Raw genomic sequence first — 144179 nt, forward strand, 5'->3', positions numbered from 1 at the left:
GAATAAAATATTATAACATACCGTAGATTCTTTCATAACTTATTCACGTATTAGTTATGCGGATTTCTAAATTGCAAATCAAGTACCGACATGGTGAGATAAAGAAATAGAGCGAACTAAGTACTTGTGTCTTACCCTTTCAAGGAAGGGGCGAAAATGACATTATACATATAACATATTTAATAGAAAATAAACAAATCCTATTTTGCGTAGATTTAAAATGAATTAGAATTAAGAAATAGGATTTTAGGGATAAGGAATAAATTAAACATTAGGTGTGTTGAATTTTATACATAGCAAAAAAAAAAAAAAAAAAGGCAATCAAACATGATTTTACTTATACATGAATAATTTAGCTCCTAACCAGCTACCAAACGACCCGAAGGCTTGAAAGTTTTAAAAAGAAACATCATATACTTTTAATATTACCTAAAACATATACTCATAAATAGATAAATTATATGGTTAATTCAATTTATATGACACTATTCACATTTTAGTAGGTTATACAGTAATATCATTTACTTAAATTTCGCCACGATCTATTGAATAGGGTCGATGATACTTTATTTAAGTACTTCATGTACTCCTCCTTTCCTACATATTAGAGTATCAATGAACGATATAGTTGACTATAATATAGAGTTTTAGCTTTAAAGTTGTAAGACCATCACTTAATTTACTTCATGTACTCCTCCTTTCCTATATATTCGAGTATCAATGAACCATGTAGTTGACTACCATATAGAGTTTTAGCTTTAAAGTTGTAAGCTATTTTTATGCTTAAGGGGGTTAAGGATATATAATTTTCTTTGTGACGTGGCACATCAGGTGATCAGGGTAGTAACATATGCAATTTATTTTTGAAAAAAAATATAGAGCAACATGTGAAGTTTAAATGCGTAACTGAAATTTTGGAATGAGTTTAAAAATTTAAAGAGATACTAAAGCATTTTTCATATACCAATATGTGTACACGGAAGGAGAGAGAGGGACATGACTTAGATTTTATTTATTCTTAATAATTTTTGTTTTATTTCATTCTACAATTAGAGAACAAACAAACAAATAATTTTACCATCCAAATTTTCTAATCGTAAAAAGATGGAGGAGGATAAGTTCGATTGGTAAAATAGAAACCATCTTCCTTTTCTAACCAATAGCACACCCCAGTATCAATTCCTCCTTCTCCTCCACATGCTCTAGAATCTCTATACACCTCAAAAGCTAAGTTTTTTTAACCCCTCCAAAAATGACAAAAGAAAACTGTCTCTGATGAGTTAAGATATTTCATAGTTTTGATGATTTGACAAATACGCCAAGGACCAAGTCATTGATCAGGTCCCCTGGGCACTATACGAAACATGACAGCTGTAAAGTTGTGTCCACTATTCCAACTGGCAGAACTGTAGTAGCACAGGTGCAGCATGCTAGAGGTCAAACCTGTAGCTAAAGGCCAGTATGAAAAGATGAAAGGTCCCTATCCATGATCACATGCTCCCTAATATATATACAACATGTTGCTAGGTTAAAGATCAACACTTGCAAATCTGAAAATTATATTTCTCTCAAGTGTAGCCACCACCCCTCTCAAGGTGCTCTTAAGAACAGAGCCTCAACAAGCCAAAGGATCAGATTCCTGAATTGAAGATGCTTCAAGTCTTTAGGTTGTTAAGTCTTTGTTTCTTTGTTCTATAAATTGTAAACCTACTCTTCTCTTTTAAGAAGCTATTTGTATGTGCTTGAATTCTCGCTGCTTGTAAAAAGTTTATCTTCACAAGCTTTTGAGTGGTACACTAAGCTAGAGTTAGTCTAGGTATATTAATTTGAATTCTCAGAAGTTGTTTGGAGGTTGTTTACCTACTTAAGGTTTGAGTGGTACACTTGTCTGGAGATAGGCAAGGTGTATTAGTTTGCTTGGCTAGAGGTAGTCAAGAGTTGCTTACAATAGGGTTATTGTAAGGGTGAGAGATTAAGAGTTTAATTTCTAGGTTGCACTAGGTTGTAATCTGAACATTGCTCAGTTTAGTGAAGTTGAAAATTCTACTGGGGTAGGTCGTGGTTTTTAATCCCTTGAGCAAGGAGTTTTCCACGTAAATATCTTGTCTTATGTACTTTCTGTCGTTATCTATAAAAACAGTTTAGGGACCAGGTCCCTTAAACTGTTTTGATGAACTCTCAGGTTGTGAACTCATAGGTTCTATCAATTGGTATCCGAGCAGGTTCTTTCTAAATGGTTAACACCTAGAAGGGATCTTCATCATGACTAGTTCACCAAACTTAAAGAAAGGAAAAACTATCACTAGACCACCAGGATTCAATCCAAAGTACTATGGGTGGTGGAAGAATGGTGGTTTCCAAAAGAAAGGAAACACAAGCAAAATTCCTAGAGAAAATGACTGTTGTCACAAGTGTGGAAAACCTAGACATTTTATCAAAGAGTGTCCTCTTCACAAGCAGGATCATTATAAGAACAACTCGGAAAAAGCAGCAAAGAAGAACCTGGTTCCTGACAGAAAGTTCAAAAGAAGAGAAACAATTGACAACTTGGTGAAGCAGGCTCTGGTTGCCTGGGGAAATTCCTCAAGTGAATCTGAAGATAAAGATAATGAAAGAGATGCGTCCATGATGGTTGTTGACGATGGACTTTCAAAATATGAATCAATCTTTGCACTCATGGCAAAATCTGACGATGTCGATGATGACAAAGAACAGGATGAGGTAAATTTTCTTGATGTTCAGAAAAACTTGAAAAGTTACTCTAAAAACAAATTGATGGCATCAGCAAATGTGTTAATCGATGCATATCATGACCTCCTTAAATAAAATGGAGCTCTAACTGAAGAAGTTGGTGAATTAGAACAAGAGAATGATGACATGGTAGTTTCTGTCGCAGATCTAAAGGAACAGGTTGATGAAGTAACTAGAGAAAATTCTTTTCTAAATAACTAAATGGAAAAATGGATAAACACATCCTCTAGAGGAAAGGAAGAAGCTGGTAAGATTCAAATTGAGCTTGAAAAAGAACTTAACAAAACTAGGATGAATCTTACTGCTACGTTTGAAAGGAACAAACAGTTTCAAGAAGACTTAAAGAGGGTAAAAAATGATATGGATAAGTCGCTTCGATGGACCTGTCCTCCGATGTGATTGCCTCTATGCACAAAAACATCACAGGCGAAAGGGAAGGTATTGGATTTCGAAAGGCTAAATCTCCTTACAATCCACATAGCAAGTATGTTACCACTTCTGAAAATTGTCGATGCACTCACTGTGGTCAAACAGGTCATTACAAAGATGCATGCAAAGCCAAAACTCAAGTTGTTCTGAAAAATAAGAAATTCATTGAAAGGGAATATAGAACAGAGGGACCTGTTTCCCAAAAAGGAAAACCGGTTTGCCTGCATGGACTAAAAGAAGCTTAATTCACCCATTCTATTATTCTAAGGACCCAAGCTAGTTGGGTTCCTAAATCTAACCAGTGACTAAGTTTGTAGACCCGAGTGAGAGGAAGCAGTCAAAAATGGTACATATATAGTGGCTGCTCAAATTATGTGACTGAAAAATGAAGGATTTTCTCTCACTCAAGGCCTTTCAAGGAAGGAGTGTGTCTTTTGAAAATGGCAAGAAAGGTCACATTCTTGGGGTTGCAAAATTAACAAGACACTCTCCCATGCAATTGAAAATATGTATTATGTGGATGGTTTGAAGTACAGTTGCTAACTGTCCTATGTGGTTGTTTCTTTATTATTTAAATGGTAATGATCTGACATGTCTCCGTGCTCTGGATGATCTTTGAACCGTGGCACAGACGGTTAGGGCAGGCAAGCTTTTCACTGATGAACAAGCTGGTTGTGAAGGACTTGGTCCGTGGGCTACCAAAGACCAAGTCCAAAGATCACAAGGTGTGTGACGCTCGTATTAGAAGGAAGCAGGTCATATTCTCTTTCAAACCAAGGAAAGAGGTAAGTACCTGAAGGCCACTTGAACTTCTTCATATGGATGTTTGTGGACCAATAAGAACTCTAAGTAGAGAGAGAAAGAGGTACGTCTTTGTTATTATTAATGACTAATCCAGATTTATTGGACTATATTTTCGAGAACCGAAGATAGATAAGTCAAGTCAAGTATAGCAATGAAAAAGATACAACAGAATCTCCAGAAGGAATAGAGAAACCTGGTCCCTCCATTACTCCAAGAGAATAATGTTTTAAAAAGAAACATCATATACTTTTAATATTACCTAAAACATATACTCATAAATCGATAAATTACTTCGTTGATTCAATTTATATGACACTATTCACATTTTAGGAGGTTATACAGTAATATCATTTACTTAAATTTCGCCACGATCTATTGAATAAGGTCGATGATACTTTATTTAAGTACTTCATGTACTCCTCCTTTCCTACATATTAGAGTATCAATGAACCATATAGTTGACTATAATAAAAAGATTCAAGTTTTTGGATTGAAGTCCTCATCAGGGGGAGTTAATACGCGTTGTACTCTTTTTCCCTTCCAAGGTTTTTGCCCCACTGGGTTTTTCCTTGTAAGGTTTTTAATGAGGCATCCTAATGGCGTATTATTAGAAATGTGTACTTTTTTTCCTTCACTAGAATTTTTTCCACTGGGTTTTTTCTGGAAAGGTTTTAACGAGGCACACTAGCTATTAAATAGACATCCAAGGAGGAGTGTTATAAATATTATTTATTATTGTGAATATCTATCTTTAGGAGAAATATTAGGTTAGTGACTTTGGGATCAAGTCACTTTTCCCTATAAATATAGAGGTTCTCTTTCATTGTAAATTAATCCCTCAAGAGAAATAAAGAATTCCCCTCTCTTCTCTACAAATATTATTGTTCTTGCTTATTGTTTTATAACAGTTACTCAATTGTTATTTCCAATAGTGGTGGCCTACATAAATTTTTATTACTAAGAGAAATTTAAAACTCGGCATGTTCATACCACATTGGTCCAGTACTTTTAATTTGTGACATATATTGAAAATTTAGCTATAATTGAAAAAATATTTTAAATTTTGCCACACTTGTTGACACCCAATTTTGTCCCACTTTTCCTTCAATTAAGTTATCTACGCTTCCTGATCGTTAATAATTTGGATGAGTTATTTTTTTTAGTTTTATCAACAAATTTACTTAACATAGCACTATACTAATATTTTCAAATATTATTATTGCACGGTTATTTATTTTTAATGAGCAGTTATATTATATATTTAAAAGTGGTTAATTCTAGTCCAAATTATTAAGATGAGGAAGTCCAAATAAATTAATTAAAGGAGGAAAAGTTCCAAGTTAACAGCCCAAATATTCCAATAAGCCCAACCCAACGATACATACACGTTCTAGCCTTTTTCCAACTTTTCCAAAACCTAATTCCTAAACTAATCAGCGGCACCCTTCTCAATCTTCCATTTTCGTGTAAGATCTCAACTTTCTCAACAATGGCAGGCTTTGACCATTCCATTTTCGTGCAAGTATCTATACAGTCAACACAAGAGGCCAAACAAGCATTTTGAAATCTGATTTTTCTATACAGAGAGAATCAAAGAGCATTTCAATCCGTGACACCCCCTCAAACGACTCTTTCTGCCACATTTTTGGACCGTTCTTGAATGGTCATCTTGAAATTCGAAACCTTAGCTTCAAGTCCCGCCTAAATCACGAACCTAAACCTTATTTTTCTACTCCTAAAAATAATCCCTTAAGCACTCAGCCGAGGGGAGGTTTCTTTGAAATCTTAGGATACTTTGTTTGATTCAGTATAGTCAAGAGCGCAAATCATATGCTTGAATAAGGCTTTAGATACCAGGAAACCTTTTTAGATACCAGGAAACCTTTGTTATTTTTACCACATTTTAGAAGTTATCTTTACTTGATAATGCTACTCGTTTCTTTGTCCAAAACAGTGAGTTAGACTTTCTTTCCTTTTTTTAAAGCATATGAGTGAAGTTCTGTTTGTGGTTTCCATATTTTAAACAAGTATCAAAGTAGTGAATTTATGTGTATTGTCTTCTGCATAATACTAAAAATGCATGTTTTCATTTTCTTTCCTTACACTCACTTTAAAAAGAGTGTCATTTGGGTCTTATAGTCTGTTAAAACTTAGTTTCCGAACATGTTTAAATGTAAACGAGAGTCTAGACTATTTTAAACAAAGTACATGATGTTAGCATATCAACCATGCTTATAATATCTTGGTTGTGACTGAATGTTAACGTATCTCATGGATTGTTATGATTTTCATGGTTGCTTATTATTTCCCTTTAGACATTGGTACGGATGGTTAATCTCCTATACTAATTCTAATGTTACTTTTCTTTGTTTACATGAACACTGGAGCCGAAGAGTTCCCCTTTGGGACTCGTCGGCATTGCAAGACCTGAATGTGCATCTACTCTATCATTTATAGCCCTCATTCTCTCAAAACTCATCTGAACAGAAAACGAAGAGAGTGGCTAGCCAAATTGCGAATCACTGAAAACTTTATTCTTCTACGGGAGCCAAATATGGCTCTAATCATCTCATTTACATTCTCTGATGTTGTTTATTTGCTGGTGTGACTGATATTTTCAGTTCGGTAATTAGTTGCTACTAGCCTTACTTTACTTAATCACTTAGATTCTTTCCTTAGTTTTATAGCAAAAGTAATTTATTTATTTTTTACATAGAAGAGAGCGTCTTTTTTAGGATTTAAGAAACCAGTTTAGTCTAATTAGAAACTCTCACCAAAGTTATTTGATCACATAGGTGTTTTGTCTCTAGTTAATGATTGAAAAAACCGATGACTAAAACCAGCAAAACAATTTGCCAACCAAACATTTTTAACTCTAAAATGACTTATGGTTTGAGTCCGACTTTGAGTTCAAATTTGTTCTCAGAAATTAAAATATGTATTTTAAAAGTTTCCACAAGATCATTTCAAGACTTGCCTTTACCCAATTTCTTAAGTCAATAGTTTCCTATACTCCTTGCCAAACGTTTTGAAAGCTCAGGTCCTTTAATCAAGTTTTAGATTTGAAATTTGTTGCATTCAGAAACTTTATTTACTTATGAGCACCAATTTTCCAAATAAAGTACCACGTCTTTTACATTTGGTTCTACGATCAACCTTATGTTTTTCTCTTGGAAGTTTTCCAAAACACCTTACACCTAGCCTTTTTAATTAATTCTAAGTTCGGTCGGTTAACCATTTTTAATGAATCTTAAAGGGTGCTTAATACCTTCCCTTTAGATTAATTGAACCCTTACCTAGAATCTCATAAGTTTCGTAGACTTTAAAACGGAGTTAACTTTAGATAATAACTTTAGTAAATTTTAGGTGTCCTAATTCACCATAAATAATTAGGTGGCGACTCCTTAACTTCAATTAATCCCGGAATTATCGGAATGTTGTAAACCATTTTGATCCTAGTTAAAATGGAGTGTAACAACACTTTTTCACTGGCACTCAACTTGGTCTGAAGTTAGTACAAATACTGGATTGAGAGAGTACTGGTCTAAAGTTCAAATGTAACCGTTCTTGAACTGTTTCCCATCCCAAACTAATCTCAATTTGAACTTTATCCTTTTATATCCTATACATTGTGTATTTGTGTGTCCAAAAAGGATTTGAGATTTTTTTATTTTATGACATGGGAACCTGCAGCTGCTACTCTTCGGGTGCGCATAAGGTAAACCCAGCTCCTATGCAATAGCTCGCAAACCACACAGGAGAGATAACCCGCACTAGACAAATCTAGTGCGACGAGCTCGACCCCGTGCGCACAGGATTTGAGATATTTTCTTGAAAGTTAAATTTGAAAGATCAGAGAAAATGTTCTGAAGCCAAGGCGGTTCATCCGAAGCCCTTTTGGTGAAAAATTACACTGTATATATCAGGTTAGAATTAGTTTTTATATATATATATAGTAGATGTTGAACCCTCTAGGCTTCGTAGTGTGTTCACACATTTATATTGCCTTTATATTTTTGAACCCTCTAATAAAATTTCTGGCTCCGTCACTGATGGTGTAGCAATAGAGAAAAGATGAAGAATGTGCGCGAAGTATTTTAAACTGCATTAATTTTTAATTTGCGGCGATATTTTAAATAGTGCCATTAAAAGTGAGTCTGTGCGCAAATGGCCTGCCTGGTCAACAAATAGCCCAAATGTGTTGGACTATGTGAAGTATGAAGGTTTGGATAAGCTAGCTCATATTTGTTTGAATGTCAAATGTAAGTTGCCACAAATCTTAAATTTACAGGATATATTATTTAGATATCACTATGTAACATGTATCTAACTTTTTTTTTTTTTTCAAGTATGCCTATTTTAAAACAACTTCAGACATGCGGTGTTTGAAGTTTCATATGACTGAAGTTCAGATATTTTCTGCCTAACATTCAGATAAAATGATTAAAGTTCAAACAAAAATGACTGAATTCAGCCACATATGACTGAAGTTCAAGCAAATATAACAGAAAATCATACGTACTTGAATTTCAACCATATGAAACATCAAGATGATAATACTTTCATTTTAAACAAGCAGATTGAGTGCGATAGTAAGACGCTGGCATAGTCTTGAATTTTTGATATGTAATTGAAAATCTAAGTTTGGAAAACGAATGTTTTTTCCCTATATTAACAACGGGACAAATGAACGTGTGTGCACATGTACACACATACGTATATGAGGAAGGAAGAGTATGGACTATGGAGGATGACATAGATTTTATTTATTCATAATGATTTTTTTTTTTTTTTTTAATTTCAGCACATAACTGGAGAACAAACAACTAAACTACATTAATTTTTTACCACCAATATTTTTTAATCAAAAAGGACGGAGAAGGATTGGTTTGATTTGCAAAATAGATACCGTCTTCCTTCACTAACCAATAACATACCCCGGTTTTATATCCTCCTTCTACTCCACAAGCTCCAGAATCTCTATACACCTCAAAGGCTAAGTTTTTTGAACCCCTCCAAAAATGACAAAAGAAAACTGTCTCAGAGACAAAACTTGGCTTGAATGAAAACTTGAAATCACTTTTATATGTAGGGTAATGCCACCCAAGGTCGTCATCTCCAGATGCACAATGAAAGATTAATTTAGGAATGTTTTTTCCAATACCATCAACTATATGAACATCAGTGGCATTCATTTGTTGTACAAATAATAAAAATGATAAAACCAATAAGGAAAAAGAACTAATTTCCATTGAATGGAAACTCATATTCTTAGTTAAAATTGTTTTTTCTTACGTTCTCAAGTACACACCTCTATTTATACTTGTTTCTTAGTTTAATGACATAGTTTCTTCGTTAGATAGTGATAATCTATTTTAGATGGTATCGTAATCTGTTGTAGCAAATCATTTAATCTATTTTTCAAGTAATCGGATTTGACTTGTAGGTCAATTTAACATATGACAATCCAAAAAAATTGTGTATAATTAGTGCACATAACTTAAATTCAGAAAAATAATTACTGAAATTATTATAAGGACAAACCATCTTCATACACACAAACAACAACAATAACTACGCGAAATTAAATAAGCTGCGATCGATATGAAATTGTCTAATTTTACGCTGGCTGCTAGCCTACTGCAACTCTCCTCCTTTATACGTACTTGAAAACGGCAACATGAGCAACTATTTTATTTATTTTTATCTCTTTTGTTCAACAAACTCAAGATGCTATCAACATGACTCTTGTAAGTTTACAAGGCAAAAACATTTTTTGTTGATTAGGAAGACTTTCTTTTACTAAAGGCACTTCTTTGAATTTTTTTCATCCATTCTTGCAAATTAGGAAATGAATTTTATGCACATGACCGGAGAACAAACAAATAAACAACATTAATTTTTTACCACCCATTTTCTAATCAAAAAGAATGGAGAAGGATTGATTTGATTGGCAAAATAGAAATCATCTTCTTTCACTAAACAAAAACATACCCCTGTTTTATATCCTCCTTCTTCTCCGCACGCTCCATGATCTCTATACACCTCAAAGGCTACATTTTTTGAACCCCACGAAAAATGACAAAAGAAAACTGTCTCAACGAATGCATTTGGCTTGAACGAAAATTTGAAATGACTTCCTTTATCTGTAGGGTAATGTCACCCAAGATCGTCATCTCCAGATGCACAATGAAAGATTAATTTAGGAATGTTTTTGTCAATACCATCAACTATATGAACATCAATGGCATTCATTTGTTGTACAATTAATAAAAATGATAAAATCAATAAGGAAGAGAAACTAATTTCCATTGAATGGGAACTCGTATTCTTAGTTCAAATTGCCTTTTTTTACGTTCTCAAGTACACACCTCTATTTATACTTGTTTTCTAGTTTAATGTCATAGTTTCTTTGTTAGATAGTGATCATCTATTTTAGATTACATAGTTTCTTCGTTAGATAGTGATAATCTATTTTAAACGGTATCCTAATCTGTTGTAGCAAAGTATTTAATCTATTTTTCGAGTATTCGGATTTGACTTGTAGGCCAATTTAACATATGACAGTCCAAAAAAATTGTGTACAGTTATTGCACATAACTTAAATTCATAAAAAAAAAAAAAAAACGAAATTATTACAAGGACAAACCATCTTCATACACAAACAACCACAACAATAATTACGCTTCAATCCCAAATTAAATAAGCTGTGATCATATGAAATTGTCTAATTTTATGCTGGCTCCCAGTCTACTGCAGCTCTCTCCTTTATACGTACTTGAAAACAGCAACATGAGCAACTATCTTATTTATTTTATCTTTTTTGTTCAACAAACTCAAGATGCTATCAACATGTCTCTTGTAAGTTTAAAAGGCAAAAACAATTTTTGCTGATTAGGAAGACTTTCTTTTACCAAAGGCACTTCTTTGAATTTTTTCATCCATTCTTGCAAATTAGGAAACGAATTTTCTTCAAGCAGTTTCACACCTCCAACATCTTCTATGATTTTCAACCAGTGACAAATCCATCCAAAGGCTATGTCCGCTATTCCAATTTTTCCTCCACTCAAAAATATATTTTTCTGATTTTTAAAAGCATGTTCTTCTATGGTTTTCAACATTTCCAAGCTGTCCTTCACTGCCCTTTCTTGTTGTTCCCCTTTGGCTCTAAATATCATCCAAAGAGATACACTCTGCAGAATAAATTCAAATATACAACCTTTTAAATAACTTAATCTTACAATATTTTCTATATTAATGTATAAAATGTAATTGACTTTGGAGTAATCAAAACAACGTGGAAATGATTTGTGCCATCAAAGTTCAAAGTTAAACTCACTAAAAAAATAAGTGGAAAATGGTCAAACATGCCCCTCTAGCTACTACAGGAAATATGTTTATTCTATCACATGTTATACTTTGAGATCATTCTTTGTTAAAAGATAGTCTCATATTTGCCCTTGATCGTAATATAACTCCATCCTGAAGTATAAGGGAGAGTAAATTTAAGTTTTAACGTATTGTATTTGCCCTCGATCCTAGAAAAGCTCCAACCTAAAGTATAGCGCGTGGATCACAGATGAAGAGCTAGAGTTCTAGTTATGAGTTCAGCAAAATCAATAGCTTTGGCCTAAACGTTGTATAAAATTTATCTAGAACCCAATAAGCTGGCCTTTTAAGAATTCAAACCCTATAAACTCAAATTTTCTCGATCCACCCTTGGCGGAGCATAATTTATACTACAGACAAAAGAAAAACCTTTTTCCAGAAGTGTTTTGACATGTAGGGTCCACTCATTCACACATTAAAGTTCCGCTAAAATGAAGGGCAAATCTTTGGACGATTTACTAACGATAAAGGTACAAATATCCCAAAGTATAAGAAAGAGTAAAATTAAAATATGTAGTATAATCGTACCTTTTGTTCAAAATAATTCACCCAGAATCTAGCCATAGCTCTGTCATAAGGATCACTTGGGAGCAATGGATACCGATTTGGCCATATTTGTTCAAGGTACTCTAGTATAACCATAGATTCACAAATAGGTTTTCCACCATGAACAAGTACTGGGATCTTCTTGAAAATAGGATTATATTTCAGAAGCAAATCACTCTTATTTGCAAGATCTTCTTCTATGTATTCATATGATAAACCCTTTAGTTTAAGAGCCCATATTACTCTTAATGAATATGGACTTGGCCATGATCCATGGAGCTTCAAATCTTGATCCATTTTTGAGCTTGACTTTCTCTTTAGTGTCAATTTAAAAGAGCTTCTTGAGAGTTTACGCTTGATCAACAAGAAAGTTTTGAATTAAATATAAGAGAAAGTTCAGAATAATGTATACTTTTTCTCAGACTAGCGAATTCTGGTTGAATTCAGATTATGATGTATTCGTTATTTTATGAATTACGGTTAATCACAATATGGACCCTCATGTATTGATAAATTTTGAATTTAGTTCATATGATATTTGATTGAGCACATGAACATTCAATTACTTTAAACATGCACTTGTGATCCATTTACTTGTAAATATTCGCAAATTTTCAGAATTATTAATCGTTCCACCATTTAATTACCGACGTGTTATGTTAAACTTATATTGTTACTTCATATTTGACGATAATATACTTCTAAGATAGTCCAAATATAACATGTTAACTACATAAAGGGATCAAAAGATATTATATTTTAACTAATTAGATGTTAAATTGTGTTGAATCATATATCACAAGGACCAAAACTACAATTTATCAATAATTGAAGAAATTTGTTCTCCATATGAATTTATTATAGACTTTAGTCAAAGATGCACGACATAATGCTAACCCATTTATGCAGTGTATTCAAAGTTTTCTTCTGATTATATATTTTGGTCTCTGACTTTCTGTTTTTCATATAGTTTCTCAAGTTCTTTTATGTTTCCTTTGTTTTGGGTAGGTAGCTAGTTGTTAGTTGACTAATATATTTTCCTAATAAAACTTTGATTGGTTCTGCTCAGCGCAGAAGTCGTGGCGCGATGGATATAATTTCTGCATCTTTAATCAGAGATTTCATATTCGAACATTAAAAAGATCCTGATAGAGAGCACTTCCCCATTAATGGGTGGGACAAATTCAAGTTAATCACTACTCGGCTAGTATGATCCGAATACTGAATAGATATAAAAAAATTGTTTAATTTGTCTCAAGTTATAACCAAAAGAATTTTGCAGGTTAAGCCTCAATTCTTCAGGTATCTGATTTTCAGAATTAAACTTCTAAAGTGATAGTTCAGCAGCATATGGCGATCAAGAATAAGGAATTCGAATTTGATATCATTCTGTGTGCATTAGAAGTAAGAGCTGACATGACAGAGAAAATAATTTTCCCTTCCTAAACGCGTAAGTGAAATAAAAAGAAGTACAAACAGCAACAACAACAATAACATATCCAGTATAATCTCACAAGTGGAATATGAGGAGGGTAACATGTGCTCACATTTTACCTTTGTGAGGTAAAGAGACTGTCTCTGATAGACCCTCGGCTCAAAATAAAATAAGACATCAAAACAGAAGATACAAAACGGTAAAAGTTCAAGAAGATGACAATAGAATCTCCCTCTGATTCTTTAAAAACACAAACATGTCATCACGATTAGGGAGATTCTCTTTGATGACTTGCTCTTCTTTGAAATTTTGTACCCAATTTAATAAACGAGGAAATGAGTGAGGTTCCAACAATTTCACGCCAACAATATCTTCAATTACTTCAAGCCAATGAGGGATTATTCCAAAAGCCATGTCCACAATTCCAATTTTCTCACCACCAAAAAAATTCTTTTCTTGATCTCCAAGGGCTTGTTCTTCTACCATTTTGAGCATTTCTATGGTTTCTTTGATGGCCTTTTCTTGTTTTTCTCCAGTTGTGTAGTACATTGTTCCAACACAATGCCCCTATATGACATGAAGGTGATATTGAATTATTGACAAATCCAAGATCTAGAATCAACGAGTTAAGAATGAATTTGATTTTGTTATTATGTTCATATAATATTAAAAGTTCTTCGTATATAAATTCTTCTTATATAGAAATGGGAGTTTATGGAGTTTGTCATGGACGAACAAGGGCAAAAGTGGAATTAAGTATTTTCTCATGCTTAACAATGTTGTATTCTTTGCTTTACATTTCTTTTAATTCCTATTTTATCCCTCTTAGTGTGGGACCAACTTTCCTTGCTGAAGGTGACACGTACTTTCTTCTATTTTCTTCTTATTTTGGGACCTTATCTTCTTTTAGGATTTTTTAAGTCTTTTTTTTTTTAATCTTTTTAAAAAGGAATCTAATTATGTGATACAATTTTTAGGAAATAGTATGCATATACTCTTATCACTAAATTTTACATGTAATTGTATATGTCAATTACTTTTTAAACTACAAGTATCTAAAGAAGAGAATAATTTAATTAAAAATAAAATCTTTGTTTAATGATAATGATTCTTCAAAATAAAATTGATTTCAAATTTAGAATAAAACAGGGGAATCAGATTAAAATATTTACTTAGGTGGAAAGACTTTTGCGGACTAAAATTTGATCGCAATAATTCTAATTTACCATTTCATTCTCACATAGTCAAAGACTCAACAATGATGCTTACCACATCAAGTGCAAATTCTATAATTAATCCTTTTTAAAATGTATTCTTTAGAATATAATAAGTTAATGCCGATAAAATGAACTTTAAAGTCCATACTAGAAAGAATAAACTATTTGAAAGTATCTTACAAGAAAATTAATACTCCCTCCGATTCAAAAACGGTGTCCACTTAGCCTTTACTTTTTGGTTAAAAAAGAGTGTCCACTTACCAAATCAAGAAAGAGTTAATCTTATTTTTTCAAAATTTACCCTTATTAAGTGTTCAGTGCCAAATCTCAATACCTATTTAATTAGGAATAATTTAGTATGATTACCTATTTTGTCTAGGAATTAGTATTTTCTCAAAGGTGTCAATATGGCTAAGGGGACACTCTTTTTAAACCGGGGCAATTAATGTAAAAAGAGAGAAAAAAAAAATTCTTTCTATTTTACAACATATTGCATTAATTCTGAAATAGAAATTATTTCAGGTAGCCAACCAACTGAAGTATTTGATAATGAGAAACTCAGAAAGATAGAAAAGATACGTGTTATTTGATAATTTAATTCTAACAGTATGAGAAGACAACATACTAATTAAGTTTGCCCATTATATTACATATTTACGTTACGATTGTACGGTTTATGTTAGAATATCTTCACATGAGAAAAACCATGAGCTAATAGGAGTAGTAGAAGAAGCAAGGCTTAGATTACCGCATCCTACACTGCTTTGCATTTTTCATTTATCATCTACACATTTTTCAACTCTTTTTATCCTAAAGGATTTCCAGTGGCATATTGATTTGATAGGCAAGACTTAATTATGGTATAAAATACTTGAAGATGGGCTGCATCAATCTTTTAAGAATCTACTTAGTTTTATAGCTCTCAATCTTACGTAAAATAAAAACTAGAATAATTGTATACGTTATTTTTGTTGAGCTGCATCATGTTGTTTATGTTGTTATACATTGGTGTCATTTAGTTATGATACTTAAGCATATTATCGTTACTTTAAGAGTCGCCAGCTTGCTGAAAATACTAGCTATAGCTAAGACTAGAATCAAATTGTCTAATTGAAATTTTTCTCATGTTGGGCCCCGTGCGCAGCACGTGCATACCATATTAGTATGTTGTCTGAGCCAAAGATATAGTGTCGAGTAAATATGTTCACTCTTATTACTTACTTACAATTAATTAATACACAAATATCGCCTTAATCTATGATTTAACCATACCAATTAGTATGATTTGATACAAGTAATCTATGATTTAACCATACCAATTAGTATGATTTGATACAAGTACCGGCGCAAATAAATTTTTGTCTTGAATTTAGTTAAAAACAAGAAACCTGTCTGATTAAATATATCGGTTCAATGAAGAGTAAATATGGGCAACCAAATCGATATTTGGTACCTAGACAAGCATTCTTTTTAGACAATTTTTGTAGCTTAATTATCCCAAAAAAGTATTTCTTAGAATTGGAAAAAATACAACCTTGAAGCAGGTTTTTACAATTAACAACATCAACCCAGTGTGATCTCACGTTTTAGATGCATAGGCGTAGCCGCTACACTTCTTGGGTAGCATAGAGTTATTTCCAATATAGCCTGGGCTCAAAAACAAAGAGAAAAAATCAAAGCAATTCAGAAAAAGAAGTATCTACAATTAACTCTAAATAAATTATAATTTTATTGATGGTACTGCTTAATTGTTATTGTGAAACAACATACCTTATCTCCAGCAAATTTAACCCAAAATCTTGCCATGGCTCTATCAAAAGGATCAATAGGAAGAAGTGGATTTTGGGGCCAAGTATCTTCAATATATTCAAGAATCACCATGGATTCAGAAAGTGCCTTCTCACCATGAAAAAGAATTGGAAATCTCTTGAAAGCTGGATTATATTTCATAATTAAAGAGCCTTTATCAGAATGTTCCTCTTCTATGTACTCAAAAGGTATGCCCTTTATCTTCAGTGCCCAAATAACCCTGTAAGTAAATAAATTATAAGAAGTTCCATGGAGTTTTACTTCTTCCATTTGAACTCAGGAAAAAACTTGACTCTAAAATGATGCATAATAATGGAAGGAGTAGAAGTCCTATATTTATGAAACTTGTCATGCTAGGTTTTCATGGACCACTTTGTTTTTTTAAATTAGAGTATTAAGTTCTGGGTGTAAAAAAATAGATACACAGTCAGATCAGTTATAAGTTTATCGCAAGAAACCGTGTTTTTTTTTTCCGATTTTTCACTGTGTGTCCATATCCGCATTGGGTCCGACTAAATTTGGATTCGCGAAAAGTCCCACATTGGAGGATAAATCACTTCCTAACAAAGACGATTCTATACTCAGGCCTCGAACCCGGGACCTTTGATACCTTTGATTACGGATGAATGAGTACTTTTTTTTTTTTTTTTTGGTTTCTCACCCGGTGTCCTGTACCCGCATTGGAGCCCGACTATATCCGGATTCACGCCGCATAGGACCCCATTCGGGGGGGAGCGCTCCCTACCAAGGATTTTTTTATTTTGCAGAGCGCTCAAACCACAGGCACTACCTGGTTAAAGGAGGAAGCAATAGCCCATTTCTGCACCACATCCTTTGGTGGTGATGAATGAGTACTTAATTACCACTCCACCACTTTCCAGGGGGTCATCAATATTCTTAGTGCTATTTTTGCCCAAACATGCTTAACTTAGGAGTTTTAATATAATCCGATGCAAGAAAACCACGTTCATAACATTAATTAACAACATGATAAAATTAATTATAACTAATCTAATGCAATATTAGTTAAATTACACTGTTAGTATAAATATTGTTTAACTGTCAATATATATAATTAAACCGTCAATACATATAACTATATCCTTGCAATTATCATGTTAGAGCCTTTCGTGCAAATTGGTGGCCTTCTGATTATTGTGTCTTATACATAAATATCTAATTATAAATGATTGCTGCAAATATTTACATATTAATATTCAACAGTTAAATCCAAGGATAGGATCTAAATGTCTGCTGTTTTGTAGTTGCTACATGAGATTCCAATTCTTTTTCGCTTTAGATGATTTAATTTATTGATGTTATCCTTTTTTTTATTGCACGGATGTCCTTTGATAAAGTAATGGATAGAATATATATTCATATTATGTAGGTACGCCGTACGATCATGATTATGAGATGATTAAAGACTAATAAACCATAAGCAACTTGTTGAAACAGCCTGATCTCAGAGTTGAAAGTGACATCAGTCTACCTTGGTCCCAAATACTTTTGATTTGAGGAGTATTTCAAGTTAAATAATAAAGTTTGCTCACAAATATTCAATTATCACAACTCCAACAAAAAATCAAGTGAAATTCGTGTCCAACTCCTAGTTCAACTTCTAAATAATCTTTTTCACTTCAAAATCAAGTACTTCTATTTCAACTTCAATCAAATGATAAATAAAATAGGGCAATTCGCGGGAATGCCCCTCATTCGGGGTGGTCTTTAATTTTTGCCCTTCGCGTAGAAACCCTGAGGTTCTGGGTTCAAATCCCGACTCCGGCATAAAAATAAAAATAAATTTCGCAAGGCAAGGCTTGAGGAAAGTTATGCCGGATCCGACATAAGCTCCTGAAGGCATAACTAAATGCCTTAAGGCAACTTATAAGGCAAACTTTTAGTATCTTGGGAGATAGCATAAGTTGTCTTAAGGCATAACTAAAGCTATGTCGGATTCCGCATTGCAGACTTTTAGTTATGCCGGAGACAGCATAAATTGTCTTAAGGCATAACTAAAGTTATGCCGGATCCAACATAGGTTGCCTTGTAAGGCAAACTTTTAGTTATACCTTAAGGCAACATATGTCGGATCCGGTATGCCTTAAGGCAACTTATGCCGCATAAGGCAGACTTTTCTCAAAGCCTTGCCTTGCGAAATTATTTTTATTTTTATGCCTGAGCGGGGGTTCGAACCCAGAACCTCAGTATTTTCGGCCACCTTTTCAAGCGAAAGGTAAAACTTAAAGACCACCAATTTGAGGGACAAAATTTAAAGACCACCCGAAAAGAAGGGTAATCCGCGCAAAAAAAAAAAAGAATAAAATAAGGGAAAATGATCTAATAATACTAGTTAAGACTCTATATTACAAAACATAATGATACTTTTCCTTATTTACAAAATATATCATAAAATTACAAATTAAAACATAACGGATCTGGAAAAATTAAAAGCCCACCCTTCTCTTCCCTTTCTCTACCACAATCTACCCACATTTGGAAAAAGAGAAAAAAAACAACCGACCCTTTCTTCTTCCCCTTCTTTATCACAGTATGTTCATATTTGGAAAAAAACCTCTCGTCATTGCTATGTTTCCTCCATGCTTTCCGGCAAAGCCCCATCGGAATTTCATACAGAGCCAATAGGTGGATGTGCAATAGTCTGTTTCACCAATGGCTGCACAAAACTTGAAGTTGGTGTAAGCCCAATTATGCAATCCTTCAACCAAGACCGGTTTTGAATTTTATTCTCTCATTACAAATTTCTAATTTATTTCATATGACAAGATGGGGTTGCTCAGATGGTAAGCGCCCTCCACTTTCAACCCGAAGGTTGCGAGTTCGAGTCACCAAGGGAGTAAAGGAGGGAGCTCCTGGGGGGAGGGGTTAAAAAAAATAAAAAAAATAATTCATTTCATACTGATAAGGCATAGTTACAGCACCAACAGGACAATCTCCAAGATCTGTTTGTTGAAATTGAACAATCTCTCAGCTTTACACCAAAATCAATATTTGGTAATTGGTACCTCTCCAAATTCCTCATCAACTAAATAAAAGGAAACGATAAGCCTATCAACTCCAACTTCACACTAAAAGTACTCTTTTAGGATTATCAAACGAGAATTTTCTGAAGTTTTTTTTTGAATATTTTGAACTTTATCCGAATTTCGAAGCAAGATTCAAAATTGTATTAAATTTACATTAATATTGTATGAAAGCTTTATACAATGTTGCTGTAGTTGTATTAAATTTCTAAAAACCTAACATGAACTTTATATAGTTATATACATATTGCATACCGTTTTTATACAGTTTTCATACACGAAAAATGTGAGATTTTTAAGCCTTGAGCGAGATATACATATTTCATACAAAAAATTTTGAGCGCAAATTTTAAGCTTTGAGCGGATATACACTTTTCATACACAAAATTTGACCGAAAATTTTCGTATATATTTTGTAAGAAATCTATTAATAAGTTTTGTAAACTAAAAAGTATCGTCATATTTTGTAAATATACCCTATTCTTATGTATATATAGGTCATTCTCCCATAAAATAACTTACACGTGAGTCATGACCAACGGGTCGGCTGATCCATGACAAAATTATGAATGGGCAATTTGCAGGATTTTCCTTCACTAAGGGTGGTCTTTAATTTTTGGCCTCACATTGGTGTCTTTAAATTTTGCCCTTCGCTAAAAATTCTTTGATTTCGGGTTCGAACCCCGCTCAGTCAAAAATTTTTTTAAAAATCGCAAGATAGAGTTTGGATTCGCAAGGCAGAATTTGCATGGGAAGAATTTTGCAAAATTCTGCGTTACGAATCCAAACATCTGCCTTGCGATTTTTTTTTTTTTTTACTGAGCTGGGGTTCAAACCCACAAACTCAAAATATTAGGCGAAGGGCAAAACTTAAAGACCACCAATTTGAAGTACAAAAATTAAAGACCACCCCAAATGAAGGACAATCCGCGCAAAAAAATGATTATATATTGTCCTGTTAAATCATGGCCCACAGGCCCATGTCGGGTTAATGGTTTGGGCCAAGATGGTCCTGCTCATCCTTTTCTTCAGGAAATTATATTCATTTTTTTTTTCTTTGCGTGGATTGTCCTTCAAAGGCACTAGTCTTTAATTTTTGTCCTTCAAATTGGAGGTCTTTAATTTTGCTCTTCACCTAAAAACCCATGGGTTCCAGGATCGAACTCTCGCTCAATCAAAAATTTTTAAAAAAATCGCAAGGCAGAGTTTTGAATTTCGCAAGGTAGAGTTTCATAGCAAAGTAGGCATATTCGGGCAAAAGTCCGCATTAAGGCAGATTTTTTTTATTTACTTTGCAAGGCAAGGCCTAACTTTTGCCCGAATAGGCTTACTTTGCTACGAAACTCTGTCTTGCAAATTTTATTTTATTTTACTGAGCCGGGGTTCGAACCCAGTACCTCGAGGTATTTTAGATGAAGGGAAAAACATTAAAGACCAGCAATTTGAGGGGCAAAAATTAAAGCCACCCCCGAATAAGGGCAATCGTGCAAATTGCCCAATTATATTCATTAACCTTGAAAATTGATAGTCTTTATAAATTTTTGACCATCGCTTGCCTCATGCACAAACCTACAAGGTCCAATTCCAAAAGTTTAAGACCACCCACCTCCAAGATCGTTCTTGTAAATCACCCCTTAGTCTGTGCGCACTACAGCTAGAAATAGGGCTGTTCAAAACCGAACCGTAACCGATAACCCAACCGCAAAATTGTCTTATTGGTATTGGGTTATCGGATTAACGGTTGGTGAACGGATTAAAATTTTATAGTTAACGGTTTATCGGTGCGGGGGCGGATTACTCAATTTTCTTATCGGGTAAACCGTTAACCAGTTAAGAATTATTCTATTTATATTTTTACCCCTAGGTATATAAAGTATCTATGAAATTTTTGGCCAAATTATCCTCCAACTATAACCTTGAGCACTATGTGTCCCTTAAATTTGCAAAACTTGAGCACTTTTAGTCTAACGAACAAAAAACTCCTCATCTGCTAAGAAATTGACAGCAATACATGACCTGCACGTGAAATTTAATTTGAAAAAGGCCCCAGCTCTCGTTCAACCCCAAATCAGTCTCTATTGCCCTCTTCTTTCAAGAATTGTTCTCCGGAGAAAATTACTATTTCCATGATTTTTTAACAGTACTCAAATTGTTGCAAACATGCTCATAAATTCTCTGATAAATACCTAAAATTAAAGACAATACTCCATATCTGCATACCAATGGCATATGGTTTTGGAAGCTATGATTTCAATAATTGTCGATGGAAGATAGACTATATGTTATGATTTTAATTTTTATTGTCTCTTAGATTTAGCCGATACACCACCCGTTAACCGTCCGAAAAGTGCTAATCCGTTACCGAACCAACCGGTATCTTATCGGTTGGCTAGCGGATTAGTACATTTAAAAGCCGATAATCGATAAGCCAAACCGCTAAGCGTAATTATCCGCCCGATCTGCCCGATAAGCGGCCCAAATTCAGTTCTTTAATTTACCAATACATTTATATCTATCATAACTATGGGTGTTACATGTGCGGGTTGGACTGAATTTGAGTGGGTTAAACTATGTTGAGTTAATATGGGCTTAACAACGGTCATGATCAACCCCCCACCCCTAACACACACACAACCAACTCTTACCAAAATTTTATTTTCTTGCTTGTTTTCTTATAATTTTTTAATTACCAAACAAAACTAACAATATTGTTAAGCCTGAGGGACTATAAGCGAGGTCATCTTAATCGGGGTCTCAAGAAAGCCCTATGTAATATGTCTTTTCATGAATGGCGGGTAAAGAAAATGTCATTCATTATAACCTGCAAAGTATTCAAAATAATGGAACTTAAAAGTTTGACAATACAAAACAACAACTTATATTTTTTTTAATATTAATCATATTAGAAGAGATCTATCTATACATTCCAGTCAAACTTTTTGGAATAAGATTCGGGAGAATTATGACCTGCAAAGTAAAAACCATCATCCTGTACTTTCCAAAAACATTCATAATTGTTTCCATTTATTCTTCCACAACCACGAGAAATGTCTCTGCTGAAAACATCAAAAAACTGTTTTTTAGAACCCCACGAATAGTGACAATAGAAACGAGTTTTAGCAAAGACATCCCCACGGAATGAAAAATGGAAATCATCACCAACTTTAGGATATTTTATTCCAAGATCATCATCTTTAGATTCACAATGAACAGAAAGAGGAACGTCATCATTTTGGAGGGCGTTAATGATATGCATTGTGAATCCCTTAGTAAGTGCAGAATTTACTGTCTGAACGAGAATGATCAATATGGCTGCTGAAAGTACCATGGCTTTGGTCATGGTGGAACTCTTATATATTTGTCTAATGAATCACTGCATGTTTTCTTCTAATTTTTGGACCTTATATAGTCTGCATTTACCATAATAAATTGGCTGAGATAGAATTGCTTATTTAATGATTTTTGCTAATTTAAAATGTGGACTTGCCTAATAATACATAATGCAAATATATATATTATGAATTGATGTTATTGTTATCTAAATTGATAGTGTACGTTATCAAAATATAATGGTCAAAGTAAAAGAAAATAAATCGAGTTGAAACTTACTTTGTTGTCTTAGTTTAAGAGGAAATGCTTCTTAAATGCATTGATATTTTATTTCAATAAGGCAATGTTGCTGAGTGGAAACTATTCTTTACATCAAGAATTTTCTTTAACTCGTAATAATTATGCAGAATTCCTCATAGTAATTGATAAGTATGGTATTTATATTTTAGCAAATAGTAATTCAAAACTTAGTAATACATCATGAAGAAGTTCTGAAAATTACCTGCAATATATTAGTTAGACAAATTTTGAATGTCCAAAATTTTCACTTGTAAATAGTGAATGGCAAAAATTAATTAAATAAAGTGAATTGGAGGGAGCAAAATTTGAACAATACAACAACAACATGCTCAGAATACTTCTACAAGTGGGGTCTGCAGGACACTACAAAAAAACCCTCAATTGCCAACGGATTTTACCAACCACCCAAATCTGTTAGTATATTAGTAACAGATTACTCACAAATTGGTGACCGACTTGTTATTCAGAATTTAGCAACGGATTCCTGACGGAATACCAACCAAAATTTTACTAACTAAATAATTTAGCTAGTAAATATGAAGGGAAAAAATGGCGCCTAATCAAGCAACTTCCTACCAACAGATTATCAACCGAAATATTACCAACAAACACCTTTTGTTGGTACTAACGGTGTATATATCGGTTGGTAAATATGCCAGAAAAAAGTGAAGTATAGTTTATTAACATATTACCAACGAATTACAAACTAAGTATTTACCAACAACGGGATTTTGTTGCTAATTTTACCAACTAATTAGAATTGTGTTGGTAAATTACCAAGCCTTGTTATCCGTTGGTAACTTACCAACGAATACTTAATCGGTTAGGATTTTTTGCTAACGGATCAATTTTATGGTTTGTAAATTACTAACATATTACAATATTCTTAATCATCATCAGAATTGAAGTCTTCAATATTGTCCTCAGATAAATATCTTGGGTTGAAGACATTGAAGACTTCAATTCTGAAGATGATTAAGAATATTGTGATTTTAGTTATATGTTTAATTTATGATGATGTTGTTAATTGGAAGAATATTAGTATGTTTAGTTTTGCATCAACTCAAGGGCATGAATTGATTAATGTATTTTAAGTTTTTTCTTTCTTTGATGATTGTATTTTAACAAGTTTGAGTTTGTTATTAATGAACAAGTTTAAGTATTTTCATATTGTTATGAATGATGCAATTTAATTATTTTGAGATTGGTATGAATGATGTAATTTTGACTAAAACATAACACGCTTAAATATAAACCCTAAAACATAAATAACTTAAAGCTAATGGCAACAAGTCTTCAAACAAAAATGGACTTCGAGCACTTTTCAACCACTAAAACGACAATCCGAAGTTTTGCTTATCCTTGATGTATTGAGCCTACCTTATTAATCACACAAAAATAAGTAGGGTTCTATATAAAATATTCAAGTTTCGGAGTCTCGAAGCATGATTAATCTATGGCTAAAGTACGTAAAAAAGTGTGAAAATGTAATTAAAAAAAAGGAAGCTCAAGGTACTATTGTACCGTATATTTTTTCTGGAGTATTTTGTTTCAAGTCCGTTTTTATTGGCCGCACTCCCTAAACGATCAAATCAATTTATATGCATATTCTCCAATAATGTAAAATATGCTTCAAAATAATTGAAAAGTCCGAACATATCTCTACGTGACTTTTACCTACTGGCCAAATCAAACCAATATTTACATGTATGATAGAAAACGACTATTTGGAGGGCATATTTGAGAACAAAATTAACGGTGGGTTAGAATAAAAGTAGCTTCAAATAATTAACTGTTAATTACAAAGACAAATTACATGATTAACCAAATTAGGCCCATTTATTTGTATTAATATTAAGACATTTGAATCTGAATATACATCTGAATGATTAAGATTTCTCTAGATCTGTACATTGAATGATTAAAACTGTTTCTTTTTTTCAACGTCTGAATAGTTTTTTTTTTAATTTTATTTTTAACATAATAAATATACAATTCAAATAAAAAAGTTATTGAATAATAGAAAAAAAAATATAAACTTAACAAAATAATTGTTTGATAAAAAAATAACATATTTATGTTCGCTAGTGATGGTGGAAATGATTTTGTAGTGGTGGTGGTGATGGTTGATATTAGTGACAAGTAATGGTGGTTATGATAGTTGTGATGGTGGAGGTGATTGGGGTCGTAGTGATTGGCCCAATGGTGGTGGTTGGTAATGGTGATAGTTGTAATGGTGGAGTTGGTTGATATTAGCAGTTGAAGATTTTAGTGGTGGTGACTTAAAAATGTCGGGTGGTTGCCGAAGGTGTTGATGTTAGTTGACGGTAGTGCTAGTTGTGATGGTGGAGGTGGTTGGTAGTAGCATTAACCGCAGTGATGGTAGTGGCTGATAGTGGTGGCGGAGGTGGCGATGGCGGTGACAGTGAATATAGTTATAATGATGGAGGTGGTAGGTGGGATAGCAACTGAAAGTAGTGATTGACAATCTTGATGCTTGCAAGTGGTGGTTGTGATGGCAGAGGTGGTTGGTGGTGACGATTGGTGATGGTGGTGGCGGTTGTGATGGCAGAGATGGTTAATGGTGGTGGTTAATGGTTGTGGATAGTGGTGATGAAAATTATCCATAGAAAATTACCTCATAATGATATTAAGGCATTGTTCAAGATTTTAGTAATTAAGACCAATTCAGATCAAATAAGTGTTTTAAATCTTAATGTAAACAAATGCACTTGGTCTAAATCATTCAGCCTCAAACCTCCCTTAAGTGCAAACAAATGAGGCCTTAATGTCTTTTACTCTTTCACAGTTTAAATGTTTTAATTTGACTATGACTCGCTTTATTGAGAATATATGACTGTCATATGTCCAAATAATTAAGTGCTAACTGAAAATACTAATTACAATGACTAACATATTTATTGGTTAATGCAATGATTTATTTAGATTTTATTTATTACTCTCTCTGTTTCAACTTGTTTGTTTGGTTTTGACATGGTACAGAGTTTAAAAAAGTAAATAATGAATCTTGTGGTCTTAAACTAAAGATATATAGAATGTATCAAATCATTTAATCTTGTGGTCTTAAACATGTCACGTGAAAAGTTGGAATCAAAGAGTTGCCAAAAAGGAAAAAAGCCACTTTCTTAAACTGACTTAAAAAAGTAAGACAAACAAATTAAAACGGAGAGAGAGTAATTATTTTATAAGAAATCATACTCATTGCGAAAAAACTTAATTATTTGATATTCACATCTGGATTGGAAACGATATAGTAAATTATATGTATTCAAATTCACATATTTAATGAGAGAAAAAAAAAAATCATTCCAAAAGTACCACACACATTTTCAAAAGAATATAATAATTGTAACGTATACACATTGTACACTATAAAAGTGTACACCGGAGCTTACAGTTTTTAGCCAAGATAACTGTAACGATCCATTTGGTTGTTTAGCAATTTTAGACCTAACATTCCTAAAACATCCTTCCCGTGGCCCTATTTTGGTGTTTATAGCTTGCGGTGATGGGTGACTCGGTCATTTAATTGACGGGTAAAATTTTGTATATATACTTACTTAATGTGTGTGAATAGTTTATTCATAGGAATATTATTTGCACCCATATAAGGTATAAGTTGGTAAATATATTATTTGATGGAGTGGGTAAATTTTTAAAGTAGACAAAGTGGTTAAGGGAATAAATGAATTAAGGAAGCTACTGTGATAAATAATCAGATTAGGCCCACACAACTTCTCCTTAGTGGCCCATCCGTGGAAGACCTACTACATAGAGTCTAAATTCATTAACTGCATAGAAAAGAAAGAAGCCTAGGAGCAGTTGAAAAATAAAAGACTGCGCACAAGGAGCAGTTGAAAAATAAAAGGCTGCGCACAAACTCTGCACAACAAGGGAAAACATAACCAATTGCAGGTAAATTATTCAACCCAATTCACGTGACCATGGAATTAAATTGCTGTACTAGTAGTAGTTTAAGAAAAAAAAAAGTAATCATTAGGTTGATGAGTAGGCTACACGTTTGGCTGCTTTTTCATCTTCTTTGTTTGTTTGAGTAATGCAATACTTCCATAGTGGGCCATTTATGTACTATAAACTCAGAAAGTTGGTGGATGCATAAATAGTTTTTAATTGTTGCTATTATTACTTGGGCTAGTTTTTTTTGACAAATGACCGCAAAAAGATCTCAGTAGCCCTAGAATTTGAACAGTTCCAGTGGTTTGGTGAATCTGTACCTTAGGTTCATGGCCATTTCCTTTTGAGATATCATTGTAGCAAACTAAAATCTGAATTACTTCATGCAACTCGGTACCATTCTTGTCAATGTAGTAAGTATATGCAGTGTACTATTGTGGAGAAATATTATTTTAATATTATTTAGGGGAGTGAATTCATGTAGTACGTATATGCAGTGTACCATTGTGGAGAAATATTATTTTAATACTATTTAGGGGATTGAATTCATTATCTACCTTGGGTTTCTCGGTTTCAAAATTTACGGAGGGAGTAAAAATTTTGGATAAATAATGAATAGTAATTATGAGGTAGTAATGACTAATGATTATGGTTTCATGTATAATGGCTTAAGGGTCGATAAATAATGTTCTTAAAAATTGTCTCTGGTTTCGCGAACACTGCTCTCAAAATTGCTTATGGTTTCATCTTCGGTCATAGTTATTAGGTTAGCAAGTTCCATTTTTATATATATATATATATATATATATATATATATATATATATAATTTATGAATTGTGAACCTATTTGTGGATGGAATTGTAATTTATTAACATAGAATATTTAATCGTTAGATTTCGATCGTGCGGAAGCGTTCCGGAAGGGTAAAGCTCAAGTTTGATTGTTCGTGGCTCTCGTTCGGCTTCGAGGTAGGTTATGGCTTACCCTTTTGGTTAGACTTCGATTAGCGAAACATATGTATAGTTAGATACTGTCGGAGAAAGCATGTATGCTTTCGGGTACGAAGTTAGGATGGACTAGGTTGGTATTGTTGACTGATTTGTTGGCTTGTAGCCTTATATGGTTGTGACTCGATTGGAAGTGATGATAAGGAAGAGAGTATACGAGGCCTGAGGTCCTTATCGGGATCGTGAGAGTACACGAGGCCCGAGGTTCTTACCGGGATCGTGAGAGTAAACGAGGCCCGAGGTCCTTACCGGGATCGTGAGAGTGGTACATGGACTTCAGTCCCCCGTACGGGTCATGGTCGTTGGCGACGATCTACACCGCCATAGCATGTGTGTACGGACATTGCATTGCATTGTATTGTATTGTATTGTATTGCCTTGCGTTGCGTATTCATTCTTCATATCATTCTTTTATGCCTTGGATTTCTATACATGTCCTTCTATATTTGTACTGATATATTGGATTGTGATGTTTACTTGTATCGGATTGCGAGCATGTCTATTCTTCAGTTTCTTCCTGTATATATGTCAGCTAATCGTTGTCTGCCTATGATATCTACCAGTACTTGTGTTTGTACCGACCCTACCTTCTTCGCATTCTTTTGAGTGCGAGTACGAGATCGGTACCACCCGCACCTCGACATTGATCCCGAGGCTATCCGCGAGTTTGCTAGGGTGAGCTTATTGGACGAGTCCGCCACCCCTGGGACTCCTTCTTTACTACTTGTCTTACTTTGATCCTTAGACAGTATTTCTAGTTTTGAGACTCATGTATTATTCAGACACTTTAATCAGTGGCTCTTGTACTATTTCAGACCATTTTCCTTGGGTTGTTTTTAGAATTGGAAATTCCGTACTTGGTATTTATAATATATGTTAGACTCTTCATTAATTTCGCTTTATTTAGTAATTATTGTTGTATAACTGATTAAGGGAAGGGTTCTCCTACTGAGGTGGGATATGGTAGGTACCCGCACGACCTAGCGGCATTTGGGTCGTGACAATAACTAACGAGATAAATATATAGTAGAATAATCAAGTGGATAACCATTGAAAACAAATACGTCAAAAGAAAAAGGCAAAAGTCATAGATGTACCCCTAAACTTTGCCACATTTTTCTTTGGGGTACCTAAACCGAGGATTGTACCTATTGGGTACCTAAACTCCTATGAATTTGTACCCATTGGGTACTTTTTGCTGATGTGGCAAAAAAAGTGAAGCACACTTTCCTTGGGCGCGTGGCCCACTCTTAAATGTTAATTTTCTTTTTCTTTTTTTGATTAAAAACTCACCTTTTGACTTTAATTAAATTTAAGAAGAAAAAAAAAACATTGGCCCACTCTTCAGTCACCTCCCCTCCTTCCCTCTTCGTCTTCTCCACTTCTGTGTTCTTCAGTTCTTCTTCTTCTTTTTTTTATTTTTTTAATTTTTTTATTTTTAGTTTCTTTATATTTATTCATAAAAATTAACTTAAAAAAAGGAGGAAGACAACTGGACCGGTCTTCCTCCTCAATTCTTCCATCCAACTATTTTCCCACCCCTCCATTCCCGTCATCTCTCTCGATTCGACTTCTTCTATCTTTTTTTTTTTTTTAGTTTCTTTGTATTTTGTTCATTAAAGCTTAAATGCAGATATTACTGCATTTAAATAGCTATCAATTTCTTGTCCAGAAGTAGTGTCTCCCAAAGAATTCTGTTTTCTAATCACAAACCCATGGGAACTCTGCTAATGGTCAGAACTTGTTTCTCTAGTTGAGAGTGCTTTTTGCTTATTAGATTTGGAAGTCAACCACTTATTCTTGAGAGAAATAACTATTTATTGTGAGAATTGAAATTTTATAATGCCATCCTAGAATTGAGTTGGACAGGCATTAAGAAATCTAGTCTTGAAGCCCTTGTAATTGGATCTACTCCACTCTACTTTCTTGGTTTGCAGCAGTGTTGCCCCTTTCACTCTGTTAGATCTGAAATGTTATAGTTCCAAGTGACGTAAACAATTCGTTGACACATGTCCCAGCGTATTAGTTGGTAGAATGCCAAGTGATGTACAGGAGTTTGCTGATGCATCATCTTATTAGGTGGTAGAAAGCTTTGCTTGTTACTTAATATGTCGTGTGATGATGTGTGCTATTGTAGTTGTTGAACTAACAAAAGCATTCAATTTCAATGTTACCAAAATGTGGTAATTTGTTCTCAAAAATTTCTAGCGAAGCTCCATTTTTTCCGGCAAGATTGAGACAAATTAATTATTTTTTCGGGTGAAAGTTCGTTCTTGCTCCTCGTAATTATGGGAAATGGGGTTGGGAAGAAGGTGAAATGGGGGGCGGCAGCCGGTGGGAGTTGCGCCGGCGCTGGCGCCGGTTGGGGGCGGGGGGGTATGGGGTTCAGTGGGGAAGAAGAAGTGCATTGGAAGGGGGAGGGGGTGTTTGGGTTAATTAAAAAAAGTTTTTAAATATATTTTTGATTTATTTAACTACAGTGTCACGTGTCACGTTTTCATTGGACAAAATTGCCCCGTCATGGAGAGTGTAATACACTCTCTTAATTTTGCTGATTATTGTGAAAAAGGTATCCAATGGGTACAAATTCAAAGGGGTTTAGGTACCCAATAGGTACAAGCCTCGGTTTAGGTAACCCAGAGGAAAATGTGGCAAAGTTTAGGGGGTTATCTATAACTTTTCATTTAGGTATTGAACTAAGACTTATTCTGATTAAGCACCTGAATATATAACAACATATTTCTATTTCAGAGTCAAAATTTCATAAAAGTTTATGCGCGTGTTCTCAGACATTCATTAAATAAGATAACCACTTAAAGTATGCCATCTATTTTAATTATGCACATAAACCTTAATGGTTAGTAAAACCTCAAGCTTGTTTTAATTGATGTTGACGTGTTTAATTAGAGGATGAGCCATATTTTATGTGATTAATTTATTTACGTAATGAGTGCCTGAGAATATACACATAAACTTTTTAAATTATAAGTCTGAAGTGCCTAATAAAAATAAATCATTATGTGTATATATGCTCAAATAGAACAAATCATAATTTAAGTGTTCAAATAAAATACTACACATCATGTATTGCGAATCACATTGCTTAAAATTGCAAAGTTTCTTGAATTCGTCTGATTTGCCAAATCCAATGAATAGCGTAACTTTTTTTTTAGATCATGAAATTGAACCAAATAGAGACGAACATAGAGAGCTGGTCTGGTAAATACATTAATATGTGGACATTTATTTAAATTGTTATATTAAAGATAAATTCAAGATTTAAAAACAAAGAATTTATCATTATATATAAGCAAATTTAAAATTTAATTTTAATAAATTTAACCTTTAAATTTTTTTTATTGAACTCAAATAAAATTTTGAATAGTATTTAATTATTATGTCATTTGATAAGAAATTTGTAACTTGTAACATGGCTTGTCTAATATCTAAACATTCAAATTCTAGTTAAAGGTAAATCGATCTAATCTGATCTAGTTACGTAAAATGATTCGATTAAAGACTCTAATAATTTTTTTTCTTTTTATTTTTTGGGCTTAAAGTAACTAGTAATTTGAGATAAAGAAAATAACATTTCTAGTTGAACACAAAACAATGTAGGACAACAAAAGAAAGACTTGGATTAAAAAAAGCAAGTAATTTATATATCATAGAAGATTTTATACATTAATTCCAGTCATACTTTTTGGAGTAAGATCCAATAGAATTATCACTTGAAAAGTAAAATCCATCATCATGTACTTTCCAAAAACAATCATAATGATTTGTAACTATATCTGTTCTCTTGCAATCATTAGAAATACCGCGGTTGATAACATCAAAAAATTGTTGTTTCGAGCCCCAGTAATAGTGACAATAGAAACGAGTTTCACCCACAATACTCCAATGAAATGAAAAATGGAAATCGTCACCCACCTTAAGGGTTTTGACTCCAAGATCATTATCTTTCGACTGACAGCGAAGAGATAAAGGAACGTCGTTATTTGAGAGGTCATCGATGACATGAACTGTATATCCAGCAGTAAGTGCAGAATTCGTCATTTGAACGAGAATGGTTAATATGACAAGTGAAAGTACAATAACTTTGGTCATGGTGAAATTCTTATAGGTTTGTCTACTGAATCACTGCATGTTTGCAACTAGTTTTTGTCATTATATATAGTTGAAATAGACCGTAGTAAGAGGTTAAAAAGTAATATTTATTAAATGATTTTTGCTAATTTAAGATGTGGACTTGATTAATATAGTTGGAATAGACCACACTAAGAGGTTGAAATAAAAAGATTTATTAAATGATTTTTGCTAATTTAAAATGTGGATTTGCTTAATAGACCATAGTAAGAGGTTGTGAAAGAAATATTTATTAGTAAATGATTTTTGCTAATTTAAAATGTGGACTTGCTTAATTAATACATAATATTATGATATTGCTGTTATCTATATTAATAGTTTACCTTGTCAAAATATAATGAAGTTGGAATTTACATTATTTTCTTAGTCTATGAGTAAATACTACATAACTAGATTGAAATTTTATTGACCTAACACTTGTGGGCATTGTTGCAGGATCGAAACCAATCCCTGCATCTTTTTTTTTTTCCTTCATGAAACTCGTAATAATGATGAATCTTCCCTCATAAATACGTAAGTCATAACTATGATATATATATATATATATATATATATATATATATATATATATATATATATATATATATATATATATATATATATATTGTTTAACTAATACTCCTCTCGTTTCAATTTATATACCATTGACTACGCGTGTATGCATTTAAAAGAAAGGAAGAAAGACTTTTGTAATTTGTGATCCAAAACAAGTCTTATATAAATGTTTGACTGTAAATAATCTCATAAAGTTAAATTGTTAATAACTATAGAAATATGACATTCTTTTTGGAGCAGATCAAAAAAAAGTATGCTACATAAATTGGGGTAGAAATAGTTGCAATTCATATCATTGTAATACATCATGATGGAGTTCTCGACATTACCTGGTACGAGTTGGACAAATTTTTATTTTTCCTATGTAGAATTTGAATTTTAATAATACCACCTTGAATATATAAATAAGATTATTTAAATCTTAATTAGAGTTAATTACTATGAGCTTAATACGAAAAAAGGTATATAAGTGAATTGCAAAAATTAAACAAAGTATTTTGGAGGGTGCAAAAGATGAAAAATGATGATGTCATAATTTAAACGATGTGAGCTAGTTAAGAGTGAGTTCTAAAATGTGTACTTAACTAACTTCATATATATTATTTATTTTTCACACGCACGCGCGCGCGCACACATAACATTTGATCCAGAACCATTGAATTTTACCGATCCCATGAACCATTATTAGGTCCGCTATTGAAAATTAAGAAAAGATGACAACAACAAGACAAGAGAAACTGTATTTATTCATCTCAATTTTAAATAAAAATATACAACAACACAGTGTAATCTCACAAGTGGGGTCTGGGAAGGGTAGGATGTACACATGCCTTATCTCTACATTTCCAGGATAGAGAGGCTATTTTCGGTAGATTCTCGACTCAAAAAAGAAAAAGATAAGATCAATAGAAAATATTCAAAATCAGCAGGTAAACATTGACACAAACCATCTATAATATGAGGCACAATTTCAAATAAAAACATGAACACCCTAATTTTTAATTCCATTCGTAGTTGCTTTTAAAATCAGTAAAAATCATCTTCAGCCATAGTTTCACAAAAAATATCAGTTTCACAAAAAATATCAAACTTTTGATGTTTCAAGGCCTGCCAAAAACATTGAAATGAAATGACAATGATATTGCCACATGCAACTCTAGATCATTGTCTTTAGATTTACAATGTTATTGTAATAGGAAATAACCACTATCAAATTTAGTGATAGTTCAAATTTACTTTTGAAGAATTCGATGTTTTTTGTATTTGTCCTTCATTAATCTTTTAACCCATAAAAGTTTTATACTGTTAATTTCATCTCATATTTGCTACTCCCTCTAACAGTTGTTCAATTTGGCTCTGCCATATGTCATGATGCAGCCACGTAGGCAAATAAAAGATTCAAACTTACCCCTAAACTATCAAATTGATTTATATGCACCCTTTGCAATAATGTAAAGTTTTCTCCGAAATAATTGAAAAGTCCAAATATATCTCTATGTGGCTTTTGCTTTATCGGCCAAATCAAACCAATATTTCTGCGTATGATAGAAAAAGGCTATTTGGAGGGCGTATTTGAGAATAAAATTAACGGTGGATTAGCATAAAAGTAACTTCAAAAAATTAAGTGATAATTATGAATGTCAATTATATGATTAGCTTAATTAGTGTATTTACTCTTTCCAACTTTAACTATCACTAGCTTTATTGGGAATATCTGATATGTCCAAATAATTAAGTGCTAATTGAAAATACTAATTACAATGACTAACGTAATTAGTGGCTTATTCAATAATTTATTTATTAATTGTTATTCATTGCGAAAAAACTTAGTTATTTGATATTTACATTCGGAAACAATATAGTAAATCATGTGTATTTAAATTCACATGTTTTAATGAGAGGAAAAACGAGTGGTCCTTAATTCACCAAACTTCTCCCACGTTCATCCCAAAGTGCCCCACACCTTGTCAAAAGAATATAATAATTGTACGTACACCTAGTACACTATAAAGTGTACACGGGAGTTTACGATTTGGCAAAAGTGATAGATAGCCCTTTAAACTTTGTCACATTTTTCTTATGGTTACCTAAATCTAATCTTGTTCCAATTTGATACCTAAATCACTTTAAATTTGTACCTATTGAATACTTTTTGCTGATGTGGCAATGTGTGTGTAATATACACAAAAATAGGTGCGTGAAGATTATTATTTTTAATAAATATTTTTTTTTGGCTCATCTTCTCCATTTTTTCACCCAGCCATCATCCACCACCAATGGCTGCCATTGCCGCCGCTGCTCGTTGCTGTAAAACACACCAATCACACTTTTTAACTCAATCTAATGCCGTTGATGTCTCCCACTAAAATCGAATAAGAAACTTTGAATTTGGGTGTCAAAAATATTTCTGATGAAACTCCATTTTTATGCCCACGCTGGTTCTGTCCGAATATGTTAATATATCTATGTAATCTAATAATAATAGATCATCAAAGTTGAAAGGATCAAAACAAAAGAAAAGAAGTTCTTCAAGAGAAGAAATCAGATCTGGATTTCTAGAAAATTCCCGGCAATATTTCAATTTTTCCGGCGACGTTCATATGGATTTGTTAATATTTGGAGGGAAAGAACGTGGAGTGGGTGGTGGCTAATGGGAGGGGAAGAAGATTGAACATAGGGGTGGCTAATGGGACGGCGGGGAATGTAGGTTGAAGGTTGAAGAAGGTTGAACGTGGGTGGGTAGGGGCTTTCTTCAAGAATATGTTTTTTATTTTTTTGTTATTATTAAATTATATTTTTTAATTTAATTCAATATATTCTAAATAGTTTTTCTTTTTCTCTTCTTATAATTAATTTTTAATAATATTTTTGAGCCAAATGCCACATGTTATTATTTAATTCGTCGCATTCACGTCATCATCCGCGAACAGAAGACACACATTCTATACTTTTGGATGATTGTCAAAAAAATATTCAATAGGTACAAATTTGAATTGGCTTAGGTATCAAATCGGGAAATGTGCTTAGGTTTTTAATGAATATTATTGAGGAAAACGCTAAGTTTTTGAAAAAGTTATCTACACTTTGCCTACCGCTTTAACCTAAAATAACAAAATATAGTACTCCACTATGGATGAAATAATCGCTTTAACAATCATCAAATTGCGAATTGCCCTTCAGCGTATTTTTAAATTATGCCCTCATATTCAAATCTTTAAATTTTCTTCTCAGCTAAAACTCATGGTTGGTTCTAACCCTCACTCATCAAAAATTTTAAAAAAAAAAAAAATCGCAGCGCAGCTTAAATTTAAGCTTACGTCATTTAAGATAAACTTGTGAAGGAATTACCAAGTTATTTGACCGCATGATATGCCTTAGATAAGAGACTTGCGTAAGTATTTGTCTCTAAGATAATTTCGTAATTCCTTCACAAGTTTACGCCTTCCAAGATACTTATGGGCAAACTTTTAATGGGCAAATTTTTAGTTAGCGTAACTAAAAGTCTTTCTAGTTATCTTTATAGCAGACTTTTAATTAAGGCATAACTAAAGTATCTTTCACGTAAGGCATAACTTTTCCTTAAGACAAAGACTTTTTTTTTTTGTCTTATAACGCAAATTTTTGCTATGTCTTAAGAAAAAGTTCGTCTTATGGGCACTTTTAGTTATCGCATGTACATCTTTTAATTAGTTATGCCTTAATTAAAGTACGCATAAGGATAACTAGGAAAAGACTTTTAGTTAAGGCTTAACTAAAAGTTTGCCCGTATCAAGGATCTGCGTACAGATAAACTTGTTAAGTTTACTAAAAGTTATGTCGGACCCGGCATACTTATGCCAAGTCTACCCATAAGGTATGAGTATCTTTAGATCCGGCATAACTTTGGTAATTCCTTAACAAGTGTATGTCGTTTTTTTTTTTTTTAATTTATGCGAAGCGAGGGTTCGACCCGGTAACTTGTGATTTGCGTGAACGCTCGGGGTTGCAACGCGAAGGGCAAAAATTAAAGACCAGCAATATGATGGGCATAATTTAAAGACCACAAATATGAGGGGCAAAATTTAAAGACCACCCCAAAAGAAGGGCAATCCGCGCAAAAAAATGAAAGCAAATACGTTAAAAGAAAAAGTAAGTTAGAAAGAATTTAGAGCCTGTTCGGATGAGCTTAAAAAAAGCAGTTTATAAGCTAAAAACAACTTATAAGCTGCTTTATATAAACTAAGCCAAACGGGCTCAATTATTTTTTTGAGCTTATTTTAAGCACAAAATGACTTATAAGTTGGTCAGCCAAATACTCAAAAAAACTTAAAACAGCTTATAAGCTGTATGGGATTATTCTTTATTTTGTACCGTATTTGATAGGAGATATAAATTTATCTCAAGATAAATTTATACCTCTTATCAAACACGATACAAAAATTAGTGATGAAATACCTCAGCCTATACCATGCACCAAACGACTTATCACAGTAATAAATAAAAAACGAACTACCTGAACAGTGACTGGATTGCTCTTTTACAACAAACTCCCTCCGAGCCAAAACCCAAACCCACCGCCCCAAGCCGATAAATCAACTCTATCTTCCTTTTCATTTTTCATTCTATCAAAAATCCAAAAGCTTTCCTTTGGGAAATTATTAGTTCAAGATTCTTGACTTTCTAGACACCCTTTTACTGATTATTTCCAATGACAGAAGCTACAACCTGTGAGTTTTATCACAAAAACAACCCAAAAATTACCACTACTAGTACTGAAGAACTAGAAGATGGGTTGCCCTCTTATGGTGATGAAGATGATAAAGGTGGGATCTTTGAAGATGGGTTTGCTGAGAAAGTGAAAAAGAAACAGGGAATTTGTGAAACGGGTCGGTTTAAAGATCCATTAGTTGTTGACGGGTCAGAAGATGGGTTATCCGGGTTGTGTTCTTATGGTGATGAAGATGATGATAAAGGTGGAATCCTGGAAAATGGGTTTGCTGAGAAAGTGAAGGAGAAGAAACAGAGAATTCTTGAAACGGGTCGGGTTAGAGATCCACTAGTTGTTTTCGGGTCAGATATTATGTTGTTGATTTTGAGCTGTCTTGACGCACGCAGCGTGGCACTGTCTCTACTTGTGTCTCCTGAATGGCGTGCTGTTGCTTCTTCTGATAAAATTTGGAGCTCCAAGGTTTGTACTTTATCTACTTTAGCAAATTTGTTTCATTTCATGTCAATACTTGTATAATTGTTTGTTTTTAAGATGGGTTAAGAGCTCTATAAAACTAGAAATTCTGCTTTGTTATATGATTTTGTTGAGAAATTGTTCCTCAGTTGCAAATTTGTTATGATTCGTGCCCTATGGAGTGTACATCGTATAAAGTTGTTCTTATCATTTACTAGTTTTTTAAAATTGATGTAGTAAAGTGTGAACTTTTGTTATGTTGTAATTTTAGAGTAGCTAACAATTGGATTATTGTTGGGTTCAATTTTTGGTTGCAGGTCCTCTCAGGCCAGTTCTAGTTGGTTTGTTGGGAAGATGATAAATTGTTGAAGATCTATTGTCTCTTATGTTTCTTGCTCTTAATTGATTTACCAGGTACTGGAACTTAATTTCTCCAAGGACTATTCTTAAAATTGAATCTTCTTTTTCAATGTCTGTCTACTTAAGCGGTGGTGGTAGGGATACCTTGGCAACCTATACTTGTGGGTTGTGCAGGGTGCACTGTGCACTAGTCTAGGTGAGAGCAGGTTGATCCGGACACCGTTAATGAAAAACAAAATGAAAAAAGAATCATGACTGGGATATAGTATGCTATTTAACCCATGAATCTGAAATCTTCTCATAGAAAATCAGGAGAGGTTAATCCTTCTACCTAATAGTGAGGGAAGTGAGATCTTATGCTAGTCACTGACATTCTATTTCGATGCATCAGTGGTTAGTGCCAATGCTCAATACTCCACCTTGTTGTCCCCTCAAGTCAGAAGATAAGATGACACATAGCTCTTCTCTAGATGACATGAATTTTACGGTTTGCATGTGGGTTTCTACTCTTCTTTTGGGGAGTTCGGTTGCCTGAACTAGTTGTAGTACTTCAGTTGTGGGTTTTAACTAGCGCAGCTTTGCTTCTTGGTATTGTTTCCCATTGCCTTGAGAGTCATGCTTTCAGAATACTGACTGAACATGAAATCTTAGTTTGGAGAGTTTCCATTTGAGAAGTGAAAAAAATATGTTTGAGGAAGAATTAGCACATCGTTTCTTGGAGCCATCAACAGTTCCAGAAAAGTGATATAAGCTTTGCTCAGTATTTGTTGTTTCCTTCACTAGATGTTAATAATTTAGAGTTCATCTTTTGTAAATTGACGTTATCGTCTGCCATCTGCTCTTAGGAAGTAAACAACTGTAAAAACTAAGTAAGAATAAACGAAGTCATGTTCTGCATTTAATTACAAACTCATAGCAGATGAATGATCTTTATATTTTATCTCTTTGTAGTGTGAAGAATTGTGGCATGGCAAAGCACATTTACCTCGGGTAGCAAAAGAGAAGGGATTGTCTAAGTTGGCTGCTTACTCATTGTCCGTTATGGATGGTAAAAGGGTGAGTATTATCACACTTTCTTTAGCACTTGCATATACAAAATCATTTACTTAATTCTTTTTATCTTTTGATTCGTCTGATGCTACTTCTTTTTCATATATTATTTATATAGAAGCGAGTAACAAAGGAGGATTTGTGTGATCATGCGTGGGAGTTCCATTTCACCGAGGTATGAGCTGAAGTGCCTTTTTCATATTTATCCTTTCTAAGTCTAACCTGGATTTACTTACTAATTTGAAGTCCATGTCTAGGCATTATCCACCCATAAAAATCATGCATGCTGCAGCTCGCACCAAATTGAGTTAGTAGAACTTGTACGTGCTTGAGAACACTTAAATCAGTTCGATGGAGTTTAAACGTCCAAAATTTTTTGGGGGATCGGTCACTTTGCGTAGCTTTGCAAGTTGTCGGTAAGAATGCAAAATGTCTACCTTCTTTCTTATTCATTACGTTCCACCTTTTGTTTTCATGAATATTTACTGCTTTTATTGATGTCACTGGTTAGTTTCATAGAACTTCTGCCAACTTGAAGCGGTTTGCTTGGTTTTGTATCCTGTAAAGTGCTAATTGAACCACTCCTGCTGCTTCCTTTCTCTAGTTTCCAGTCATAGGATAAGGACATAAACATAATCCTTGTATGAAATGCAACCTATATTTTCTGACAGTGACTCTTCAGGCAGCTCCTGAGTATTGGCGAATGCTCGATCCCTACTGGAATGGAACAGGACCTCCCCTGCGCCGTTATTTCCTTCCAGATGGAAGTCAGACTGCAGAACCACGTGACAAAATATGGGGTGGTCATGAATCTTGCTTCTCCATAGTAACTAGCTTGCTTGCAGATGGGAAAATGAGACGACACTATGTGAGGATTAACCGTTGGCCCCCGATGTATGTGACAAGGAAGGAAGATTGGAGCTGGGAGATCTCTAACAACTTTTGTACCTACAGGAGCATCCCAGATGCTGCTAAAGAAGATGGGACAGGACCTTTCTTTCTACTTTACGAATGCAGTATGTAGTGTGTGATTATAATGCAGTATGTAGTGTGCGATTATTTGAAGCCAAACTATGGAAATGCTTGCTTTGTCTTCTGTAATTTCGATCGAGTTTGTGTTTCTAGATGCATTTTGGAACAATCTAAGGCTGTGAATGGAAGATTACCAGTCCTTTTGTAATATGTCTCTGTTTTGGGATCTGTAAACCACATTTTCTTGATATTTAAGTCTTCCAAGTTCTAATTCTTTCTACATTCTAGAACTGTTCATGACCTTGGGGCCATGGATAAATTAGATCTGACTACATGTAGTACCCAATGAGCTGAATCTGAAAAGAGAAAAAACAAAAGAAAAAGAGAAAATTGGGTAGCAAAGAGCTTGGTAAAAAGAGCCAATGTGCCACGTTTGAATAAGAATGTCAAAAAAATTAATGTATTTGTATAGGAAAAGAACCTGTGTCTTGTGTTTTTAGTTCAGGTCCATCTAACAACGTGTTTACATCCAATCACATCGATTAATTATAAAAATGTATGTGTAAGACGCTTGTCATGTTATCGTTGGTTTGATAGAAATACCGGATGTTGATAAGCTTTTTCCAGTCAGAAAGTTTGCCTAATATTTCGTTCTGACCTATTAAGAATTCACTTTATCAAGTGGCCTTTACTGGGTGTTAATATCGTAGAGTTCTGTTTGGTGATATTGCCATTATCAATAACGGTGTTTATTTATACCCTTAAAACTGGGTATCCAGTGGTCTCTTTAGTTTGGATTATCAAAAAACAATTTAATTATGTAAAAAGGATATTGGGAACTTAGTCGACTCCATTAATCTTTTTGTTCTTTGTTTGAACAAAAAATTCATCTTTCTTTGTGTTAGTTGAGGTTATTTGCCTCAGATTTCATCACAGGGGTTGCAGAACAAATGTTTTAGTAGGCATAAGGTGTAAAGCAAGATTTCACCTGTGGTATGGCATAGCTTTAAGCCTTTAACATATATGCTCCATGAGATTATGTAAATTAATCTTACAGCAATTTACTTTTAAAAAAATGAAAAAGAATTTTAAAAAAATTAAAACAATAGTAATTAGGAAAACAATCTCTAGTGTAGGACAATATTTATCAGAAACATCTAACAATAACCACTGCTAAATTCGGCTTCTCCCAGTGTTTGAGGCAACTACTGAAGGAAAAAAATTGCTTGAGGGAAGTGGAAAAGCTGCTTTCAGGTAAAGAAAGGGTGCTGCTATCAAGGATGTAATTGAAAAATAAAACTTTGAAAATATAGAAGATGATAGAATATTGGAGACAAGATTATTCAGTAAAATGATCTGAACCAACTATTAGAGAAAATGAAACTTGCATTGTCTCTTACAATCCGAAACTCCTATGCAGATAGGAGGGAGAATGCTAACCGCGTTAAAGCAAATCCTTTAACATCATTCTAAACATTTGCACAGATTTTGCAGATACATCATTATTCCAATTAGGAAAGAAATCCAAAGGAAAGTATGTGCTCAGCTACACTGAAACCAAGCAGTTGTCGTGCTGCACGTCCTGGAAGATTACCAACATCTTACCAGACATCAGGACGAAGCTCTCCAGTTGCTGGAGGCATCCATTTTCCAGAGTTGTAAACACTTTCACCAACTTTCCAACCGGGAACATCCTTCATGATTCTCGCCTCTTCTTCAAGATACTTCTTCCACTCTTTAACAAATCTGAATAAGCAAAAAAACAACAGCATAAATAAACAGTTCAGACTACAATAAATAAACAGGAGCATGGAATACAAACAAATTCAAGTGGGCTCACCTTTCATCCTCTTCAGCTTGAAGCATGGGCAGGATAGCCCTTCGGGCAGCATATTTTTCTTCCTTTATCACCCTACATAATGCAAATATTATCAGAACTTTTCCTAAAGATATTTGAGAATGCCAATGATTTCGGAACCACGAAGGTGTCAACCAGTGCACATCTTCCAAAACATAAGAAGGGAGTTTTAGGAATGTCCTAGTTCAAACAGCTTTTCCAAGTTCCTCGAAGAAGCCCGATATCAGAGAGCTCTGGCTCCTAATTATTCAGAGAACAATTAATTAATCATCCCGTAGATCCTGAACCTAACTCAACTCAAAAAACTAGTTCATTAGGCCAGGAATGTCCAAAACCATATAATGGACTACAATTCATACCCTCAACCAATGTGAACACAATGCCCCCCCCCCCCCCCCCGCACCCAAAAAAAAAAAAAAAAAAAAAAAAAACTAGAACTAAATATTTGGAATGTGGACAACAAAACACGAGGACCCAACATTGGGCAACACAGTATCAGTAATGCATTTGGCTCTAATATCATTGTTTAAAATGGACCTTGGAACTAACTCGATCCAAAAGTTAGCTCATGAATGGAAAATTATCCACTATCATATAAAGAGAACACGACCCAGACCCTCAACCAATGTTTGCATAAGGTGAAAAGTGATTAAGAAAAATATAAAGAGATTAGAGCACAGCCCCCCAATCAATGTGGGACTCCTAACACAGGCATGCTCCATTTGGAGCATAGATAAAATAACATGGGGTGTTCAACAATAGGTAACTAAACATAAGGATAGATTTGGCTCTAAATACCATGTTGAATTGTGTGATCATCTTATCTCAAAACTTAAATTGTTAAAGTTAAGACACTATTATTTATTCATATTAGGTCTTCAACACAAGTAAATGATAGTTTATGCAAATAAACAATACCCAGTGATGCAATCCAAATTACTTTCTATCTTTGTTATTTTTCTTGCATCACCCAGGGTCCCACAGCAGTACCACTTCATCCTTTTATCATGATAACTAGCTTAAACACAAAAGTTTTACATATACAGCAAAAGCTGGCAACACAACATAGATTTTAAAACATGTACAAGGAATGATATTCATATTGATTTTCATTAATCACCGACATCCCTTTGATGGAAATATCACAAATTATGATGACAACAGCTAAAGCCAACTCCATAGGTCCAATCGGTACTTTTGGTTAACCGGAGGTGTGAATATCCTTGCTGATTATTATTCCTAGGAAAAAAAATTCCCAGCTGGTTATTCTACGTTCTTGTTTATGGATATGTCCAAAATATACGTGATTTATCCCAATAAAAACGAAAGCATGATAAATCCCAAATAAATTTCATAACTCCTCCAAAGTCCAAACATAAAAGGAAAACCGATAAATCCTCTTGGAGACTGCGAAAATAACACACCAGACAGAACAACACTCTTAAGTGAAGCTCAGCAGCGTTGCTTCCTATATTAAAGATCCGGAGTCACCCACTCTACCAGTTTAGCTACTACGAGTGCTGCAAGAACTTTGGCTCATCTGGACCAACGCACATATGCAGTTTAACATTGACTTCAGATGTAAAGCCTGAACAGCACCCTTTGCCAAATATAGCCAAAAGTAGTACGATTGATCTCCTTAAGGATTTTATCATGCTAATCTTCATCGCATAATTTCAATTTATTCAGGGTTTTATCCTATCCAAAATATAACTGGTAAATCAGAGAAGTAAGAATTCAGTGACTAGGAGGTCATTTTACATGGAACTGATATTCCCCAGGTTGCTCATCCCATTCAGGATATTCCACAATTTTAGTGTGTCTTTAAAAGGAGGATGAAATGTCGGTTGCTGGCTATTCTTTCTACAAACAAACAGATGAGGAAGGATTTAAAGAAAAGCATAGTCTCATGCAAGAAAACATAATAGAGTTGAAGACAGTAAATGGAGAAAACTCAGCTCTTGAAAATTGATCGTAGCTAAAAGCTAACTTTAACATGGGAAGTATGACACTATCCTAATAGGTTATCCTCGAAGGTCTCGACTTTCTTTTTTTTCTTAATTAATGGCGAATCTTTCTAAACGTGAATTTGTTGCCTTGGATATCCGGCAATAGCTATCTGCCTTGGGTTCTTGATGCCGAGATTCACCTTGATGCGATGGGTCTGGCAGAAAAGATAAAAATCAGGCATCAAATCAAGACCGTACTAAGGCAATGATATTCCTCTGCCATCACCTTGATGAGAACTTGAAACTGAAATATCTGACTGTTAAAGATCCTCTTACGCTATGGAATAATTTAAAAGATAGATATGGTCGTACTTCCACAAGCACGTTTTGATTGGATCCATTTAAGGCTACAAGATTTTAAAACTATCTGTGCGTATAATTCAACCATGTTTAAAATTATTTCTCAGTTGAAATTATGTGGTGAAAATATCACTGATCATGATATCTTTGGAGAAAACATTCTCCACTTTTCCTGCCTCGAGTATGCTCCTGCTGCAGCAATACCGAGAGATGAGGTTCGAGAAATATTCTGAACTAATTTCACATCTTCTAGTGGCTGATAAACATATGAACTATTAATGAAAAATCATGAAAACCGACCTACTGGTACTGTCCCATTCCCTGAAGTGAATGAGGCAAGCTTTCACCATTCTAGGCGTCGAAAAGGTCGTGGCCCCAATCATGGTGATGGCCGTGGTCGACGAAGAAATTTAAATCATGATAGCCGTCTTGCACCAAATAATACCCTTCACCACCAGCAGTGTAAAAAGAAGGATGAAAAGCATGAAGCTGTGCAAAAGAAAAATTCAGAAAATAAATGCTACCGATGTGGAGTAAAGGGGCACTGGTCACGTACATGTCGTACGCCAAAACACCTAGTTGAGCTGTATCAAGCCCCCCTCAAAAAGGCAAAAAAGAATGTTGCAGCAAATTTTATTTCTGAAGATAATGTTGAGCCCATGCATCTAGATGTGGCAGATTTCTTTGAACACCCTGAAGGAAAAATAGATCATCTGATCGGTGATGAATCTGTAATAAATTAGATATTTTCATCCATCTTGTTTGTATTAGCTAATATGGTTATGTTTCCATAGTTATGTAAATAAAATTTGTGTAATGCTTTGTTTAATAATAGTATCTACTTCAATGTTTACTTTGTCTATTCTTTCGTTTTGAAGAATCTATGGAAATGCCTCAAATATTATTTGGATCAATGACCAATCATGAAGATATTTGTGCGAGTGATAGTGGAACAATACATGCCATATTCAAAGATGAGAAATACTTTTCTCACTTGCTTAAGAAAAAGGGAAATGTTAGTACAATCTCTGGCAATTCGAAATTAATTGAAGGCTCCGGAAGAGCTACTATATTTCTACCTAAGGGGACGAAACTTGTTATAGAAGATGCATTATTCTTTTCTAAATCCCCAAGAAACTTGTTAAGTTTCAAAGATATCCGCCGTAATGGATATCATGTTGAGACATTAAATGAAATAATAAAGAATATCTTGGTATTACAAAGAATGTCTCCCGCCAGAAATATGTTTTGGAGAAATTACCAACTTTGTCTTCTGGCCTGTATTATGCAGAAATTAGTACAATTGAAGCACACTCGATCGTAACCAGAAGTTTAATGATTCAAGTACTTTTGTGCTTTGGCATGACCGAATAGGTCACCCTGGATCAATAATGATGAGACGAATTATTGAAAATTCAAATGGGCATCCACTTTTTTTTTTTTTTTTTTTAATGACATGGGAACCAGCAGCCGCTACCCCTCGGGTGCGCCCATGGTAAACCCAGCTCATGTGCAATAGCTCGTAAACCACATAGGAGAGGTAACCCGCACTAGGCAAGCAATGGGCATCCACTTAAGAACGTGAAGATTCTTGAAAGTGGTGAATTTTCATGTGCCGCTTGTTATCAGGGTAAATTGATAGCTAAGCCATCACCAATGAAAGTTGACATTGAATCCCCTGCCTTTCTGTAGCGTATACATGGGGATATATGTGGACTATTCATCCACCTCGCGGGTCATTCACATATTTTATGGTCCTACGTACGCATCTTCAAGATGGTCTCACGCGTGCCTCCTATCATCTCGCAACCCGGCGTTTGCGAAATTATTGGCACAAATAATACGCTTAAGGGCACAGTTTCCGAATTATCCCATTAAGGCTATACGCCTCTATAATGCCGAAGAATTTACGTCTCAATCTTTTGATGATTATTGTTTGTCAGTTGGGATAAAAGTTGAACATTCCGTAGCTCATGTTCATACCCAAAATGGCCTTGCTGAGTCATTTATTAAACGACTACAATTGATAGCAAGACCACTACTTATGAAAACACGGCTGCCAACTACCGTTTGGGGTCATGCTATCTTACATGCAACATCTATCATTCGTCTCAGACCGACTCATTATAATAAATACTCCCCGTCACAATTAGTATTTGGTCATGAACCAAATGTTGCTCATCTCCGAATCTTTGGTTGTGCTGTATATGTGCCGGTAGCGCCACCACAGCACACTAAGATGGGCCCCTAAAGAAGGTTAGGAATATATGTTAGGTTTGAATCACCCTCTATTATTCACTATCTTGAACCATTAACGGAAGATTTATTCACTGCTTGATTTGCAGATTGTCGATTTGATGAAACAAATTTCCCACAATTAGGGGGAGACAAAAAAGAAATTAAAAGAGAAATTGCGTGGAAAGTTTCATCAATATCCCATTTTGATCCACGTGCCCCTATATGTGAACAGGAGATCCAAAAGATCATCCACTTGCAGAAAATAGCAAATCAAATGCCAGACGCATTTACTGATTTAAAAAGAATAACTAAGTCACATATCCCTGCAGAGAATGTGCCTATCCGTATTGACCAAAGGGACAATCTACTAGTGTCATAGCCTCTGAATCTCATACACGCCTGAAGCGTGGTAGGTCATTGGGTTCTAAGGATAAAAATCGTAAAAAAAGAAACACGAAAAATGATCAGAATGACACTGTGAAAGAATATTATGAAGATATTCAAGATCTGATTAATCCTGATACTCCTAAAGATATCAGGGAACCCGAGACTCAAGTGAGTAAAGAACTATCATTAAGTTCTTCTGGTGATGGGATAGATTTGAATGGATCGGAGATTATGGTGGATAATGTTTTTGCATATAATGTTGCACTGAATATTATGAAAGACATTGAGGATCAGGAACCTCAATATGTCGAAGAATGTCGACGAAGATAAGATTGGCCAAAATGGCAAGAGGCAGTTTAATCAGAATTGAATTCCCTTGCTAAACGTGAGGCTTTTGGACCGGTAGTCCATATTCATTATTTATTTAATTTAATATCTCAACATGATACCCATTACGGCGGATATCTTTGAAACTTAACAAGATTCTTGGGGATTTAGAAGAGAATAATGCATCTTCTATAACAAGTTTCGTCCTTTTAGGCAGAAATATAGTAGCTCTTCCGGAGCCTTCAATCAATTTCGAATTACCAAAAATTGTATTGACATTTCCCTTTTTCCTAAGCAAGTGAGAAGTATTTCTCATCTTTGAATATGGCATGCGTTGTTCCACTATCAATCACACAAATATCTTCATGATTGGTCATTGATCCAAATAATATTTGAGGAATTCCATATATTCTTCAAAACGAAAGAATAGACAAAGTTAACTATGGAAACGTAACTATATTAGCTAATACAAACAGCATGGATGAAAATATCTAAGTTATTACAGATCCATCACCGATCAGATGATCTATTTTTCCTTCAGGGTGTTCAAAGAAATCTGCTACATCTAGATACGGGCTCAACATTATTTTCGTAAATAAAATTTGCTTCAAAGATTCTTTTCTCGCCTTTTGAGCGAGGCTTCGATACAAACAACTAGGTGCTTTGGCATACGACAAGTACGTGACCAGTGCCCCTTTCCACCACATCGGTAGCATTTATTTTTTGAATTTTTCTTTTGCACAGCTTCATGCTTTTCATCCTTCTTTTTACACTGCTAGTAGTGAAGGGTATTATTTGGTGCAAGACGGCTATCTTAATTAAAATTTCTTCCTTGACCACGGCCATGACTACTACTGGGGCCACGACCTTTTCGACGCCTAGAATGGTGAAAGTTTGCCTCATTCACTTCAGGGAATGGGACAGTACCAGTAGGTCGGCTTTCATGATTTTTCATTAATAGTTCATTATGTTGTTCCACCACTGTAGAAGATGTGAAACTAGTTCGAATATTTCTTGAACCTCATCTCTATTCTTTCTTTGCAGGAGCATACTCGCGGAAAAGTGGAGAATGTTTTCTCCGCATATCATGATCAAGTGATATTTTCACCACATAATTTCAACCGAGAAATAATTTTAAACATGGCAAAATATACGTACGTATAGTTTTAAAATCTTGTAGCCTTAAACGGATCCAATCAAACGTCTTTTGTGGAAGTACGACCATCTTTAGGTGGTCATATCTATCTTTTAAATTATTCCACAGCGTAAGAGGATCTTCAACAGTGAGATATTCCAGTTTCAAGTTCTCATCAAGGTGATGGCGGAGGAATATCATTGCCTTGGCACGGTCTTGATTCGATGCACGATTTTTATCTTTGATGGTGTACGCTGACCTATCGCTTCAAGGTGAATCTCGGCATCAAGAACCCAAGACAGATAGCTATTGCCAGATATATTCAAGGCAACAAATTCACGTTTAGAAAGATTTGCCATTAATTAAGAAAAAGAAAGTCAATACCTTCGAGGTTTTCAAAGTATTTGCTCGAGAAGGAGATTAAGATCGTTAAATTACTAATTTCATTCTCACGGTATAGAAAGAAAAAGGGGGGAGCGCATAAGAAGATTCACAAGTACTATATTTATTGGTTCAATGGCAGCATATTCCTTCCTGGACAATCACAGCCCTCTACAGTTGAAGAGTTGCAAACTGGTGCCCCCCCCCCCCCCCCCAAACAAAAAAAAAAAAAAAAAAGTAGACAAATAAATTTTTAAGCAGAAGAAAAAGCTTGGCATTTTTTAGGAGTCTTCGTTTGCTAGTTATTCAGGGGGGACCTAATAATACGCTCATAATTACTGAGTTTCATAGACCTTGGGCACTGAGCAGTCTGTCTTTCACTCAAGAATGTCATAAAACCAGGCTAGAGAAGAGTTACTTGCTTGGTTATGACTCTGTCCAATTCTAGCATCAAACTATTCTTTTAGACTTATTTGGTCTATGCCTAGTCTCTTCTTCAATATCTGATTTCGGATTCTATATGAGTGAGAAAAACTTCAGGTTGATCGTGAGAATTCAGTTAAAATCTGGCATTGGACATTGGGTTCTCAATGACGACTGCCCTCACTTTCAAGCCATTGAATTTAAAGGCTTTATCATCTCCATGGTGTTGCCCAGTGAATAATAAGAAAGAGATAACTAACGAAGAAAACTCCTATTAGGATTATACATTCCCAACATCTATAATCACATGATAACAGTTCGCCACAGCATCAAGACGGTTCACAATTGGCTAGATCTTAACCCAATATCCTGCTCTTTTTCTTCTTCTTTTTTCCTACGTCGAGAAACGTTCTGTGGGCTTCCATCCCGTCTTCGGTTGGCCAACAGGTTAAAACTCCAGGGACTATGCGCCCCAACCACTCTATAGTCTACCCTCCAACCAACTTAATATCCTGCTAATTAAAACCCCACTTATCTTTCACTCCATCTTAATTTCCAAATATTTTTCTTCAGAAGATACACAACTGAAAAGGGCCATAAAATGAAAACTGCCATATGCAATACCTTAAAGGCTTCCCCATTAACAGAGGAATCTTCATTGAAATTCATATCTATAAAATCTACAATGGCTGCAAGATCCAGGACAATTGCTGGGGGTCTATCCCAGAGAAGACCCCAGACTAGCAAGTCTTTAAGGATGGAGTACATTTAGTTTGATGATTTAGAAATGCTTACCAAGAACAAATCTGCTAACCGGTGTTCTCATCTCATGCAGCTTTTAAAGCACTGGAGTATGTTAAGGGGGATAATACATTCTATTGAACTTAACAAAAAAAACTCAAAAGTTCTGATATCCAAAATGCCCCTTCCACTTGGAGCAAACTTTTTCTGCCTACTGGGAAGGATCCTGATCTCGAAGATCTTTAGGAGTATGAGAAACAATCGCAGACAACATAACACATTAGGTACTAGCTTTTATTTGACGATCAGACAACCAGCAAACTATAAAACATTCTGGTTTTCCTCTAATCGAAGCAGTTTGGCTGAGAACTTTCTATGATGGGAAGTCCTAGGTGCAAAGAAGCAACTTCTTTAAATGGAAAACACTTGCTCAAAGTCGACAGTGATAGATTATCAATGATGCACAAAAATCTAGATAGTTATCACATCGTAGTTTTGTTGAATATAAAGGAACATAATAAACCAAGACCGCTTTATAATATGTAAAAGTAGCCTACTCAAATGAACATTTTCGCGGATCATTTCACGGGATCATCACATTTCTGTTGAAGTGTACACCCCCACCAGAGATCAACAGCCTTGCTCATGGACTGGTTTCAAGTATACCATTTTCTATTCTTAAATTCAAAACTGGTGTGTGCTCATCATTAATCACAACCTAATTTTGCACTTTCAGCACATTTTTAAACCTTTTCTTCAATCTATTCACTTACAAATTCAGATAAAGTGTCAAATTTCACTACCTTCATCAAAGAAATAAAAAGTAAAAAAAAAGAAGCTCGAATTCTTAACCAGCTCAAATCAACCAATGCACAAGAAATTTAAGAACCATTTTAGAGTCTACAAAAGAATCACAATCAACCATCATCCACAACATTAAAATGGGACCAACTTTCACATAAATAGCAAAAGATAAGTCATACCCAGATCAAATCAAGATAAAATAAACATTCCCAGAAGTACCATTTTTTCACAAATTAAAAAAATCACACTCAAGCTATCACGCACATCATCAAGAGAGGAACAAAAAAGGAACCAACTTTTACACAAACAACAAAAATTAAGACACACCCAGATTAAATCAAGACAGAATAAACATACCCATCTGGTTCTTTTTGCAAAAACTGGAGGAAAAAAAAATTGATTCATACCTACGTTTCTTATTTCCTAACCCAACTTGGTAGTTGGTACATACCCAAAAGAACCCAACTTTGACACAAACAACAAAATTAAGACATACCCAAATCAAATCAATACAAAATAAACATACCCAAATGGTTCATACCTACGCTTCTTGTTTCCTATGTCAACTTGGTAAATACCCAGAAAAACCCAACTTTCACATAAACAGCAAAAATTAAGACATACCCAAATGCTCTTTTTTCAGCAAACTAAGAAAATGTGATTCATACCCAGAACAATTCTAAGGTTTATCAAGAATCACAATCAACCATCATCCTCATCATCGAAAAAGGAACCAACTTTTATATAAGACATACCAAGATCAAATCAAGCCAAAATAAACATACCCAAATGCTATATTTAGGGGTAAGGTCTACGTACATCCTACCCTCCCCAGACCCCACTTATGGGACTACACTGTGTATGTTATTGTTGTCATACCTAAGCTTCTTATTTCCTATAGCAACTTGGTGCATACCCAAAAGAAACCAACTTTAACAAAAACAACAAGAAATTGAGGCATATCCAGATCAAATCAAGACAAAATATGCATACCCAAACGGTTTTTTCCCAAGAAAAAAATCATTTTTTGGGTTTACCAAGAATTACAATCAGCTATCACGAACATAATAAAAAAAGAACTAACTTTTGCAAAAACAAACAAAAATTAAGACGTACCCAGATCAAATCAAGCCAAAATGAACAAACCCAAATGCTATTTTCACATAAAAATTAATGTTTCATACTTACGCTTCTTATTTCCAACACCAACTTCGTACATATCCCAAGAGAAAGCACCAAAAGCAGTAAGAAAAATGGCCAAAGCACTCGGACCAGTGTTAGGGATCCATCGAGCAAATCTGACGGGTGCAAAACCGCCAGGTGGTGGATCGTCTTGTAATAAATGCGGAATGTCTTTCACTCTAGCCATTCTAGCTTTCTTCCTTATCATAGCTTCCGTCATTTTTTTCCTACAGTGTCGTGTGATGGAACACTGTCTTTTTAAGCTGTTTTGAGGGTTCTAAAGCGATGGGAATTGAGATTCATACCTACGCTTCTTATTTCCTATACCAACTTGGTACATACCCAAAAGGAACCAACTTCCACACAAACAACAAAAAATTAAGACATACCCAGATCAAATCAAGACAAAATAAATATACCCAAATGCTTCTACTTAATCTATTCCCTTACCAATTCAGATAAAGTGTCAAAGTTTACTACTCTCATCAAAGAAACAGAAGGAAAAGAAAAAAGAAGCTCGAATTCTTAACCAGCTCAAATCAACCAATGAAGACAAATTCAAGAACATATTAGGGTTTTCTAAAAATCACAATCAGCTATCAAAAAAAAAAAAGGAACAAACTTTCACATAAACAGTAAAAATTAAGACATACCCAAATCAAATCAAGCCAAAATAAACATACCCAAATGCTCTTTTTTCCACAAATTAAAAAAAAAAAAATGTTCATACCTACGCTCCTTATTTCCTACCAAGAAGCAACCAACTTTCACATAAACAGCAAAAATTAAGACATACCCAGATGAAATCAAGACAAAATAAACATACCCAAATGTTTCTTTTTCAAAAACTGAAAGAAAAAAAAAGGATTCATACCTACGTTTCTTGTTTCCTATGCCAACTTGGTACATACCCCAAGAGAAAGCACCAAAAGCAGTAAGGAAAATGGCTAAAGCACTTGGACCAGTATTAGGGATCCTACGAGCAAATCTGACAGGTGCAAAACCACCAGGTGGTGGACCATCTTGCAATAATGGCATGTCTTTTACACTAGCCATTCCAGCTTTCTTCCTTATCAATGACTCTGTCATTTTTTGGTTTTCTCTTTGTGATGGAAACACTCTGTTTTTGAAGGTTTCACAGTGATGGGAATTGGAAGAACAATGGAGAAAAACTGCGATGTGGAAATGGCTTGAGAGAAAAAGAAGAGACGATTGTGGGGTTCGGGTGGGGGATATTGACCAATGCGAATTTGACACGTTAGCTTGACCCTGCAGGTGATATTGTGAATTTTCACTGCCTGTGTGATCCTAATATGTATGCTTAAATACACCCCTCTACTATCGAAAAAGGGTCAAATATACCCTTCGTTATCTTTTAGCCTAAATATACCCCTAACGTTATCTTTAGCACAAAATATCTCCTCCATTAAAATTGACTAATGTGAGGCCTAATCCCACGTGGCATTAATATTTTAATGAAAATAATACCATGTCATCTTTACAATAGGCACCACTGCCACACCACCATTATGCCCACCACCTTACTTTATTTGGTGGTTTCAATAGGAAGATTCAACTTTTGAAAACCTAAAACCCCCAAATCCAATTTCCAAACCAAAATTCTCACGAAAAGATTCAAAACCCATCTCTAAAATCCTTCAATCTTCAATACCCAAATTATAGATGTTGTTAAATTTGGATATATTCTTCAACATTTCTTCTTTTTGCCACCATTTCCCTCTGTTTTTTTTCTTTTTGGTCATCATCATGATAGGTGTCTTGCTAGAACCATCAATGTTCCTGTTTCTTATTTTCAAAATCTGTTCTTTTCCACGTGATTTGGTATTTCAAGATATATCCTCTTAATTATTTCATCCATAATTCCATATTAGTCTTTGTATAGAGTTCTTGAATTTTTTTTTTAAAAAAAAATCAGTAGAATTTATTGCTTGTTCTTAAAAATTCCCTTTTGATTGCTGTCAATTTTACTTCTTTGGTGATTTCAATAGGAATTATTTAGTTTGTCTAGCTTTCTGTTCACTGATATTTTTGCATTTTTCCCCTTCTAATTGATAAAGATGTGGTTGATTTGTTTCTCTGTGTTAACCAAGTGCTTTGTGACTTGAAGCTTTCCGTTTTCGTAGTTAAGAATATTGTTGTACCGGAGAAATCAGTGGTGGGCATGATGCTGGTGCAGCAGTGGTTCTAATGGTGAAAGATGATATGGAAGGAGAGGGTGGGGGTAAAATTGGGTTTTTTTGGTGACGTGGCATATCACATGGTATTATTTTCATTAAAATATTAATGCCACGTGGGATTAGGCCCCACATTAGTCAACTTTAACAGTGGAGGGGTATATTTGTGCCCAAAGTATAACGTTAGGGGTATATTTAGACCCAAAGTATAACGAAGGGTATATTTAGCCCTTTTTCGATAGTACAGGGGTATATTTGACCCTTTTCCGTATTTTAAATTATTTTTTTTTTTTAAATGAAATATTATGAAAAAATAGGGAAAGTTACGATTCTATATCTAATTTTGAACATATTTACTCGTAGCGCATATACTTTGTGCATAAACACCTTTTATTTTATACATTTATATACACTTTATACAAGGTTGATATATTATGTATAATGTTTTTCTTCAAATATAAAATTGTATAATACTCCCTACGAATCAAAAAGAGTGTCCACTTAGACATTTTTTCTTAAGTAAAAAGGAGTGCCAACTTCTCAAATCAAGAAAGACTTAACTTTATTTTTTTGCATTTGCCCCTATTAAGTGTTATGTCATCAAATCTCAATACTTATTTAATTAGGGGCAATTTAGTCAAATTACTTATTTTTTCTAGAAGTTAGTATTTTTTTAAGGAGTGTATTAGTATTTTTTTAAAGAGTGTGCAAACGACTAAGTGGACGCTCTTTTTAATGCGGATGGAGTATTGTATATCGGGCTAAGTCGCGTAAATCTTTTCAAAGCTGTATATTTAAAATTATTCTAAAAAAATATTCCCTCTGTTTCAATTTGTTTACCTTGATTCCCTCTTTTGTTTATGTGACATGCATTTTTTCTAATTTGACAACTCTTTAATATCAACATCCCACCGGAAGAATTTTTACCATAAAAGAATTTGCCCTTTCTTTCTTTTACAGATTTGGATTAAGATCACAAAATTAAAAGGTAATTTGCTACATTATAGATATATCTTCAGTTTAATATTATACGATTCAAAAGTCTTTTACTTTCTTAAATTCTGTGACAAATTTAAACTAGACAAACAAATTGCAATGGAGAGAATAGCAGTTTGTGCATGCGAAATTATTTAAAAATATTTTCTGAAACGATTATAACAACAAACCCAATGTAATCGCACCAATGGGGTCTGAGAAGGATAGTGTGTACGCATGTCTTACCTACCTTGAGAAGGTGAACCGGTTGTTTCTGAGAGACCATCGGCTTAAAAAAAGATGAAAAAGAGATAGTAGCCATAAGCAGAAACAAACAACAACAACAACATACCCAGTGTAATCTCACAAGTGGGGTTTGAGGAAGGTAGGAAGTACGCAGACCTTACCTCTACCTTTGCGGGTCAGAGAATTATTTTCGAATAGACCTTTGGCTTAAAATAAACGTAGTCAATACAGGATTGCATGAAAAATAAGACAGCAAAATATCAAAATACAGGACAAATGGAGCAACACATAGTTATACGCACATAAAGATAATGATTTATGCGATACCAAAAGAATACTACTAAGAAAAGGAGAAGAGAATATGGAAAGGCTAGCCCCTCACCTCTCTCACACACATCGCGACAAAACACAGCTACCTACTAACCTTCTATCCTAATCCTCGACCTCCAAATCTTCCTATCTAAGGTCATATTCTCAGTCATTTGAAGCTGTGTCATATCCTGTCTAATCATCTCCCCTAATTCTTCTTCGGCCTACCTCCACCTCTCCTAACCCTGCGAATGCCAATCTCTCACACATCTTAACTAACGCATCCTCACGCCTCCTCTTCACATACACAAACCATCTCAGTCTCGATTCTCTCATCTTGTCCGCAGCGGAGACCACTCCGACCTTGTTCTATATATCTTCATTCCTAATCATATCTCTCCTAGTGTGACCACGCATCTATCTAAGCATCCGTATCCCCGTTACCTTCATCTTCTGAACATGAATGTTCTTGACTGGCCAACATTCTGTCCTGTACAACAATGCTAGTCTAACCATCACTTTGTAAAACTTAGCTTTCAGATTAGGCGACACCTTCTCATCGTAAACCACCCCGTATGCGAGCCTCTATTTCATCAATCCTGCTTTAATACGGTGTGTGACATCATCGTCAGTCTCCCCATCCCCTTGTATTATAGACCCAATGGACTTGAAACTTCCTCTTTTTGGTATAGCGTTTGCATCGATCTTCACTTCTACATCTGTCTCTTGCGTCACGTCACTGAACTTGCACTCTATGTACTCTGTCTTAGTCTTGCTTAACCTGAAACCTTTAGATTCTAAGGTCGTTCTCCAAAATTCCAACCTATCGTTAACTTCAGTATGCGTCTTATCAATCAGAACTATGTCATCTGCAAATAAAATACACCACGACACCTCCTCCTAAATATATCGCGTCAATCCATCCATCACTGAGGCAAATAGAAACGTGTTAAGGACTGATCCTTGGTGCAACCCCATCACAACCAAAAAGTATTTTGAATCACCTTGCATTGTCCTAACTCGGGTCTTGGCACCCTCGTACATGTCCTTATAAGCAGGCCACAGGCACACTTCTAGACTCGAAGCATCTCAAAAGGACCTCCTAAGGGACTTTATCATATGTCTTATCTAGGTCAATGAAAACTATTTTTAAGTCTCTCTTTTTGTGCCTATATTGCTCACTAATCTCCTGACAAAATAGAATTGCTTTTATAGTCAATCGCTCCGGAATGAATCCGAATTGGTTCTCGGATATCATCACATCCCTCCTCATCTTCATCTCGACCACCCTGTCCCAAACTTTCATTGTGTGGCTTAATTAGCAACTTGATACCCCTATAGTTATTGCAACTCTGAATATCACCCTAGTTTTTGTACAGCGGGACCATTGTACTCCACCTCTGATTCTCTGACATCTTAGCCGTCTTAAATATGATATTAAACAACCTAGTCAGCTATTTCATACCTGTCTCCCCTGCGTTCTTTCACAAATCTACCCAGCCTAGGCGATACCTTCTTATCGCAAAGCACCCCTGAGGCGAGCCTCCATTTCATCAATCTTGCTTCAATACGGCGTGCGATATCATCGTCAATTTTCTCGGCCTCTTGTATTATGGACCCAATATACTTGAAACTTCTTCTTTTGGGTATAGCTTGTGCCTCGATCTTCACTTCCATATCTGTCTCTTGCGTCACGTCACTGAACTTGCACTCGATGTACTCCGTCTTAGTCCTGCTTAACCTGAAACCTTTGGATTCTAAGTTCGTTCTCCAAAATTTCAACCTATCATTAACTTCACTATGCGTCTCATCAATCAGAACTATGTCATATGCAAATAACATACACCACAACACCTCCTCCTAAATATATCGCGTCAATCCGTTCATTACTAAGGCAAACAGAAACGTGTTAAGGACTGATCCTTGGTGCAACCCATCACGACCGGAAAGTGTTCTGAATCACCTTCTACTGTCCTAGCTCGGGTCTTGGCACCCTCGTACATGTCCTTAATAGCCCTAGTGTAGGCCACGGGCACACCTATAGACTCGAAGCATCTCAAAAGGACCTCCTGAAGGACGTTATCATATGTCTTCTCCAGGTCAATGAACACTATGTTTGTCTCTCTTCTTGTGCCTATATTGCTCACCAATCTCCTGACAAAATAGAATTGCTTCTATAGTCGATCGCCCAATCCGAACTGGTTCTCGAATATCGTCACATCCCTCCTCATCCTCATCTCGACCACCCTCTCCCAAACTTTTATTGTGTGGCTTAATTAGCAACTTGATACTCCTATAGTTATTGCAACTCTGAATATCGCCCTTGTTCTTATACAACAGGACCATTGTACTCCACCTCTAATTCTCTGACATCTTAGCCGTCCTAAATATGATATTAAACAACCTAGTCAGTCATTCCATACTTGCCTCCCCCACGCTCTTCCACAAATCTACCGAGGCTAATAAAACAACATATAGTAATAAAAATATAAGAATAAGATAATATAAGAATGAAAACTGAGTACTAATACTCCGAGAATGGACAAGAAATGCCCTAGACTATCGACGATCCTTCTATCCTAATTCTCAAATCCACACCATCTTCTTATCAAGGGTCATGACCTCTGTAGCCTGTAGTTGAAAAAATTAGCTAGACATAACCTGTTTTTCTGTATCTATAAACTAATTGAGAGAAATCTTTGCTATATGTAGTTTTAAATTCGGTATGGAATCCCTAATGATATATTGTGGCCAATTTATTTATTTGGTCTGTTTTAAGATTAACACTGTGGAGAAAGGAAGCCTACTATGAGAAACAATATGATGTATTAGAAGGATTCAATTTCAAGTTTGTTAAATTGAAAGGGTAGTTTCACTACAAAATTCAAAGGTCCTTAAAATGATTTACCTTCTTTTTCCATTTAAACTTTCATTTATAAATTGAAGAAAATTGTAACCAACTTTTATTTAAGTTTACAAGCTTGGAGAGGAGTTATTATCTTTAATAAAATAGTATGAAGAGCTAGCATTTATAGGGCTGCTTAGAGCAGACTCCTTAAATTTATTGCTCCTATCCACCAAAAGAAAAAAAAAAAAAAAAGAAGAAGCAAAATAGTGTATCTTTTTATGAGCCCGTTTAGTAAGTTGTTTTCAATTTTTTTGAGTGTTTGATTAGCCAGCTTAAAATTATTTTGTGCTTCTAGGGCAATTGGCGCGAATGCCCTTCAAATGCGCTGGTCTTTAATTTTTGCCCCCGTAATGCGTGGTCTTTAATATTTGCCCTTCTAAGCTAAAAGATAATAAGAAAAAGACTTTACTACCCCTACCCATAACATATAAAAATCGAAAGTCCGAATTAACCCCAAACATCCAATTAAACCTATCCATCATTTCAACAACAAACCTTTCAATCGTTCCATCGTTCTAACATTTCACCGGAGAAATCTCCATTGATTTTGCTGCTACAACATCGAAAAAGATAAAATACATAATATATAGCGTTCAATTAAATGTAATTCAACTCAATTTGATGCTTTATTAAGTTTAGATTTGTTAATATTTGAAAACAACAACAAATCATCTTCTATGAACTAAACAACTGATATGCAGTTGAGATTCAACATTGCGAATTATAATTTTACTCAACAACATAGAATTGATCAAATTTATTGCTTTGTTCTGATTTTGATTAGTTTATACGTTCCATTTGATTAGTATACAATGCTCAATGACTTAGACTTGAAATTATAGTAACTTCAGTTGACAAAAAATAATCGGGTAAAGTTCTCAACAAGTATGCGGAGGAGGCGAAGTTTACTTTTACAAAAGAACAAAGTATCTTTGTTAGAGGCAAATTTCATTTTCATAAGCAAAATAAAAAAAATACACAAGTGTTAAGAATTAGACAAGTATGCGGAGGAGGCGAAGTTTACATTAGAAAAGAACAAAGTATGTTAGAGGCAAACTTTCATTTTTATGAGCAAAAACAAAAATTTACACAAGTGTTAAGAACTAGAAAAGTATGCGGAGGAGCGAAGTTCACTTTACAAAAGAACAAAGTATGCTGTTAGAGGCAACTTTCATTTTCATAAGCAAAATAAAAAAGTACACAAGTGTTAAGAATTAGACAAGTATGCCGAAGGAGGCAGAACTTCATTTTACAAAAGAACAAAGTATGCTGTTAGAGGCAAACTTTCATTTTCATGAGCAAAACAAAAATTTACGTAAGTGTTAAGAACTAGAAAAGTATGCGGAGGAGCGAAGTTCACTTTACAAAAGAACAAAGTATCTTTGTTAGGCAACTTTCATTTTCATAAGCAAAATAAAAAAGTACACAAGTGTTAAGAATTAGACAAGTATGCCGGAGGAGGCAAAAGTTCACTTTACAAAAGAACAAAGTATCTTTGTTAGAGGCAAACTTTCATTTTTATGAGCAAAACAAAAATTTACGCAAGTGTTAAGAACTAGAAAAGTATGTCGGAGGAGTGCGAATTTCACTTCAAAAAGAACAAGTATCTTGTTAGAGGCAAACTTTCATTTTCATAAGCAAAATAAAAAAGTACACAAGTGTTAAGAATTGACAAGTCAAATAGGGGAGGTTTTTAAGTTCACTTTAAAAAATTACAAAGTATGCCGTGAGAGGCAAACTTTCATTTTTCATAACCAAAACAAAATATTAGTAACAAAACAACACCAAGAACACATAAGATTGCATAAAAATCAAAATTATTAACAAGACAATACTAAAAAATCAAGACACACATAAATTAACTTAATTCATGAAGTTATGCCAGAACAAGCATAACTTTATGCCTCTAACCGACATAACTTCGATTTAAAACCATAAACTCGGACGCATATGTTGCCTCGTAGAAACACATTCTTCAAAAAACCAGATTATTAAACAAAAATAGCAGTAACAACATAAAAAGTTGTTCACAGGCAAAACTTCAAAGATTCAACAAAGAGAAAACCAAAACGCATATCAAAATCAGCTAAAACATATTACAACATTCAAAAAATCAAAATATATACATGGGAACGAAACTAAAGTTGAAAAAATCGTAGAGACACTATAACAAAACACTATAATTTTAAATAAAAAAGGATCAATTAAATATAAAAAATGACGAAGACAAAGATATCAATTCAACAAACAACAATTTAACATAAAAATAAATATTGAAACGAGCAAAAGATCCAAATTCGTACCTAAGTTTTAGAACAGATGAGATAGACACAAAAAAGAGGAGGAAAGAAGCAAAAAAAAAAAAAGAAAAGAAAAGAGCAAATGACGAAATAGAAAGAGTTTTAATAGGTAAGTGTAATTTCGTCAAAAAACTTTCATTAAACAAAGCATGAAGGTAAAAATTAAAGAAGACATAAATGAGGGGCAAAATATAAAGACCAGCCCAAAAGAAGGGCACTCCGCGCTAAAAAATGGCTTAGAATAAGCCAAAAAAAATAATTTGGCCTGTTTGGATGGGCCTAAAAAAGCAGCTTATAAGTTATTTTTTTAAGCCCATTCAAATAGGGTCTGTATCAATTTTCTTTTTGGTTGTAATTTACGCTTTCTTTTTTACTTTTCTCTTTTTATTAGTACTTTTTATCAGCTTTTCTTAACTTTTCAGATTACTAATCTTTTTATGAACTATTAACTTTAATTATCTTGAAGATGATTCAATAGTAGTTTCATGTATACTGTCACTATGTTAAACTCTTTTTATTTAAAAAATGAAAAACCTTTTTGAGTTAGAAACTTTCCAATGCTTAAAGCCTTAAACCCTCTTTCATATAAACTTTTATTTACAGGATTTATTGTTTTCAAGAATTTGAGATAAAACCCTAAAACCCTAGAAGGTCCTTCTAGACCCTTCTCCTTCCATCTCTAAATATAATAATAACACCTTTGATACAACGTATTCATTCCACTTTTCTCTTTGTCTTCACTTCTTTTTCTCTCTTAGCAGCATTTCTCATTAGCAAAATGTATCGTTTTGCAGCAAATCTTGCTTCCAAAGCCAGGTAATATTCATATTCGATAACTTGGGTTTTTGTGTTAGAAAAATGTAATCTTTATTACTTTTAACAAATACCCATTTTCTTGTTTTGTGTGCAGAGTTGCAAGAGCCAACACCCAACAAGTGAGTAATATTTTGCAAGATACTTTTTTTTTTTTTTTTTTTGTATATAGATCAAGAAGAGCTGTATTTTGGATTGTCTGTTTATAAATGGTTTTTGTTGCAGATTGGTGGAAGGTTAAATTGGAGTAGAAGTTATGCTGCAAAGGATATTAGATTTGGTGTTGAAGCTCGAGCTGCAATGCTTCAAGGTATTGAAGAACTTGCTGATGCTGTTAAAGTCACTATGGGTCCAAAGGTGAAATATTTCTCAACCCCATTAGTGAATATACTATGTTTGTTCTGTTTTATGTGACATTATTGCTATGTGACTTATAGTACTTGTTATGTAGTTTCCAGATATATGTAAAGTTACTGAATTGTGCAAAAGTTCAATTGTTTTGACCCTTGAAGGGAATACTTTTGCTCAAGATTGTAGCAAACCTCATTTTTTTTATCAACCCCATTAGTGAATACACACTGTTTGTTACATAGATTGTTCATATATTTATATGTATACAATGTTTGAGTATAAAATATTGTGACATATATTACTTGTTATGTTATGTAGTTTCCAGATATGTATAGTTCAACTGTTTTAACCCTTGGAGGGAATACTAGTTCTTCAAGAGTGTTGCGAAGCGCATGCTAAGGATCTGAATTTTGGTGAAATAGTCTTGTTTTTAGCAAATTATTGGCGTTTACATGTGTACATTTATGTTGATCTATGGGTTATAATGAGACTATGGTGTCTTTCATTTGACTTGGTCATTTGTTGGATCTAAGCTTCAATTCATACAAAAAATGCAACAATATCAGAGACACAAGCTCTTAATTCTGTGAAAATGGAAAACACGAAAGCAGTTATCTAGGCATGTCATTAGATTAGATCAAACAGTAACACAGTGAAAGTACTCATTGGGGCATATGCTACCCAAGCAGTATTGTGGAGTGACTTGTCCCAGCTGAAAATTATGTGAAGTTGTCGATAAGCTTCGCTCTCTGGTTGGCCAAACTTCCAATGTTTCAGGCCAACTCGTTCCCATGAAGCAAAAGTGAAATTAGTTGCCTTATTTTTTTATTACTCCTTGCTTCCGCTATTTGAGCTTGGAGAACACTGAGGCAGCAACACTTTCTTTGCTGACATAATTCTAGGAGTTTAGAATGTTATCCATTACCGCCATGTCTTGTAGGTTTCTGGTGGTAACAGATTCATCATCATCGGTGACAATTGACACTAAATGCTTATGTTGCAGGGGCGTAATGTGGTGATTGAACAAAGTTGGGGTGCACCCAAAGTAACAAAAGATGGTGTCACTGTTGCAAAGAGTGTTGAATTCAAGGACAAGATAAAAAATGTTGGTGCTAGCCTTGTTAAACAGGTTGCCAATGCCACAAACGATGTTGCCGGTGATGGTAAGTCTTTGCCTCTACTGATGGAGGTTTGATGTATCTGTCACTTCGTTGGACTGAATTTATGAATTTCCAGCCTAATATAATTGGTGGTTCTGTCATTTTTTGTTTTTCAGGTACCACTTGTGCAACAGTCCTCACACGAGCAATATTTGCTGAAGGATGCAAGTCAGTGGCGGCTGGTATGAATGCAATGGATCTTAGACGGGGTATTACCATGGCTGTAGATTCTGTTGTAACAAACCTGAAAAGCAGAGCACGGATGATCAGCACATCTGAGGAAATTGCACAGGTATCTTTGCCAGTTTTATAACTGTGAAGAGGAACTCAGGGAAGAGATAAAGCGAAAAAGGCAGAAACTAAAAAAATCCCGGGAAGAAAGATCTAATTATGCACTGAAGAGTTCTATTGTAACTTCTGCTTTGCTTAGTGATGCACTTTTTCCCGTAAGATTTTGATAATGTAACTCTTTGATAGGTTGGGACTATCTCTGCAAATGGAGAAAGAGAAATTGGTGAGCTAATTGCAAAGGCTATGGAGAGAGTAGGCAAGGAGGGAGTCATCACTATCCAAGTAAGTAATTCTATTGGCTATCTATGTATGTGAAGATTGTATGGGTCTTTTGGTCACGATGGTGCTAACTTACCTATATGACCTCCAAACTTAGGTAGCTTCTGATTTCGATATGCTCTTGGGATGTGGTTGGAATTGAAGTAGATGATATTGTTTGCTGACTTTTACTAGTTGAGACCTGATCAATTTGAGTTGCTAAATAGGAGAATTTGGGTTAGAAATCGAGCATATGGAATTTTGATAAATTATTGTTGCTCAGTAATGAAAAACATCTTGTCATAGTCCAATTTGTATTCATTTGGTGTACATTTTGGCTAAGATGTGTAGCTGACTCATTTCTATCATCACACAGGATGGGAAGACATTGTTCAACGAGTTGGAAGTTGTTGAAGGGATGAAGCTGGATAGGGGTTACATATCACCATACTTCATCACAAATCAGAAGAATCAGAAATGTGTATGTCTCTGGTTTTGCTAGTCTTAGTTAATCTCGCACAAGATTGCTGTGCCAACATTCTTTCTTGTTTAAACTCACTATTCTCCGGGTATGTCTGGCAGGAACTGGATGACCCACTGATTCTTATTCATGAGAAAAAGATTTCAAGCGTTAATGCTGTAGTGAAAGCATTAGAGTTGGCTTTGAAGGTAATCCTCTTTCTGAGATTATCAGTTTGGTTTCCATGAGATTGGCCATGTAGCTGTCTGTCTTACTATTACTTCATGCATACAGAAACAAAGGCCCCTCTTAATTGTGGCTGAAGATGTGGACAGTGAAGCACTTGCCACTCTTATTTTGAACAAGCTTCGTGCTGGAATCAAAGTATGTTTCTGATCTATTTGCTTTTCTGTTTGTTGTTTAACTTCTTCTCAGTTTGGTGTTTACGTATTGTCTGTAAATGTTTACAGGTTTGCGCCATCAAAGCACCAGGCTTTGGTGAAAACAGGAAAGCTAATTTGCAAGATCTTGCTATTTTAACTGGAGGCCAAGTGAGAACTGTTCTACTGTGCTCATTATAAGATAGTTGATGTTTGTCTTACTGATACCTAACCAATGTCTGTTACTGCTATGTGTGGTAGGTCGTTACAGAAGAGCTTGGACTGAACATTGAAAATATGGACTTCGAGATGCTGGGAACATGTAAAAAGGTATTTTTGCTGCACCATTTGCCTGTAGTTGGTTCTCCTTTTGTATATCTGTTCTCTTTTGAATGTATAAGTGCGTGAGAAAATTGTGTATAATGTGATTTCTGTTTGGCGTTTCTAGTTGGTCTATTCATGCATTCGTTTTTCTAGGTGGCTGTTTCCAAGGACGATACTGTCATTCTTGATGGTGCTGGTGAGAAGAAGTCCATAGAGGAACGATGTGAACAGGTTTTATCTTGCTTCCTTTTGCATTTTTAACTGTACAAGCACTGCATTTCAGCATGGGGTGTTGAGCATGTACTCGTGCTTTTTGTATTTGCAGATTAGATCAACCATTGAACTGAGCACATCTGACTATGACAAGGAGAAGTTGCAGGAAAGACTAGCTAAGATTTCAGGGGGTGTCGCTGTGTTAAAGGTATGCCTTTTGTTTGCAACTTGTGTGAATCAGTACTACAAGAACAACTCGGACTTTTTCTTTAAGTGGAAAGAGTTGCGACTGTTAGTTCAATCAACATGCCATTGTACAATGTATGTTAATTTTTGCTGGATTGATTTTTAGATTGGAGGAGCTAGTGAAGCTGAGGTTGGTGAAAAGAAAGATAGAGTCACTGATGCTTTGAATGCTACAAAGGCTGCCGTGGAGGAAGGAATTGTTCCAGGTCATTACACTTCCGTGTCTCATATTCTTTTTGCTAACTGGGAATAACTAAATAGTTGGAGATGAGTAATGTTGTTTTTTTCTTGCAGGTGGTGGCGTTGCTCTTCTTTATGCAGCAAAAGAGTTAGATAAATTAACAACATCCAACTTTGACCAGAAGATTGGTGTACAAATAATTCAGAATGCTCTGAAGGTTTGTTATGCTCTTTTTAACTCTTGTTAATTAGTCTACAATATAACCCCTCAGAAATAGAGTAAATCACCACTTATGCTATGGTTTAACTCATGATTGCAGACACCGGTACATACAATAGCCTCTAATGCAGGAGTAGAGGGTGCTGTCATTGTTGGTAAACTGTTGGAGCAAGAAAACCCTGATCTTGGATATGACGCGGCCAAGGGTGAATACGTGGACATGGTAAAGGCAGGAATCATCGATCCACTGAAAGTGATCAGGACAGCATTGGTTGATGCTGCCAGGTTAGCCTATAACACACTTTCTATTTTCTTGTTCTTTCGTCGTAGACATTGGCCTCTCACATTCTTGCTAACTTCCCTTCGGTATTGTGTTCCATGCAGCGTCTCGTCTCTCTTGACCACAACTGAAGCAGTTGTCGTCGAGCTTCCTAAGGACGAGAAGGAAGCTCCAGCAATGGGCGGCGGCATGGGAGGCATGGGTGGCATGGACTACTAATTGGAAAAGCCAAGAACAGTAATTGCAGCTGCTTGACACAATTGTTTAGAAAAGGAAAATAAATTTAGGTTGCTGCCCTTTTTGATTTGATGAGTCTTAATGAGAGGAAAAACACCCATTGTACCCATAGTGAGAGAGACCATTGTGAATTCATGTTTTTGTAGGTTGAGGTCTGTAGTTTTTTCAGCTTTTTGATTGACCAGTTAGAGCGATAGGTCCATTTCAGTCTTAACACTCTTGTTTTGGTCTCTTCTTTGGTTAAACTATTATCATGAGGGGATGAAATTTATGCCTCTGGCAGCAAATTATATATACTTTGACTAATGTTAGTTGTTCCTGCGTTTTTAGAAAAATATAGGATAACAGTTGATTGCTACTTTAGAGTTGGAAAAATCCTAACTTATGTGATACAACTTTCGTCTTCAAAACCTTGACTCAGAAAAAGGCATCTTGTTGTTTTAAGTTTTATTCGATATTGTTATACATTTAATTAGAAGGAAGTTTGAAATTATGATAGATATTGGAAGGCAATGGAAAGATAGACAAGGATCGTCAGGTAATTTTATTATTTTATGTTTGGTAAAAGTGGATCCTAATTTACACACTTAGTGGGGATGTAATTGTAACCAAGTATGATGTTAAACATTTGGAGATCAATTTATAGCAGGTATGAAAGAGTCCGCTCTCTGTTTGTCTCTCCGAGTTTCTACTACTAAGTAGTACTTCTGCTATTCAATCATTGAATCGATTCCGATCAAGCTGAAAAAAGTCAGCCCTATATATGTTTGTTATTAGTAAAGCGCTAAGCCTGATGGCTTTCCAGATTCTTTTTATATAGAAAATATTGTTGGGATTTCAAAAACTTCCAGCTGGTCACCTCATTTCTTCGCTGAAGGTGCGATCCCCCGTTCCATCAATGCTACTTTTAGAAGTAAGTTTGAAATTATGATAGATATTGGAAGGCAATGGAAAGATACACAAGGATTGTCAGGTAATTTTATTATTTTATGTTTGGTAAAAGTGGATCCTAATTTACACACTGTCTTAGTGGGATGTAATTGTGACCAAGTATGACGTTAAACATTTGGAGATCAATTATAAATAAGTTGACCTTTTCACACTAGATGTTAATTAGTCACTTATATGGGAATATTCTAAGAACTTAATTATAATTATAATTGTTTTTGTTTTTTTCTGGCAGTATATTTCAAGTATAAATAGAATTATTGCCTTTTAATTACTGCAATTTATTAAAGAAGTTCTCATGTAACAAAATCATGTAGTCATTCTTGTTGCTATATTAGAATTTGAAGGTCTTCATGGATTTAACTTATTCTCCATATAATTTTAAAAAGTTTGTACTATTAATTAATGAATTAACTTTTTGTAGCAGTGTCATTGTGTTTTAAAACCGGCCTCATAATATAAGAAGTTCGTCTACATTTTCTTTGCATTGAAGTTAAACTCTTCTTATCTATACTATATTAAAAGCACGAAGGGCCTTAAAAATGTTGATTGAACTTTTTGCCCTTCATTAGAAGACTCTGCAAAGACAAAACCGTCATCTACTATTTTCCTCAAATCAATATTTAATTATTTAAACTTATAAATTAATGACAATTAATAGGTAACCAATTGTCGTACAAGTTAAAAAGGAAAAAGAAGAAGAAGTACGTTAATGAATCAATTGTTGTAGGTTAAGGAAAAAAAGGAATTAGTTGGTGAACAAGTAAGAAACTGTAACACTATACGAGTCGTTCTGAACCTTATAAGTTAGGTTGTGTTCGCAATTTGGGACTTAGAAACCAAAACGGGGAGTGTTGGGATGAAAATCCCATTTTCAACGGTAATTGATGAATTCTACTACGAAAGTACGGCCCGTACCCTGTGGGCGTTCTTTGGTCTTTGCAAATCTGAACTTTCTGGAAATTTTAGGGAAAGTACGGCCTAGAAGTACGGCCCGTCCTTTCTGCCCGTTCTTTCCCCGTGTCTCAACTATTGCCTCTGTAAAATTCTTGGAAGTACGGCCTGAAAGAACGGCCCGTACTTAGAAGTACATCCCGTCCTTTCTGGATGTACTTCTCCCGCGTCGACCAGAAACTATATAAACGTGGGTTCAGTTAAATTTATCACTTTTCAGTTGTTCAAAAACCCTAAGCACGAAATTTCTTCTAAAAAGCCTCCAAATTCAAGGGAGTAACAAGATAATCTAATTCAAGGGAATTCAAGCCAGGGTTTGGGTGATTCTTCTCTAGGAAAGTAATTTGTTGAACTACATTAATGTATGTCTCTTTTGAAAACCTTCTTTGATGTATGTCTCTCTTTTGAAAACTCGTTTTGGATGTATGTCTCTTTTAAAAAGCTCTTTATTGAATAAAAAGGTGAACTTTTCATGATTTGAAACCTTATTTCTTGCTTTAATTGTGGTTAATGTGCGTGAGGGGACAAGCCCACATTAAACCTAGTTTGTATCATACTCTAAGTACGTATATAAGGTTATAAAGGTTTTTCCTCTATAAAAGATGATCAATAATGATGGCTAAGGGTTGGTAATAATGTTTTCATGTTGAATTATGGCATTGAAATCTTGGTTAAAGAAGGGTAAATGTTTTCAAGACATTCTTTGAAATGGTTTATCTTTACGATATGGAATAATGAACTTTAATGCTAATTGATGGTGTGACTACTTTGAAACAAATTGCGAATTGGCTTCTATGCTATGAACTTTATTGTTGTGTTTGGCCTAGCTACTCGGGAGGAAGGGTAGTCACTATGGATCCCAGTGTGGTAATTGCCTAGCCATTCGGGAGGAAAGAGTGGCCCTTTACGGTTCGCTACACGGGAGTGCGGTTTATGCCTAGCTATTCGGGAGGAAGGATAGCCACCGAGAATTTCATATTCTGGTGTGGTGCGCTGTGATTAGAGAACCTCTACGGTCATCCCTTTGATGTGATTGATTTCATATGGTTTTTAGAACTGATTCCTTTACGTATCATTGTACTCTATTTTCGTATTACTTGTTGTCCCCAAGGCACTCACTGAGTACGAAGTACTCAGGCATACCATTGTTGTTTTTGATGGTACGTTAGGTAACAAAGAAGAGCAGGTTCTTGATACTTCAGGCGCTTAGGAAGGACTTGCTGTTGCTGCTGACTTGGTGATGTTCATTCGTGGGACACCCCTTAGCATATTTATTTATTATTCTAGTTTTAGCGGGCTGCGTCCCGATGTGTCAGACAATTACTCTTTTTCTTAGAAGCTCTATGGTAAACATTCTTAGGGGTGGGCGTTCGGTTTTTCGGTTCGGTTTTATCAAACTTCGGTTTGGCTATTTCGGGTTCGGTTTTTTGAAGGTGGACACCAAACACCGAACCAAACTAGTTCGGTTCGGTTCTTTCGATTTCGGTTTTTTCAAGTTCGGTTCGGTTCGGTTTCGGATTTTTCAATTCGATTTTTTTAATATAATATTAGAAGCGATTCCATTGACACTAATTCATATTCTCAAAAGCAATAAAACATAAAAATGATAAATTAAAATCAAAAGCAAACAAACAGGATACACAAGAACAGAAAACTATAATCATGACATAGGATTACTAGGTGTTATATACATACCGTAAGAATAATTAAGAAAACACATAAAAGACATACATTAATCCTAAAGAGATATCCTAGTTACCTTTCTTTGTTAAGGATATTTGATTTTTTCAATTGAAGTGGAAAATTAGGGATACAAATGCAAAAGAGGACTTATTACAATTGATTTTTTTTTTACTTTAAACTTAATGGGCCTGGGCTATTTTAATTTTTTTGGGTAATGTATTAAATTTCGGTGCGCGTTCGGTTTTTCGATTCGGTTTTATCAAACTTCGGTTCGGCTATTTCGGTTTCGGTTTTTTGACGATGGACACCAAACACCGAACCAAACTAGTTCGGTTCGGTTCGGTTTGTTGAAGTTTCGGTTCGGTTCGGTTTTTCGGTAATTATGCCCAGCCCTAAACATTCTTGTGGGTAGATGTTGAGTTGTTTAACTCTTGGGCATGTGATACGTTTTGATTAAGTTTTATAATATTAAAGACTTTCGCTGAGTTAATTCATATACCATGATTTCGTTTGAATCTATTTTATAAACTGTTTGAGTTGAATATTGAACCTGGCGGGTTCAAGTGTTATTATTGCATATTTTAGGTTCTTCCGATGTTGTTCATGACGTCGGATGCCGGTCACGTCTAGGGTGGATTTTGGGGCGTGACAGAAACTTATTACTCTACTATTTAATATCCCTATTAAAGAAAAAGTGAAATTGGCGTAGGTTCACAAAGTTTTTGCGGCATGAAGTACTTAATAAAAAAAAAAAAAAAAAAAAAAAAAAAAAAAAAACATCGGGCTATATTTTATACATTTATTTTACAAATAAAAAGGTCAAATACATCGAAGCTCATTTTATTCTTCATCCGATGACCTCCACCTCTTTCTTCTTCTTTAGAACTGGAAAGTCCGGTAAATTTTGAACGTTTAAGTTAATTCTTATCCTAAAAAAGATTGATGGAGGCATTGATTTATGTTAAAGAATATAGGTCTCTACAAAAGCAATGCAATGCAATTCTTGATATTTTTACCATACATTAAATGTTAATCATCAATTATAGATTTAAAATCCAGCTAGTTTAATTGTGTTTCCAAATGTGTAAAACTTGTTTCTTTTTAAGCTGATTCTAAAATTTGCAACAAAATAAAGTGTCTCACAAGGACTAGAGAGAAACATATCGTTAAGTCCGTAGATAGCAGTCTTAGGTATTATTTGTAGAAAGTACATAACGCTAATCCATATTCCACACGATCTTGTCATCATCACGAGTCAAACAAGGGTGAAAACATACTCACACCTAATATTAAAATCAAACTACTGTATCCATGGTTAAGTCATAAATATGGTGAAAATTTACATTAATTAACCATAGTTAGGCATAAGACACATGTCAAGATATCAGTCTGTGTAAACACCAGTTACGGATAAATATTTATCGTCAAGCAAGTAATGGATACTCTCAATATCTATTTTCTTTCCAAGACTGAAAAATTGGAAATAAATGAACTAATTACCATTGTGTTGATGATATATACTTATAGATAAGATTGTAATGCATTGATAAAAAATTCTCCTAATCACAACTTATATAATTGGAAAATACATATAGTTTTTTTTTTGCTTTTATATGACCAGGCATGATTATATAGAAGTATAACCAAAATTGAACAATACTTTCTAGGAACCCTATGCCACCTTGGAGGCATGTCCATAATATCGCTCCAAAAATGTGGGTTTTTTGTTCAACTGTGTTCTTTTGTCATTTTTGGTGGACCACTAAGGAAAAAGCTCATTCAATGCAACTGTTTGTAATTGGACTGTGAAGGAAGCTGACAGTTATTTAACTAGTGGAAACAATGTAGGTTACAAATATGCTATTTGGCGAGAGACAGTAAGTTTGTGCATTCTCTCTTGTGATTAGTAGTTCATAATAATCTAGGGACAAATATAGCTATAAATTATGACATCATGAGTATATTTGTTGAAAAAGTATAACGGAAGGCAAGTAGAGGGGCAAATATGGCCCTTTTCCGATTAAAAACCCTACTGAGTAAAGCTTTTGGCTCTGATATCATTGGTTATGTTTCACTAGAATCCTCTTTTTGTTCTCTGCCTAAGCAAAATCTGTTACATTGACAATCATTTGTTACCAAAAAGGAAAGATATAAGATCTTTTATTATGATTAAGGAACATCTTTATTGTCATAATTTATGGGAGATTTTATCTATTTCAGAATCACAAGTTGTTTAGACACACAATGACATTATTTATCAGAATAAGAGAAAAAGTTATGAAATCATATAACTTTTCTTTCTTTTTCAAGTTGAGCCTGAAATGTAATTACATCGCGAAAATAGAAAATAGATAACAATTATGCTTAACGAAAAGCTTTTACCTAATGAATCAAACAATAGACATCAGCGGTGTCAAAAAAATCACCAATACTCACCATTAATCTTTGAGCTTTTAAGTACTTTCATCCTAAAATTAGAATGCTGCATGGGTGACTTGTTAATAATGGATGGCTACAGCCTACACATAACAAAAGAACAAAAACAGTATCTACATAAATTTATTCCAGTGCGAAAACATCTAAATCAGTATACTGGGTTGTTTTCTTCTACTTCTATCATCTGCCTCTCCGCTTCTTTTGCGTTCCTGCACAATCCGCACAAAACCATTTTCCCTTGGGCTGTTCTTTGAGACCAACGCAGCCGTAGTGGAACCACTCTATTTTGCACTGTTAAAGGGAATGATCAAATTTTTAGCAAATGTTCAATCTAATCAAGTTTACGGAGATAATTGAAAAAACATAGCTGAGTACGTACATTAGGATTGTCGCAAGCAACCATTTCACCATAGCTAACTTGATTGCAGAAACAGTATGTTGGTTCGTTTGGATCAACAGGCAGATCCAAATCCATTCCACTTGGTGTTGCTGCTACTGCTGCAGTGGCTGTAGCTGCTGCTGCTGCTGTAGCAAGACGTGTTCTGCAGAAGAAATTATTCCCCTTAACACAAGTAGAGTCTATACTACGCAAGGACAGATATATACATTCACACGAGAGATTATCATTCAGGCCACAAACAACAAGAACCACAGTGGCCAAGAAATGTGGGAACTTTGGAAATCTAACACCAAAGAGTGAATTAAGCTGGTTCAGTGCCCAATGGAAGCCATTTTGTCCAAACTGATGCATCAAACTAATCTTCTGCTTACACTTCATAAATCTGCATCTTTTAGAATGTTTTCCTTTCTAGTTTCTGTAGTAAAAGACCCGATATGACTTTTTGTATCAATTTGCTAGAATGTGAATACTGCTTTTCCAACTAATTCCCACACTTTGTAGAAACCCAGTAAATAAATAAAAAACCTGGGTACGCCTTTCGGTGCAACACACAAGACATAGCAGTTTGCGATTCGGCTGTAGTGAGATTTGAGAGGGGATTCGCTGGTTTGTGAAAGATGTATTTATTACAGGTCAAAAGGAGGGAAAAACTACGGATTAAGAGCACATTGTCAAGTATCACAACTTATTACATGTCCGTCATGCATGCATTGGCTGCAGTTACTAGAAAGTTTGAGAGACTACAAAGAAACCTTTTACGGGCCACAAGTGAAAAGGATAAAATGCTTGTTTAGTAAATTACATGATGACTACATTTCCGATAAAGAATCGTAACCTAGGGTAAAAGATTTGGGGGCAAAGGTACAAGGAAAAATAACATGCATACCTCATCATTTACGTTATTGTTTTGCCAATTGTGAAAAAAGAGAAAATAAAAAGAAAAGAGCACTTCACCTGAATCTTTGTAAGTAGAATATTTTTCACTTAGTCAGCTGAGAGGACGTTACAACCCCAAAGAAATGGACAAAGGAAAGCGGCAGGGTTACGGAGTCTTGGGGGTAGAAGATCCTCGAGTTTTCAACAAGGCCCAATTGATATTCGGGATTGAGGAGCATGATTCATGGAGAAAGGTGATAGCGGAAAACTATGGAATTGTTGAAAAGGGACGGAGTACTAAGAATATTACACTTCCTTTTGAATGTGGACTTTGGATATTATAAAAGGAAGGGAAGATTCCATTAGCAACATAACCTTCAGGGTAAGGGATGAAAGCAAACCAACTTTGGAGTCACAAGTGATGCCTAGGTGACGTTGAGACTCACATCCCCGAATATTTGCAATATCTTGAGCAGAAGGAGATGATAGTACAAGATTCAAAAGTTACAAGAGGGAGAAGTTCATAGGGATATAAGGGTCAGGAAGAACCAAAAGGACTAAGAAGTAGTTTGTATTCCCAAGGCACCAAAAAGGGTTTGTCTTCTTACTGCCCTGGCAGCAAGGGAGCAATATTGGCTTCATATGCGAGATTTTGAGATGGTTCAGACTGCCACGGGCTATGCAAGGCACAGTGATGGAGGCGGTCTCCAGCTAAAAATTTAGAAGAAGGAGAAGTCGAAGAGTACGGGATGTTGGCTCATTAGCACTCATGCGAATGTGGAAGGAAAGAAATAGGAGAACTTTGGATGGATAAAGAATAGCTATATAATGTTTGAGTAATAGCTTCTCATTTCTAGTATCTTTTTGGTGCACCTATGAAGTTCCAGCTTGTATAAATGATTGGTTGATGATAAGTCACATTTACATGTGTATTTATGCCTTTTCTCATGCTTGAATTATTGAGTTTTAAGTATCATATGAAGTAATTCCTCACATATTTGTGTTGTTTTGATGATAGATATATATTGAAGGAGATAAGCAGGAAATATACAAGAGTCAAACCAAAAAAAAAGATGCAAGCATTGAAGAAAAATTGGTTGAAGTACAATTGGAAAAAAAACAGCCCCGACCGTTGCAGCGGTCAAGTTTTTATCACTGCGATGCTTCAGAACTTCTTGAACAGTCCCGGCCGTAGCAGCGGTGGAGTTTTGGCCGCTGCGACGGCATGACCCTAAGTGCAAATTTTCAGCTTTTTAATTATTAGGGTTGAGAGGGATATAAAAAGGACTTTTGAGGGACGGCTAGGGGGAGGCCGCACATTGTCAAACACAACTTTTGCGAGAAAAGAGGAAAGAAAAGAAGATCAAACTCAAGATTTTCAAGAAGGATTTAAGATATTTAGAGTTACTTCTAAACCTTCTTCTTCTCTTAATCTTGTGTTATGAACATGATGACTCTTAAAATTTCTATGATTGATTTTACTCCGTTTATGGAGTAACTTTCTCGTAGTGGAGTTTTGATGAAACCTAGGGTTTGATTATTGATTAATTTACCTTTTCATCTCATGTGTTTATGTGATCCTTAAGGAGTTTATTGATTTATTAATCGCAAGAGATATCGCAATTTCTCCACCAATTTGATTGCGTATATGATGTTCTTTTGTTGAATATTGATTCCATTCAAGAGAAGGGATTAGTACTTAGAACTGTCACATAAATATTTGAAAGAAGTCTATATTTTTCTATCTATAGGAAATCTTTAAACACTACTTTCACATCTTTATACATATTTTTCTTTCTATTAATTGTATAACCGAAAGGAGTACAGTCATTAGAAAGGATACGAGGAATTGAATGCATTCACGAGAAATATTCATACTTTAACTAGGGTTGATGAAAGGTATTGAAATCGCTAGTTATTCTATAGGTGAATTTTTGACTCATTTTTCTCCCTGAGTCGTAGACGTTTGTTATAATTGCGTTGACTATTTATTTTTCAAGTCATTATTAATTTTAAAGATTATCTTTCCAAAACTATCGGATTTCTCATATAGTAATAAAACAATACTAATTAGCATATTAGAAAATAGAAACCCAATCCTCGTGGGATCGACATTAGCTATACTATCTTTGACTAGCGAGGGCTTCACTTTATAGGTGTGTTTTGCGCTCGTCAGTTGCCGTACTTAGAAAGTCATATTAAGTTGTAGATTCTCTACTTTTTGATGCTGCTGGTACAAACAACAACATACCCAGTGTAATCCCACGAGTAGGGTGTGGGGAGGGTAGGATGTATGCAGACCTTAATCCTACCTTTGTGGGGTAGAGACGTTGTTCCTAATAGACCCTCGGCTTGGTACTGCTAGTACACGAGAGATTATACCATGTTAATAAAATTATTTACCTGATAAAAGAAGGCGAGGGTTCCTTATATAAGAGTTTAGGTTACATGAAATTAAAAAAAAAAAATTAGGCAAACAAGGAAAGTATAAACTAAGGTAAGTTTTCTAAATAAGGAGGTTCACATTGAGGCAACTTTTTTAAATACCCTAATTCCTAATTATATCACAACCGTTTAGAATATCTCATTCCATAAATAGATATATTCTAAATATAAGACCAACAATCTCTTGACTTTCAACATGCCTCCTCAAACTCAAGGTGATAAAACAAATCAAAACTGGAAAATCAAGTCAAGTATACCAGACGAAGTTACAGTTGAAGGAATTGTGGTCCGAACAGTATCATCAAATAAGTCCTCAACGAAAACAAAGCTAGAATTTGTTTCTCCAAAAAGTTGCTGGTAATAGCACGCCAAAAGATGCTTCTTGCAGCATACATAGAAAGGAATGTATTTTCATTAATTAAAGAGGTCTGGTGACACAAGACATCATCAGTTTAGCTTAAATTGGCAGCTGAAGAGTAACCAAAAATGTGATCAAACAATGATGAAAAATTGAATGTTCGAGGGAGACTCAATATCTCCTTTTTTTTTTTTTTTTGGGAAACTGGTACTAAGGGAGACTCAATATCTAAAATCTAATAACAAGGGAAAAAAGGAGAGACGAGATCTCCCGGTCCAATTGGAATCGAATATTCATATGCAGGCCTCAGTACACAAACTTTGGTACCATGAGAAAAAGAAGAGAAGAATATCTCTACGACAGTGAGGCAAAATTCAATGTTCAACGGAGGAGCTCAATGCTCATTCACTTATGCAATTAATAAAATATGAAAAGGAGTTTTGAGGAATATTTTTGCTTGAAAAATTGTTGGAGGAATGGGTAGAATAGTGGTCTTGAGAGATGGTGCCACCAAAAAGACGCATGTAGTCATCAGGAAAAAAACAAGAATATCAAACTTATGAAAAAAAGAAAAAGCTTTGGCAAAGTAGGCATCATAATCGGGGTGGCGCCCGCCAGTAGGCCGATGTTACATTGGTCTTTACCAATGTCGTTGAGGCTCCGATACCATATGAAAACAAAATAAAAGCTCCTTATAAGGAGTCTAGGTTACATGAAAAAGAAAAATTTAAGCTGAAAAAATAAGGAAGGTTGCAAATAAAGCAAGTTCCCTAAGAAAAGAATGTTAGGTGGTTACTATGATGAGCTTTATATTTCATTCGGTGATTATTCAGAACAATACTTCAGGAAAACGATATAGCACTTACTTCTTACGCCCTCCCTTGCCCTCACCAGACCTTCCAGATTTGACATTATTTTCAACAGTGGTAGCAGGAGTTCCAGTAACAACAGCAATATCCCGTTCTGCATAAAAGAGAATCCATTAAGTGAAGTTGTTCTATCGAGAATGAGTAAGTTTGGCCACTGTTCTTGGTGAAAAGATGAGGAAGCTGTACAGACATACCTCTCCGGAGCTCTTCGTCAAACTTCTTCAAGTACTGATCGAGCTGCTGAATATGAGCGTCTACCTGTTGCAAGAATTTTCTTACTGATTGCCATCAAGAGTTGATTAATGATAATCAATAAATCCTACTACTCTTACCACACCTCAATTCCAAACCACGCAATGATCACTTCATTTGAAAAAGAAAAAAAACAATAGTGCATACTAGAAGTGAAGCAATATGTGTACAACCAGTCATTTACTCCTTTTGATTGTATCAGTTTGTATTTATGCCAGTTAAGACCTGAAAATCTTGTCTTCTGGCATATCTTGGAGCATAGTTTCAAAGAAGTTTAGATCTAAGAAATAGTCTTGTAAGGGATTCAGCAACCAAACTAAGTTCATGCTTGGGTGCTCAGCTAAAAGCTTAATAGATGCTCCTTTGATAATAACCCTTGGAATTCATACAACTTAAATTTGGGACATGATTTATGATCACAATCACGATCATTTTTGTGTGTTCTTAAGATCTCAAAATCGGAAAAATTGCTTTCTTAATTACTACTCAGAATGACTGTTGGTTAATGCCGTAATATTTCTCTTAGACAAAACTTCATTCTACAGGTCAAAAAAAGAACAATCTTTTTTTTCAGAGATTAACATACTCATAAACCATTTCTATATTCTATCCTATTAAAGCATCACGTGAATAAGACTAAGTAATTTCACCACTTAATCATCCTTGTCCAAAACTTAAAAGGAAGCTAATAATAGAAGAAACAGTTTCTTTGATGTAGAAAGAAGATACGGTTCCCAAAATACTTACCAGATCATATGCCTGGGCAGCTAATGCAACTTTCTCATCAGCAATCCTGATTGCATGCTTTTGCTCATCCAATGCATCGTCAGAGAATTTGATTAGTGAAGAGTCTGGTGTCACATTACCAGCCTTAATACGCTGTATCATATCCTCTATTTCTTTCTCACAACGCTGTTCATTTTGCCTCTGGACTCCTGTTCAGAAAAGAGGGAAAAAACACTTTGTTGGTAACAGTGCCAGTGTGCCACAATAGGCAACGAAAAAATAGCATACACCACTAACCTACTATGCTTGTGTCTACTAATACAGCAATGTTAATAATACTGAGAATCTTACAGAATCATCCTATTTTCCTTTCTCCAATAAGGAGTATATTTATCATCATCATTTTTTTGCGTTCGCAGAACATGGGCCCATATGACAAATCGCTGAACCAGTTGATCACTGGCAATCAGAAGATCAAAGCATTACTGTTTTGTTCGGCAATTTAGCAGGATATAACAGTGAAGCTTCTACCACACTATGCGATTGCAGTAGTAGACATTGCATTACATATAGTGCAATTGGACTCCATGAAGATCGATTATACACTCCAATAAGATGCCTATCAGCATGTGCGAAAGATGGCACCTTATTCCACTTAAATACATAAAGTATACTTAACAAAGCACATAGCAATGGAAAGTCAGAAAGCAACTAACTTGCATAAGAGAACCTTAATAGTCCAATAATATATAAAATTTGGAATATAAGTAATACCTTGCAGACTTTTATCTAAATCACGCAGTAAGGCATACTTCCTCCGTAAATGGTTCGGAAGAGCTTCTATATCTGAGACAATGTCATCAATGTAGCAAATTGTTAGAAATCAAAGCAGAACTACACATAGGAACTAATTCCTATATAATAAATCAAGCATCACTCTTGCACAGACAATACTAAAAATCATGCTCGAAGCTAGAATAGTGTTGTCAAAGGCCTGCTTGAGGCGTACATAAACCTCGAAGCTGGGTGCAGAAGAAGTTCAGTGTTTCGCATCGTTTAAGCAGTGTTCCAATTCAGGGACCAAAACAATAAAGCATGCATCTTATTTCTAATGGATTGCACTAAACAATAACTATTTCACTTAATCATAATATTTTTCAATAAATATTTATTCTTGAATTAATTTTCAAGTTCTAGAATTTTCTCCATTGTGCCTTTCGTCATTGAAGCCCGCCCTATATTTGCGCTATAGTCATAACCTCCAACAGCCCTTAGGCTTTTTTCTGCTTTTTGCTTTTGATATCATTGAACTATAACAAGTACATAACTTGTAAGCATATATGCTAAAGATTTTCAAGATAAAGCAGGAGAAGAGAGTTAGTAAGCTAACTAAAATTTATCAATCCAAATTATTGTTCTTATGTACACATTGGAAATTATACCACTGAATTAGAAATTGTTAAATTTCGGAACATGTTGTCATTTTAGAAAATCAAGATATAATTAACAATTAGTTTCCACCTTTACCCTTACTCAATAATAAATGTATGGAAAAGGAATAAATAAGGATAGTTTAATCAAATTGCCTTTTAGTTAATATTTTCTTAAAAGACGTGCAGGGAAAAAAATGACAAGTAAAATGGACCGGAGGGAGTACATAGAAACCTATGAATTATTTATAAAACTACACAGCATCCTTAGGTTTGTTATGAATTTTACCCCAATTTTAGGCTGTTGAATTCGAAACCAAAATTGCACTTATATTTATTAATCTATAAAACAGAAATTGGAACAGATAACAATTATAAAAAAGTACCGGCATGTAAAAAAATATAAAAATTGAGACTTACTGGCTTGAAATTCTTCGATGAATGACATTTTCCCCAAAAAATATTAATTATTAATTTGTTAATTGTATGAGATTAATCTTCCCGCCAGTGGAGGAGTTGTTGATTTTGAGTTTCAAACCCTAATATAGGATCCGATTTGAATTAACCCGACGATATTTATACCCCTTTACTTTGTGATAATTTCACTTTAGTCCTCCTAAGATTTCTGGAATTTGTAAATCCGCCCCTACAGAATTTTTTTATTTACAAGAGAAAGCAATGTTCCTTTTAAAATTGGGCATTAATCCCTTGCAGGATTGGAATTCAAAGAAATATTAACAGATATCCTTTACTTGGAAACTTGGCATTTTTCCTCACTTAGTCCTCTTAGCCACCAAGTAATTTTTCCTAATGTATCACCGCAAAAGGATGTGGTGCAGTAGATGAGCTACTCCTCTCGTATTTAGAATCTCGAGTTCGAGCACTGGGCGTGAAAAAAATTCTTGATAGTCAGTCTTTCCTCCAGAAACGACCCCTAAGCGCACGCGGCATGAGTCTAAATTTAATCGGGCTCCAATACGGGTTTCGAAAATTAGATGGAAAATCAAAAAAGAGAATTATCCTAATGTATCCATTCTTTTAAATTTTGTCATTTTTTATATTATGTCGTTGTAGTAACACAAAGGAAAAAACTATCAAATTATTAATTGTAAAACCGCTTCTCCCAACAAAATTAAATCCCACCTTTAAGTATGATGTGTTAAGTGTTAAGCAAGGAAATAAGTGAACAAATTTTTTTTTTACAATTGAAATAGAAGAAAATAATTCTGTAAAAAATTGTATGTTATTTTAGATAATAATGTTTTTTAGTAGAAATAAATTTATAAAGCTTACACAGTCAATTGACTCAGTGTAAACATCACCCTTCCACAATGAAAGCAATTTTTTTAATAAATAATAGATATACTTTTATACCATAAAAAAATTATGGATATATTTATATGACTTAGACTTGGACATGGATTTGGTTTGGACCTTTAAATAAGTTTAATTTTCAAAATTTTGCTTTTCATTAATGAAACAAAACATTGTTAAGATATAGTAGGGTCAAGATATTCCCGTCCTTCAAACCGAACATGAGGGTCTCCCCTCCCTGGCTGTCTGCATAGGAATATCCACAAACTACTTCCTCTAATATTTTCTCTTTACCACATCATGGGAGTTTACAGGATATTTACTTTCACTTAAAATGTAAGTTTAAATTTGGACTAAGCATATATATATAAATATATATATATATATTTGTCCATGAAATCATATTAATGTTGTAAAAATGCGTGGATTCAATTTTATAAATTCCGTTCTTTTTTGAGAAGTGACTAAAAAATAGGTTTGTTGTATCCTGAAATAATTTGTCTCTACTTTCAATAGTGTGCTGTTAAAGAAAGTAAATTTCACGCCTCAAAATTTTTCTTATCACTTTCTAGTATTTGATTTTTTGAAAATTTAGGTATTGTTTTTCAAAATCTTGTGAAAGGAGCTGAGGGTCCTCTTTCACTCTTTTACATAACACTTGCATAATGCCTATATTATTCCAGCTAAACTTCAAACAAATCCATTTCACTTGCTCCCAAAAATAAGTACTGACTCAGTCTAAAAGACACAACTAAAACCAATTATATCATACCTAACAACTTATCATTACTAAGATCTTATCAATATGTACTAAAAGAACAAAAATAGCAGTTCAAATCATTTTTATGATTATCATTGTCGGTGTTATTGTAAAAAGTAGCATCAAACAAAAACAGAAATTAAACAACATTTGGAAAGGGTAAGTTAGAAGACATTTAAACATATATCATAGTTGTGCACATGGCAAGAATGGATTTGAACTGTGACACCTACTAGCTAATGATAATATTTAATCCCAAATATTTTTAATTAGGGTAAAGAGAAAAGAAAATAGCATTTCCATACACATTTTGTCTTGTGGATTAACTAATAGTATATTTATATTTTAAAATTTGAATATTGTTTTATTGGAGGGAGAGGCAGAGCTAGAATTTTGAGTTACGAGTTCTACATTTTGAACAATCAGCATATTGGGTTTTAGATAAATTATTTATACATATTTTATGTGAACATTTTTACCATAAAACCCCCGTAACATAATATATATACAAATGAACTGCAAACTAGTTCTTAGTAGATAATGTTACATTTGACCTCATCGATTACATAAGAATAACTAAATGAGCTTACATGGTTCTGGTTTATTTCACTTACAGTCCTAAGATTTCGGGTGGAAAATTGAATTTATTTCACGTGATACGACACCAATTAAGCCTGCATGTGAAAGATAATGTTAAAGATATAGTTAAGTAAATTAAAAGTATGGTGTAGCTTAAATCAATATAAGCCATGAAAATCATTAAGAGGGACAGGAACCAAAGCTCTAATGAAATGGGATAACACTCTTGTCCCCATGTTTTGCACTTCATTCTTTTTCATGGTTAAGCACATGAAGCTAGTTAGCTAGCTAGCTAATGATGATTTACTTAATGCGTAATTAATCAACAGCAATATATGAAAATTAGTAGCCTCGAGCACCGCTCCCTCTGTCCAACGGTTACTAATAATATAATTATAATTCCCCTCAGACGAGTAATTAACATGGACCCCGTTCTTTCCATTAAAAAAGTAGTTTAACTTTTATATACATAAATATAAGAAATTTTTATACTGAAAATTGATAATTTCTGACGGATTTCTTCGAAATTTAGCTTCTCAGTAACGTTTCCGATGGTTTTCACGTCCATAAAAATATCGATTTTTTGATAGTGATTATCATATAATTTTTACATGTCCTAACAATTAACCTGTTTTATTATTAAAACTCAAAAAGAAAACTTGCATGCCTGTCATAGGTATAGGGTCAACCTGTTTGCACTAACCTATTTGTCATCTTCTGTTCGTCTTGCATGGCACAAAGTCTTTAAAAACAATCAAAATGTCTGCTTTTACAATCCCAGATCCCTCTTTCTTCCTATTCACTCCTTTACTTTTTTCCTTTTGACTAGAAATTTGAAGAATAAGATTAATTGGGGAACATCTTATGAATTAGCGGTGTATAAAAATGATAAGGGATAAAGAAAAGTACTTCAATTTTTCTTTTTTCCCTGATTTGGTGTTGAACATCCCGAACACTTTAAAGGACAAATGTAAACATGGTTAAATCAAACATCGACCATACACTGCATGCGGAGTATTCTATTTAATTTATAAATTTTTATTGGACAGGCAACAACAACAACATACCCAGTGACGAGGCAATCCACAAGTAGGTGGGGAGGGTAGAGTGTCTGTGAGCTTACACTCTTGGGATTGCGATAATTGAACTCACCCGTATTGTGTGATAGATTCAGCTGACGTATCCAAAAAGTTAAAGACATTGTTGGTTGTAATTAAGTTCGGAGTGTGAGTTCTAAATTTTTTTATCTCCTTCTATCTATACTTACTTTCCGTACATATATGTATAAGATTCAAATCCGAATAACTATATTTTGTGCAAATACATTGTTGAATCCACTGAACTCCCATCGATACCGTTAGGCTATACACAATGGTTGCTATGGAGTACTATACATGCATTAGGTACAATTTTACTTTTAGGTATATCAACCTAAATCCTAGTACAGTATGATAAAAAGAATGGAGTTACTTACAAGACACTTATAGGCAAAATGTTTGAGTAGAGTTGACAACAGGAATATATAAGACAGTTTACCTGTTGCAACACTTAAAATATAACATGAAATATATGTTATAGCATATAAATTCTACATAGTCCGCGTATATAAATTATATCCAAAAAGACCTCCTAATTGGCAATGTAGTGAAAAAAACTATAGAGATGAAAAGATCAGCTAGTATAGCAAGAAGTTCTTCTCCATTGGAAGAACTTTAGAGAAGGAGATAGTTCTATGTAACAGGATGTGAAATAAATGATTCTCAAAATATTCAACATTGCTAGCAAAATATTATATTATGTATATTCCATATTTTAAATAGAATATATAATTCCAGCACCTATTCACTCCTATAACTATAGTCAGGGTACTCTGCATGTGAAAAGTTGGTAGTTGTTATTCATGCTTGAATTATTTAATACAAAGCTCTCTTCTTTATAAAATAAAAACAATCATTCTCATTTGCATTTTTATAATAGTATAAAATTATAAAGAGCCTCATTCTCTCTCACATGTTTTAGAGTGTGTTGCTTACTTGCACTTAAGTCTTTAACTCTCCAGGCTCCAGCTCCAGCATCAAGAAAAGAAAAGGTTAGTATTTACTTTTTTACTTTGACAACTTTAAGTAAATGTTTTCTATATTCTAATCATTCTCTATTGCTAGTTCTCAAGATGCTTTCTTGTGTGTTTATTTGGCCAAATATATAAGCTTAGTTGCTTGTGTGTTTTGAACAAGCTTACAAGTTTAACCAACTAACTTCTTGCCGCAAAGTCCAATTCTAGTGAAACAATGCAGGTACATTTTGGCTATAGTGGAATTATTCTTTGTCTAATTTGGTATGAAATCCAAAAAGTTAATTATTCTTAGTAGTTACTAGTTGGTAAACAGATAAAGAAAATAATGGTTTATCTTGAACTCTTCGTTTTAGCTTATTTTGTTTTCAGTATTGTGAGGATCCATGAAAAATTGGCTACTTTTACGCTGTCCGTCAGCCTACCACCCTCCTTCTTTATCCAAGTGTGGGACACCAGCAATGTGAGCAAGCTCACACAAGCAGAGTTATTGGGGAAAATGAGCTAAAAGGGCTCTTTGAGAGTGGAATGAAGAAAAGGGGATTTCTATTTCTTTTTCCTTTTCTTTTGTTATAAATATTTAATTAGGGGTTAATTATGAAGATTCCATGAAGAGATGAGGTTGAATTAAAATATTTGTAAACTTAGGGTAAAAAATTAAAAGGGACTCTATCCCCCTAAGTTTTTTAATTTACACAAACACTCCTAAGTTTTTAATTTACACAAAAACCCCTAAGTTTTTTTTAATTTACACAAAAACTCAAAAATAAAAACACTTTTTACCAAAAAAAAAAAAAAAAAAAAAAAATGCGTTTTTCTCTTAAAAAATACGCAAGCAACTATTGGTTGCTTAAACAACTCCTTGTTGCTTATACAATAACCTTGTATCTCATTAAAACTAGGTAAACAACTAGTAGTTGTTTAAATAAATAAAGGTTGCTTATAATAAACAACACGAAGTTGTTTAAGCAACTCATTATTGCTTATACATGAACTCAATTGGAAATTAATTGATTGATCACAAATGAAAATTAACTAATATAAAAACCTTGTTTCTTGTAAAAACTAGTCATTTGATGAGTGATTAAATCCAACTTATTAATTTTATCATCAATTGATTGACTATACTAATAGTTTAAACAAAAATTTACCGATCCAGTGATAATGGAATCAATGTTGTTTGATTATATGAATATTAGAACATTAACTTATTGCTTGATAACAATTAAATATCAAACGAGTCGTTCAATGAGTTATTAAACCCAACTTATTAATAATATCATAATTGATCGCAAAATTGATTGACTCTACTAATAGTTTAATAATAACTTACTGATCTAGTGATAATGGAATGAATGTTGTTTGATTATATGAATATTTGAACATCAACGTATTCACTTGATAACAATTAAATGTCAAGCGAAGTCGTCCGATGAGTGGTTAAACCCAACTTATTAATAATATCACAATTGATCGCAAAATTGATTGACTCAATTAAAAGATCAAAAACTTTTAACAAAACCCAAAAAGTTGCTTACAATAAACAACAAAAAGTTGTTTCGACAACTCCGCAAATAGTAGTTATTTATGTTAAACAACACGAAGTTGTTTATGAAACTGTTGGTTGTTTACATTAGAACTTATCGAACGGGTCATTGGATGTTCAATTGTTATCAAGTGAATACGTTGATGTTCAAATATTCATATAATCAAATAACATTGATTCCATTATCACTAGATTAGTAAGTTATTGTTAAACTATTGGTAGAGTCAATCAATTTTGCGATCAATTGTGATATTATTAATAAGTTGGGCTTAATCACCCATTGGACGACTCGTTTGATATTTAATTGTTATCAAGTGAATACGTTGACGTTCAAATATTCATATAATCAAACAACATTGATTCCATTATCACTAGATCAATAAGTTATTGTTAAACTATTAGTAGAGTCAATCAATTTTGCGGTCAATTGTGATATTATTAATAAGTTGGGTTTAACCACTCATTGGACGACTCGTTTGACATTTAATTGTTATCAAGTGAATACGTTGATGTTCAAATATTCATATAATCAAACAACATTCATTCCATTATCACTAGATCAGTAAGTTATTGTTAAACTATTAGTAGAGTCAATCAATTTTGCGATCAATTGTGATATTATTAATAAGTTGGGTTTAATAACTCATTGAACGACTCGTTTGATATTCAATTGTTATCAAGTCAATAAGTTGATGTTCTAATATTCATATAATCAAACAACATTGATTCCATTATCACTGGATCAGTAAATTTTTGTTTAAGCTATTAGTATAGTCAATTAATTGATGATAAAATTAATAAGTTGGATTTAATAACTCATCAAATGACTAGTTTTTACAAGAAACAAGGTTTTTATATTAGTTAATTTTCATTTGTGATCAATCAATTAATTTCCAATTGAGTTCATGTATAAGCAATAATGAGTTGCTTAAACAACTTCGTGTTGTTTATTATAAGCAACCTTTATTTATTTAAACAACTACTAGTTGTTTACCTAGTTTTAATGAGATACAAGGTTATTGTATAAGCAACAAGGAGTTGTTTAAGCAACCAATAGTTGCTTGCGTATTTTTTAAGAGAAAAACGTACAGTTTTTTTTTTTTTTTTTGTTGGTAAAAAGTGCTTTTATTTTTGGGTTTTTGTGTAAATTAAAAAAACTTAAGGGGTTTTGTGTAAATTAAAAAAACTTAGGAATTTTTGTGTAAATTAAAAAAACTTAGAGGGATAGAGTCCCTTTTACCTAATTTTTAGAACATGAGTCCTAAATTCTTAAATAAGTAACTCAAAAGTCTCTTTTAATAAAATGCCCCGAGTTATTGTAGCTTATTTTATTAGCAAAAGTAAATTTTCTCGTTCACAAGTTATGCATATTTAGTTTCTGAAAAGCCTAAGCAATTTGAGTGTTTGACTATAATTGTTGTCCTATGTTGTGCAAGTTATCCAATTTTTACAAATCACAATGTGATTCTTTTATGAAGAATAAGAAATGCATACTCAAAAGATTTTGGCTTTACTTCTAACAGGGGAAGGGTGCCACTGCTTTAAAGGTTGAGGCAAGATGATAGAAGACAAGATAGATGACAATGAGGTAGATCAATTGGAAGAATTCCCTGTAGCATTACAACAGAAGAATATGGAATATTCAATTAAAAGCAAGAGGTCATTGCGAGCTCGTTATTCCTATGGCATTATATTCTTGATCATAAATCTTATAGCTTGGTTCGTCCGTGATTATGGAGATAGGGCTGTTCCTCTGCTTCAATGTAAGTCCAAAATTCTTACTGTTCCACATTGTTGACATTGCAATCTTTTTGTCAAGAGGAACAGATTGCATTCAACCGCATTAGCTAGCATTTATTTGGCAAAACTTTCTGCATCTCCTAGCTACTACAGAATGTTGCATGCTAGGCAAATGAAGTAAGCAGGAGATTCGATCACATAGAGGTCAATTCCCATTCTCAACTCATGACCAATATGGCCTGGGGGTGGCCGATCAGGGCATGGCCATAACGGTCTTTTATGACACGATCAATAATTCACTTCACTTCCAACTAGGCTTATGACTCATTTCCATCACGCGTATGACTTAGATTCTGCTTTCTCTACAACTGTTTCTAATGATTTCACCGTTACTTGAAAACCACTATATATACTTACCATACTCAACTTGTTAGCAAAATTACCATTTAACTTCTTCTGGTAACTCTAGCACGGACATTGATTTCCTTCCAATTCTCTCTGCAGATTCAAAAGCCTGTGGAAATGCAGGAAGTGCATGTTCTCATACGATGGGGGTTCTTCGCGTGAGTTTAGGTTGCTTTGTATCCTTTTTCTTAAAGTGATACTCCTTTGATTAAAAAGTATGCTTCTGTTGCTGGACTATGGCCTGATTGCTCACATTGGGATTTCTTCAATGTGATTTGAAACAATTTTCAGAAAGTCGTTCAGTGCATATGATTTAATGGTACCATCTTATTTGACAAATAAATGAGAGAAATCTTTTACTCCTGCATCCTTGACATACATTATTAGATTTTCTTTTTAGTAATGTTCCTCACAACATGTTTCACAAGCAAGTTATATGACGTCCGCAATGTATGGCATTCTGGCTGGTGAAGTTTAAAGTTTGTCATGTTGATAACTTTTATGGTGATTCCATTTTTCATCCCCTCAGATTACATCCAGTTATATGGTAAGTCTCTCGAGAGTTAATGCAAGAAAAAAATCTCGAAATTGAACGCTTAAGCTTTCTGATCAAAGCATTTCATTTTAGCTTCATCTGAATTTTTTCATTAAATGCAACTTCCATCTTACTTTTCTCTATAGAATATCTGATTATATTTAGTCACTCATGAAATACCAAAAGTAAACGGGAATCACTATCTTTTCTGCAGGTGAATTTGCTCGAGTGGGCGCAGGGTAATATTCACACCATTTTATGTCTGTTCTAACTTAGATGTTCATTAACTATAGATTATCCTAAGTTTATTTTCCAAATGAGGCATTTGGTGCGCAACCAAAATTTTTTCGTCCTATCTGAACTTAAAAGTAGACATTTGAATGGGATGACTACTATAAAGGTCTGCAAAATAGTGGCTCAAATTTTTCGAACTGGCCTTATATATATTCCGTAGTGCTAATGTTCTGTTTATGTTTGCATAATCTGAAGCACTTTACAGTTGATACTGGTTTTGTTATGTATTCGCAGAGTCTTTCTTGTCCTCCAGCTAATAAGTGTGATCGAGTTCATCACGTGGTGGAATAACTATTGGATGCCTGACGAAAGAAAGAAGCAAAGGTTTATCATTTTCAGCCTTATTTATATTTTTCCATAGCAAGTGGGCCTTTATAGTCAATCGTCTCAGGGTCTTACTTCTAAGAATTCCTTGCCTGGTGGTATTAGAAAAGTTTCATAGACGGGATGCTACGTGTTCATGCTGTCACGTGTAGGACAAAGATCATTCAACCTGAGCATCATTCCTTACAGCTTGTATAATTCTTCTTTTCATCTTCAGCAATACTTGTACAATTTAAGTAGGTGAACTATCTTAAAAATGAAGTAAATACATCTTAAAGTATTAATTAAATAACTTTATCTTCTGATACTCTTCAATATGGTTTACTTACATTATGTATTTTTTGTAAAAACAGCTGCTCCCTTGGCTTATTCATGTCGACAGTATGTTACATCGCTTCCATTTGTGGAATTATGGTGATGTATGTGCTTTATGCCTCCAAAACATCATGCATTCTGAACATATTCTTTATCTCCTGGACTGCAATTTTGCTGCTGGTAATGATGGCCGTATCCTTACACTCTAAGGTAAGTTTTTACAACGAACTAGTTTTCCTTGGGATGTTTGTGCTGTAGTAAAAGAGTTTATACCTCTGAAACCCCAACTATGCTAAATAAACGTAATAATTTCCATGATGGACTTATTTTTCACTATGCTTAATTGCTTTTCTGATGTTTGATCGTCCCATATACTTGATCATCTTTATGATAGCTAACACTGATAATCCCTTTCTACTAACAAGTGGACATGTTATTAATACATGTTTGGCTTATTTACAGGTAAATAGGGGACTTTTATCTTCAGGGATTATGGCTTCTTATGTTGTCTTTCTCTGTTGGAGTGCTATTCGAAGGTCAGAAACGTTGCTCTTTTGCTTTTGAGTTCCCCCGTTCCTCTTAATTTTTTGTTTAGGCTGTCTATTTCGCACTCGATATCCCCAACGAATGCATGTAAGATCGAAATGAATAGAAAAAGCTTTTCAGAAATTTCAGATTAAATGGTGTGTGAAAATATGCTTTAAACTAACAATTCCTGCCCCTTAACAATGCAGTTTTTTGGTTCTTACTTAAGTGATGAAGTCTATTTGATTACACTTTGTTTTCAGTGAGCCTGCCACTCAGAAATGCAGCCCTCAGCAACAAAACAGTGGGCATGGTGGTTGGACTACTGTAGTTGTAAGGGCCCTTTCTTCTTGTTTTCCTTACACCTAATAATATTTATCAAACTTCTTCATCTAAATTTGTTCATGTAATTGTCATCATCTTCAGTAGCTGGCTAGCGATACTTAGCAGCGACGATAAGGAATTTTAAGAGGATATCAAAGGCAAATCTACTTCTTGTTCCTTTTGTGGCTGTTATAGTTCTGTTCATGAAGTGGATCTTTAAATAGCATCAATTGTGGAATTTTCTGAATGAATAGTGAAACTAGATATACAGTTGTAGACTAGAATATCCATTAAAATGTAGGAAAGAGTGAGCCTTATCCAATGAAGTAAGTAAGTGAGGCTATAATGTTTGATTGCCATGAAACACTATAAATAAAGCATTGGGAAACCAAGAGAACAAAGTAAACATATAGTAGCCTATTGAAGAATAAGTCATGTATTTGAGGCTATTTATGTTTGCATAAGCATGCATCATACTTCCATTTCTCACTGAGGACAGAGATAAGGTGTTTAATCAGCTCTATTGTCTGTTATTTTACATGTTTGACTAGTTCATCATTATTATTTTCCTGGTTAATTATAGGGTTTCTTGATTGGTATATGTGCCATCGTCATGGCAACGTTCTCAACTGGCATTGATTCGCAAACATTTCAGGTAAGCTTATACCCCTTCAGATGTCCTTTTATACTCATTGTGGCACTTCCCTTGCGACTGTAAGATTTAGAGGAAAAGTTGGATTTATGTTAGGCTGCAAAATCCAATTAACTCAGTGGTAAAAAATCGAAACTAGATTTTGCCAAATGAAATTGCATGATAGAACTCATTAGCCCCTAACAGACAGGCAGAATGCGCAAAATCCCAAATCATCTTTTTTTGTGTATTTTTTTCCTTTTTGCTGAGACATGACTACATCTTTCTTCGTGTTATTAGTTTCGCAAGGATAAAGTTCAATCAGACGATGATGTTCCCTATAAGTATGGTTTCTTCCACCTAGTGTTCTCCTTAGGAGCAATGTACTTTGCTATGCTATTCATCAGTTGGAATCTAGATGGTTTACCTAGAAAGTAAGTATATCAGTAATATTCTTATATACCAGAATATAACATTGAACTTGTGCTATACCAACATTAATTTGATTCAATTTTCTTGTTTGAACAGATGGAGTATTGATGTTGGATGGGCTAGTACATGGGTGAAGATAGTCAATGAGTGGTTTGCTGCTACAATCTATTGTAAGTCAATGTACCCTGCATTCATTTTTCAATAGATGATAACAAAATTTTCTGTTTCCAGGGCAATTGATCAGCTGATTGTTAAATGATGTTTTCATTAGATTTTGATAAACATGTATAATTTCCTCTCCACTTGAAAAGAAAAAGAAAGAACAAACTTGTTATGCTTTCAAGGTTTGGAAGTCTGCTATAGATGTGCCCTTTGGGGGAAAAAGTAGGGTCAATTTCATGAATGGTCATCCAACGTTTGCTTTTTTCATCAAAGTCATAAAACTAACTTTTGTTAGGCAAGTAGGTTGTCGCAGGTATAAATTTGTCATGTTAGCAACTCAACATACAGTCTTAGAAAATGCAAATAGTTTGTCACTTGCATAAATTTGTCACATAAGTATAGCCATGTCAGCAACTCATTTTACATAATATCCATGTGGCACCACTAAGACACAAAAAAAAAAAAAAAAAAAAAAAATTCCAACGTCTTTCACCATGTGGCACATCATGGAGATAAAACTTTTTTCTTTAAAGTTTTATCAAATCGATATTATACAACGCGAGTTGTTGAGGCGGCAGCGCACTTGTGTTTTATGGACATGATTTTGGTATTTTCTAGTGCTTTTAAAGTACCTTGTATGTACTCTTTGTTGTTCAAAATTGAAAATTTGATGATCATCCATGAAATTAACCCGGAAAAATTATATAAAATTCATGTATGTCTAACATTATTAACCTCTTATGAATACAGTGTGGAAATTGATATTGCCAGTAGTGAGACAGACAAAAGTGATGGATCATGAAGAGCCAGAACAGGAAATGGATAACTCAACTTCAGTGTGATTTTTGCTGCTAAATAATTAGTGTTGCAGCCAAAAGGTGGTAAAAAGGGGAAAATTAGCAACCAATGGATGACAAAATTTGCATGATTTCATTGGTTGATAAATGGTTATTTCATGTTACAAATAAAAATGGGTTTTAAGACTCAAAAAAGCCACTTATCACCCTTCAATTACCCATTCTACCACTTGTTTTGTATCATGTGTATGTCCTTTTTAAGATGTACTTTTAGGAGTTGTAGACTCTTATTACCATGGGGAAGTTGAAGAAGAAATCAAATCCCCTATTTTTTTGTTTGTTTTAATCTTGCAGCAAGTTGTTGATTTAGAGAGCTTTCAATTAAGGAGTGTGGCAGAATATCTCTAAATGTAGTAATGGGAAGTTTATAATATTCAAAACGGAAAAGGGCCAAATATACCCCTGTACTATTGGAAAAGGGCCAAATATACCCCTCGTTATACTTTGGGTCTAAATAAATCCTTCTTTGTTATACTTTGGGCACAAATATACCCCTCCACTGTTAAAGTTGTCCACTTTGGACATCCTATCCTACGTGGCAATAATATTTGATGAGATGGACGCCACGTGGTATTGCCACCTCTACACCCCTAACCCATTTTATTTCTTCATCTTCCACCACTAAAGTTTCCACCCCTCCACCACCATTTTCACCATATAGTTAGAGCTCTAGATTTTTTTTTATCCATTTTAGCTAATAGAAAACTATAACAAGATGGTGATACTGATGCCTTGATGTCTGTAGCAAACCTATACTACAACAAATTGGAATAAACACACAGATAACAATAGTTAAATCTTCTTGATCTCACAGAACCCCTAAAAGATTTCCAGAATGATAAACTTACCACCTTTATCAGAACTATGATAAATAATCAAGGGAACTTAGTGAAAATTGCATTTTTATAATAAAGGATGACCATAATCAACATATTTGTCCTAGAGTGGCTTGTACTTCTCATTACCAATCTTCAGCTAGGGTTTTGAGTTGCCATTAAAGTGCAGCACAACTCCCTTTTCAATCAATTTGGAATCGGCATTCTTGTAACCAAAACCTAAGACATGCCATGATGGATTCAAAGCCTTTGTCAGTCCATAGAAGGTCAGAGAGATGGAAATTTTAGTGGTGGAAGATGGGAGGAATAAAATGGATTAGGGGTGATCAGGTGGAAATGCCACGTGGCATCCACCTCATCAAATATCATTGCCACGTAGGATAGGATGTCCAAGGTGGACAACTTTAATGGTGGAGGGGTATATTTGTGCCCAAAGTATAACGATAAGGATATATTTGGACCCAAAGTATAACGAGGGGTATATTTGGCCCTTTTCCGTATTCAAAATTTAACCTTCATTAACAAGTAGAATCGGAACTTATATACACCGTGTAAAAGTATTTTTACACATCAAATCACCTAAAAGATTATTAATTACAGGCAATTACGCGCTCACAATAAAAGATATTAGTTATGCAAAATGAGGCATACGATTACGATTTGCTACAAGAAGTTAAATTATATTGGTACTGTAAAAATACTTTAGGAGAGGAAAAAAAAAAATACTCCTCTCAACCTGACTGCTTGTATAATTTTTTGTCGCTTAGTTGGATCACCTTTGTCACGACCTATTTTCACTAAGTCGTGCGGGCACCTACCTTTCCCACCTCGGTAGGCGAACCCTTATTCCAACAATCAAAAATATATAAATAAAGCGGAAGAAGATAAAATAACGTAAGTCTCACGATAATAATATAAAGAAATATAGAAATAATGAGAATCCAACCCCAAAGATTTGGTCAGGTCATACAAGAGCATCTAACTAAATACTATAAGTCTGAATCATAATAATACATAGTAGCCTAAAAGATCATGTCCCAGAATGAAACAAGACATAAGGATAAAAAGAGTCATCGGCATCGATCGTTCTCATGCTCATCCTGAAGGACTCGAATCAGAAATCCTCGAATATTAGCCACGAAGAGTAGAAATCGATCTCGGTGGTACTCGCATTCATAAAAGAATGCGAAGCAAGTGTAGGTCAACAAACAAACAATGTGTAATCGGTAGGTATCATAGGCCGACTAAGACTAGATAACGTATATAAAGACAACAAGCAAGAAAAACATATAAACCAACAAGTACAAGTCAATATGAATCCATATCCACAGAACAAGTCATCTTTTATGTTATAGCATCTAAACCCAATTGTGCCAAGTCTTAGTATAATCAATCCGAATCAGTACATCACGGTAGTATCACAACAATCAAATCAGAACCAAGATATAATGCAATGCAATAATGTATGTAGGATGAATGCAATGCATATGCAGCTTTGTACAACATGTCCGGGACGGAGTAACTCCACGTCTCGGCGATCATGACCCATGGGGGACCCGCGAAGTCCATGTACCACTCGCTCCGAATATAACCTCGGATCACGAGCACACTCTCACGATCCCGCAAAGACCTCGGGCATCGGACACTCCATCGTTCCCGGAAGAAACCTCGGGCAACAAACACTATCTCTCTTTTACCCTCTCCGCAAAGACCTCTGAGGCTACACTCTCTCACATATCATCATTAGTGCCATAACCATGCATATATCAATGTATCATGGAAATGCATATGAGTATGATGAAATGTAATGTTAAAAACCAATTCAATCCGAAACGGTACCGCACATGGAATACAAGTAATATCGAATAAGGCTACACAAAAAGCCACGATGGGATCACCATTCTCATCTCCATATCAATCAAGTAAAGCACCGCAATATCATAGTCATGATATATCATTAGTCACGTATACTCAATGTCTCAAGTGGCAACGAGCACAAAAAAAAAATAGATCAAGATAAGTCAACAACACAACGGACGTGTATCCCCCAAATCATACAACAAGGTCCACTTAAGAAAATATCTAACCCAACTTGATACCCGTTGCAGTTTATATGCATTCTCCGACAATATCATCTAAACATACGCTTCGCTAATCAAAGTCTCACCATAAGGTAAACCGTAACCTACCTCAATGCCGACTGTGTGTCACGAACTCCCATGCCAAAGCTTTTTCCTTCAAGTGCTTCCGATCGGACAAGGTCTTTAGTGCTTATTCGTCACACAATATGTGTACGCTACCCAATAATACTTCAACCTATATTAAGACGCCAACAACTATGGTTAAGCTACAGGGAGATTCAAACGTATTCTAACGTTAGTAACTCCTTTCTAGATGTTTAGGCGATGTTTTCTCTTGTATCTAAACCAACCACATACAACCAATACAACATCAATAATTATGTGTTCAATACCAGTCCGGACAGCCCACACAATATTCTAAACAGCCCACAAATCATTTCAATTTTTAACCATCAATGTCTTCACTCTTATTTTGGAACCCATGACAACAACAATCAACATTCAAAATAAATTAGCCCATCCTTTCTTATAAAACAAATCTACTCGGTTGGTCGTTTTTTTCCCACTTCCACATATATCATTTCTTTTACATCTTAACTCACATATTTACAATGCAAACAATACACCACAATGTCCATAACAATCAACAACCGAAGTATCACATAAAAAAATGCCCATTAACTCCTAAATCGCCCCCTACACTAGCTTCAACACAACCACATACAAAATTCCAAAATTTTCATTCCTTTCATACACACTACCATATTCAAACCATTCTTAATACATGTTCAAGAAATTTAAACATTGCTTCACATAAGCCTATCATACACGGCTAACTTTAAGTTTCAACAACAACATTCAATACCAACATGCATCATTTTATACATATTCACAATGCATCCAACTCATTCTAACTGTAAAAGAAATGACCAATTCTTACCTTGAATACTTGGCTCCAATTTGTGTCTTAAATTCTTATACTTATTCTTGCTTCTCTACCTCCTTCTCCTTCGAATTCTATTGAACAACAAAACTCGAAATTCTTTTTGTTTTGTGTTTTGTTTTCCAACCCGGCCGTGACCTTCTCTTTCAACAACTCTTCTTTTGGTTTGTTTATTTCTTGCTTCTCCACCAACTACTACACATTATTGTATGTCTTCACTTTATAATTTTTGTTAGCAACAAAAATCGTTTTCCTTTTGAAAACCAAGCCGCCGAATGTACTACATGGTGGTGTTTTCTTCAACTGTTGTAAGTGTTGAAATGAGTTGTTAAAGTGGAGTAAAATAGATTTTTTTGTATATATGTTTCCCCCATACTTTGGACATGTGTATCCCACTAACTTGGGTCAAGATTCTTTGACCATGTCACTCAATCTACACGGCTAGCTTTGTCCATTTAATGGACTGATTTTTAGTCCTCCCAATCTCACTTAATAATCAAATTATGATTACTTTACTCCCTCTTACGAATATAATCCACACTTGACATGTTACTCTTCCACCTTTCACGTGCAACTTTGCACTCCAAGGAATATGACTCATTATAATATGAACACATGCTACTACTAATTTAATTTACTTCATCCACGAGGTACTACCATAAAGTTGCTTCCATGTTTCCAATGCACATGGGCATGTCCCCTCAATTTACCCATTTAATAATCCAATCATGGTAAAATAAATCCCAATTTCCATTAATGCTTCTATACCAAACAAAATTTGTAGATAAATTGTGACTTGAAACGAAATCGGAAGTTAAAGTCTCTACTTTGTATCTTGAGATAGTCTTAATACTCAGCCCGACTTGAATCATCCATATCTCCTTACCCCGATATCATTTTGACGAGCTGTTTGTGTTGCGTTGCAAACTAGACTCGATGAACTTAATTTTAGGCTTTTGAAACACCTTAAAAACTCCTCATATACTAGGAGATATGCCTCCTACAATATAGGATAAAATCGGGTCCGAGATTTTACCGAAATTGTTCCGATTCATTTCGTTTAACTTCTAATCCTCTCCCAACCTCATGTAACCTCTTATACATACATATACACAAATAATTACATCCATAACAATTCATATACATGTCTCGAAGGGTCCGTAGAATCACAATAACCATAAGTAGAACTCACAAAGCTTCGACGAAACTCCAATCGAAAAAGTATATTCCTATCTTTTGTCCATCTTCTATATCATTACTAATAATCTCAAATACTTTAACAGTCACTCACATTACCTCATATACATACTCATAACGCGATTTCAAATCCTTTAGGTTACCAAAGTCACCTCGAGATACTTAAGACAACCATATTTATAACGATATTCTTACTAACTCGATTAACTTTCCTTGAACCTTCTTAACTCATTCTTTCTTGTTTTAATACAAGTAGCACGGATTATTATGAGTGTGACATTCTCCCCTCCTTTAGAACATTCGTCCTCGCATGTCAAATGAGGACTAAAACTCGTCAATTAAATAACCGAATCACCCGTTATCGCGTACTATAGGCAAGATTTGACCACGAAAAGGGTGTTTTAGGAATATTATGCCTAAAAGTGCTAAACGACCAAACGGGTCGTTACATTAGATACCAATTAAACAATCGCTCGTCCTCGAGCGACAAGAGAGAATGAACGCCGACGGTAACTAAAGAATCTTTAATAGGACAATGCGGAAAACCTCTACGGAATACGTCGTAAACATCGCTCTCTCTCCTTACTAGCCGGAACTCCCTCTAACTTAGATAAAGGACCTAATTTTCATATTACCAAATTCAAATTTCCCCCCATCCTCGGTTTCCGAATATAAGGACTGCTTTTGTCGAAATGTTCTAATCTTATATAACCAAACCTATGAACGTTATCGATAGGCCTCACAATTTTCCTTAGAACTACACCAACCTTAGAATAAGACGCAAACCTTGCCCACTCTGAACTGGTAAAGTATTCTGATTTCACTAACCCTTCTTTCACCATTCTTAAATTTTCTTCGTACCACGACTTCTTAGGAATACATGAAGACCAACCCGAAACCACAACATACTCTTCGCCAGAAAGACTCCTTGCTTTAGCGGAGCAACCTTAAGCGATCCCAACAACCGATCCACTCATAACCGACCTTGCTAATTCTAAGTCTTACTTACACCTCCAAATCACAACGCAGAAGCATACCACCGAATACTCCGCAGCCAAGTTCGTAGGACACCATCCGATCACCCTATAACCTCTTGCGACCATAGTACCTTAAATCACTACCAAGCACTAACGTAACCCATTAATTTAATCATACTTTAACTCAACGGAATCCACAAACCCACTTTTCATGGATAAACCCCAATTTCTACTTTAGAAATTCCGGATTAAAGTTTAAACTAAGGAATTGAATCAAGGGGAAATACTTATATTATGGTTTAGACCTTACTCCATTTGAAGGAACTTGGAGAACGCCTTTGAATTCTCCTAAGTCCAAGCTTTCAATATTATGAGGAACCCAAAAGCAACATTAATAACAAAAATGCCCAGCTGTTCTGCCTCGTTTCTCGTGCCAACTAATCCCAAAACTCACTTTTGATGCTTCCAACGGATACCTTGTGAAATTTCACTCAAGTTAGGCTTTTGAATCACTCAATTTGACCTTATAATGAATGAGATATGGTGGTTTCAAGTTTTAAAAAGAATGCAGATTTTTAACACACATTTCAATAGCAATTTCGCAACTTTTAAGCAAAATTACACCATGAGAACCAGCAGTGAATTCCTTTAGTAAAATTGTCATATCTCCCTCATACGATGGCGAAACGCGATGAGACTTGTTGCTACAGTCCGAAATTATGATATGGATCTAACGATTCAATCGAAACACAAAACAAAGGTTGTTTGCTCATTATGGTACCCTTTTGCTCAAAACGACGTCGGAACAAAAAAACAAACATCATACAACCCGAATACGTCCGAAACTCATCGGAATCAAATCAAAGTTTGTGGACAAGTCCAAAATCATCATACGAACCTGCTCGAACTCTCAAAACATCCAAACGGGATCATTTTGATCCGTTTTTATCAAGGTGAACTCAAATTTGTTGACTTAACCAGTTTCTCGACCAATGACTCAAATCACACCCGAACCTCTCTGGAACCAAACCAACGACTCGACTAAGTCATAAATCACATTCTAGACTTAAAAGAACTATCAGAATTCAATTTCGGCCACGTTTACTCAAAAGTCAACTTTCGCTCCACTTAGAACTTCAAAATTTCAAAACTTATATTTTCTTCTCGATTCTCATCCGATCTCCTCGGGAATGACACCACCAATCCCCATAAGCCATAAACATCAATATTAACGTAAACAATAAATTTTGAATCCGAGTCTTATTTCGTTCCGTGACCATCTTTTCATCATAAAGAGGCATATTTAATGCTAAAACCATTTTAATTATCAAAAGCTAACCAAACGAACTCTAAAATTAGCTCCATCAATTTCTACAGTCATAAATAATATTTCAAATCTAACAGAATCTTCAAATCGCCAATCAGAACACGTTTCCCCAAAATAAATAATTTATTCAAATAATTGAATTCCAAAATTTTCATAATGAAACCTTCTCCCAAAGTGAATCAAATGATATCCGTTGACTTCAATTTTTGCAAAAGCGATGTCAAAATAAATACTACGGAGCTTATAGAATGGACGATACGTCAAAAAGATAATCGATTTTCAAACGACCGCTCGCTGCTCAAACCTGTTAATATTCTCATATTCTTTCGTCGAAGTACCCTTGCCAAAAATACTTAATGGAAATAATTCCCCTTTCTCCTTAGTTCATAAGTTCACTAACGTGATCACCGATCTCTAAAAGTCTTTCACCATTAGTACTAGTCACACCATCATCATTCTGTTACCGTAAATAATTCCATTGACCCATGCCTTATTCAATAGTCCTCAAAAAGGTGCTCACGTATGAATAACCAACCCCTTTACTTAACTATACCGAACCATACACATCTAACTAACCGTGTATATTTTTTTTTTATATTTTTTTTTTTTTCGCTGGCCTTTGGTCAACCCTAAGTCATTGTATTCAAAATCAAAGAAATCCTCAAGATTTAATACAACTTTCCGATAATTCTCATTCGAAAACTTAGATACCCGATAATCCTTCAACTATACCTCCATCCTTGTCCAATAGTTGTTTCTAATTGTCGATCACGGCTCCCATTAGCCTACGACAAGTTCGACGGACCAATATACGACTTTAACACTACCCTAATACCAACCCACTATGAAAATGCCCACGAATCAACACTCTTGGCTTCAACAATTCCTCTATCATCACTAACCTCGAAGATGCTAAGTGAACCCACGAACACACTTTACAAGTGAATGAACACTAGTCTATTCCACTAGACTTCACTTATCATAAGTAACAACGCAACTCGATTTCTATCAAAAACCATTTTCGAACGAACTCACAACCACTAATTATATTCGCTATCACAATACTAATCAAATTTAAGCCAACTCCACATTTCATAGCCTATACATTGTCAGGCACACGCACACTTTGCAACTTATCTCATAAACTTATCGTATACCAATTATTCCGTTCCTATAGTGGGGGGGGGGGGGGGGGGGGAAGGGGATTTATCCGAGTTTTTTTTTTTTTTTTTTTTTTTTTTTTTTTTTTACGCATTTGTCACATCATCAAAATAACACTCTTGCCAAAATACCATAAGAACTCTTACTTTGCTATACGCTTCCCAAACCGATCATATCATCAAATAAATCGCTCTTATTAAGCCATAAATGCACTCTTGCGCCTTCCGAGAAAACCCAATACTATAATTATGGAGATCCTATGACCTTATGAATCGCCTCTCCCATCTCTTCAACCAACCTCACAATAACGAGCCTAACCACGACTCCACACACCGAAACCTCAGGTCATATCTAAGAAACCGAACTTAGTCACGCATCTAAATTAGGACAACACAACTCGTACCGTACCACATGTCGGAAACAACCGTTCGCGCAAGAATTTGGACGAGTTCCCATCATCCTATAAGGTAAAATAGAAGTTCGGATACCAATGGGATCAACTAGATACCAATTTGAATGAAGTAGCACGAAATAATGAAAGAATCGAAGTTTCTAGATGTCCCATAGCCTCCCAATTATAAGTGTGGCGCGCAACACACCCATAAGTAGGACTCTACTAGACATTGCTCTTGTACTTATAGACCGGTAACCTAAGCTCGATACCAACTTGTCACGACCTATATAGACTAAGTCGTGCGGGCACTTACCTTTCCCACCTCCGTAGGCGAACCCTTATTCCAACAATCAAAAATATATAAATAAAGCGGAAGAAGATAAAATAACGTAAGTCTCACGATAATAATATAAAGAAATATAGAAATAATGAGAATCCAACCCCGATGTCCGGTCGTGTCATACAAGAGCATCTAACTAAATACTATAAGTACGAATCATAATAATACATAATAGCCTAAAAGATCATGTCCCAGAATGAAACAAGACATAAGGATAAAAAGAGTCATCGGCATCGATCGTTCTCATGCTCATCCTGAAGGACTCGAATCAGAAATCCTCGAATATTAGCCACGAAGAGTAGAAATCGATCTCGGTGGTACTCGCATTCATAAAAGAATGCAGCAAAGTGTAGTCGCACAACAAACAATGTGCTCGGTAGGTATCATAGGCCGACTAAGACTAGATAACGTATATAAAGACAACAAGCAAGAAAAACATATAAACCAACAAGTACAAGTCAATATGAATCCATATCCACGAACAAGTCATCATTTATGTTATAGCATCTAAACCCAATTGTGCCAAGTCTTAGTATAATCAATCCGAATCGCACATCACGGTAGTATCACAACAATCAATCAGGAACCAAGATATAATGCAATGCAATAATGTATGTAGGATGAATGCAATGCATATGCAAGCTTTGTACAACATGTCCGGACGGAGTAACTCCACGTACACACATGCGATCATGACCCGTTGGGACCGCGAAGTCCATGTACCACTCGTTCGAATATAACCTCGGATCACGAGCACACTCTCACGATCCCGGCAAAGACCTCGGGCATCGGACACTCCATCGTTCCCGCAAGAAACCTCGGGCAACAAACACTCATCTCTTTTTACCCTCTCCGCAAAGACCTCGTGAGGCTACACTCTCTCACATATCATCATTAGTGCCATAACCATGCATATATCAATGTATCATGGAAATGCATACGAGTATGATGAAATGTAATGTTAAAAACCAATTCAATCCGAAACGGTACCGCACATGGAATACAAGTAATATCAAGAATAAGGCTACACAAAAAGCCACGATGGGATCACCATTCTCATCTCCATATCAATCAAGTAAAGCACCGCAATATCATAGTCATGATATATCATTAGTCACTATACTCAATGTCTCAAGTGGCAACGAGCACAAAAAAAAAAAATAGATCAAGATAAGTCAACAACACAACGGGATGTGTATCCCCCAAATCATACAACAAGGTCCAACCTAAGAAAATATCTAACCCAAGGGATACCCGAGGTTTATATGCATTCTCCGACAATATCATCTAAACATACGCTTCGCTAATCAAAGTCTCACCATAAGGTAAACCGTAACCTACCTCAATGCCGGGTGTCACGAACTCCCATGCCAAAGCTTTTTCCTTCGAAGTGCTTCCGATCGGACAAGGTCTTTAGTGCTTATTCATCACACAATATGTGTACGCTACCCAATAATACTTCAACCTATATTAAGACGCCAACAACTATGGTTAAGCTACGGGGGAGATTCAAACGTATTCTAACGTTAGTAACTCCTTTCTAGATGTTTAGGCGATGTTTTCTCTTGTATCTAAACCAACCACATACAACCAATACAACATCAATAATTATGTGTTCAATACGATTCAAGGACACCCACACAATATTCTAAAATGCCCACAAATCATTTCAATTTTTAACCATCAATGTCTTCACTCTTATTTTGGAACCCATGACAACAACAATCAACATTCAAAATAAATTAGCCCATCCTTTCTTATAAAAATGAATCATGTTGACCGTTTTTTTCCCACTTCCACATATATCATTTCTTTTACATCTTAACTCACATATTTACAATGCAAACAATACACCACAATGTCCATAACAATCAACAATCGAAGTATCACATAAAAAAGGTCCATTAACTCCTAAATGGACCCTACACTAGCTTCAACACAACCACATACAAAATTCCAAAATTTTCATTCCTTTCATACACACTACCATATTCAAACCATTCTTAATACATGTTCAAGAAATTTAAACATTGCTTCACATAAGCCTATCATACACGGCTAACTTTAAGTTTCAACAACAACATTCAATACCAACATGCATCATTTTATACATATTCACAATGCATCCAACTCATTCTAATCGTAAAAGAAATGACCAATTCTTACCTTGAATACTTGGCTCCAATTTGTGTCTTAAATTCTTATACTTATTCTTGCTTCTCTACCTCCTTCTCCTTCGAATTCTATTGAACAACAAAACTGAAATTCTTTTTGTGTTTTGTGTTTTGTGTTTTCCAACTCCGGCCGTGACCTTCTCTTTCAACAACTCTTCTTTTGGTTTGTTTATTTCTTGCTTCTCCACCAACTACTACACATTATTGTATGTCTTCACTTTATAATTTTTGTTAGCAACAAAAATCAGTTTTCCTCTTTTTGAAAACCAAGGGCCGACCAGCCATGGTGGTGTTTTCTTCAACTTGTAAGTGTTGAAATGAGTTGTTAAAGTGGAGTAAAATAGATTTTTTTGTATATATGTTTCCCCCATACTTTGGACATGTGTATCCCACTAACTTGGGTCAAGATTCTTTGACCATGGCACTCAATCTACACGGCTAGCTTTGTCCATTTAATGGACTGATTTTTTAGTCCTCCCAATCTCACTTAATAATCAAATTATGATTACTTTACTCCCTCTTACGAATATAATCCACACTTGACATGTTACTCTTCCACCTTTCACGTGCAACTTTGCACTCCAAGGAATATGACTCATTATAATATGAACACATGCTACTACTAATTTAATTTACTTCATAGAGGACTACCATAGTTGCTTCCATGTTTCCAATGCACATGGGCATGTCCCTCAATTTACCCATTTAATAATCCAATCATGGTAAAATAAATCCCAATTTCCATTAATGCTTCTATACCAAACAAAATTTGTAGATAAATTGTGACTTGAAACGAAATCGGAAGTTAAAGTCTCTACTTTGTATCTTGAGATAGTCTTAATACTCAGCCCGACTTGAATCATCCATATCTCCTTACCCCGATATCATTTTGACGAGTCGTTTGTTGCGTTGCAAACTAGACTCGATGAACTTAATTTTAGGCTTTTGAAACACCTTAAAACTCCTCATATACTAGGAGATATGCCTCCTACAATATAGGATAAAATCGGGTCCGAGATTTTACTGAAATTGTTCCGATTCATTTCGTTTAACTTCTAATCCTCTCCCAACCTCATGTAACCTCTTATACATACATATACACAGTCAATTACATCCATAACAATTCATATACATGTCTCGAAGGGTCCGTAGAATCACAATAACCATAAGTAGAACTCACAAAGCTTCGACGAAACTCCAATCGAAAAAGTATATTCCTATCTTTTGTCCATCTTCTATATCATTACTAATAATCTCAAATACTTTAAAAGGTCACTCACATTACCTCATATACATACTCATAACGCGATTTCAAATCCTTTAGGTTACTGGTCACCTCGAGATACTTAAGACAACCATATTTATAACGATATTCTTACTAACTCGATTAACTTTCCTTGAACCTTCTTAACTCATTCTTTCTTGTTTTAATACAAGTAGCACGGATTATTATGGAGTGTGACATTCTCCCCTCCTTTAGAACATTCGTCCTCGCATGTCAAATGAGGACTAAAACTCGTCAATTAAATAACCGAATCACCCGTTATCGCGTACTATAGACAGCAAGATTTGACCACGAAAAGAGTGTTTTAGGAATATTATGCCTAAAAGTGCTAAACGACCAAATGGGTCGTTACAACCTTAGACAATTAACAAAACAGAAAATTCATGACCATAGGTGATAAATTGTTTTAACTGTACTGGCAATTCAATTTTATTCAGTTCACAGACAATAAGATCGGTCAAAATCACGCATATACTGTTAATCATGGATTTTGGGTAGGATTTGAAGTAGGTTGTAACTTGTAAATCTATTTATTTATTTTCGGATATACAATTAGAAATTTAAAATGGGTGTAAAGGTGATATGCTACTTATTATATAAAATTCTATATGTCAAAAAAGGATGGTAAAATAAACTTAGTTTGAGTTTGAACATCAATATTTTAAGTAATTGCTTTAAATTAAAAGTTATATCTTAAAAATTACAAAAATATTATAAATCACAGAGCATTCAGTTAAAACTATTTGACAATGTGTAATGAACAAAGAAAATGGTTGACATCTTAAATAGTAACGGTATCAATTCCAAAATTTTTATTCCTTGATTGGACCAACTTAACCGGTAATTTCTCACAAGTTACTTTGAATTAACAATCTAACAAAGAGGTAAAATAGTCATTTTTTGTTTCAATTACAAACGACACGCTTTTCCTGCTCCCTCCTTACATCCACTAACGCTTTTGTTAGCCGCATAAGCAGACTTCTAGTGCTCCTTGCTAGATAATAATAAAACCAAAGTACTTAAAGTGAATTATCCAGCAATTGCAAAAAAGAAAAAAGAGGAAGCTAAAAATGGCAAAAGTGAGAACTAAGATGGATTAGGTTTTACAAGTGGGCTACTATTATCATTATCTTCTCTATAATGGACCAGTCTACAACTAATACTACTAGCTTTTTACTAATAATTTTGCCTTTCCACTTAGGTATACATATTTAAAGAAACTATAAGGATAAATAGATATGACATAAAAGAAAAGAAACCTTCAAAATCAAATAAAGAGAGACGCAAAGGAACTTATTTTTGTAGTGATAAAGGGTGCTCAAATGTCACTTTAGGTTACAATTTTGAAATTCGCCTATGCTGTTCTAACATTATTTTTTGATCCCTTTATATACTTCCTGATTCCTTCACTGGATTTAAGTTATATCCAGTTATCCATTCACAGAATAAACAATTTATGCACCAATCTGTTCAATTTAACAATTGACAAGTTATTACTAATTTTTTTCAAGTTACCATATCGAGCTTGCTCTATAAAATTTCTTGTCGTAGGTCTACTTATAGGTTGATGGTGTAAAACACTTCAAAGTTTCAGTGCACAGAGATTGAACTCAAATATAGAAAAAAGGAGACAAGATGTTACGACCTGTTAAGAATTGTAATTACTGTCAATAGCTTTCCCCTTTGTGTGTGTGTATATATATTGTCATATATAAACAAATTTGCATACCATGTTTGCATATATAATATTTACAAAACTTTGTAAGGTTCTGTTGTACTTGCTACACTAAGGAAACTCCAACAGCACCATTTTTGAGTCTCACAACAAATCCACCTTTTTTCCCATTACATTCACATCTCTATATAAACTACCAATCTTGTTCTCATTTGCATACTCAATCAAGAACAAAACATCTCAATCCAAACCCAACAAGCAAAAGAAAGGAAAAAAGAGAAGCAAAATGTCCAAAATGTTCATCAAATTTGCAATCCTACTGGTACTTGTATCCGTCAACTTTGCACCCTTTGTAGCTGCAATTGATCATGTAACACCAGAAGAACCAATTCTTGAATTGTACATGCACGATATTCTTGGAGGAAGTAATCCAACAGCTCGGCCAATAACTGGCTTACTAGGCAACATTTATAGTGGACAAATTCCATTTGCCGTACCACTTGGTTTTCAACCTCCAGAAGATGGTATTGCAATTCCTAATGCTAATGGTGCAATGCCAACATTCAACATCAATGGTGTTCCACTAGGGACAGGGCTAGCAGGCACAACATTTGCTGGTGGAAATAACAACAACAATAATGGACAGACTGTGAACACACAATTAGGTCCTGATGGCTTAGGACTCAGTTTCGGAACAATCACGGTCATCGATGACTACCTGACTTCGTCCCCTGCATTAGGTAATACAGACACGTAATTTCCGACCCTTCCCTCTTTTTTTTTTTTTTACTTTCAAAAAGAACAAGTGTTGGTGTTTTAATCATTTCTTTTATATATGTGTCACTTTAATACCTGAGTTTTGATTCCATTTTTAAGGAAATTGAGAAGCAAAAACAGTCACATTTTTTTCAATAGGATTTCATGACATTAGAAGTTTAAGATTCTAATTTTATTAGCTCGTGACATCAATGGTTTTGAAAGGAAATTGAAAAGTTTCAAAAGTATTCTGATTTAGTACAATTTTAGAAATTTAAGACCTGGATTATTTGCACTGAATGGCCTTTTCTGAGGCCACTCTTTAAACTTTTCCCTCTTTGGCTTAGTGAGTGAAATGTCACCTTCAGAAGTACGTAGTTAGATGGATTTTTCTTTTTCACAGACAAATTTAGCTCACTGAGCTAACGGGACAAAATTTAAACAGGCTATTTGTGCAAATTCCCTCTAAGCTTTAGGATTATTTTGAGTACTGTACAAGTAAAGGGAATGGAGGGAGTACAATTCTTAGGCCTGGATTATTTGCACCATATGGCCTTTCTTGAAGCCACTCTTTAAATTCTATCCTCACATTAGCTTAGTGGGAGAAATTTCGCCTTCAAAAGTAGTTAGATGAATCTTTCTTTTCACGGACAAATTTAGCCCACTAGATTGACGGGGGACAAAACTTAAACTGCGGCCTCAAAAAAGGCCATTTGTGCAAATATCCCTTTAGGCTTTACGATAAAAATATTGAGTGAATTTTACATTTTTATTACAGGTACACAAAATCTTGGAAAAGCACAAGGAGTATATGTTGCAAGTTCAGCAGATGGAAGTACTCAAATGATGGCATTTACAGCTATGTTTGAAGGAGGGGAATATGGTGACAGTCTTAACTTTTTTGGAGTTTTTAGAATTGGAAGCACAATGTCAAGGATTTCAGTAACTGGAGGAACTGGTAAATTTAAAAATGCATGTGGATTTGCTGAAATTCGTTCACTAATACCAGCTGGTCAACATGTTACTGATGGTGCAGAGACATTGTTGAGGATCACTGTTCATCTTACTTACTGAATGTTTGTTTTAATTATGTTTGTTATATCACTAAAAAAGAACGTAAAAGATTGTGGATTGTTTTCGTGTGATGATTATAAATATCAGCTCTGATTTGTGTTACATGTCTGTTCATATTTACTGACAATTCTTGTGTCCATCTTTCCCTAATTCTACTTCTACGGATACTAGTTTCTTGATTTCGCACCTAGTGTTCGGTACCTGCATTGGGGCCCGACTTAATCCGGATTCACGTAGGAAAGTTTCACATTGAGAGGTAAATTGCTCCCTAACAAAGACCACTCCCTATCTACTTCTAGTATTAGTACGGCTACATTATTATGAATAGAGCCCTGAAGTTAAAAAGCTTATGCTAAAGCAACATAAAAGCATGGCATAAGATACAATTAAGGACCCTTTCAGTTATAAAATATGCATAAAGCATTAACAATATGATAGTAAAATGTTCCACAATTTCGTCGCTTACAAGCAGACTATCTGTTTCTTAAGATGGGTAAAAAAAAAATCGAGGTTATTATTGAAGACTGTAAGTATTTGTTGGAAACCACTAAGGCTACTAATATACACAAATTGAGGGAGGCGAACAAATGCGCAGACTTTTTGGCAAATGAAAGCCATAAACATGAAGAAAGTTTGATTGTTTGGGAGGTTGCACTTAAGGAAATGGACTTTTTTCTCCTGGCGGATTCAATTCACGTCGCTTATGAAAGATTTTAAGTAATTTGTTGTCTTTTCCAATGTAACTTCAGATTTGTCAAACATTTTAGCAAGTTGAATTTTCAGAAAATCTCAAAATGAAGATTATCTTCAATGAATTAGATGTCAAAGACAATATCTTCAATGAATTGGACGTCAAAGACAATTCATGATACAATAAGACAGAAATGAAACATGTTAAAACACCAAAAGAATCATCAAATGCAACACAAGAAGAATACACAAGTACTAGCTAGTATTTTGCCATTCTTGCAGCTAGTACAATATCAGCTCGGGCGTATTTGCAGTACCGTCAAGATCAGGCGAAACGAGGCTCTCAGCATAGACGGTTGCTGCTCCAACACCATTATCATCCATCTCATGAATCTCCACGCGTTTGTACTCATCTTTGCTTGCATCATACACCATAACATGTGATCCATCGTGCAATAACACTTCGCCATTGTCTGATATCCACAATGGTGAAATACGAGGCCCTATTCCCGTTGTATAAGGAAGGGAAACCGATTTAGTCCAAGACCCTTTTGCCTTATAATCCTTCATTACCCATACATCCAACTTAACTTTGTAATAGTCACAAAATAAACAAAGGCAATCCCCTAATTTTCCTAATGCCCAATTCAAAATCCCAGGTTCAAAATCACTTGAATCTCCTAATTGTCTAGAGGAGGAGCCATTACACTTACCAGGATCATAATTAGGTAATGATAAATTCCCAAATTGCTCATTTTCCAAATTAAGTGAAACTGTATCCCAAAAAGTACTAACTCCATCATTATGTGCCACTGCCCAATGAAGAGATCCATTCACAAACACAGCTGAATCAGGGGAAAAAAGTGCATCACCATATTTTTTCATCCTTCTCCAAGAATTAGACTTTAAACTATAAATCTTGAGATTGGCACCATACACATAGTGAATACCATAAACTCCATTTATTTCAACCACTTTATAATCATCATTAGACTCATCATAACCAAATCCATAAGTAACATCACATCTTGAATACTCATTACCAGAAAAAGGCAATTTCTTGGTTTTTCTAGTAGATGGATTCCACAAAAACAGGTTATTATTGTACATGCCAATGCAAATCAAGAACAATCCATTACAAAGACTAACACCAGCTATTATGTTGGATGGATTCCAAGGGAAATTTAGCTTATTAATACAAGAAATGGTTTTTTCATGCAGTGCAGAATAAAGGGGGCAAGAACATAGAGTATGAGGAAGATACATGGAGAGTAAAAGGAGGTTTTTGTGTGAGAATTTGTTGTTTCTTGATGATATCTTTAAATGGGATTTAGCAAAATGAGAGCTTGAAATTAAAGAAAGCCATGATTTTGAAACACACTTGAACTTGAAGAGTGATTTGACTGGTAATCTTGAAAGTATCTCTATGATGATTTCTAGTGGAAAAATTGTGATCTGCATTTGATCTTTGGAAATGAAGTTTTTCATCTCATTTGTTGTCGCCATGAATGGATTTAGAATTTGAAGAATGCTCTCAAGTTGACTTATAAATGATAATGCCAAACTGACAACAAAGTTCTCCTTTTCAATATTCTAATGGTCAACTCTTATAGGAGCAAAATTGATTCCCACTCTTTAAGCATATTCTTGTGATTTGTTGTTATTCTAAAACTCACCATCCAAGTTTAGAACTTTATAATTAATTTCCCCTTTGTCTGTTTTGCAATTTATATTTCTTTCAATATTTTTTTCCCAATCACTAACTAGGAGGCTGATGAAAAGTTCATATCTTGGGATAACCATAGTTTAGTTGTATAAGATGTTTGCACCAACTCAATGAATATTTAATACATGTTCTTATATAAAAGACATTTCATCGATAAGGGTTGTGGACTTGTGGTAGAGTGATAAATACTCTCATTCTTAATTAGATCTCTCCTCTAAGTCGAACTCTCATATAAAGTCACCCTTGTTAGAGAGCACTTTAACCTTAATATAGGACTTTTTCGGTGCGAATCCGAATTTTGGGGAGACCCCAAAATAAGTACCGAATCTGAATGGAAAATAAAAAACAAAGACATTTCTGTTTTTCAATTTATAAATATATGAATATTCTAGAAACTCTTATACTCCTGCCGCCCATTCACTTCCTAAATTTGAATAAGCTATGAATCAAATCAATCACCAGATGACATACATGTAGAGCAGGGTCACTTGTGACTGATAAAACCAAATAAAGCAACCATAACACAACATTTTCACATACAATAACCAGATTCCCACTTCAAGAATCTGTAAATCACAAGAAAAAAATGCACCACCACCACCCTCCCCCACATTCCACCACCAGAACAAGAATCTCAACACCCTATCTTCTCACTTTTCCTTATTCTTTCCTTCTCCTTCACTCCTTATTCTTATCCTGGGTGATTTGAGGCTTTGAGCTCATCTTGATACATGTTCTCACATATACTCTTATCACTAAATTATAATTAATTTATACTTATTCTCGCTCTAAATTTTTATAGAAAAGACATTTCATCGACAAGGATTGAGGTATAGTGGTGAATATTCCTTCATTTTTAGTTAAATGTTTACGTCTTATTGTCTTGTCCGATTTGACCTTTGGTATGAAATCACCTTTGTCAGAAAACACTTTACCTCCAATGTAGGACTTCCCAACGCGAATTCAAATTTATTCGGACCCCAATATAAGTTTGGATATCAGGTGAAAAAGAAAAAGAAGACATTTCTATTTTTTAATTTGTATAAATATTGATATTCTAGAAACTCTTTACTATAATCTAGCTGTCCATTCACTTCCTAAATTTGAATAAGAAATGTATCAGATCAACCACCAAATCACAAACATATAGAACAGTGTCACTTGTGACTGACAAAATCAAATAAAATAACCAAAATACAGCATTCTCACATACAATAAACCAGATTCCCACTTCAAGAATCTGCAAATCACAAGGAAAAAGATGCACCACCACCACCCTCCACCAACATCCACCACCAAAATAGGAATCTCAACACCCTTTATCATTCTTGCCATAACTATCTTCTCACTTTTCCTTGTTCTTTCCTTCTCCTTCACTCCTTATTCTTATCCTGGGTGATCTAAGGCTTTGAGCTTGTCTTTGATGCATGTTCTCACATATACTCTTATCACTAAATTATAATTAATTAATACATATTCTTGCTCTAAATTTTTATAGAAAAGACATTTCATCGACAAGGATTGAGGTATAGTGATGAATATTCCTTCATTCTTAATTAAATGTCTATGTTTTGTCTGATTCGATGAAATCACCTTTGTCAGAAAGCACTTTACCTCCAGTGTAGGACTTCCCAATGCGAATTCAAATTTATTCGGACCCCAATATAAGTATTAGATATCGGGTGGAAAAGAAAAAGAAGACATTTCTATTTTTTAATTTGTATAAATATTGATATTCTAGAAACTCTTTACTATAATCGTGCCGCCCATTCACTTCCTAAATTTGAATAAGCAATATATCAGATTAATCACCAAATCACAGACATATAAAACAGTGTCACTTATGACTGACAACACCAAAATAAAAACAACCTGAACAGAGACATATATAACCATATTTGATTTCAAGAATCTGTAAATCACAAGGAAAAATGCACCACCACCATCCTCCACCGACATCCACCACCAAAACAAGAATCTCAACACCCTTTATCATTCTTGCCATAACTATCTTCTCACTTCTCCTTATTCTTTCCTTTTCCTTCACTTCTACCCCCCAACCACCCCACCCCACCCACCCCCACGCTTCCCTTTTTCCAAATCACCAACCCCATCGTCTCCTTTTTCATCACAACCCCACTAACCCAAATGACCAAAATACCCTCTTACCCACCCCCCCATCCATAGCTTACCTCATATCTGGATCCACTAAAGACACTGCAAGAATCATCCGTTTGCTCTTTGCAGTATACCATCCAAGAAACCAATATCTACTTCATCTTGATAGAAAAGCTTCTCAATATGAAAGGGACAATCTTGCACTTTATGTTCAATCTGTGCCACTTTTTAAAGCTGCCCAAAATGTTAATTTTATTGGTAAAGCTGATTTTGTTTATCCTATTGGTTCTTCTGGTTTGTCTGCTACTCTTCATGGAGCTTCCATTCTTCTAAGAGTTTCTGATCATTGGGATTGGTTTATTAATCTTAATGCTGCTGATTATCCACTTGTTACTCAAGATGGTATGAATTTTGTGTAAAGATTTGATCTTTTTTGAGAAAGTATGTGCAAAGAATTAGTCTTTTTTGAGTAGTATGTGTAAAGATTTGATCTTTTTTTGAGAAACTATGTGTAAAGATTTGATCTTTTTTTGAGAAATTATGTGCAAGTTAATCTTTCTTGAGAAAGTATGTGCAAAGATTTAATCTTTTTTGAGAAGTATGTGTAAAAACTTAGTCTTTTTTGAGAAAGTATGTGTAAAGATTTTTTTTTTTTTTTGAGAAAGTATGTGTAAAGATTTAATCTTTTTGGCTTTTCTATTGGATTAAGTGTCTGCTGATTTTCCAATTGTTATTCAAGACTCTATATGCATATTGGATAATGTTAGAGATGTGCTCTGTTTACTGTTTAATGTAAAGATTTAATCTTTTTTTGAGAAGTATGTGTAAAGATTTAGTCTTTTTCGGCGTTTGGTATCTTTACTTATCTGCTGATCTCTGTGAACTGTTTTTAACTAGATTTAGTGTCTGCTGATTATCCAATTGTTACTCAAGGCTCTATATGCATATTGGATAAGGTTAAAGATGTGTTCTGTTTATTGTTTTTTGAGTAACTGGAGTATGCTTCTATTGAATTTTTAGTTTATGTAGGAGCTGATTTTTAGTGGGGTTAGGATCCTAATTATATTTTGCTAAAGATGGAATATTTTTAGGATGTTCATTTTTTTGATTGTGAGTATACTCTGTGGTAAGGAGTTATCCAGTCATCATACTAGTATTTCCATGTAATCAGTGTAGTTCTAGGAGAAGTTCTTTTGCATAGATGGTATGAATTATGTGTAAAGATTTTGATTCTTTTTTGAGGAAGCATGTGTAAAGATATAGTCTTTTTTGAGAAAGTATGTGTAAAGATTTAATCTTTTTTGAGAAAGTATGCGTAAAGATTTAATCTTTTTGCCCTTTTTGCTGGATTTAGTGTCTGCTGATTATCCAATTGTTATTCAAGACGCTATTTGCATATTGGATAATCTTAAAGATGCGTTCCTTTTAGTGTTTGTTGAGTAACTGGAGTATGCTTCTATTAGATTTTTAGTTTATGCAGGAACTTATTTTTAGTGAGTTTAGGATCTAACTATATTTTGCTAAAGATGGAATGTTTGTTGAATGTACATTTATTTGAAAGTGAGTACACTTTGTGGGAAGTATTTCCATGTAATGCAGTGTGGTTCTAGGAGTAGTTCTTTTGCATAATTACTGTTCCTAGCAAAAATGTGTCATTGTGGAACAGATATATTGGGACCTTTGACCTAAGCTTTGCGGTCCAAATTGTATCCTTTTATTGTACAAGAAGCAAAGTTTTGTCTGCATTAAAATCAAATTAAACAAGAACATCTCTTATCCTGGGTGATTTTAGTTTGTCTTGGCTCTCTTCGTTGACAAATTCCAAAGGGAAAAATTATTAGGATATTTAAGTAGTTATTTTTAGCTTTCTAGTTATCTTTAACTCAGGAAATTTTTCTCTTTTTGACTTATAAAAATGACTAAAGAAATTATTCTCCTTTTTGATCAGGGTTTTATTAAATTATACTGATTTATGACCTAAAGAAGCTCAGCGCTACTGAATAGTCAATCGCAAACTTGTTCCAGTTCCGCAAACCGGAGTAATCATAATGTCAGAAAGTTGGTTCGTTACCTGTTTTCCTACTCCCCCTACCCTCAATCCAACCCAACATTATCTTCTATGTGTTTCTAGGAGAGTTCAACGACAATTAACTTGAGCTTTTTCCCCCTTTTCTGGTGGAAAATGAATTACTTGAGATAGTTCATTGGCATTGGGATTGGTTATTTCTGCGATGTAAGCTGCTACTTTTTCTTGGCTTTGGTATTGATGGATGTTAAATTCTGCTGTTGCACATGGACCAATGATTTTCCTTTTCAACTAGTGTCTGTCACTTCAATACAGGCATTAAAATTGGATCCTATTCAATGGATCTAATTATGTCATTAGACTCATTTCTCACTACAGCTCGCTTTCACTTAGGTAATGACTGATGAGTTATCTTATGCTATTTTCTGTTGATTTTCAGATCTTCTACACATTCTGTCATATATGCCTAAGGATCTTAATTTTGTCAACCACACAAGCTACATAGGGTGGAGAGAGTATGGTCATATCCTTTTCTTATTATAAGTTTCTATCTGTTCTGTTTAAGCATATATGCACATGGATTGAGGCAAGTGTTTATATGACTATATTGGATGTTCCAGGTCACGGAAGTTAAAACCAATAGTTGTTGATCCTGGGCTATATCTTGCAGAGGAAGATGAGGTATTTTATGCAACTCAGAAAAGGGAACTGCCTGATGCTTATCAATTATTCTCAGGTCAGATGCTGGTGATTGTTTTTCTGCATTATGAATGACGAATGAATGAATATACCTGTCTTATTTAATACCCTTGAATGATTGATTGAAAAAAAAAGTCTTGATATGAAGTGGACAACTATAACACTGAGTCAAAAGCTTTGCTTCTATAAAAAGAAAAGAGTAAAAAATAGAGTGGAAAACAAAGATTATAAAAGTAACTTTGGAGATGCAACTACAGAATTTTGGTAACGGTGCATTTTTTTCAGGTCATTTGGTGATCAAACAGTTGTCTTAGTCTCTTAGAATTTAGCAACAGCAAGCAAACCTTGTTTCCACAAGGCTTTCTGTGTACTGAGCACTTTTGCATTTCTCTCTAGTCAATATCACCAAAAGGTATCCAATGAAGCAGATAACCAAAACTTTTGAAGTAGTTAAGAGGGTATAACTTTGTTTCAAATGTTTGGTTAGAAAGCACAAGCATTTAAGGGCGCCTAAATGTCCATCTTTCTCCAAGACATGCAGAAAATGCTAAATTAGATGGTCATGACTCTAGCCATTTTAGCTACATTGTACACATAGAATATCGACTTTAGTTTGCAATCAAAATCTTTCTGTCTATGAATCTACAACACATCACCCATGTTCCAAGTGTCTATTATTTTAGCCTTGACCTTGAAAAGCCCCAGTTTTTTTTTTTTTTTTTTTTTTTAAAACCTTTTTAGATAAGTGACAATAAGAGCAAGGTGGGGCTAATTCAAATGTATTTTGTGTTTAAAACTTCAAACAATTCTTTCAACTATTGAGGTGTTTCTGGATACTTTTAAAAAAAACACAGATTCAAATAAGGGAATGGGCATGGAGGTGTGAAAATGAAATGATTGCTGAAATAATGAATTTAATAGAAATGATTGACATAAAACCTGAGAAAACAGCAAAAAAGTATTTATTTAAGATACACATGCACTACTTCCGAGTTATGACTGCATTTATTAGTTGGGCAATTGAAGAGAGAGATTAATCGTGAAATATATTGCATGTACTTCACCTTTCTTACCCTTCTTTCTTGGAAACACCCTTTCCACCATTACTTGTCTTCTGGTAGAGACCCTTTATCATCCTTGCAAGTCCATTTAGCCCTTCACTGCTATTTAATGGCCAAAGTTACTACAACAATCACAACCATCTGTACTGATATCTGCTTCCTAACATTATCCTTTGGCATTAGTTGAAAGTAAACTTGAATTTACTCTTTCTTCAGCAATGAAAAAACTTAATTCCTCGACCTTAACTTCTTCCATTCCAAGCTTCGTTTCCCTTGGTCAAATTTTCCCTTGGTTGCTGATATTTCCTCCTGAGGAGGTGAGAGGATATTTACCTTTTATCTTATATAGCTCATGGATCTTAACTTCCATAAAATTAGTTATAGTGATCTGCTGATATGGCTGATCCAAAACTGATCTCATCAGCCTGCCGTGATATCATGGCACTAAGTGGATGGTGGAGATTCAGCTGTTTCAGGGAGAGGTCAAAGCAAGGTGTTGGGACCTCCTAGTTTCTTAGCGTAAGTATTTTCTTTAGTTGGTAATAGGCAGACTCTTCTCTTACAGAATTTAAGTGACCTTTTCATCAGCCAAAGGTAGAGGTGAGAAAAGACAGTCTTGCATTTTTATGAAAATATTTTGTTCATATTTGGCACGAGCAGCATAACAAACACTGGCAGCATAAGAGTAGCATTAGCTCAACTTGTAGTGTTCTAACAACGCGTGAGCACTGATGAGTGCATTACCGAGAGAAAACATCTTAATTTCTTTAAAAAAGAACATCAAAAGGTGAACCTATTTTGCAAGTGTATTCCCTGGAAAGTGTCTACAATCTTTTCCACCCATGAAAGGACCAAGTTTTTGTTTGCATAAAAGGCTTGTCCTCTCATCTTTACGACTTCAGATACTGTGTTGGTATTCATGAAACAATCTCTTGGTCCATCATCCATGCCTTTCTAAGACAAATTCCCATTTTCTGGTGTTAGTAAAACAAGTTCCTACTTATGCATTCGGTTTCCTTCACCTCTCCTGTTGGGTGAAAGAAGGATGATAAGTAAATGGGAAAGCTCAGAGTATCAGACAAACAATATTCATCGAAGTATCTGTCCCCTTGAGTAGATAAACCTTAAAGTGTTTATTAGTGTGCTCAACGAGTGATACTGATACATTTAACCAAACTTACTACTCCATTGAACGTATATGTCTGTGATAGATTTGAAATAAAGCAAACTTGGCAACATAACTAAAGCTGTGAGATTTAGTACCTCTGACACCGTTGTTAGCCACCTTTGTTAATTATTACTCCCTCACCAATTTATGTGTCATACTTCCCTATTTTGTTTGTCCCAAAAAGAATGTCTTACTTATTTAGAAACAACTTAATTTTAAAGTTCCCATTTTACCCTGAATGAGATGATCTATAGCTAAGCAAATATCTATGGTTTGTGTTAGACCGCGAGTTTCAAGTCTTCCTTTTTTCTTAAACTCCATGCTCTGTCATATAAATTGGGACAGAGGGAGTAATATGTATTGTCCTTCATGATTTAGACAATTGCGAGCAAATTGCTGATAGGAAAATGTAGCTGGAGCTCAAAGACATGTCTACCTGCTACTGCCAGTTCTATATTTCACGAATTACTTTCTGGCTATGTATTATCCCTATTGTGTTGCTGGTTTGATATGAGTTCAAATTATTTAATTCTAATACTAACAAACTTTTCCGCCTGGTTCCAGGTTCTTCATCTACTATTTTGAGTCGGAAGTTCATCGAGTTCTGCATCTTAGGCACAGATAACCTTCCCAGGACTCTGCTAATGTACTTGTCAAATTCACCGTCCTCAGCGTCTGTTTACTTCCCTACCATCCTGTGCAATTCGCGGAAATTCAATAGAACAACAATTAACCACAACATGAAATATGCTTCAATTAACTCGAAACAAGAAGCCCGTCTACTCAATTCCAATGACTTCAATGACTTGGTGATGAGTGGAGCAGCATTTGCCGCACCATTCAAGGCAAACGATCCGATTCTTGACCAGATCGACCGTCAACTTCTCCACCACGAGCACAATAAACCGGTGCCTGGTGGTTGGTGTTTAGGTGACAATGAAACTGAGAAATGTACTCACTGGGGAGATGCTGAAGTTCTAAGACCAGGTCCAGGATCAAAGAGGCTGGAAAAAAGTTTTGTTCGGATTTTCACTAGTGGTACATTTCGTTCTACTCGATGTGTCTATGAATAGAGCTTTCTCAAGATGAGAACATACAGAAGAGAAACAGTCGAATTTTTTTCTTTTTGCCTGAGATTCGAAAAGTATCACACGAGCAAAAATATACAGCAGACCAAGTGCCTCATGTAGTTCTTTGAATTTTGATAGAGAGCTGAGTGTTGTATATTGAGTTTTTTTAAGGTGAGGTTGTATATTGGACTGGCTAGCTACTACTGAGGCAATGGAAATCATTTCACACAAATTTCTTCACATCATAGAATGGAAGTCTTTGCCTTGTTATAGAACATCTATGTTATCTAGTTTCCTCACACACTTGTGTTGTATATTGAGTTTTTTTAAGGTGAGGTTGTATATTGGACTGGCTAGCTACTACTGAGGCAATGGAAATCATTTCACACAAATTTCTTCACATCATAGAATGGAAGTCTTTGCGTTGTTATAGAACATCTATGTTATCTAGTTTCCTCACACACTTTTCAAATGATTACTTGTTTTATTGCATAGCCATGCTTTAGAATGCATGCACGGTCCGTTAGCTTGGACCTCAGATTTTATAAGATCATTTAAACAGGGTGATATGATCAAAGAAGATTCATTAATTAATAGTCACAAGATTTCACAGAGTCTTGAGCACCCAAGGGTGTGGGTTAGCGCCTTAGCGGTAAATAAAGAGGGTGAAAATCATGAGGCCAATTTCAAGTTTTAACGCGAAAAATGTTATATAACTTCTTCCCATATGCCTATGCCTTGGCATGTAGAATTATTCATTACATGTATTTATGAGACGTATTAAATAACCAGTGGAATAGCCGAGGTGTGAGCAAACAGACCTAGGCCAAGTGTTGCACCTTTCACCCTCTCACCGAATCCAAGGTGGAAAATTATGCCACATATCTTGTCAACTAGTGCCTGTGATTATGAGACATGGTACATAACCAGTGGAATAGTTGAGGTGCATGCAAACAGGCCTAGGCCAGGTGTTGCACCTTTCACCCTCTCATCTAATCCAGCTTCAGTACATAAGAGAGAGTGTGCTAATTGAATTTGGATGGAGTTATGGAGAGTTTAACAACAAAAAGCAGGTGGAAAAAATAGTGTCAAATTATCTGGATTTGAAGGTGGAAAATTATGCTACCCATCTTGTCACCTAGTTCCTTACGAGCTATATTTTAAAAAAAAATAAGAGATTAAATTTGTTATAACCTTAACCACAGCTGCATTATTAGTTTATTTCACATTTAATAAAAATGATTGTAATAAATTGACTATGATACGAACTTATAAAAGAGACTTATTGAAAGCTAATTGATTTTTGAATAAAGTATTATTTATCTGAGAATAATATGAAATATTATGATGAAAGCAAGATTTCAATGATCGTTTTTACAGTGTTTTTATTATTTAAAAGATAAATCAAATCGATTCTCGAATATATAAACATCATATCAGAGATATTATATGATTTAGATAATGTTCGTATCCTAAGAAGTGAGAAGACCAGATACGAAGATTAACATTGCTATATGGGAATATAAAGCAACCTGAAAATTGTTGGTAACATTTGGAGTCACCGTGACTATAACACATATAACTCACGGTAAAAAGCCTATTCACACCAAGCGTCTGCACCAAATTAAAGAATGCAAAACTTGTTTCTTGCGTATATAAACTGATGTAGCTTTTCAATTTAACTTCAAAAAACCAAAGGTTAAATTGTTTGGTTTGATGCATACTCCCGATATATGTAGGTATTTACCGATAAGTCACGGTGTAATGGTATCAAAGAAAACACCAAAAAGAACAACAACAATACCGAAAAGAATAAAAGAAACATTTGCAAGCCAAATCTCTGTTTGAAGTGCTGAATAAAACAGAATACATTTTGCTGATTGGAACAACCAAATATATACTCCCTCTGTCCCAATTTATGTTACACCATTTGACTTGACACGGAGTATAAGAAAGAAAGGAAGATTTTTTAAATGTGTGGTCCAAAATAAGTCTTATATAAATGCGTGGTTATAAATCATTCCATAAAGTCAAATTATTTCTAAATATAAAAAGGTAATATTTTTTTTGGGACAGATCAAAAAGGAAATAATGAAACAAAAATTTGGACAGAGGGAGTAATAGTCAGCGAATCTTCATCCATATGGTAAAAGAAGAATATATAAAAGTCCCTATTTAAAAGTCATTTGACTGGAACACCACATTCTGGCATCGAAAACATAAACACCATAAGAATAGGGGATGGGGTTCCTCTCCATTTTTCTTTTCTCTATTTTTCTCAAGTTCTTAATTGGATTGGAGACATGTGTTATGGTAAAAAATTAATGATTGAGATTTAATTAATCAAATCAAAATCCTAATCATGGTTAGGATGATAAATATACCATATATTTGCTTCAATTTTTTTTGGAAATCCCATAACTTTAGCTACAGATTTTCATCCATATATATATATATATAAAATATTGTTCTCTCTTTTTCCAGCTTTGTTACGATTTTTTGTTTTGTTTTTGTTTTTGGAATAGTTCTTTCTCTTTCTTTGAACAGATGGGATGGTTCTTTTGTTAAGATGGCCAATTAATCAATGTATTATATCAACAAATTAAAAAGAATAAAGAATAATATTTGTATAATAAAAGTAATTTGTACAATTTTAAAATTTCAGTGGCCATTAATTGACTTATTGACTTGTCAATTGTTAAAAACAAAAAGGAAAAGAAATCCGGATGGGGCTCCTCTCCATTTCTCTTTTTCTTCATTTTACCCAAATTCTTAATTGGATTGGAGACATGTGTCATGGTAAAAAACTAATGGTTGAGATTTAATTAATCAAATCAAAGTCCTAATCATGGTTAGGATGATAAATATACCATATATTTGCTTCAATTTTTTTTGGAAATCCCATAACTTTAGCTACAGATTTTCATCCATCTATATATATATATATATATATATATATTAAATATTGTTCTCTCTTTTTCCAGCTTTGTTACGATTTTTTGTTTTGTTTTTGTTTTTGGAATAGTTCTTTTCTCTTTCTTGGAACAGATGGGATGGTTCTTTTATTAAGATGGCCAATTAATCAATGTATTATATCAACAAATTAAAAAGAATAAAGAATAATATTTGTATAATAAAAGTAATTTGTACAATTTTAAAATTTCAGTGGCCATTAATTGACTTATTGACTCGTCAATTGTTAAAAACCAAAAGGAAAAGAAATCCAAACAAATTAAAGAGAAAGGGAACACAACAAATAATTGAGTAAAGATTAAATTGACATATAAAAATTATTTGAAGTTCTGAAATTGTTAAAAGAAGAATTATCAAAAATTGCAAAAATTGATAAGGAAATATATATTTATTATCCTAACAATGATTAGGACTTTGATTTGGTTAATTAAATCTCAACCATTAGTTTTTAACCATGACACATGTTTCCCATCCAAGTAAGAACTTGGGGAAGATGGAGAGGAGCCCCATCCAAGAATAGAAAGCATACAGAATGACTTTTTTTTTTTTTTTCGGAGCACAGCAGGGCTACTGAATATCGAATCTCCAGGTCCCTATAGAGTACTTTGAGAAAGGCTTCCTATACCATTGATGTTTGAAACAAACAAGAGTATCAATAGTCAAGCAGTGTAAATGACAAAGTTATTACAGAAACATTCTAGTTCAACTTCCAAAACATTTTGGCCAAGAACATGGTTTGATTGTTACGTTACACTATTCTAGAATAGACGGAGGTCAACTTCAGCTGTAGGTGATGCACGCTGAAATTTGGCTACCTTAACTAGCATTTGGACTGCAGCGGACTCTTGTATTCTGGCTGGTACAAATTCTTCAAACATCCCAGCCTCGATTAGCATTCTCACCAGCAATGGAGACTTAGCTAACAAAAGCTTGATAAGCTGCATCTCCGGCTTTGAGCCTGTACCCATTATTAGCCTAACTTCCCTGAGGTGATTGAATGTTACATCTGAGAAATGTTCCACTTCAAGACATTCTAGAGCAGGAATATCTTCATCGTGATTGCCAACAATCTAACAAAGATTAACCAAAACTCAACTTTGAACTTATTCATGATTTAAGGAGTATGAAAATACTATTGTAAATAAGAAAGAGAAAGAAAAGAGCACCTCAATTTTCAGATATTGTAAATACGGGAAGCTTCTAATCAGGCAAAGAGTACATAAAACCTCATCCAAGCATATCAGAGAAAAACGCAGGGAAAAATGTTTGACACGGTTAAGATTGAAGGGAAGCCTTGCTGGTATGTCTAAACCTAGACATGCAGAAAACCACTACGAAAAACGTTCAAAGAGTTAGGATGATTCGAAGAACAAAAAGAAGCTCCGTTAATTAAAAGAGAGATGTGAAGTAACGTTTACCATGTATTCCAAGTGGAGATGCTCGATAGTGGAAAGAGATCGAAAAAACTTGACAATATCATGGCTTTCTTTCCGGTCTACATATTCCGAATCTGCAAGTGAAAATTTTTCCAGAAGAGGAATATTCTTTAAGCAGAGAAACCTTACACTGCCTGTGAAGTCAAAGGATCTCAGCATGGGTGCATTAATTTCAATGACCTTCATAACGTGATTGATTTCCAGTACCAACTGCTCGAGCAGGGGACAGTTAGAGATTAAACTTTCAAGATATTTTGAAGAAATTTTAACGCCAGATAATTCCATGCTAATTAATTTATCAAATCCTCTGAATGTTGGTGGAGGGAGTATTAAACAATGTTGGAGAGTCAGATGCCTCAATTGCAAACATGTGAAAAATGATGAAGGTAATTTGTACAGGTTATCTTCTGGCTCCGGGAGTCTAAGAACAAGATCCTTAATGTCATCCCTAGAGAGGAAATATATCAAGTTGTCAACATTAGGACAGCTTACCAACATACTAATGGAGAGGGTAAACTTTGTAATTGGTCCTGCATGAAGGGTCAAAATGTGGTACATGATCTTTGTAAAGTTACTTGTAACAAATGTTAAATCCCTTCCCCATCTCAAACTACCAGCATCAGCAGGCGTCTCCCAGAGTGTTTCATCAAGGGTCAACTCTGGAAGCTTACACCAGGTATATCTCCACTTCTTTGATAATATGCTTGTCCGTACAGCCTCTCGTAAAGGCAACCGCACGAGAATACCATCAAGGGCATTCTTAGGAAGGTTGCTAAGTAAATCGGGTGGTAAAGTTTGACAAGAATGCTTTCTACCCTTCTTTGGAGCCATCATACTGTCAACAAGACCCTGTAAAAATAGAATACAAAGATGAGAATCTCCAGACTATCTGCTGTTCACGTTGTCAAATAACATGCCACAATTGTTAAAAGGGTGTGTTCTAATTGAGATCACTCATCCATCACCTCTGAATATCCAAGAAGTGCATTCGTTACAGCAAGATTGCCTTCCGGAGGAAAATTCAGATTTGTAAAATTACAAGGACAGAAATGAGAATCCCACTACCATTTGCTTCTACTAAGCTTATCAACAGACATTGATAGCTGCACAATAGGGAGACAAAATAGTCCAATAATTGGTCAATTTAACTTAAGAAAACTACTGTTTCACAGCTTAAGTTAGGTTTGAAATCATATTAGTAGCCTAAATAAGGGGTAAATTTCATGAATGGTCACTTAACTATCAACTTTTTTTCACCAAAATCACTTAACTATGTTTTCTAGCACAAAAATCACATAGCTATCATTTTTTCCCACTCAAGTCAATTATGTTTTCTAACACAAAAAGTCACATAACTATCACGTTTTTCACCAAAGTCACATAACTATGTTTTCTAACACAAAAGTCACACCTATTGAAAAATTCAACTTCTGACTGGTAATATTTTTTTTTTTTATTTTATTTTTAATTTAATAGATACAAACTCAATTAAAAAAAATCGACCCGATCCAAAACTCATATGCACATATAAAATGCCAAAGGGTGAATAAATTTAAAAAACAACTATCACAAGGTTATTTTTTCCAATGCAAATAATAATAACTATTACTCCGTATAATTCAATTTCCCACTATCCAACAACATGTAATACTTTTCAGAATATATTGGAAAAAAGGGCCAATAAAATTCACACATTTTTTGCTTGAGAGCCCTAGGGAGAAGGATCGTATATTTGGTGAAGGATTGGTTTTGTTTCTTTAATATTTTAATATTTGCATGAATTTTGGATCGAGTCGATTCTTCTTAATTGAGTTTGCATCTATTAGATTCAAAATTAAAAAAAATAAAAATATTACCCATTGGAAGTTGAATTTTCTGTAGGTGCAATTTTTGTATTAGTAAGCTAAAAGTTTTGTAACTTTTGTGTTAGAAAATATAGTTAAGTGACTTTGGTGGAAAAAAGTGATATTTATGTGACTTTTGTGATAGAAACATTGTGAAGTGACTTTGGTTTTTGGGGGGAGGGGGGAGAGGGGGGGGGGGGGGGGGAGAATGATAGTTAAGTGATGAAATTAGGGGGAAAAAACGTAAGTAGACAAAAATATAAAAATATTTACATATTGTTAACAGGTAAATGCAGTAAACATTTAGTAGCACTTTATTAAGAGTTCTATAATAAAGCAACTTCCTAGGTATAAGAAAACCTCCCATGTTCCTACCTTTTTGTTAGTAATATCTTTCAAATTGGTTACATCTAGTTTCAATATCATAACTTTTTCATCCCTATTAAATGCACATAAAAGGTAAACAAAACATTAATATATATAAAATGTATGATACATAATATTTTAAGCATATGCACTCTTGTAGCTCTTTTGATTATATAAATATCATATAAGTAATATTTTAAAACTAAATTTCTATCAGAAAAAACTTATATAAATATTTATCAACTCTTCTGTAATTGCTTTTTATATCTTATATACATTTAATTGTACCTTGTATAAGTTTTTGTTATATATTGTTTACATTTTATTAAACCTTGTATACAATTCATATACCACATATACTTTTATTATACCTTGCATAATAAATTTTATATACCTCGTATAATTTTGTTATGCATTTTATTAAACCTTGTATACAGTTCAAATACCACGTATACTTTTATTATATCTTGTGTGATAAATTTTTGTACCTCGTATAATTTTATGTGCTCCAAATAATATTTATATATGCAGTATACATAATGTAATAATTCTCTTTCGAATCTATTGTGAATTTGCTAGATATATTATTTTTTAATAAATATGTTTTTTTAAAGATTTTGTAATAATTATTTTAATATAACTCAATCTATTTTTTTATAACCTTAGCCTCACCCAAATTTTTGAAAACTCTCAACCGCCAATAGGAAAAATAGAAATGAATAAAAAGATGAAGTAGCAGTTGAGGGGTGTATAAGAAAGAGAATTGATAAAGATAGATATTTATTTGTTGAAGAAGAGAGAATAATGATATAATAAATATGGGTTTATCCCTCAAAGAAGGGAGATAAATGATACTCCCTCCGTTTTAATTGATGTGAACCTATTTTCTTTTTAATCTGTGCTAAAAAGAATGACCCCTTTCCATATTTGGAAATAATTTACTTTTATGCAATGATTTATAGCCACACAAAATATATGTGTTTCATTTTACACCACAAGTTCAAAAGTCTTTTCTTTTTTTCTTAAATTTCGTGCCCATTTAAATGGGTTCACATAAATTGAATAGGCAGAAATTGTACCTGTGCCCATGCAAATTCTACTTTAAGGCCCAAATAGGCAAAATTTGCATTGGCAGATTTGCAAAATTCTGACTTGCGATTTTTTTTTTTTTTTTTTTTGAAATTTGGGGTTCGACCACACCTCGAGTGTTAGGCAAAAAAAACTTAAAAACTACCCCAAATGAAGGGCAATCCACGCAAAAAAAAAGGTTATTGAATCCCTAATTTAGGGGGATTCTTTTTGGTATAATATTTTTCTAAATATACCATAAAGGTATAAAATCTGTTAATTTTTTAAGAACTTTAAAAGTTGTGCTATTTATGTGCTTAACTCTAAAAACTTGACTTATGATGTAATTTTCTCATGAAATTACCCCCTAAATAAGCTTTAGTAGATTTTTCCAGCAGTTTCATAATCCTAAAGCTGCCTGAAATTATAAACAAAATGAAAACTGATTGAAAAGACTCCTCTTTCTCCATTTAGGATGTCTGAATTGCAGCAAGAATCCCTTCCATCAATACTTCATGAATCTAGCTATTGTTAACATTTATTATTCTACTTAAAAGAAGAACAGAACAAGAGCCACGTTTTCTTTTGCTGTATAAGCTTTATCAACTGAAATCTACAGCTACAAGACAAGGAGAAGAAACTCTTTTTTTTTTTTTTTTTGAAATTGCAAAATTATTCAATATTTTGCAACTTTAACTCACAGAATCAGCATTTTATTAGGAGTATAAATGCAACATTTATTGCAAAAAGAGGGGGGGGGGGGGGGTGTTATTTGAAGCTTACCAAGACTAAAAGATATAGAGATGTTGGAAGGAATGAAATATCCTTCTGCTTTGAGCAGTTATTTTTAGATTGAGGGGTTGACCATTTTGGATTCTAAGTCTTTGGAAAATGGTGTGGAGAGAGTGATTATAATGGTGATGATTTGTGCCCTGATGAACAGCAAACAAGGAAAGAGGTTTTATGTTCTATTGACTTGAAAAATGACAAAAATGGTCCCTTATGTTGAGGATGGGTTCAAAGTAGTTCCTTAAGTATGAACTTAACAGTCTTTGTCCTTTAAGTTTATCAAAAGTTAATACTTTTAGTCTCTGCAAATATTTTACCGAACTCTGTCCGTTAGATTTAGAAAAGAATATATGCAGTACAAGGTAGGAGCGCCACAGAAGAGGATAAGATGTGTGAAGTGAGACTAAGATGGTTTAGGCATGTGCAAAGGAGATGTATGGATGATCCAGTGTGGAGGTGTGAGAGGTTAGCTATGGATGGCTTCAAGGTAGAGGCAGGCCGAAAAAATAATTAGGGAGAAGTGATTGGACACGACATGGCACAGTTCCAGCTTGCCGAGGTTATGGAGGACGCAAATTAGGATAGAAGGTTAGCAGGTAGTTGAGCGTTGTCCCGCTTATCCTTTGATACTAGTAGTCGTAGTATCACTCTTGTAGTTTCTTGTTATTCGATCTTTGCTAGTACCGGATATTTCTTGTACGTTGATTATCGTATTGATTTGTGGTAATTACTGTTTTATCATGCTCTTTATAGTAGTTTGCCATGGCTTATTCCCTTTCGTTATTTAATATATGTATATAAACATAGAAAATTTATAAATCCGCCCCCGTAGAAAACTACTGTTCCTCAGCTTAGGCTAGATTTGACATCAAACTAGTTGCCTAAATAAGCTTTAGTAGATTTTTCCAGCAGTTTTCATAATCCTAAGTTTGCCTGAAATTATAAACACAACGGACACTGATTTGAAATGACTCATCTTTCTCCATTTAGGATCCTTAAATTGCAGCAAGAATCCCTTCCACGAATCTACCTATTGTTAAGATTTATTATTCCACAAGGAAAATCAAAAGAACATAATAAGAGCCACATTTTTCTTTTGCTGTATAAGCTTTATCAACTGACGTCTACAGCTACAAGACAAGGAGAAAAACTATTATTAAATAGTTTACAACTTTAGCTCACAAAATCAGCATTCTGTTAAGGAGTATAAATGCAACATTTATTGCATTGACGATTCTCAAATATAATGGAGCTAAAGAGTTCAGACTTACTAGTTTGACTAGTAGTGTAGTAGCCAAACTGATGGCAGAAATATGGAAGCTATTTATCAGCAAATTTGTTGACTGAAACCAGTTGGCATTAAAGAAAGACAGACGCGCTGATAACAAATGAGCCATTGGACTCCAGGAGAAGACAAATGACTATTGATAAAATTGGACATAGAGAAGACATACAATAATGTAAACTGAGTTTTTATGAATTTTTTGGTAGATATGGGTTTTGGAAACAAATGGAGAAATTTGGTCAAGTTTTGCACATCCGTTTTCCTGGGGTCTAAGGCAAGGCTAAACCCTTTCTCCTTTCCTTTCTATTTTAGTTATGGAGGCCAAGGATCAATCACATCTCCTATATGCACATGATACTCTTATTATGTGGAAAACAAACGGAATTTTGTCTCCGTTCGAATGTAATTGCCAAACAAATACTTGGGGATTTAAACATCAGATATCAGGTAACTCTATTCACCAAGACTTGGATAAATGGGAAGACAGCTGGTAGTGTTTCTTTGTCTCCGTTGGAATTTGAACCTGAGAAATCTTGGTTCTCATCCCACTTCAGTGACCACTATGTCACACCCTTGGGTGCAGACTTTAAGGGGCCAGACAGCACCGTCATACAAAAAATGTAGTAATGAGCAGAGTTTTATTGTATTTTTCATTTGTAACTGCACATCCTAAGCACCCCCCTGCCCCTAGGTGCTATAGATGATAAATTACTTTACTACTCATCAAAAAATTCATCTCCTATGTTGCTTGAACTCTCTGAAAAAAATGTTGTTAGGTGCGTGTCAGAACATTTAAACCTATTTCCAACCTTTTATGTGAAATATTTTACGAAAACAAACATACTTTAAAGTTATTTCATTTATTGCTTTCTTGGACTCAGGCATGGTGGTGATTAGTGAACACTTATTTGTAGCAAATAGATTTACTGAGTTAACATGTTTAGTGAAAGTAGCATAGGAGTGAAAAACAATCCTTAAAACCATAAACAGAGCTATTTTCTTCTACTTTTTTTTTATCAAATAATATCATCCATATTTTTTATTTAAAAAAAAAAAAAGGAGGGAGATTTGAAGCTTACCAAGAATTAATACTAGAGATGTTGGAAAGATAAATACCCTTATGCTTTGAGCAGTAATTTTTAGATTGAGAGATTCACCATTTTTCGATTGAACTCTTTGGAAAATGGTGAAGAGTGATTAAAATGGTGACAATTTGTGCCCAAGCCGTGATGAAAAACAAACAAGGAAACAGGCGAGAAAATGATCAAAATGGTCCTTAATGTACGGAGTTGGACTATTTTAGTTCTTCGTATATATCACGTACCAGAGATGATCCTTGATGTATCCAAAAGTGATTATTTTAGTTTTTTATATATACCACGTAACCAAAATAATCTTTAATGTATGAGAAAGTGATTATTTTAGTCCTTTATATATACTATATAATCGAAATAGTCCTTAATTTATGAAAAAAGTGATCATTTTAGTCCTAAACCTTAAAAGTAACGGTGCAAGTAAAAAATCCATTTCGTACAGTCTAACCAGCAACTACAGTGAGCTGTATAAAAACATACAAAATAGGAGTAAAACCTTTCGGTCATAACTAAATGGTATATGATGAGAAGAAAAGTCAACTTTTGTTAACTTAATGGAAACTCTTTTATTATAGTAATTGTTTTTGCCTTTGAAAACATAATCCAACCGTGTCTCTTGCTACAAGAATGAAATTATGTTATACGAAGGCAAGAAAAATGCATACACCATTGATCCTGACACACGTACTCAATTAAATATGATCACACATGACTGGTTAAACTTAACCCCCACGTGAGTGCCTGATTAAACTTAACAATTTTTTTAACTTAAACTTTTACTTTTAAAGTTTAGAAGTAAAATTCAGTTATGATATATATATATGACAGACTAAAAAGATCACTCTGTTATAAAATGAAGCTAAAAGAGTCACAATATCAAAGGATGAAAACCATGTAAAATAGAGTGACAAAGAGAAGAGATTTTATTGTTCTTCCAAGATGTATTACAAGTACATTTCATATGAAAACTTATGCCTCTATTTATAGTGATACATATACATTTAATATATGAATTAATGGAGGAACCATTAAGATAGTAAGAGAGGAGCCATTAAGATGGTGGAGGAAAATGGAGGAGCCATTAACATGGTGGAGGAAGCATTATATTTGTGATATGGACATCCATAATATATTTCATAACACTCCCCCTTGGATGTCCATAGATGATGTGCATCGTTAAAAACCTTATTGGGAAAAACCCTGTGGGAAAAAGCCTCAATGAAGGAAAAAAAGTACACATATCTAGTAATACGCTTTGAGAGTTGCCTCATTAAAAACCTTACCAAGAAAACCCAACGGGACAAAAACTTGATTAAGGAAAAAAGAGTACAACGCGTATTTCACTCCCCACGACGAAGACTAAGATTCGGATGTCGGAGTCTTCGCATTCCAATCTTGAATATCATCTTCTCAAGAGTTGAAGTTGGCAAAGATTTGGTGAACAAATGCGGGATTGTCAACTTGAACGAATTTGTTGCACATCAATATCACCATTCTTGGAGACATCATGTGTGAAAAATAACTTTGGTGAAATGTGCTTCGTTCTATCTCCTTTTATAAATCCTCCCTTTAATTGAGCTATGCATGCGATTATCTTCATATAATACGTAGGTATTTTTGTATCACACTTCAAGCCACATCTTTCTCTCGATGAAATGTATCCGATCTCAACCACACACATTCTCTACTTGCTTCATGAATAGCTATTATCTCAACGCATGATTCGGAGAAGTAGCGACAATGGACTAACTTTGTGGATGGCCATGATATAGCGATACCTCCGCATGTAAACAGATAGTCTGTTTGAGATCGAACTTTATGTGGATCAGATAAATAACCTGCATCTGCATAACCAACAAGATCTGTACTACCTTTGTTAGTATAAAACAGACCCATATCACTAGTTCCCTTCAGATATCGCAATATATGCTTAACTCCGTTCCAATGTCTTCGTGTAGGAGAAGAGCTATATCTTGCTAGCAAATTAACAGAGAATGCTATGTCAGGTCTTGTAGCGTTAGCAAGATACATAAGTGCATCATTTGCACTAAGATATGGTACTTCAGGACCAAGAAGCTTTTCATTTTCTTCTTGAGGTCGGAACGGATCTTTACTCACTTCAAGTGAGCGAACAACCATTGGAGTACTTAAAGGATGCGCATTGTCCATGTAAAATCTTTTTAAAACTTTCTCAGTATAGGCAGATTGATGGATAAAGATCCCTTTTGCGAAATGTTCAATTTTCAGACCAAGACAGAGTTTTGTCTTTCGAGATCTTTCATCTCAAATTCTTCCTTCAAATATTCAATCTCCTCTTGGAGCCTCTTGCGGAGTTCCAATGATATTTATGTTATCAACATAAACAACAAGTATAATGAACCCCGATTTTGTTTTCTTAATAAAAACACATGGACAAATGGCATCATTTATATATCCTTCATTTATCAAATACTCACTTAAGGCGATTATACCACATGCGCCCCGATTGTTTTAAACCATATAATGATCTTTGTAATACGATTGAATACATTTCCCGAGACTTTGAGTTAATTGCTTCAGGCATTTTAAATCCTTCAGGAATTTTCATATAAATTTTGTCAAGTAAGCCATATAGGCTGTGACAACTTCCATCAGTAGAGATTGTGACATCTTCTGATGTTTGGACTGCAGGTCCAATCACTTACCAAGATGCATCATATCACTTGGTAATTATTTCTACGTCAGCATGCTTTAAGAAACGTAGAACTCGAATCCTCACAATTTTATACAATATTGCGCGCCATATTGTATCAAAGATATCGTCGACAAGATATCATTTTGTATCGGTTCGCAATTCGACATAACTTCTGCGAGATCTCATCACTTCATCATTTTCAGGTACCTGAACCTCTCATAAGGTTTATGAAGTGTTATGTCGTAGCTCTTCAAGAGCACATTGCCTCTTTATTATGATCATTTGCTCCTCTTTTTTTTTCAAATATTATTATATTTGGAACCGATTCGTCTACCGTGCTTCATGCATCTGTAGACTTGTCCTTCCGGGACATTAGGAGCATTTTGCAGATGAAATATGAAATAGTTGGGTCAGCAAATGCTTCCAGCATTTGACTTGAATTATCTGAGGATCATACTGATGATAATTCACAACATATTTCTTAGCTGCTTATTCTCTCCCCCTTATTTTAGTGACATATGTCCCTATTTTCTTTGGGAAAATCCATCTGTGTGCATCATGGTATATCCATTAATCATGTACCGCACATCAAATGATAAAAGATGGAAATATATAGTTCCTGACCCTGAACCAAATATGAGGGGAGAATTTATCAAAATTTATTGATATGAAGCATACAAGTGCTGTTGTATGCAATATATCATATTTCAGACCAACATCTGAAACTCTGCTCTCATAAGCAATGGTTTAGCTGTATTATGGAGGCATCCAATACCAAACCAAATTAGATATAAACCAGCATTATCAAGATGATTGTCTTGATTACATATTCTGAAAATTGTGCTTCCAACTCAATCATTTTGAGCGAGCAACTTCGTAAATGTCAAACTGCGCGATTGACAATAAACATACATGTGACCGTCTCATAGATGCATCTATTTAAGACATCACATTACAGGTGAAGGGGCCCATATTCACCTTATATATTTTTCAGAATTTTGGGGATTCAGTCCCAACATTAGCTAGTTTAATCAACTTATTATGAGAACAAGCAACACAAACAAATTCTTGAAGAATCTTCTAGTTCTTCAATATGTTTTTAATACTCAATTAGCACATCAGATTTAAATCAGGACGATCAAAATGGTCTTGTCAACTGATAAAATTATTTGTACCCGTAAACTTCAAGTTTACTATCACGAGTGCTATTTCTTTTAATAAACTTCTGGTTTACTATTGCATGAAATTATATATCAATAAACTACTGGTTTATCGTGGTATGTGATCTTATCATGCTCGGGTAAAATTTCACATGTGTATTTCTTACCCGTAGTAACTTGAAGATATTTAATATTCCGATCATTTGTAGTCTCAATATAATAACCATTTTTATTGTTAGTAAACTTCAGGTCTACTACAGTGTTCCGATCGTACCAATTACGATCTACGATGAATGGTATTATCATATATAACATCTTCAAGAGACTTCAATTTATTTATCATGATCAGATATTATTTGGATACTGCTAGTGTCATGATACTTGCAAATAAATAATTAGCTCTTCCGGAGCCTTTGATCATTAATTTCTATTACCAAATATTTCTCAAATACTTTTGGTACCATGAAAGCAAATTTCGACACTACTGGTGTCACTAAATAAATATTGAATTCTAAACTTCAATATTTTAAACATCTCCTTCAGGGAGATTCATCATTAACATCTGAACATTTTGTATCAAAGAGGCAACCACATAGTTATTAATTCCTTCAGGGGAAAATACATTAATTGTTATTTCCTTCAAGGAAATCAATAACAACTAACCATAATGTATTAATGTGGTTATAGCAGAACCATTGTACTCTGCTCCCTTTTCCTTAGAATAATACTTTAATATGTTTCGACGTACGACAGGTACGTGTAGCAATGTCTGAATTTCATACAAAAATATAACATCTACATTCCTGGTATTTTATCTCTCCAGGAGACAGGTTGTGGTATTTCTTCATTCACTTCGGGGAATGAAACCTAATTGTTTAAATGTGCTTGAAATACGACGCTCATCAATAGCTCGTTATTTTGTTCAAACACAAGAAGACATTGCTTCAGAGTATTTCTCAGATATTTTGATAATTCTTTACGCGGGAGTAAAGTTTCGAGTTTCTTGCTTCGGGAGTAAAGTTTCAAGTTTTACCACTTCGGGAGTAAAGCATATAATATTCGAATATTTCTTCTCAATTATTCTACCTCTTACCAGAGATGGATCATGATATTTACACAATCAAATGCACGTTTATATTTATAGGCATTACTACATATTATCACATTCACTTCGGGGAATGGATCTATATTTATAGCTTATATCAAAAGTTCTCATTCTTCAAAAATGGAACACAATCATGCGAACGTGCGGGCCTTAAACATATCAAATTGTGATAGCTTAGAATGTCTTTTAAGATATTGTTACTTGAACAAATCCAGGCATATATATGATTTAGAGAATTGTTCTCTAACATATCTTTCAGAGTATACCTGACTTCAAAGCAATTATTACTTTAGGAGCTAATATGTAGCACCGTGATATATTAAATTTACAAAATTACTATAGAATAAATTTACATATTAATAGACAGTAACCAAAAATTGCATCAACCATAATTTTGATGCCTCGTCACGTATTGCTTTTCGGGAGCAATAATGATTTCTCTTTATTCAAGTTCGTCAAGTGCTAGCAAATTTGTTTAACTCATAGTTAGAATCAAAGGTGTATAACTTGAAGAATTCCAAAGATATAAATAAGGGGATCTAGGGCATGACTTTAGCTGGACACGTTCAAGCAGTATAACAAAGCATAGATTAACCACTCCTAAAAAGGGAATCCAGCCATATAGAGATCAAAATATCCATGTTTATAACGTCAGCATACCCATCCATATATAAGATTGTTTCATACGTGAATTAAATTTGGATTCCAAATATGGCATATAAGCTTTCGTGATAAACATGGAACAACATAAAAGATGTTTTGGCTATTAGACATGGCAACGTGAAAAATTCAACATTCGATGACTAAAGTGTATTTTATCTTGAAGAGTTTACAAAAGTATTCAGTGAATATATTGAAGAGTATTACTTACCTGGAACCCTCGCATAAAGCCACGGTATTATCAACACTTAAGGATGCTACTGGCAACATTTTACTATCTCAATTGGTTAGAACTTCGTGCTGATAACGTGTTATAAAATGAAGCTAAAAGAGTCACAATATCAAAGGATGAAAACCATAGAAATAGAGTGACAAAGAGAAGAGATTTTATTGTTCTTCCAAGATGTATTACAAGTACATTTCATATGAAAACTTATGCCTCTATTTATAGTGATACATATACATTTAATATATGAATTAATGGAGGAACCATTAAGATAGTAGAGGAGCCATTAAGATGGTGGAGGAAAATGGAGGAGCCATTAACATGGTGGAGGAAGCATTATATTTGTGATATGGACATCCATAATATATTTCATAACACACTCTCTATAGATGTCAAATTAACGTCTTAAACTCGCATCCAATTAAATATGATTACATAAAGTGAGATGAAAGGAATTTCTTTTCTCTTTTAAACTTATACATTTTCAGGCTCACTTTTTTTTTTTTTTTTTTTTGGGCAGATCTACAAGAAGCTTGACTAAAAGTTTAAAACTCTACTTATGACACAATGATAGTCCTAAATTTTAAGTGCATCACAATTTATTTCAAAGTTGAATAAGTTCTCTTCTATTTAAATTAGCACATTTAACAATGCCAACTTGGGAACAGAAAAACAGTATAACTTCTTGTCTCTCTTAATTTTAACCGATAGAACTTATTACAACAGAAAGAACAGAAATCTTGATTCTTTCACATACTCATACAAAACTTGTACAACAATCATGGTAAGGCATCAATTGTCAGTAAAATTTTCTGATGGAGGCCATAGGATTGCTTGCCTAAGGACCACTAATATAGTTTCTTCTACTTATCCTACAGTACAAGAATGTGGTGCTTTATGCCAAAACATGAACATGTTACTGATCTGTGGTACATCAGGAATTTCCTGCCATCTACTACTAGCGTTTTCTCGAGTATCTATCCGGTCTTAATAGGCTTCTTAGAATTTCTCGATTTTGTCTTCTCTTCTATGAAACTTGGTTAAAAGACTCCAAAGAAAGTGGCAACAGCAAATATTAGAAATAGGACTCCACCCAAGTAACCAACCTGTTGTAGAACCAAGATGAAGATGCTTAGAATTCAAAATACAATCGTTCTGAGCGGATATTTTGTTTAAAAGCTCTGGCTTACCAGTTTCTCCGAAATGTAATTGGCAAGAAACCCTCCTCCTAGTATTGCAAGAGATGTAGCAACCAGGTGTCCAGCAATGGCACCACTTGCCACGCCCCATGGAGACTGCAAAATAGAGATTTTGGAAATGAATTTTGTGGAAAGATACGAAAACATAATGTTAGCATTGAATTTCATAGAAACGGTACCTGAGCTGCACCAAGCGCTATTGTAGCAAGCATTGATCGATCACCCCATTCCTAGGAAGCAAAGGACGCATTTAGATTCCTAACTTGAATATTACAACAGGTCTCAATATTCTTTAGCAACAGGATATAGTTACATAAAATTTTCTAGACTTCAATGTTGTGAACGAACCCACAGGAACTACTTCTAGTCTTCCATGTCTCGCTCAAAGAACTTAAATGAAGATTATTAATATACCCAGCAGGTATACAATGATACAGATGGCTTGATTTTAGTAAATTAATGTTGCAGTATGGAAAGTTTGCACTCTATATTGGTTTCTTGGTATCTTGAATATCACCAGTTCTGCAATCAAGGGCGAATCCAGGATTTGAACTTTTGGGTTCAGGTTCGAAATTCACCACATCTCATTTGATTTACTAGGTTCGAAATCCATAATTTGTACTCATTTTGTGGATTTTTTTTAAACATATTTAGACTTTGAGCTATAGCTAGTGATTTTGGATAAACCCATAACTTCTACTCTCCTGATTTGAAAAATAAAGCAGAAAATAAACAATGTTGCAACCAGAAAAAGATACTTACAGCGAAAAATACAAGGCTAAAAGACTTCCACAAAATCTCCAGTGGATTTGTGAGCCGTTTCGATGCCTGAAATAGACATCTATAAAATCGTTAGAAAATGCAAGTGGTGCAAATATGGAGACAGGAAAGAGAAAGAAGTCATTCGCACAAATACAAGTTCTGACGTCAAAAGCATTTGGAAGCACAGAATACTCAAGAGAATAAAACAGCATTTAAGAGTGGCGTTCAGCAGATTGTTCACCTTTTCCTTCACAAGCTCCTCGGCTTCTGCAAATTCATCAAGTTCCTGACTACCCTTTTCACCAGTCTCAACATCGTTGCTTGGAAGATCCCATGCATCTTTAATTGATTTGAGCCCAAAAAAGAACAAGAGAGCAACAGCCGCATATTCTCCAATAGGCAAGGCTGTTATGAAAAACAATTAGGAATTTTAAATGAATATAAAGCAAATATCAAGAAGGAGAACTACACACAAACAAAAGATGGTACGTGGCAATTTAGGGTCTGCATCCCAAAACAGTGAAGGAGGCTGTTTCTAGCTGGTAAGGGAAGAAAATAAAGGAGCTCAAATCAGTTTGGATAACATACCAGCGTGCATCTTCTGGATGTTAGGAGGGAAACTTCAAATTCTTTGAGGGAAATGCAATCGAGTAAGAAATATAGGTTATTGCAAGCTCTGGATTTTTGTCTAACTTGAGTGGTTGTGGAGGGCAAAAGGGTTTGGTGTCAGTTTCCATGTGCATGAGAAGGTGCAATAGGAGAGACAAACTATAAAAATAACAGTATGACACTGTAGTCTATACATCAGAAGAGACATTATTATTATTAATTTTTTTTTTTTTGATAACCGTGGTGTCCGGACCAGCTTGCGCTCACCTCGACTAATTCCACGAGGCACCTGCTACCTCCCACCAGCAAAGGTATCAGGTAACTCTATCCACCAAGGCTTGGATAGATGGGAAGAAATTACCTAGTGGTTTTGCCTCCACGGGAATTGAACCTGAGACCTCATGGTTCTCAACCCACTTCATTGACCACTAGGCCACACCGGAAGAGACATTATCATGCAGTTAGAGTAGGAAGCACTATATGACCCGAACTTGCCAAGAGAATGTTAAGTCATAATATCCAATGCATCGGCATACTTGATCAGCTAGTCATGATGTACCCAAACAAGACTTACAGCTTATCAGTAAGCTTTCGACCAACTACTGAGCATATTTAGCATTTACTTTCCGAGAACACGAGTCCAATTAAGGATAAATATGCTTCAACAAAAGGAAATGCTAAGAAGGATGTGCCAATACATAAAGATCTCAAGGAGCCAATCAGAAGACCAATAATAAAAAAAAAATAACCGTCCCCAAGGTCTAACTTACTTGTTTGAAACTGAGCAGGTACTGAATGAAAGACCCGTCCTATTATGACAGAGAAGACTGTCATAAGTGAAAGAGCGCCCATCGATCCCAAAAGGACCTGATCAATTGATGCAATTGAAGTAAGATCAAGTATTGACTACAACAAAAGTGACTACAGAATTACATTTCCATATCACAGTATACAAGACATACTAACACCGAATAGCATTTATACAATATCAATATTCAATTTACAAACTTGTGTGCACGCTGACTATATTAAGCCACATTTTTATATTTCAACAAGTTTCTGTATTTCTATTTTTTAACTTACTTTCAATTTAGGCTAGATTATAACTCCTAAATACTTATAAGTTGAGGGAAAATAGATTGCATCCTTTTCAGTTTGATCAGTAGTTCTACAAACAGATCCTGCAACCACCAAATGGTTGTAGTCTAGGATCCTTATCGTCAAAATTTTGGCAGAATGGTACCTATAAAGAAAGAATGCTACAAGATACAAAAAAGAAAGTTTTAGGTATGGAACCTTCAAGTGGATTGCTTCCAAGATACACCTAAGTTCAGTCGCAATTATTCACATTTATTCTCTTAAAACTTTAATATCCTTAGGGTCAATACCCTTAGGGCCAATACTTGACGTCGTGTTAGCTCGTCCACTGTTATCTAAGCATGAAGAATAGTTGACCTTGAGTAAATGTACGGAATACTTGTTTAGAATTTCTCAGATCAATCTGGAGCTAATTTCATGTTTGCCTTTCCAGTAACCACTTTTTTATTTATTTATTTTTTACAGAATCAATTTTGATGATTGCGGTTCACCAGGTCTTACACAATAGACTACGGAAAATAAAGCATAAGGACCCACTCAAAATTAAACCATATGTTCGCCATACAACAAATTTCTTCTTTAATTCAGAAGTCAATGCAGGCAATTACAATTATAATAGATCAAATGATTTGGTTATTGGGAAAGCAAGAGTGATCATTTACTGAGTGCCGGAACAATCCTTCATAGAAGATTTTGATATATAAAAGAATGAATTAAGATGATTTCCTCAGGGAGCAGAATCCCCATCCCCCATGTCCCCCATTTTGCCCAAAAGAGAAAGGAAAAGAATGATTTAGTTATTGGGAAAGCAATTGATTATTTTTTTGATCAATAATGAGACTGCAATTGATAAGTCAATCAATTCTGAGATAATTTAATCAATCAATACTAAACATTTGAGATTTACTCTGAGGCTGAAATGTCATGTTGTTCTAAAGACAACTTAAATGTTGTCCCAAGAGTTTTCCCTCATTATCAGGGCAAAGATGAATGGACAAGGTCATTAGCATCTTAGAAGAATAACTATCATGTTTATTGGACGTACACTGTGAATAGGGTTATCTACTTGAATTTAAGATACAGGGGATTTATACTGATATTGACTTACAAACCTACATGAACGCATCATACTTAAAGATCTTCTCTAAGTCTCCTTCTTGGTTTATGCCATTGGAAGTTACTCTAGCTCCGTCATTCCTGGCACATCTTAAAATGACTAATTCCGGGGGAAGGAGTCTCTTTTTTCCCCGAGCATGTTCCAAAATGATGGAAGAAGATGCTTGTTAGAAATTCAATAGACCTCTACCATTCCTTGAACGTATAAAATGTTCCTTCATATTATTAGTTTAATAATGCCTTCAAAAGAATATGAAACAGAAATAGAAAGAACAATAATGTCTAAGCTTCTCCAGTACTGTGGTATTCTCCTACTTCATCCTTGGTAAAGTTGGGGGCAGTTAGCGACAGAATACCAAAGCATATCCCATAAATAAAATTGCCCATAGAATGGAAACAATACCATTGTGGAGTCAGCATTGGGAAAAGAAGAAAATATAAGCACTTTAGCACGTTGAACTTGGACGTGCCAAGACCCTATTTAGTGAGGCAGTCCCAAAGCAAGAAAGTTGCAATTCCATAAATGAAAAACAGATAATAAAGGTTAAGTAAAGGACAAGGAAGGCAAAAGTTCATACCAGTATTCTCTTATATTGCATGGCCAAGAGAGCAGCAATGAAAAATGTCTGTTGAATTGCATATGAAAGAGAGAACTAGTTAGATTTTTTGAATACAACAAGTCAAAACTAGGACAGGACAAAAGCAGAGCCCAGACTAAATAACCCAATCAATTAGCAGAGAATACATTCATATCAGTGGACTCATGTACAGGCCTGCAGGGTCAGAAGGTTCATTCTGAAAGCATCAAAATTTTCAATAGAAGACACAAATGAAAGAAACTTTTCTTTATTGATGCATAGAGGCTTAGCCATGATTATGTGTTACACAATTTCTTTTGCTCGCTATGTGATAAATTGTCATAGCCAGGTCTAAGATCACTCATACTATCCCTATTGGAAAAATATATGAAAAGGGAAAAATCCAACAGCAATGAAAGGGAAAGAAAAAGTCAGAAGTTCAGGAAAAGGTAATAAATATAGCATATTCTGCCTATCTCTCCATTTACCTTGTCTCCAATCTCAGACACAAATATCAACGAGAATGCAGCAGTGAACCCTGACTTTGAAAAAGCTGCAACGAGTGATGAAGGTCCACCTTTCGTGAAGGTAATCAGTGAAAATATTAAAGCACATCCACATAGCACAAGTGCTATAGAGAGAGGATAAGGAATTTGACTTGGAAGTGCCTCACTGCCATTCATTAAAGGTCAGCATACATAAGTTTCAGATATTGTGAAAGTTCCCATTTAGTTAATTGCTGTCAAAATGAAACCTATTTCCTCATTTTAAGAATTGCATGAGGATAGAAAAAACTCAAAAGACATTATGTTCAACAAATAAAAGACTAGGATTCTATAACTTAATACATGATGTAACATCACATAAACATTGCTAAAGCTAGAATCAGACTCATTTCACTTCTTAGCTGGCCCCCCTTTTAAAACTTCTCATTGAATTCCACCTCTCTATGGGATCAGCTTCCCCCCTCTTCAATCTTTTGGTGTGGAAGATCTCCAATGCACCCCCAACCCCTGCTGCTTTTTGAAAAGATAAATATGATTGCAGTGTGGACCTTTTCTTTTCATTCTTTGAAGTGAAAGAATCGTAATCGCAAATGTAATTGTAATTCCACTGAGGGTTGTAGTCATTATAGATGCTCCTTTTTCATTCATGTTTTTTTTTTCCCCATAGTTTTATTATGTAACCAAAAGAACTCCCTAAACATAGGCCACTTGCCGAAAAATAGAGGTATTTTTGGACGTTGATAGATGATAAACTTTTGATCAACCGGCATTAAGGTGATATACTTGTCATATCGAGCAATTTGAATGTGCAATTTTATGTTGTTTGACTAATCAGAGAAGACTGGTACTGTGCTTTTTTTCCTTGACACCAAATTGCTAGCATTCCAAGACAAGTTCATTCACATCATATTAGTTCATCCCCCGTAAACTTTCACAAGCCATTAAACTTTATCATCCAATCATCTTTTTATATATATATATATATATATAATCTTGGTGTCCAGGCCAGCTTGCACGTACCTCGACTAATTCCAATCATCTTTGAAATGTGTGGTTTAACGGGATCAAATACTTAAACATGGCACTTTTGGTAAATCCAGCCACTGGCAGGATAATATGTGCCCCACAAACCAAATACACTCTTACTCTTAGCACCCTTTACAAAAGATTTACCTGTTTATCATCCTCTACCCATATACTTGTTGCCTAACAACATGCTCCTAACACAGAAAAGAAATTTAAAGCATCTAACAAACCTTTCACGATTTATTTGTGGATGGAAATTCTCGTTATTTAATTGCCAAGTTATAAAGCTTACATCTTCGATGAACCATCAGTAGATGGCTGATTAACTGAATCATTTTGGCTTTCATTTCCTTGACTTTCTTCGAAACTTCCAGATCCAACACCAACATTAGATGCATATGGAATAATTCTGCTATGCCTTTGGCGCAACTTAGGCAGCCCTGTACATCTTACTAGAAGTAACAGAAGCATGAGTCAGTAACGAAATAGAGCAAGAAGATGTAGCAATCGGGAAGGGAAAAAGAAAAGAATCTAATTCTACTAGGAATATTAAAATGTGATGATCACAGTCTCAGAAATTATCTTGGTGGGATCAAGAAAGTTTATCTGATAGAAACGAGGCATCTCACATCTAATATTAAGCGAATTCATTTACTAGCTTAAGGCGTCTTTCATTCTATAATTGGAATCACTTAAAAGGGTTGAAGTAATATAGAGTTCAAAGGCCCTCATCTATGTAGCATTTAGTAGCAATTGGCAGGTGTCATAATGTCAAAATCATCTTGAGCCATAAATCTATCTGATACACTAATGCTCCCCCTCTTTCCTGAATTAGTTCACCTAGCCACCATTAGTCAATCTACATTGTCTTTGACCATGATTTGTTCATAACATTTTTCTAACTGAATACATGATAAAGCAACAAATCCAACTGAATAGCAGTCAAACTAAATTGAACAAACAAGCACGAAACTGGACTAATTAAAAATTGGCCACCTTCCCCAAACCAAAAGAGGAACACCAGAACATAGAGGTGGATCCTGGATTTAAAGTTGGTGGATCCTGGATTTAAAGTTTGTGGATTCCTATAGTGATCTCAAGTTAGATATTTTTTAGATAACGTAATATATGTGCAGGTTTGGGTAAAAGCTAATGGTTCGCGTGAACCCGTAATTGACCCTCTAGATCCGTCCCTGCCAGAGAAGGCCTAAAGCTTCTAGTTTTTATGCAGATTCATTGAGTGTTTTTGTTTACTCCCTG

At 34.6% G+C, this 144179-nt stretch overlaps 14 protein-coding genes across 21 annotated transcripts in view; 5 read left to right on the forward strand and 9 right to left on the reverse strand.

Annotated features, from left to right (window-relative positions):
• Nucleotides 1–10447: 10447 nt before the first annotated feature.
• On the reverse strand, nucleotides 10448–12216 carry LOC132068306 (glutathione transferase GST 23-like). The gene is made up of 2 exons (XM_059461867.1): nucleotides 11902–12216; nucleotides 10448–11177 (listed from the first exon to the last, which is right to left on the reverse strand). Exons 1-2 carry the CDS (start codon nucleotides 12214–12216, stop codon nucleotides 10821–10823), a joined length of 672 nt encoding a protein of 223 aa, XP_059317850.1. The 3' UTR covers nucleotides 10448–10820.
• A 1067-nt stretch (nucleotides 12217–13283) lies between these two features.
• LOC132068312 (probable glutathione S-transferase) lies at nucleotides 13284–16735 on the reverse strand. Its single transcript, XM_059461876.1, has 2 exons — nucleotides 16342–16735; nucleotides 13284–13921 (listed from the first exon to the last, which is right to left on the reverse strand). The coding sequence occupies exons 1-2, from the start codon at nucleotides 16648–16650 to the stop codon at nucleotides 13562–13564; spliced, it is 669 nt and encodes a 222-aa protein (XP_059317859.1). The 5' UTR covers nucleotides 16651–16735; the 3' UTR covers nucleotides 13284–13561.
• Nucleotides 16736–22238: 5503 nt separating this feature from the next.
• Nucleotides 22239–22795, reverse strand: LOC132068317 (S-protein homolog 5-like). The gene has a single exon (XM_059461885.1). The coding sequence runs from the start codon at nucleotides 22762–22764 to the stop codon at nucleotides 22342–22344; it is 423 nt and encodes a 140-aa protein (XP_059317868.1). The 5' UTR covers nucleotides 22765–22795; the 3' UTR covers nucleotides 22239–22341.
• Nucleotides 22796–31682: 8887 nt separating this feature from the next.
• Nucleotides 31683–32057, reverse strand: LOC132061581 (S-protein homolog 3-like). Its single transcript, XM_059454363.1, has one exon. The coding sequence runs from the start codon at nucleotides 32055–32057 to the stop codon at nucleotides 31683–31685; it is 375 nt and encodes a 124-aa protein (XP_059310346.1).
• A 5195-nt stretch (nucleotides 32058–37252) lies between these two features.
• Nucleotides 37253–40519, forward strand: LOC132043600 (uncharacterized). Of its 4 annotated transcripts, XR_009411932.1 has the most exons (7): nucleotides 37464–37504; nucleotides 37655–37725; nucleotides 37797–37869; nucleotides 38181–38277; nucleotides 39175–39448; nucleotides 39531–39834; nucleotides 39945–40097. XR_009411932.1 is itself a non-coding variant. In XM_059434151.1 (5 exons), the coding sequence occupies exons 1-5, from the start codon at nucleotides 37390–37392 to the stop codon at nucleotides 40295–40297; spliced, it is 834 nt and encodes a 277-aa protein (XP_059290134.1). In that variant the 5' UTR covers nucleotides 37253–37389; the 3' UTR covers nucleotides 40298–40519. The 4 variants fall into 4 exon arrangements, 2 of the variants coding, with proteins under 2 accessions (XP_059290134.1, XP_059290090.1); XR_009411929.1 differs by lacking the exons at nucleotides 37464–37504; nucleotides 37655–37725 and having other exon boundaries at nucleotides 37731–37869; nucleotides 39175–39279; nucleotides 39392–39448; XM_059434151.1 differs by lacking the exons at nucleotides 38181–38277; nucleotides 39531–39834 and having other exon boundaries at nucleotides 37253–37504; nucleotides 37655–37869; nucleotides 39175–39279; nucleotides 39392–39448; nucleotides 39956–40519.
• Nucleotides 40520–41528: 1009 nt separating this feature from the next.
• On the reverse strand, nucleotides 41529–53139 carry LOC132043781 (NADH dehydrogenase [ubiquinone] 1 alpha subcomplex subunit 13-B). The gene is made up of 3 exons (XM_059434277.1): nucleotides 52905–53139; nucleotides 42086–42157; nucleotides 41529–41991 (listed from the first exon to the last, which is right to left on the reverse strand). Exons 1-3 carry the CDS (start codon nucleotides 53117–53119, stop codon nucleotides 41847–41849), a joined length of 432 nt encoding a protein of 143 aa, XP_059290260.1. The 5' UTR covers nucleotides 53120–53139; the 3' UTR covers nucleotides 41529–41846.
• Nucleotides 53140–61596: 8457 nt separating this feature from the next.
• LOC132043873 (chaperonin CPN60, mitochondrial) lies at nucleotides 61597–66711 on the forward strand. Its single transcript, XM_059434353.1, has 17 exons — nucleotides 61597–61779; nucleotides 61874–61898; nucleotides 62002–62133; nucleotides 63131–63290; nucleotides 63404–63579; nucleotides 63765–63860; nucleotides 64213–64317; nucleotides 64419–64505; nucleotides 64591–64680; nucleotides 64767–64847; nucleotides 64938–65006; nucleotides 65154–65231; nucleotides 65326–65421; nucleotides 65566–65665; nucleotides 65754–65857; nucleotides 65960–66144; nucleotides 66244–66711. The coding sequence occupies exons 1-17, from the start codon at nucleotides 61742–61744 to the stop codon at nucleotides 66356–66358; spliced, it is 1737 nt and encodes a 578-aa protein (XP_059290336.1). The 5' UTR covers nucleotides 61597–61741; the 3' UTR covers nucleotides 66359–66711.
• Nucleotides 66712–72374: 5663 nt separating this feature from the next.
• On the reverse strand, nucleotides 72375–80331 carry LOC132043948 (PHD finger protein ING1). The gene is made up of 7 exons (XM_059434445.1): nucleotides 80174–80331; nucleotides 79098–79169; nucleotides 78345–78532; nucleotides 77540–77603; nucleotides 77343–77439; nucleotides 72777–72939; nucleotides 72375–72688 (listed from the first exon to the last, which is right to left on the reverse strand). Exons 1-7 carry the CDS (start codon nucleotides 80199–80201, stop codon nucleotides 72578–72580), a joined length of 723 nt encoding a protein of 240 aa, XP_059290428.1. The 5' UTR covers nucleotides 80202–80331; the 3' UTR covers nucleotides 72375–72577.
• Nucleotides 80332–87341: 7010 nt separating this feature from the next.
• Nucleotides 87342–92847, forward strand: LOC132044031 (uncharacterized). The gene is given in 13 exon segments (XM_059434535.1): nucleotides 87342–87363; nucleotides 87547–87786; nucleotides 88268–88344; nucleotides 88556–88715; nucleotides 88918–88942; nucleotides 89232–89321; nucleotides 89675–89846; nucleotides 90099–90172; nucleotides 90425–90494; nucleotides 91069–91140; nucleotides 91417–91550; nucleotides 91645–91718; nucleotides 92461–92847. Coding segments are annotated over 12 exon segments (1245 nt in total). The 5' UTR covers nucleotides 87342–87363; nucleotides 87547–87581; the 3' UTR covers nucleotides 92553–92847.
• A 14153-nt stretch (nucleotides 92848–107000) lies between these two features.
• LOC132044181 (dirigent protein 16-like) lies at nucleotides 107001–108889 on the forward strand. Its single transcript, XM_059434697.1, has 2 exons — nucleotides 107001–107697; nucleotides 108492–108889. Exons 1-2 carry the CDS (start codon nucleotides 107244–107246, stop codon nucleotides 108785–108787), a joined length of 750 nt encoding a protein of 249 aa, XP_059290680.1. The 5' UTR covers nucleotides 107001–107243; the 3' UTR covers nucleotides 108788–108889.
• A 502-nt stretch (nucleotides 108890–109391) lies between these two features.
• On the reverse strand, nucleotides 109392–111139 carry LOC132044101 (F-box/kelch-repeat protein At3g23880-like). Its single transcript, XM_059434617.1, has one exon. It carries the CDS (start codon nucleotides 110981–110983, stop codon nucleotides 109760–109762), a length of 1224 nt encoding a protein of 407 aa, XP_059290600.1. The 5' UTR covers nucleotides 110984–111139; the 3' UTR covers nucleotides 109392–109759.
• A 1844-nt stretch (nucleotides 111140–112983) lies between these two features.
• On the forward strand, nucleotides 112984–119648 carry LOC132044260 (beta-glucuronosyltransferase GlcAT14A-like). Of its 2 annotated transcripts, none has more exons than XM_059434837.1 (4): nucleotides 112984–113579; nucleotides 115787–115862; nucleotides 115968–116083; nucleotides 118840–119648. In XM_059434837.1, exons 1-4 carry the CDS (start codon nucleotides 113135–113137, stop codon nucleotides 119346–119348), a joined length of 1146 nt encoding a protein of 381 aa, XP_059290820.1. In that variant the 5' UTR covers nucleotides 112984–113134; the 3' UTR covers nucleotides 119349–119648. The 2 variants fall into 2 exon arrangements, with proteins under 2 accessions (XP_059290820.1, XP_059290759.1); XM_059434776.1 differs by having other exon boundaries at nucleotides 112986–113723.
• A 3271-nt stretch (nucleotides 119649–122919) lies between these two features.
• Nucleotides 122920–128429, reverse strand: LOC132044388 (F-box/FBD/LRR-repeat protein At1g13570-like). Of its 4 annotated transcripts, none has more exons than XM_059435079.1 (5): nucleotides 125974–126044; nucleotides 124255–124603; nucleotides 123737–123828; nucleotides 123485–123649; nucleotides 122920–123388 (listed from the first exon to the last, which is right to left on the reverse strand). In XM_059435079.1, the coding sequence occupies exons 1-5, from the start codon at nucleotides 126022–126024 to the stop codon at nucleotides 123077–123079; spliced, it is 969 nt and encodes a 322-aa protein (XP_059291062.1). In that variant the 5' UTR covers nucleotides 126025–126044; the 3' UTR covers nucleotides 122920–123076. The 4 variants fall into 4 exon arrangements, with proteins under 4 accessions (XP_059291062.1, XP_059291010.1, XP_059290946.1 ...); XM_059435027.1 differs by having other exon boundaries at nucleotides 123737–123964; nucleotides 124247–124603; XM_059434963.1 differs by lacking the exon at nucleotides 125974–126044 and adding an exon at nucleotides 127816–128429 and having other exon boundaries at nucleotides 123737–124603.
• Nucleotides 128430–136703: 8274 nt separating this feature from the next.
• The window catches only part of LOC132044641 (protein PAM71-homolog, chloroplastic), an 8603-nt gene continuing 1127 nt past the window's right edge, over nucleotides 136704–144179 (reverse strand). The window contains exons 2-10 of the mRNA XM_059435176.1: nucleotides 143212–143371; nucleotides 141876–142059; nucleotides 141388–141435; nucleotides 139366–139462; nucleotides 138228–138391; nucleotides 137987–138052; nucleotides 137404–137454; nucleotides 137216–137320; nucleotides 136704–137131 (exon numbers count right to left, since the gene is read on the reverse strand). Coding sequence (XP_059291159.1) covers nucleotides 137066–137131; nucleotides 137216–137320; nucleotides 137404–137454; nucleotides 137987–138052; nucleotides 138228–138391; nucleotides 139366–139462; nucleotides 141388–141435; nucleotides 141876–142059; nucleotides 143212–143371 — 941 coding nt within the window. The 3' untranslated portion in view covers nucleotides 136704–137065. The remainder of the gene's footprint in view (nucleotides 137132–137215; nucleotides 137321–137403; nucleotides 137455–137986; nucleotides 138053–138227; nucleotides 138392–139365; nucleotides 139463–141387; nucleotides 141436–141875; nucleotides 142060–143211; nucleotides 143372–144179) is intronic.

This window comes from Lycium ferocissimum, chromosome 1, assembly GCF_029784015.1.
Source record: "Lycium ferocissimum isolate CSIRO_LF1 chromosome 1, AGI_CSIRO_Lferr_CH_V1, whole genome shotgun sequence".
Lineage (NCBI taxonomy): Eukaryota > Viridiplantae > Streptophyta > Magnoliopsida > Solanales > Solanaceae > Lycium > Lycium ferocissimum.

Bases quoted from the DNA above. Each gene is read 5' to 3' on its own strand.
- LOC132068317 (XM_059461885.1), bottom strand. From the start codon at position 22,764: ATGACCAAAGCCATGGTACTTTCAGCAGCCATATTGATCATTCTCGTT.
- LOC132043948 (XM_059434445.1), bottom strand. From the start codon at position 80,201: ATGTCATTCATCGAAGAATTTCAAGCCA. The intron at 78,533-79,097 runs GTATTACTTATA...TTTTCTGAACAG, and splicing joins TTTAGATAAAAGTCTGCAAG to GAGTCCAGAGGCAAAATGAA. The intron at 77,604-78,344 runs GTAAGTATTTTG...TTCTTGCAACAG, and splicing joins CTGCCCAGGCATATGATCTG to GTAGACGCTCATATTCAGCA.
- LOC132043781 (XM_059434277.1), bottom strand. From the start codon at position 53,119: ATGACAGAGTCATTGATAAGGAAGAAAGCTGGAATGGCTAGTGTAAAA. The intron at 42,158-52,904 runs GTATGAATCCTT...TGCATTATGTAG, and splicing joins ATAGGAAACAAGAAACGTAG to GGTGATAAAGGAAGAAAAAT. The intron at 41,992-42,085 runs GTGAGCCCACTT...TTGCTTATTCAG, and splicing joins CAAGCTGAAGAGGATGAAAG to ATTTGTTAAAGAGTGGAAGA.
- LOC132044181 (XM_059434697.1), top strand. From the start codon at position 107,244: ATGTCCAAAATGTTCATCAAATTTGCAATCCTACTGGTACTTGTATCC. The intron at 107,698-108,491 runs GTAATACAGACA...TTTTTATTACAG, and splicing joins GACTTCGTCCCCTGCATTAG to GTACACAAAATCTTGGAAAA.
- LOC132061581 (XM_059454363.1), bottom strand. From the start codon at position 32,057: ATGACGAATTCTGCACTTACTGCTGGATATACAGTTCATGTCATCGAT.
- LOC132044260 (XM_059434776.1), top strand. From the start codon at position 113,135: ATGCACCACCACCATCCTCCACCGACATCCACCACCAAAACAAGAATC. The intron at 113,724-115,786 runs GTATGAATTTTG...GTTGATTTTCAG, and splicing joins TCCACTTGTTACTCAAGATG to ATCTTCTACACATTCTGTCA. The intron at 115,863-115,967 runs GTATGGTCATAT...TGGATGTTCCAG, and splicing joins AGCTACATAGGGTGGAGAGA to GTCACGGAAGTTAAAACCAA.
- LOC132043873 (XM_059434353.1), top strand. From the start codon at position 61,742: ATGTATCGTTTTGCAGCAAATCTTGCTTCCAAAGCCAG. The intron at 63,580-63,764 runs GTATCTTTGCCA...ACTCTTTGATAG, and splicing joins CATCTGAGGAAATTGCACAG to GTTGGGACTATCTCTGCAAA. The intron at 64,848-64,937 runs GTGAGAACTGTT...TATGTGTGGTAG, and splicing joins CTATTTTAACTGGAGGCCAA to GTCGTTACAGAAGAGCTTGG.
- LOC132068312 (XM_059461876.1), bottom strand. From the start codon at position 16,650: ATGGAAGAAGTAAAACTCCATGGAACTTCTTATAATTTATTTACTTAC. The intron at 13,922-16,341 runs GTATGTTGTTTC...CATGTCATATAG, and splicing joins TTAAATTTGCTGGAGATAAG to GGGCATTGTGTTGGAACAAT.
- LOC132043600 (XM_059434107.1), top strand. From the start codon at position 37,390: ATGACAGAAGCTACAACCTGTGAGTTTTATCACAAAAACAACCCAAAA. The intron at 37,870-39,174 runs GTTTGTACTTTA...ATCTCTTTGTAG, and splicing joins ATAAAATTTGGAGCTCCAAG to TGTGAAGAATTGTGGCATGG. The intron at 39,449-39,955 runs GTATGAGCTGAA...GTGACTCTTCAG, and splicing joins GGGAGTTCCATTTCACCGAG to GCAGCTCCTGAGTATTGGCG.
- LOC132044101 (XM_059434617.1), bottom strand. From the start codon at position 110,983: ATGGCGACAACAAATGAGATGAAAAACTTCATTTCCAAAGATCAAATG.
- LOC132044388 (XM_059434898.1), bottom strand. From the start codon at position 126,024: ATGATATTGAAACTAGATGTAACCAATTTGAAAGATATTACTAACAAA. The intron at 124,604-125,973 runs GTAGGAACATGG...CTATTTTTACAG, and splicing joins AAGATATTACTAACAAAAAG to GGTCTTGTTGACAGTATGAT. The intron at 123,389-123,484 runs GTGCTCTTTTCT...AATCTTTGTTAG, and splicing joins TACAATATCTGAAAATTGAG to ATTGTTGGCAATCACGATGA.
- LOC132068306 (XM_059461867.1), bottom strand. From the start codon at position 12,216: ATGGATCAAGATTTGAAGCTCCATGGATCATGGCCAAGTCCATATTCA. The intron at 11,178-11,901 runs GTACGATTATAC...TTTATTCTGCAG, and splicing joins TGAATTATTTTGAACAAAAG to AGTGTATCTCTTTGGATGAT.